Source organism: Barbus barbus (genome assembly GCF_936440315.1).
Source record: "Barbus barbus genome assembly, chromosome: 3".
Taxonomy (NCBI): Eukaryota; Metazoa; Chordata; class Actinopteri; order Cypriniformes; family Cyprinidae; genus Barbus; species Barbus barbus.
This window is the reverse complement of record NC_136731.1, coordinates 37,251,637-37,373,532: the sequence shown is the minus strand read 5'-3', so window position 1 is coordinate 37,373,532 and position 121,896 is coordinate 37,251,637. Positions and strand designations below refer to the sequence as shown.

Here is a 121,896-nt window from a genome sequence, read left to right as displayed (position 1 = left end):
TGATCAGAAACTTTGCATGATCAGCATGTAATACACAGTTGACTCGTGAGAATTCAGGGGTTCGACTGCAAACCAGGATTGCCCCCCATAAATGAGAAGTGATAGCCATCTTTTCAGTTCTTCCTCGTGCCCTGTTGTCTCTATCCTGCATTGTTTCCTTGCTCCTTCCTTTTTGTGTTCTTCCTGACCCCCCACCACCACATACTCTTTCTCACCCTGTACACCCCCATCACTTCACACCATTACTTCACTCCCCTCTATTTATCACTTCACTTTGTCATCCCTTCTTCTCATGTTTCTCACAAGTCCCTAGTGGATATATACCACTGGTTCTCAGCGGCTCCAACACGATATTTTAAGGCCTCCCCTGCAAATACGCCAATATACTTCTGGTATCTCTGTTGTTGTAATTAAGACAAAGTTTCACTCATATGTATAAATGTGGCTAATTAGTTAAACATTAAAAATACTTAATATTTTATGTTTAGCATATTTAAAAGTTCATGAAATATACCAAATTGCAGAACCATTATAATTCCAAAAGTTATATTCTGTATTCAACAACTGAATGTTCTTCTAAAAAAACCCAAAAGTTATTGAAGGAAATTATTAGCATTTCGATTTGGATTAATGTTTGATCATTTTGTTATATTAATCTATAAGGTTAACTCATTTTAAGCCATCCTTGGATGTTCACCGAGGCCCCCTGGTTGAGAATTACTGATACTTTTCATCCATATTTATAGGTGACTAAAATAAATGAAAATAACAAAGGCACAGGAAAAAGTTGATCCAGATTAAAATTTTTAATTAAAATATGAATTTATCCACAGATTAAAAACAAAAAGTAAAATGGAGCTACAATCAGGCACCAAAGTATACGTCTGTTTTCCTTATATTTTGAAACAATTGCAATAATGCAACAATAACATTATTTAGTAAGCTATCTACTTGTATATTTAGTGAATTTCATCATGATGATCTTTTCAAACATAGGTGAGGCTAAAAAGAGACTCAAAGACATTCACCAAGGCTCTGGTTACACAAAATAGTAAAGACTCCAGATTTTCTCCCATTTCATACACACTCACACATACAGTCCTGGCTTCGAAATTGGCCACAGAGATAACAACACAAATAGCAGTAGCATGAGTTTGGCAGTAGGATGTGTGTATGTACGTCAGTGTTGAGTTTGTATTCAGCTTCTCAGCCTGTGAAGTGAATCCTTAAACTGTCATGCAATAAACAGCTTGTTTAATCTTCAAATGGCTAGCAGTGCAAACATGTTGCTATGATAAGGTAAATGCAGTGTAGACTACTATCACACAACAACAACTATATGTGTTGCACTGAGTTAAGACAACCCACCATGTTTATGGTGGGAGTGGCCTGATGAGAGATTACGGCACTTGTGATTTGTTGGCCTGTGTGACTGACGTGCAAATAAGGCAGAACATGTTTCCAATGGCAGTGGTACACTAGCGGCACAAATGCTAAAAGCCCTTGAGCAGGCACAGAAGACGGGACAGAGCCGGTAACAATCAACACAGAGCTATTTGTGTTCGACTTTAGTGGTGGTTTCAAATTTTGGGCTTTTAGTTCTAAAATTTGACCCTCTTAATAGTCTTATTTATATTTGCATATTAGCCTTTTAGAACTGCTAGCGGATCTGGATTAACATCTGTTGATGCATGTTAGTGCTTTTTAGCCCCATTAAACTATAGCACGGGAGCACCACAGCACCCCTTGTGGATTGGAGGAGTATACAGCAGCGGTGGAGCTCGGTAAAGGTTTTAGCAGGCTAAAATCTGGATAGACCTTTTGAGACTCAATAAATAAAATAAATAGAATCAAATACGAAACAAAAACACACTCTGCAGTAGTGTAGTCTGGGGAAACGAATTGGTGGATCACTCCCAAGACTACTGTGCATCAGAAAGACCCTGTTTAAGACTACAGAGGATGCACACGCACGCACACATACGCACCCGACCACCGAACCATACGAACACACACATACGTTTGCAAGATTTTGGTTATACATTCTGAATCGCGTTTAATGCTCAACAGTTACTAACCTTATAATGATTAGGAGTCATGCAGTACTATACAAAAGTAAAATAGAAATGAAGAAAGGTTCTCCTGCTTATTCTCCTTAAAAACAGATTAGGGTGACCTTTAGTCCTTATTTTCCCAGACATGTCTTGGCAGGGACTTCTAAAGTCAGACTCCGATATTTTGGCTTCAGACTCTCATTCCATCCTGTAAGAGGATATCAAACAAGTTTAATATTTTGAGCCAATTGAAAAAAAAAACTAAATGTTTTCATTTGTCATGCACTTGCTAGCAACAATGTGTGAAGTTTGTTGGGATCAGAACAACTTGAAAATTTGCTAGTGTCCAATATAGGATGCCTGGTTTTTCCTCTGTAACCATTTACAAATTCGCTAAGTCTATGACGCTTAGTGTTTTAAAATCTGTTTAGATTTTAAAAGTTGTGTAGTGTATTCAAGCCTTTAATTTAAAAAATAAATGTAATTTCTTTTTTTATTTACTCTATTTAGAAATCCTGGCCAAACCGATAGCCTCGTGGTTAGTGCGTCGACATGTAGCGCAACTGCACTCACGAGCGACCCGAGTTTGATTCCCGCCTTGAGGTCCTTTGCCAACCCCACTCCCCTCTCTCCACCCAATACTTTCCTGTCATCTCTTCACTGTCCTATCAGAATAAAGGCAGAAAAAAGCCCAAAAATATAACAAAAAAAAGAAAAAAAAAAGAAATCCTGGCCAAGAAGAAAGACTTACCGAGAAAAAGAGGACATGAGGTCACCCTCAATTATGTAATGACCGAGAGCTTTGTTAGCGTAATGTGAATGTCGTGAGTGTTAGCTGTACAGCTTTAGTCAATGATTGTGTGTTTCTCTGGGTTGTAAACAGATCCAACTATAGAGATCCTATTTAGTGTCGCTCTAAACAACTCCTCACCCTCGTCTCAGGTAAACATGCTCTAGCGAATGTACACATCTCTGCTCCACTCCTCCTGGTTATGGTTGCGGCCCATCGTCGCTCCGCCGCCTTCTGCATCTTGAGAGTAGCGCTCCCTCAGTTTGCCTCGTCCACGCTGGTGCTGATTGGCTGGTGGTGGGACCATGTTGAGGTTCTCCTGGTCAGGCTCCGCCCCTTCGTCCTCCCAGGAGGCCTGGCGAGGAGCGTGGTGGGCGGGGTTTAGACGGTACGAGCGGTACGGGTCCGGCTCCTCATACGGGTCAGTCTCCATGTCGTCGGTGTAGGCGGAATCACGGCTGCCCTGGGTCTCAGAATCGAATGTATCCTGCCGCGACAGACCTCGGCCACCGGTTTGCAATTGGCTGCGTGAAGAACGCAGCGGCTGCTTGCCACCCAGGTCGCTCTGGTAGTCTTGGATACTGCCACGTTCAGGCCCTTCCCTCTTCTGTTCTCCATGCACCAGGAATGGCCCCTACAGCAACCCCAAAACACACCACAAAATGCCAATGCACATGCACACACACACACACATACGCACGCGCACAAAAACAGAGCAAGCAGCATGTTAATAAAAAGGTTAGAGGTCAGCTTACACGTTATTTCAACACATCCCAAGCAATACTACAAACTCAATAACAAATGGCATACATAAAATACATTCTTCACTCATGCTACTATGGACCGTTTTGGTAGTGAGATGCCAGGGCTCATAGTATTTTCTAAGTGCAATCTCTACATTTCATAAAATGCAATTTTAGTATGTAATCATTAATAATTTTCTTGCTTTACTTTAAAATACCTTAAATTCCGTTTTGATTTTCAAAAACAATAGAAATTTAAATGTATGATAAATTGCAGACATAAACGCACACCATGCACGTAATGCAAAAAAAATATTAATCATAAGCGCCCTCTAGTGGCCATATCAAACACACCACACAATAAATAGAGCTCCTTTCAACACATTTAGTGATGCTTCAAAAATATTGGGCTAGATTAGCTCATATTAGATCATCTAAATTAGATCAGTCATCTTTGGAGTTAAAAAGCATCTCAAATTGCAACCCTCTTCTGAAAAAATTATGTACAAAAATATTGCCCAAAATGTTTTATCTTTATTTATCTTTCTATCATCTAAGTCATGTTTATATATTTTTAATAATAATAATTTATATATATTTATATAAAAATAAAATGTATATAATTTAAATATATCTAATTAGTGAATCCATTTATACGTCTTAATATTTGAGGTGCCCTATGACTATAAGAGGATAGAACTGACTTTTTATTAAAAGAGCATCTCAAAGCTATGTAACTTTGGTCTCCTAGACAACCGTGTAATGGTGAAGACTGAGCAGATGGATGCTCATTTTTTCTTGTTCAGATTGCAAAAATGCACAGGCACTGATCTATCCTCTGTCTCCCTCACTGACTCACTTTTGTCGCAGACACACAAACACACACTTTTGTTTAACTTGGGTAAACACTGGCGTCAATGCACATACACAAGCTTCTGTTAGAATTTCGTCTCAGTGTTAATAGGACAATGGACATGAGTGTGTTTTTCAGAGCTGGTGCCATGGCAGCCTGGAAGAGGGTAGCGATCTGAACTACATTTCCCAGACGGCAAGAGGACATTGTAAAGTCTGGCAGGCATTTCAAATGAGGGGACACTGTGTGGACTGTGGAGGCCTTATGATTATATTGATCACGTATTGGATATTTTTTTCGTGTGTATGCGTGTTGCATTATTTTTTATCATTGAGAGATCAGTCAAAGGAGAGGAGCAGAGACAGACAACAGAATTACAGTCGGGCATTTCTATCTTTTGAGCAACCATCGTTACTTTTCTGTGATTGGGAGATGGGTACGGGACCCTTCAATATCCCATTGTAATCCTGGCCCTGTCTTTAAAGGGCGTGTTCTTCTTCCTGCTGCCCTTGCCCTGTAGCAGGAGAGCCATCGAGGAGCTCCAAGTTGCGACGCAGAGAAGTGAGCACCTGTACCTGCAGGTTGGAGACGGGTTCGGGCGAAGCTGCCAGGGCGGCCGTGGCCATGGTGCGATTGAGCAGAGGGTTGGGTGGGTTGCTGCTCGGAGGGTGTGTAGCCTTCCAGTAGGCCTCCAGGTATTCAGCCAGGTGTTCACATGCATCCTCCAGCTGATTCTCATCTAATATTATGTCAAAAAGCTCCTGGAAAAGAAAAAAGAGAAAAAAAAAGAAAATATGCAGTCTACATGTTGGAGACAATAACTTTGCATGGGACTAGATAAGACTGAATTTTTGAGCCCCCAAATTTTTTAAATCCTGTATGTGCCTAAAAAAAAAAAAGAATAAAGAAGGAATTGAAAAAGAAGTGCAGCTTAGGTATTAAACGTGAGCAAAAAGCTTAGCACAGCTTTCACAACTTTCCAACCACATTAAAACCAAAAGCAAATGATACAAATCTAAAAGAGTACAGAAATGTTAATTAGTAGAAATCAAAAGTCATATTCTCACAGGAGGACACTGAGCAAGTTTATCAGCTGCCACCATTTGGACGTTGAGATGTTTGGCCTGAGATTTACCCCTGGACTTTATCAGCCTCTGCAACACCTGATCGCGAGGGGGACACAGAAACACAAATATACATCCAATAAACATGTTCATATATATTCTGATATACACACTGAAATGTTTTAACAAAAAATGCTGGGTTGCCTCAACCCAACTTTGGGTCAAATATGGACTAACCTTTGGATTAAAAATTAAATGTAAAAATTTAACCCAACAGTTGGGTTAGTCCATATTTGACCCAAAAATAACCCAGCATTGTTTTTTAAGAGTACTGTTCAAAAGTTTTTTTTTTTTTAAAACATTACAAAAATCATAAATCGGACCACAAAGGTTTGAATGGTAATGTGTATATTCAGCTAATGCATACCTTTGGAGAGGCAATCTTGATGTAGACTATGATAGGTGCCAGTGACGTCTTGGCCAGTTGAGATGGATGGTTGATTGTGTCGGCATCCAGAGCCACTAACTGGAGTGTCCGGGCCAGCTCAAAGATTCTCTCGATTTCACTCTGTACCTCAGCTTCCAGATGAAAGAAAATTAATAAGAATATGTCATTATTAATGGATATACAATATATCATAACTACATCCAAGCACAGAAATCTCCACTTAGTGTTCATCTGTTGCACATATTTGCTAACCAAAGTTCATTTATACACTGCAAAATTAATTGCCATAAAATAACCGAGAAACCAAATTTTCCACTAATATTTTCATTTAATTTAGCCATACATGTCACTACATTTATTTTTTTGCAGGGTATAGCAGAGAATACTGTATGCACACACAAACACAACTCAACATTTGTAATAAGATGAATATCAGGAAGACTTACCTCACAATTTCATTTCATACTCAAACCTATGTTAGTATATATCATGCATGTGGTGTTATTATGGTCTGCTCGAATATATGCATGTGTGAGCATGTGCTCATGTGCTAGTTTAGTTCCATTTAACTTTAAGTAAATGGAACGCTGAACAGGATGACAGTAGTCTGCAGAAGAGTGGTTACATGCCATGTGCAGCTTTCTGCATTGATCCATGGAAGTCTGTAGAAAGCTGCAGTTATGTAGATCAGTATGTGTGTTTGCGTATGTGGGTGTGAAGTGCTATATGAGAAGTGGCATAACACTTCTTACAGTGAGTCACAATCTATGCATTCGGTTAATTTAAAAAAGCAGAGAACCATCCTACTTTTTAGTCAAGTTACCATTTTAAAAATTGTAATAAAATGTAGTTGAACTACTTTGAAGCTATTTAAGGGGCAATATCTTTTAAACTATCCTATTACACATTTTACTACAATGAAATCAGAACTATGTTTTCCCGAACAAAACAATGAAGATCTCAATTAGGGTGACAGAATCTTTAAAACATTAAAACATAAATACACACCAAACTAAGTACTACTAACTGCAAAACACCTTAAATAATAGGACTGAATGAAAAACACTGGATCGCCTGGATTCCTCTGAGAGTACAGCGCAATCTAAACACTCTGCACACAAACTGCACATATAATGAAAATATACTTTTCTGATCAAATGTTATTTACATATACACTAATATTTTTGAATGAAGACTACTGGGTTTACCAAAACTGCATTTATTTGATTAAAAACCAAGTAAAACAGTAATATTGTGAAATATTCTTACAATATAACTATTTTTGTTGTAATATATTTTAAATGTAATTTATTACAGAATTTTTATCATCATTTCTCCAGTGTTCAGTGTCACATAATTAATATTTTTGTGAAAACCATGATACATTTTTTAGTTCAGGATTCTATGATGAATAGAAAGTTCAGAATACTGTCACTTTTGCTTAATTTAATGCACCTTTGCTGAATAAAAGTATTGATATTGTGTGCAATATAATGGGGGGAAAAGCTACACCACTATTTTACACTGCCATGTGTTGGCAACAATAGCTTGTTATTGGAAAAGCTACAGTGTTTTCAAAACAGTTGAGCTACTGAAAAGTGCTGATAAGTTAGTAGTGTTCCTTTTTTAGTTAATAATACCACAACTTTGCTAATAAATTAAGACTGTTCACTCCAGACTCAAGGAAGAGGATGAAGTACAGGGAAAGATGGATGAGAGTTAGATGAATGGATGAGGACATGAATGAACTGACAGATGGATGGAAAGGGGAAAAGGGTGGGATGATAAGATACGTACCCAGTACGTCTGAGGTGAAGAGAAAGAGAGGAGGAGGAAATGTGTGGTGGGAAGGAGTGTCAGGAGAAAGCAAGATGAAAAAGAGAAAAAAGGCAGATCAGACATGACATAACAGAGCAAGAGGAGGGAACACTAAGAAAAATGTTCAGGAAACAGAGAGAATGTGTACCAATGTACACTAGTGAAAACTGACAGGGCTTGACAAATGAATTTTCATCCCTCCAAAAGTCGTCTAAAAGCCTATTCACACAGAGAGCGCATCTTTGCAAAACGTTTTTTTTTTGTCTACAAAATCAGAATGAATTTACATTTTATTCATCCCAACAAACAGGATATTTATCTTGCTCTCAATGTGAATAGGTCTGTATTTTGGAATTTGCTTTCTTCAGAACATTTGTTATTTGTTGCTAAACCACATGTTCAGCCTGCTCCGGCTTTCTGCCCACATGAGGGAGCTCTTTCAGTAGCAGTGTGTGCAGGTGTGTTTCATACCCAGACTGGATCTTGTGCTGGAGCGCTCGATGATCGTGTGTTTGCTGGGGTTGTTTAGGACGGAACGTTTGGCAAGCGAGATGTCTGCTGTCACCCTGGTGATGGATATTCTGGAACAAACAACAAACCATAACCATGATATGCCAATTATAGCACGAGCGTTTTTTTGTGATATTCCCAGCGTTAATAATCTACACAGAACTTTGCCATTTATATTAACAGCTTCTTTAAAAACATAAATCTTGCCAAATTTCAAAACGATTAACTATTTTCTTTTTTTAAATCTTTATTATATGACCATGACATGTATATTTTGGTACCCACCTGCCTTCGAATTTGTGTTTTAGAAAATCAAAGAGAGCTTTCTGCATCATATCTGTCACCTGCAACGACACACGCACACACACACACAACTGAGCAAGATGAAGAACATGACTAAAATTCTGAAAATACATTTTTTGAGAGAGATATATAGTGTCTTGCCTCGTAGCCTTTAAGGGATGGTCCCACCAAAATAATGGGTCTCATGGAAGGCACCACATCATAAGGAGGAACATGTTCCATCTGACAGTTCAACACACAAAATAAAACCTCTTCAGTGAAATCATGATACATACATTTGTCAAAACTGACCTCAAACATTTGGATTTATAAACAGCATTCACACCCATGAGTTAAAATGTTTTTTTCTTCAGTGCTTCAGTTTATGCTTCACTGCTGCTTCCGAGTTGTTTCAAACTGCTTTCTTCTTCGTTTTCCCTCTTTAACCCTCTCTGATATTCTTAGCAACGGTGGTCCATGAAGGAATTTTCTGGGTAGCTGATGAATTAAATAAATATATTTTTTATAATAGGCTAATAAATGAATTTAGTGTAAATTTATATCAATCAAAACCTGATTTCTTATTTCAGTCATGTATTTTGTTTAAAATGTATGCTTATATCTTAAAATGGTCTTTATATATAAATGTAGATTTACAAATTTAATTTAAAATGAATTATAATTAATATGTGTATATATAGGTTAATATATAGTGAATATATATATATATATATATATATATAAATATTTTAATATTTCAATATTAATATTTAAAAAAAGTGAAATTATAATAATATAGGTGGTTTATTTAATAAAATGAATTAACCATTTAATAATATATATATTTTTTTAACAAAGACATTAGTGTGTAGATCAGGGGTGCCCAACCCTGCTCCTGGCGATCGACTGTCCTGCAAAGTTTAGCTCCAACTTTTTTTAGCTAAATTTTGCAGGACAGTCGATCGCCAGGAACAGGGTTGGGCACCTGCTCAATTGACCCCCTTTTGCTGTGGCTCCTCCCACTCCTCTGGTCCAGTTATATAATACATAACTGACCAAAAGTTTCAGATGGGTAGCTAAAAACAATACATCTACAATCTAACGTCATCATTTTCAACTCTAATTCACCCAGTCGGGTGTCTGTGCATGTGAGATTGTGTGACGGTAGCCATTGTGACAGCAGTAACAAGCGTGGGCTACTCTCTATGTCACAGACCCATAATGGAAACGGAAACCGTGGAAACCCTGTCAGGGTGTTTCTGCCTCATCGTGTGTGCATGTGCAAGAGGATGGCAGACTCCCCATGTGTCCACACGAGTGGGTGGACACATGGGCCGTATTCATTCATTTCTCGATTCAGTCTGAATGAGATGTGCGTGTCCTGTAAAGCTAATAAACCCTGACAGTTTTTTCCTTTCTGAACTATTTTTTTGTAAACAGGACTGGTCCAGAAATCCTGTCTGTATGCCACAACAATATACATTCAATCCTTTAGAGAAGCAAACTAGCAGAGAAGAAATTGCATTTGTCTTTTCTGAAATATATGCACATGCTCAGCTGATGACAATAGCCTTAAGACTCAGATCTCTTCATAACATTACAAAGACAGAAACATGAAACAGAAAGTTTCTTGTTGTTATGACTCACCGATTTCTGTTTCTGTTTGGCAGGCCCACCTATCATTCCACACACGCACACAGCAAGAGAGAGAGGGCAAGCAAGCAAACAAACAGAAGCTTGTTAGTGACAAATTGTTAAAACATTTAGGATGCTGGGAGAGAATGAATCAACAAATCAGAGGTGGCCAAATGAAGACAAGATGGAACCACTAAGGTATTAGATAAACTTTTCTGATTAATCATCCAGGTGGATGTGTAGTAAAATTCTCCCAGCATGAACACGGTCTCATGAGGATTCATTTAAACGACTAGATTTGTGAGTCTAGACTCGCCCAAGAATACACATTCTGTCATTATTTATTCACCCTCATGTCGTTCCAAATATGTATGACTTGCTCTCATCCACGAAACACAAAAGGATGTGAGAAAATGACAGAGCATCATTGAAGGACCATAAAAGTATGACTTATGCACTTTGCACAACGATGAAAAGACTAAAATTTAAAATATTATTTATCAATAAATCTCTTCTCTGGTGCAATTCTCAGATCTCATTCATGCCATTCGCAACTGACCAAATATGAATATGCACATATTAAATTAAACAAATTGGATTTAGGAGCTAAAATGGAAGGTCAGTTTTTCAGTTTTCAAAATATATGGCTTCAACAGACTTGAAATTTTATAACTGGTGTAGTACTTTTGAGTTGCAGAACATTCTTCCTAATATTTTATATATAACATACCATTACCAGTTTTCTCCCAATAAGTTAATATACAGCCTATTGAAATAATGCTGTAAATAAGAATCTGAAAAGTAAGAAGCTTCAAATAAATATTTTAACGTGCGTGAATAAATCCAACCAACCCTATAGATTTAAGTTTCACTTTCCATAATCTGTGACCGACAGAGGATCTTGGCGGCAGGGTCTTAAATCTTTAACAAGACTCAAATTGACAGGTATGTGAAAGACTGGATTTTTTTTCGATCAGGTAGGGTACAACTTACCGATTTCAAAACATTTCAGCTGGTTTATCGTGTATATATTATTTATCGTATACGATGCATTTGAGTTACGCTGCAGTAAAGCGCTTCATTGTAGTATAGGGTGATTATCCCTTCAGCGCAACATGACAAACAACAATGAATGCAGAATATTAATAACTATGACTGGGACTGTCATATACATAACATTATAACAAGAACACTATTATAATAAAACGCAGTGGAGTTTTAGAGTTTAGCTGACGTGTTTCTGCACGTGGTTGCGTGAAGAACACGTCCACAAAAGGAGTTCATTCAGAGCCGCGCGGACACGTTCTTGTGCATTCGGGGCATTTTGTGCAGATAGCCTATAGGTCGTAAAATAACATTATGTATAAATTTCATATATATATTCTATATGAGATAAATGATGAGTTAAATCCCATTGATTAAAAACCTATCTACCGGTCATCTTCAGCGCGCGCAACACAAAACAGAAATGCAGAACATTAATAACTACTGCCAAATACATAACGTCATAATGAGAGAACTATTGTAAAAAAAAAAAAAAAGTTGTGAATTCTTAGGGTTTGGCTGACGTTTAATGTTAACTATCTTTTAATCAAAACATAAAACATTATTTACCCCGCTTGTATCTGCGAGTCTTCCATTACACATCTTCCCTGAGTGTTAACGTCAGTAATTATGACTGTGTCTGACTTGACTCTTGGTAATGTATTTTGTCCCCGCCCCCAAACATATGATTCGACTATAAGTGAAATATCGGCAAGATTCGAAATTCCGATTCGACTATGAAAATCCTTAGTCGGGGACACCCCTAATATATATATATATATATATATATATATACATATGTGTGTGTGTGTGTGTGTGTGTGTGTGTGTGCGTGCATGTATGTATGTATATATATATATAGACAGCATATATATAGTCTGTTATGGGTTGGTAGGGGAGCAATTGAAAATGTAAAATGTATTGTGTCTTTACAAATATATACATTTATTCTTGCAAATAATCATACAGGGTGAGTAAATGATAACATTAATTGAACTACCCCAGTAAAAAATATTTTTTTTTAAACACATTTATTTCATACTAAGTATAGTTCAAAACTATTACCATATTAACTGATATATCACTCAAGACTTACTGATATAAAAATCATAATTAAACTTTATTTGGAGTAGGCCTACTCCTAGTGAACAATGCACATTTCATAATATTATACCTGAAATGTCTTTTATGTCAATATCAACGAGGATTGTATGATCTTTGAATAATATCGGTCTTTAAATGTGAGATAGTCTATCTGAAGTATGCGTGCAAAAGTTCCAAATATATTTCAGTATATCTTTATTTGGAATTCAGCACTACTTTTGCACAATTAAAGTGCATTAAGCAAATAATTAGCTGTTCCAATTTAGCAGATTTATAAGTATAGCAGTTTAAGTACAATTGCAGGGAATTTTTATTAAGTACATAAATATGTAAATGTGTTTGTAGTATACTTAGCATGATATAAATGTATTTCAAATACTATTATTTTTCACTAGGATATACCTGTAATAATGCATTTACTTCATCCCTTGGATGTGAATTCTAACACAAACAAACACACACAAACAGCAAAGACTTTCGAAGACACAGAAGGTGCTTGGTTAGGAACGAGTCTCTGATTATTAGTCACATCTGAAGGAGGCTGTCTATTGATGCATTCTGGGGTTATCACTAGGGTTACCTTCTTAAAGAAAGGGAGGCGGGGTAGGTTGCCTTGAGGGGAGGTGACACTTCCGCCCACACCCTTTTGGTCACGGGTGTTGGCAGGCTCCACCTCCTCAACTTCCGAATCCGAATCGTCATAAAGCCCAGAGGACAAGTCAGCTAGGGGACCAATCGGGAGGTGAATGGGTTTTAATGAAAGGATGGGGGGTGGAAGAGAGAAATAGAGAAGGAAAACGAGGGTGAAAGAACAGGGAAACAAGGGTAACGGACAGAGGAAGAACAGCGGCATGATGTACAGACTTCAGTCAGAAAGGTGATGAGAACACAGAAGGTGTTTTAAAAAGGACAAGCAAAATTATAAAAGAAATGACCTTTTCAAGAAATGCAAACAAGTCTTTTGGAGTAAAGTTGGGGCTTTTAAATTAATTTGAAATTCATGTTCTAGTTTCATTTAATGTTTATTATTTATGGGTAAAAGCAATATCATTTACCTTACACTAACAAAAAGTAAACAATGCTATATTTTTTTCATTTATTAATTAAAAGAATCCACATGAAAGTCAAGTTTTTTTTATATTGACTCCAAAACAATAACAATAACTGAACTGAAATATGTTTGTAATTTCCAAAGAAAAAAAGCTACAGTAAAACATGTCAACTACAGTAAGATACCTCACTATATACTATGAGAAACCGTAAATGTTTTAACATTGCACTGCATGTAACTTTACTGTGAAATCAAATTTATGGTTTTTTTCCCAAGGCATCCCTGGGGTGACACAACATGATTATATTTTATATAAATAATTTTGTTTCTCCTTATTGTGTACATTATTTTAGTGCCATGCATCTATTACTTACGATGAATATACTTTCTATAGAAAGGCCACTTACAAATAACTCTGAATCATCATGTGGCTTTCTGTTTTACTACTGGTATTATTATGTTTGTTATTAGTACATTTCAAGATACAACAAAGATTTTATTAGACTGGTATAATGATATATATTTAAAGTAATATACCATTATAAGTAAGTTATAAGCCGATTATATTTTACAGTGAATTTCTGGCAAGCACAGCTGCCATATTTTTACTGCACTGTATATTTAACAAGATATTTTTTACAGTGTCAAGTATCACAGGGTTCCCACTCTAAGTCAAATGTCAAATTCCCTGACTTTCCATGACCTATAATGAACGGAAAAACAGTCTGATGTTGTGCGGAGCAATTTTTTTGCTTTTTACCGTTAAATGCTCTTTGATATTTTTTATACTTTTTATTTTTAAACTCCGTCTTTGATGAGGTCATTTTGTAGCCAAAGCTCCTAAAAATGAAAATTTTCTGACATATTTGCCTTAGTTAACCGGTACAGCCTGGTGAATGCATTTGACTTACTGATTGCCAGTTGACGAGTGGGAAGGGAATAAAATGGAGCTGAAACAATTGCCCAGGGCTCAACGCTAAGGATTTTTTCAGTGGTTAAAACTATTACTTGCCCTGTTAATATTTTCACTAGCCTTGCCACAAAAAAATAAAAAAACAATAAAAAATAAAATAGTTGCTTTTATCAATTTTGATTTTAGATATTTACCAATATTTTAGATACCGATAAAATTTTACAATTCTCGATTTCAATGTTAATACCACAGCAAAAAAAAAAAAAAAAAACACAAAAAAAACCCCACTAGCCTAACTAATATAGTTAAATATAAAATATAGAATATAAATATAATATTACAAATTAAATATAGAATAATCATTGTTAAAGCTACAAAGTTACTTGCCAAAACGGATTTTTAAAAAATATTTTTGTATGTATTTGCCCATTCAGGCGCAAGAAAGACGCTGAGAGAAACTCAATGCTGTTTACACAGAACACAGCGCGCGAGTACTGAATGGAGTTCACGAACAAAAATCCCTGATATTCCATGACTTGGACAAAAAATAAATAAAATTCCCTGACTTTCAATGTCTGGAATAGACCTTTCCCCCATGGAAATGACCCATGGCATTTTAATGCCATGATATTCCAGAATTTCCATGACCCGTGGGAACCCTGGTATCAATTAAAATTGTTTTGGTTATAATAAAATGAATTGGTTCTAAACCATTATTTGGTTTATACTTTAATGAAAGTCACGTTAAAGTTAAATAAGTTAAAAGAGATGCTTCCCTCCTTTAAAAATGTACCTGCTGGTGTACAATGTTATTTTAGTAACCTGAATTATTGGCACACTCATATTTGTTTTATTTTTGGGTACCGAAAAAAAACATTTTGTTGTATGCACTTTTATTATTTTTCATTCAATTATATTAAGGACCTCACTTGCCTCCTGAGAAAATGCCCCTGATTACAAATTAATCAAACTTCCATAGCTGACACAGCCATGAGAGATTGCATAAACCACAGAGATCGCATAGTTCAGTGTAAGAAAGATATGGAACTACAATTGCAGATGATGATGAAAAAGAGAAAAGGAAGAAAAAAAACAACAGATAAAGACTGGAAGACTAGAAGAATGAGTGATAAGAGGGACAAGAGGACGGCAGAGGGGATCCTAAAGGGGTTCTCTAACTGTCACGGTGTTCAGTGACTACCCAGTGTGAAAGTAATGGGATTATGTTCTGTATATGTGTGTCTTGAGGGATTTCATAACCCATCCCAACAGAACAAAAACCTCACAGCATTACTGTCTGGTCATACCTGTTCCAGGTGGAGTGGGCCTTCGGGCACCAGTGGCAACATCCAGACTAGAGCTTCCACCGGACTTACTAGTAAACAGATAGAGAGACCAATGGAAAGTGAGTAGTTAAGACAACAATACGGTCAGTGCCTACATACACCTCCTTTCAAATGTTTCTGCTTGGAAAATATTGTTTACATATTTTTTGAAAGAGCTCACCAAGGCTGCATGTATTTGATCAAAAATACATTAAAAACAGAATGTAATTTTCAAATGCAATTTATTCATGTGCTGTTTAATACATATATAGAAACCGTGATAGATTTTGTTCAAGATTCTTTAATAGAAAATTTAAAAAGAACAGCATTTCTTTGAAATCGTTTTTTTTAACATCATAAATGTCTTTGCTGTCACTTGTAATCAATTTAATGCATCTTTGCTGAATACAAATATTAACTTCTTTCAAAAACAATCATGACTGACTGCCAACTTTTGAATGGAGTTGCTAGTAATGCATGGCGTATATGTGTGTTTCACACAGCAAAAACAGCATAAGGCAGCAGATATAGGCTCATGTGATTGGCTGTTACCTGGAGCTAAGGCGGTTCTGTCTCATTCTCTGTTCTTGTAATTGACGGGTGCTCTCAAGCTTCACTGGACTGGGGATAAACCCCACCTCACACCCTTCCTTCACCAAACGCCCAATCCACCAATCATTATTATACTTCTGTTAACAGAAAAACACAAAAAATTCACAAGTGAATACTTTCCGCTTATTAGCTTTTGAATCATGTAAGCCGAAGTTACAGTTACCGTCCATATGATTACATATACATCATACTGAAGATCTACATATTGTTGAAGGATTACATTATATATCAGATTACACAAACACCTTTAAAGGGAAATATGGCTGTCTGACCTCTTTGATGTGCAGGAAGTCTTTGGATTCGAAAGAGATAGCCATGCCCTGAACTGGCACATCATCATTAGGGCCTGGGTTATAGCCAACATTAGTCCTCACAGCAAACGCTACAGGCTTGGTCTTCAGAGAGAAAAGGGATGATAGAGATAAATGGGGAGAATTAAAAAAGAGAGAACTGTTACAAAAGAAAGAGCTCCAGTGAAACACTTCAGAGTGGAAGAAATATCCATGGTCATGTGATCAGTTTTACAGCTAACATATGGATTGATCTTGTATATGTAGTCAAGAGGGTGGAATAATACTGCAGAACAATATAATGCTTCTGAACTCATATCCCAGTGGAGCAGCAAGCAGCATGTTTTGTGCGGCAAGCCTCAATTAACACATTTGATTAAGTTAAGTTTCATTACAGCCAAATCATTTACCCAGGTCTTTCTCCATGACTGAGGTGCGGGACCACAAAATAACCATTTGTAATAAGTTACTGTCCTATTTCTTTTCTGTGAAAAAATCCCTGATAAAGTTTAAGCACACTTTGTGTTTTTAAAAACTGTCCTTAAAGGTAAAGTGTGCAATTGTTAAGATTGTCTTTTAACATGAAAATCTTATAATGCTTGCATTGATATTCCTCAAACTTTCTGGTTAGAGAATAGTAAACTTCTGTTATTAAATAATACCAAAAACACTCAGATGTACAAGCTTTGCTTTGTAGATTATTTCAGCTTTATATTCTATAATTTGTATAGATCATAAGGCTGAAATAATCAGTTTTTGTTATTATTTAAATTAAATTTAGTTTAAAAATGCCCAATTAACTTACAGATGGATTGACTGATCAACAGGGTGCCATTAAAAATGACAGCTGATCACATAATCATAATACTAGGAAACTGAATTCTAAATTCAATGCTAAAACAAAACGTAACTTCAACAAACTTTCACACTTTTTTGCTGCCTTGTGCCGTAACATTAATAAAGTACCAATATTTCCATAAATCTAGTTAATCATACAGGTGTTTTTCAGGGGTTCAGCCTCTCAAAAAAGATGTTCTTCCAACAATAAAGTCTATTATCTTCACTCACAGCAGTCTGAATAGCAGACCAATGAGAAATTGAAAGAAACCGGAACAGAACATGAAAAAGTAAGCCACCTTAGCCTTCTCTAGGGTGGCGAGAGCTTGTCTATCGGCTTCTTTCCTGAGAGCCTCAGGGTCCTCCTCCAGAGACACGTCAGAGTCTGAAGGACGACTGGTGTAGGAGTCTGCTGAGCCCTGCCAAAGAACAGAGAGGGGGAGTGAGAGGGAGGCAGGGACGGAGGGTGAATCTGTGTTAACAGCCTTTGGCACAGTGTTTGAAAAAGCTATTTTTTCAATTAGTATTCCTTATCTAAAATCAAACACAATAACAATTTTACATCTCTTCTTCCACCAGGCCAAAAGAGAAGTGGCACAAATGACCACACAGTGAGTTATCATACGACGTGCAAACAATTTATGAATGAAGAACAGGTTGAAGGAGAGGCCAGCAACAGTGTGGGAGGAAGTGAAAGGGAGCAGAAGGTACAGTACAAACACGAGAAAAGAGTTTCTAAGAATATGAGAGGAGCAAAACAGAAAGAAACAAATGTTTAGAGCAGCTGAATCAAAGGAGAATAGCTTCCCATGATTCTTACAGTTTGTGTATGTACAAGGATGTAAACAAACATTCAAGATACTGGTGTGTCCTCAACTACATGAACTTGTTTGTCCCAGGGGTTGATTCTTATTTTATTTCATTTTTTTGTTATATTACAATCATCATAGAAACATTTCATCATGCCTTAATCATTTATTCATGCTATTTTTAAAATTATTTTGCTTTTCATATGTAGGCATAGATGCTCGATACGTCTGATATATAAAATTAATCATACAAATTTTTACATTAAATTACACGTCACTCCCATCACGATTGACAAATTAGCAAATAATAAAGTGAGATCGAAAGTTAGTGTTACCAAGGCGACAAAAGAGCTTACGATGAAATATGACCTGAGAAAATGTAATTAAAAGTGTGAATATCACCTGTGTGCAGACTATTTTTATTTCCATCATCATTATCACTGCAAAATGCTATCAAGCACAATATATAATTTGAGATTATGATTCAAATGGATATACACACTGCTAAATGTTAGTCTACAGGGCCAGCTGAAGAAACATACATATGTCTGCATTGATTTGTACTTGCTGTATTGATTTGAGTCTGGGTAAGTTCACGAAATACTCGTGGCATTGACTCTCACAGTACAGTACGGTGTCAGAACCTTTATATAAGCCTCCCACTCCTCTCATCTCTTTTTTCCCTACTTTCCTCTCGTTTCCCTGTCTATGTTTCAGGTGTCGAGCGGACTCTTATTCGTGGGAGGTGTGGACGGCGTGCGGACAGCTGCAAGAATGACTCATTGGATGGATGCACTTTGCGTGTGTGAACATGAGTGCATTAGGTTTGTCACATTTTTGTGAGTATGTGTGTGTGCACGTGTGTTTTAAATAGAAATGAGAATGTGTCAGGCTGACATATGCCATATGCAATGATGTTAAATTATTCATTGTGAAACAGAGGGTCACAGGAACCCAGCGCACATGCTAAATATCACCGGCTTCACTAGGCAGCAACAGATTGCACACACACACACACACTTTGCCTGCTAGACTATCACTTTTACAGCAGAGATGTTATATTTGTAATTGTTAGTACAGTGGTCATAAAGAGGGCTAAATCCGAATCCTGGCAGAAACAAATCACACAAACACACGTTTTTCTATCATGGTAGGGATTTTCCACTGACATCTATACTGAGCTAATGATATTTCTATCTTCATATCCTAAACTAAACCTGTTCCGAGTGATCATTAAATCATAATTCTGCATGTTCATTAAATAAAACCACATTGGACCTGTTGGCTGGTCCCACAACGTAAGTGATTTTAGGTTTACGATCCTTGTTGGGAAATTTGATGCCTAAAATGTTGGGAACCTGACACACACAAATGTTTACTGAGCTATTTAAATGGGGACATTCCATAGATGTCTACTGTTTTAATAAACAGCAAGTTGAAAATACAATATCCTAACCCTTAGTACTAATCTGTCTCCAAAATATGGTTAAGTATTTCACTGTTTCAGTTTAGAAAAATAAAATCTGACTTCACAGGGCAAAAATGTTCCAAATGACATTTTCCACTAGCAGCCAAACTATTAAAATTTCAAATAAAACCATTTCCCTCAGACCAGACGGTTGAGGACAATACAGTATTCATACAGTATGACCAAGGCTAAAGCAACAATTAATTAATTAAAAAAAGCAAATCACTTAAGATAAGCCTCTATTGTGACCAGACAAAGAGGACATTCAGTACACAATAATTAGAAAGTTATATTATTAATATCAACAGAAAAGACCTTTTAGGCACAGTGCTGAGCAATGTACTGTAAACTAGCTAAAGGAAAAGATCCAGGGAATTTATTTAGGGTATTAAGGAATTAAAAACCTCTCATTTAATTCCTAAATTAATAGCACATTTAAACTACCTAATCGCAGCTTAACCCCAGATAATTACTCATTTGCTCATTTTTGTGCACTTAAAGGGATAGAACAAAAAGTATTCTCGTAGCTTCATGAAATTAAGGTTGAACCACTGATGTCAAATGGACTATTTTAATGATGTCCTTACTACCTTTCTTGGCCTTGAATGTTGCTGTCTGTGCAGGATCAGAAAGCTCTCGGATTTCATCAAAAAATCTTAATTTGTGTTATGAAGATGAACTAAGCTCCTACGGGTTTGGAACGACATGAGCGTGAGTAATTAAATGACAGAATTTTCATTTTTGGGTGAACTATCCCTTTAAGGTGCTTCATGAAATCTCTCACTGCATTTTAATTCTGGTATTTGCACCTCAGTCCTGTTTTGTGTAACTGTCAGCCACCTATGTGCTTGGCAGTTTTCAAGGTCGGTACCAGGTCACCTCAAAGGTCTACGACATCCATTCTCTTCAAACAGCACCAAGAACTTCACAGTAATATCACAGGCCTAAATGTTATGAAGTTGGCTCCATTGTAGTAGCAACGTATTAACAATAATATTAGCTTAGGCTCTGCAGAGCTCGTAAACAAAGTTGACATTTTCCGTCTTCCAGTGTGTAAAGTTCCCCAGGCTGTGTAGAAAGCAGCCGTGAACACAATACACATCAATAACACTGTCAGACTCGCGCTAGCCAAGCGGCGGCAAGACAGGAACACGGAGCGAGGAAAGAAACAAAAGACATGCCAGAAGATGACGGCTGATTGAGAGAGAAAAAAAAGCGAGAAATGGGACGAAATGAAAAGGACTGTGTGGGAGAGGTGGAGAGGAAGGATTAGTACTAGCTCTGAAAAAAAAAAAAGTCTCCCACACATTGTGGGTTGATCAACTGTAACAACTACGCCTCTCTGTATGAAATCAACAATAAATGACTGGCAGATTATTCTGATGTTTTTCCTCTTATAATTCCTTTCCCAGGTTTTAAAAAAAGACATGATTTCGGTTTAAATGAATATTGTGTTCGGTATATGTTAAGCTCAGAAATGCAGATTACTACACAGGGATCAACGCTAAGGATTTTTTTTTACTTGCCCTGCCAACATTTTCACTGGCCCTGACACACAAAAAATAAAATAGTTGCTGTTATCATTGTTTTGATCTCTATTATAATAAATAAGCTTATACACCAATATTTTAAATACCTAATAAATTTTACAATTCTCTATATCAATTTCGATACCACAGCAGAAATCACTAGCCAGAAATAAACATAAATATATAGTTTAAACATTATTAAAAGTGTAAAGCACAAGTAATAACACAAATAAGCATAGGCCTATAGCACAAATATAGAAATGAAATGATGCTTTAGGTTTTTATGTTTGTAGATGTTTGGGTACAGAAATTGAAAAATCACATATTAAATAACATTTGCATATTCTTCACCTTGATTTTTCATAGCCATTTGAAATTAGAGGCAGCCACTGCATTTTAATCATGAAACGTGCAAGGTTTGATTTATATTAGACTGTATAATTTCCTTGAGGATCGGCAGGCCGCGGATCAGCACTAAATTGGGATTTTATACGCAAATGTTGATAATTTACTGTATTTTAGAAATGGACAAACACCATCGAATATTAAATCACTCAGAGCTGTAAATCTGTGCAATAGGTACGTGAGCACTTTTTAGGAACTTAATCTTAACTAATTAGTCATAAGTTAAAAAAAACTGAAATCGCTGTTGTTAGCACTTATCATTTCTGCACTGTAAAAAAAGAAAGAAAAGTTGAGCCAACTTCATTTTAAGGCAACCAGCTTTTTGCAGATTTTTGAGTTCTCTCAACTTATTTTTGTAAGAGATTCTCAACTTTTTGTTGTATAAACTTAAAACAAGCCCGGGCCCACCCAATGACAAGTTCAGTTGGTATAATTTTCCAAATGGATGTAATTTATTAAACGATACTAATAAACGTCTTATTTCACTGTAATTTTATATATTTATTAAAAAATATTAAAGGCTTGTTTTCATGGTCAACTACAGGTCGTTTCTTAGTTTTCCCTCTTCCTATAGGTGCATCACGTTTATCAAATTGATAATGTTTTTTCCATTTCTGTTAGTCCCACCCACAATGTTATGTTTACGACGTAAGGATATAATAGTAAAATGCGCGTTTGTGAAGTTAAATTTGAAAATAGCTGAGTTGAGCAATCGTAAATCATATAAATTCTTTAAAAAGAAAAAGTCGGACGGTCTACAAATGAAACCCGCCAGACCACCTGCGGTTGCTGGATTTATCGATCGGAAACTTCTGAACCAAGCGTGTTTGAAGCATCATATTAGCATAGGTACAGTGTTTGATCCGCTAAAAAGATGCGTCCTTTGTGGAAAGAAACACAAACTTTGAGCTGGATCCTGGTCGCCAAACAAACTGCATAATTTGCAGCTGCGCACATTTCTGCGGTCCTCGATGTGCGTGAACTGACAGAGAGGTTTGATTATGAAATCATCTGCGAAGCCCTGTTGTTTCAGACTGACTGAGGTAATGCTTTTTAATAAACTTCCTTTAGTTAACGTTAGTTAATGCTTTAAATAACATTATCAATACATTTGTTACCGTGTTTATTCATCTTTGTTAACCAGCTCTTAAATTTTAATAATGGCCTAAATTTTGTAATGAACATATAACAAATGACTAATGTTAATGCATGCTTTAGAAGTACTGTGTAATGAACCTTGGTGCTGTATTTTTTGTTGGCAATCTGACATGCAGTTTTCATACGCTACACACTTGGCCCACCCAGTTTTATGTAGGCCCACCCACTTTAACATTTCTGGCTACGCTAGTGTTACAGACTAATTATAATAATAACGTAACATTTCCAAGCAAATGGCATTTGGGAAAATAATTGCAGTGCAATTTGTGTGCAAGCACGGGACAGAGATAGTCTGAAATAAAACTAAATATGTCCGGTCGATCGGTGAATCTGTACTCCAGTGTATAAATTGGACTAATCGGACAGTCCTTATTGTAGAGCCCTACTACATAAAATAACTTCTCTCAGTTTAAAAAAAATGAAGCAAAATTTACGATTACAGTACTTTCACTAATAATGGAAGTATACTGGAACATTCAAAACACATTACAGCCATATAATACATTATATAAGCTTCATATTTTTTTTCTTTTCTTCAGGTTTATACTAACAGTACTATAATGGTGAGCAGAAAAATGTTCAGTAACATTTTAGTATAGGGACCAATTCTCACTATTAACTAATTATTTATTTGCATGCCTATTATTTACATATTGGCTGTTTATTAGTACTTATGAAGCACATATTCTGCATGATTATTTTCAACATCCCTAATCATATACCTAAACTTAACAACTACCTTACTAACTATTATAAGCAGCAAATTAGGAGTTTGAGCCAAAAGTCTTAGTTAATGGTTTGTTAATAGCGAGAATTGGACCTTAAAATAAAGTGTGACCAAATATCCAGTGCAAGTTCTTTCCAAATAATATTTTAGTTATAATATTTCTATTTTGCACATCCAGGTGGATGTTGCACACTGGTGGTGGTTGAGGAGATTTCCTCCTTCAAAAGCAATTTGCAAATCAAAGAGTCAAGAAAAGCGCTATACAAACACAATGAATTGTTATTGTTAAAAATAATGTAAAATCACAGCAACAAGTCAGATAATATGAAGTAAACCCAATATATTATGGCTTATTCTGCTCTCTAAATAACCATCAAAAGACTAAAATCATAAGATTTATCACAATTTTAATCTACTGACAGAAATAGCTTTATGATTCTCTGAAGGTTTACCAATATGCCGGTGAGTAAAAATATACAGTTAGGGTTACATTTTTCACATAAAAATATATATCTGGGGGTTCATACACTGTGCTCTCTTTGATAAAAGAAACAAACTGAGAAACATACAACATACTGTTTCTTTCAATGATTTTTAATATTTTAAATAACATGTGGATGTGTTTACGTACTTTTACCGTTTACAGAGTTCAGTGAGTGTAACGTGAGAGAGTCACAAATGCATGTTGCTTCTGGGAATGTGCAACAAAGCCATATGCTTCTGAATTGATTTGTTCCCAAAGCACTACATGGATCAGATTATGCATTATTTGTCCATAGGACAGCTGAATTGTTCAGGGTATTAAGTGAACAGTCTACACAGAATGACAAATAATGATATGAATGCATTGACCCCTGCAGCAAAGATTAGCATACGCTTCTGAACAAACCCTGAATTCTGTTTGCATCTGATACCATCCTCACAATCTGCATCAATCTGATCCTAGACACTCAAACATCTTCAAGCCACTTAAGCAATAAATCACAGCTTTATTATGCCACAGAATCTGACCATCAAACTTAAAGACACATTTAATGCCAGATCACATTTTAGAGACGTACTGCATATCTTACAGCTATACCCTGCTGTGAAAACCCAGTGAGACTAAACCTGTTGACGACACAAAAGACGACATTTTTCACATTTTCTCTGCATATTTCTAACCACAAAAGATGCCGATCAGCAGCCTTCAAATTCAACCGAACCACATCATTTTACAATTCATCGTAACTCTGATTTTTACCAAATACAGAGCTATTTTCCCTCAGCATTTCACCTGCTCTTTCATATTATACCACAGCATTTTAGCGTTTAAAAGCTCAAGACACTTAAGAAAGGCTCATCTAGCCTATAAAAAGCACCTGCAAAGATATGTTTTCACCCTTATTTCTTGTTCTACCTCTTTAAAAAGCTCCTTTAAAACTTTATAATTTAAGAACATAATGAAGAAACATAATTAATCACATCTGATGCAGTTCCACAACAACTTTATGAATAACTCTGTTAGCTGGTACATATAATTTGGTTGAATAATCACACTCCATGGGTGCCAAGACCAGACAGAAACCCTGACAAAGGGCCCTGTGACAGGGCAGCCAGCACCAGCAAGGTCCCTGAGCAGTGCTGGAGGTCTAATTTAAACCCAGCAGGCCTAAGCAGCTGCCCAGCCCAAAATGGAATCAAATGGCAGCATGAGAGAGAGAGAAGGAGAGAGAGAGAGGGAGAAAATAAAAGTAGAGAGAAGGTGCAAATAAGACATATGGATAAGAAAAGATCTATGTGTCTGAGGCATTTTTTGGACGCAGTCATTAGTACGCTTAATTAACCACCACACAAACTCGCACGGACGTTTCCGAGTGTTTCTTACCACTGTGGGCCTCTGAATCCGTGCGTTGGTCTCCATGGCATTCGCTCCTTGCCACGGTAACACAGAGTTACACCCAATGATCCCAGTCCACGCCGAACACGATGTGTGTGTGTGTGTGTGTGTCACACGAGGGTTTGTATTAATATGCGTGTAGCCGTGATGGGTGTGTGTTGCAAAAGTTAGCCAGAGCACTATACGTGTGTGTCAGGGACTGACCAGTTGCTCTGCTAACCTCATCACCCCCTCCTGGCTCATTCTGACACTCACAAACACACAAGCACACGCACACACACAGCTGAAACCTGTACTCAGTTTCTAAGTTGAAGGGGGTAAAGAGAGAGAGAGAGAGAGAGAGAGAGAGAGAGAGAGAGAGAGAGAGAGAGAGAGAGAGAATTGGGGGGGGGGGGGGGGGGGGGGGGGGGTCAAATTGCAGGACTTGTGCTACATTTGCAGACTGAGGGGTTAAATTTAGCTGTGACAGGCAGGGGCAGATCTCTCTCTTCGCCTCTCTCGTGTTTAAGTCTGGTATAGAGTCGCGAGTGCCAGAAAGAGTGGGAATGTAAACGTCAGTGACAGAAGGACAGAAAAGAAAGAAAGATAGAAAGAGCAGGAGGAGTTAGTGAGAGACCCTTTTGAACAATCCCCTCTCTGACAGAAGGCCACCTGACTCATTGTGTCTGTTACCAGTGGATCCCACACATCCGTTTAGTCAGTCACTCCACCTGAGGTTGACTCACACAAGTAGAACAGCTTCATTTAGTTCAAAATCATCTGCGTGTGACCTTGTTAATAGTGATAAACTGATATATATCGGTCAAGCTGATAAACCGGCCAGTATTTGAACACTTTCACATTATCGGCCCGTAACTCTGCCTGCAGAAGTGTTCGTTCTTCTTTGCGCTATTTCTAAAATATACTAACAGGGAGGTCAATCAGTGGTTAATGCACAGTTTCGGTTTTCAAATATTTTCACTGAAAACAGTTCATATTTATTTTCACCATATATGTGTATATCTCAGCTGGTATAATTAAACTATTAGTACACTACTGTGCAAAAGTTTGGGGTCTTTAAAAGACATTAAATAAATTTCTTCTGCTCACAAAGGCTGATTTTTTTTTTTTAAATACAGTAAAAACGGTTATATTGTTAAAACAGTACAATTTAAAATATGTTTGGAAATGTCATTTATTCCTGTGATGCCAAAGCTGATGCCAAAGCTGAAGAAAGTTCAAAAGAACAGCTTTTATTTGAAATATAAATATTTTGTTAGATCATAAAGATACATATAAATATAGTCACTTTTGAGAATTAAAAAAATATTACTGCCCCTAAACATTTGATTGGTAGTGTTTATCAAATACAGTTGCAGGAAAACATTTGTTGTAGTAAAACAATGAACAATTCTTAGTCTTCCATGTTTTCTTACATGCATGTTTGAGACGTGGTTAAAATCAGGCATTACTTCTAGTGAACAGCATAGTCCAAATTTGTTGAACTGAGAACATCTGAGTAAATCTGACCAATACCTGCAATCTTGTTTGGACTCCTGACTCCTGAAGTGTTCAGTGAATACATGATAATGCATTATTGCTTTCTACTATTTGCTTAAGCCTATTGTTGTAAAGTAATTTAAAATCATATCAAATTTTATATCCAATTTATGCAGAAATGTATGGTAAATCCACATCACATACCCACATTTTCTGCAAACCTCAAATGGTCACATAATTTTTCCTGCAACTGTGTATAATATATCGCAATCCAGTTATTGGCCTCAGTCACTGAAAAATCCATATTGGTCGACCACTGTCTTGTAATAGATTTAGTGCTTGTCAGCTGAACAAACACCCACATGTCACTTAACGTATCTGCTCAATAAATAAGTGAAAATGTCAGCACCAATAAATAAAGTGCAAAGGAAATACATAAATAAGATACAACATAAATTTTAGCTATAAGAGTCCCAGACACTGATGTAATGTACACGGCATCCTCAAGTGGTATGTGTTTGTCAGAACCACTAGAGGGCGACCTTTGACCCGCAGGAACAGCCTGTCCAACCAAGTATGTATGCTGCAGCCCGGAGACCTGCAAGTGGGAGGGACTTACGCCTCAAGTAGGTTGGGAGAGTGTAGGTTTAGTGTTGGGTTTGGTGTAGATGATTTTACAAATCCCACCCATTTACAGCTGACCCATCGTTTTGGAGCTGGCTCTGACCTCTGTTTATACCTAACTCTGTCCAACACCACTCACCCATCACCTCTCCATAACACTTTGACTGTCACAACACACCATCTTTGAAGTGCCAGACCACATCAGTAAGAACTCGGTCCCTTGTTCACTTAATTTACCACTGATTTCGTATTCAAAGAAGGCACAATTTGACACAGGATTTTCAAAAAGATTGAAAATAAAAGACAATGCTGTGCCGACTATATTGGATCCAACAGTAATGTTGCAACACACAAGTGTGAGTAACTGTTTTCATTACAGGATCACTATTGCTTTGTCTCTTCTTACAGATCGTTTGATATGTACTGAGGTTTGATGTGGTTTTGACCTAAATCACAGCAGCGTCCATCTATGAGGAATGTAGGCTGTCAAACATACACAACTGTTAGCCAATCATAGCAGTGGGAATTTACTTCTGAGTCTACAATCCGCCACACCTATTCAAACAGAGCGTTCAGATGAGGGGGGTTAAAAACAGGATAGAAAATAGCCTATAATCTCTAAATTATAATGTTTTTGATGTAAATATATTGATAACATTACAAGTGGACCTCAGAGAACAGTACAAAATAAAAACAAAGGCAGTTCATGACCCCTTTAAAGGAATAGTTCACATAAAACTTTCACTTCAACACGTTAATTGATGGACTGGAGTCGTGTGGATTATTGTGATGTTTTTATCAACTGTTTGGTCTCTCATTCTGACGGCACCCATTCACTGCAGAGGATCCATAAGTGAGCAAGTGATGTAATGCTAAATTTCAAGATCTGTTCTGAGAAAGAAAAACTCATCTACATCTTGGATGGCCTGAGAGGGTAAGAAAATTTTCAGCAAATTTTCAATTTTGGGTGAACTATACCTTTAAAAGTGCAGTTGCAAAAACAGACCGTTTAATTATCACGTACAGAGAGAAGTTGGAAAGAAGTAATGTAAAACTAAAATATGATAGACCCCCACCCCCCCACCCCTCGGGAAAATTCATAATACATCCTCTTTAAACCTGACTGAAGACATAAAAACATGCTATAAATCTTCCTTATCCTCTTTCATATACTTCCTGCATGCTACGCTTTTATATTTGGCCACGCTTGTATTTATCCAGCAATAAAACCACAGAGATAACTATAAAAGTGCTACTCCAGACAAAACAGATATAACCCAGACAAACAAACACAGTAAACAACTTGTGCAAACACACAAACATGCACTGAAGCAGATAGCACGCAGCGGCTTTTGTGTGGCATCAGGTGTGACCGTGGCATAAAGGGAAATGTGAGGGGATGTTCTGTTGTGCAGCTGCCATTTGAAGACGTGATCAAACACACCAGCCGGTCCCCAGAGAGCCAAGAAGCACTCAACCTCAGCACCAAAACCATGGAGGTCTGATCTAATGGCACCCAAACTAATGGGAAAATTAGAAAGTGATCCATCAGGAGAGCCCGCAGGGATGAGGGGGTCAATTATTCAGGGTACTCATCCTAATACACACTGGCTTGAGAGCCACACCCATTAACTCACAACACAATACTGTGTGTGTGTGTACGTCTGACAGTGGGACTGATACACGACCCCGGCTGGTTGCGAGCACACATTTTTGTCAGCAATCAACACATCGGCCTGTATACTTACACACACACACACACACACACCTATATACACAAGCACACTAATCCATTTGCCTCCTCCTCTTCCGACTGCGGGTCGATTCGGGGCCCTGTCACCATGGAAACCTAGCCAGTATAAGAGCACAACCGTGTATGTGTGTGTGTGTATATTTGTTCATATGTGTATATGCGTGGGTGTGTATGAGACCAAGGCCTACACAGATTTTCATACTTTCGGCTGCCAAAGAGGGGGCAGACACACGCGGAAACGTACTATATAATCATAAATATTCATAAATCTTGTATGTCCTTACAGAAGCAGTAAATATCTTCATCTTTAAAGGTACACAAGTTTGTGAGAGGAATGGGGGGGGGGGGGGGGGGGGGGGGGGGGGGGGTCAACCTTTCCAGTCTGCTTAGGGGGGGTTGGGAATAAAGATTCCCCTCCCCCAAGGAGGAGGTACTTTAGCATGAAACCCCTTGTGGTTGGGCAAATGTCGTTCAGCAGGAGCTACGAGGAGGGCTTTTGGAGTGGAGGACACATTTCAGCATGACACAGGAACCTTCCTTAAAATGTCAAGTGAACATGAGGGGAAGAAAAATAAAAACTTGATACTAACTATGTATTATATACTGCCTTACAGGACCTGATTACATTTAGAGTTGCAAGGATATTAAAGGGGTCATATGATGCGATTTCAAGTTTTGGAGTGTTACAAGCTGTTTGTGCATAAGATCCCTGAAGTTGCAAAGACTAAAGTCTCAAAACCAAAGAGATATTCTTTATAAAAGTTAAGACTCTGCCACGCCCCCCTAAAACGGCTCATTTAAACACACCCCCACATGTCTACGTCACAATGTATACACAATGAAAGAAGGCGGAACTATGATTCTCGCTGTAGTATTGTTGCTGACACCGGCGCCATGTCGTGGAGACACTGTTTTGTTGTGAAAGCGAAAGTACTTTGTTTGGGCTTCCAAAAGAAGACACAACTAGAAATCAGTGGTTAAATTGTGTTTACAACAGTGTTCCAGAACAGTTCAACCCAAATATTAGAGTGTGTGCAGCGCATTTTACGAAGGACTATTTCCTGAACCTGGAAGAGTAGCCTACAACGCTGGCTTGCACAAAGGCTGTTTCTATAAAGTGGGGCAATTCCAACTTTGCAAGGACACTCTGGCGCTTCTGACTCAGCCTGTAAGTATGTTTCTGCTACTGACTATTCAAACGTGAGTTTTGAGCTGTGTAGAGTAGCGCTTGTTGTTTGTCGTTTCTCTGATCACAAATGAAGACATGGTAATGTTTACCATGTAAAAAGACAGTATAAGTCATTATAATCAGTAATTATGTCCCCAGTGGATGCAACAAATGCCTCGTTTATAATGGGTTTTATTGTTTTTGTGTCGTTGCGCCGTGACACGGCATCACAATATGGTAAGACAGTGTAACATTTCCGTCTCACGCTTGAGGTATTCGTTAGGGATGTGCGGGACTAGTTGACTAAACGGTACAGCTCCTACTAGTCGACACTGAAAACAATAGTCGAGTACACGAGAGAAAAAAAAAACATGATGATTTTATCATTCAAATTACCATCATTTTAACGTTACATTTAAAACATTTTAAATAACAAGTTAAAATAAAACTTTTGAAAAATAATACATATCAAAAGATTTAAATATATACTTTTTTAAGAGCGTATCTGAGTGGAAACTACATTTTTACCTCGGACCTGGCATGCCTTTTCTTCATGTCAGTAGCGGTGAGCTCAAAATGACTACGCGAAAGACTAGCAAGGTGTGGGATTATTTTTTTTAATTAGAAGGAAATGGACAAGTTTTGCGTAAACTGTGTAATGTCAGATTGGCTTACAATAACTTTACTGGAGTGATGCGTAATCATTTTCAATACAGGCAAAGCCAGCAAATGTCAATGTCATACACTGCAACCTGCCGCTGCGGTCCGCAATCCCATCCGCGCCGTCTATTCCTCTAACGAAGACATAATGAGCGTTGCATATCTAACGAAGTGAGAGATTTCCAGGCTCTTTTCGAAACTGTCTGCTTGCTTGTAGTTATCTTTCTGAGTGCCTGTGACTTCAGTTCCTGCCGAGCACGTTTTTTTTTTTTTTTAAGCGCAGAATCGCTTCTACTCCCGTCTTTCGCCAGACCACGTTAACATTTTAAATTCACTGAACAAATGCGCATGGTCTAAGTAAGTAAAACGAGCATGGTTTTGTTTTTAGACAATATAGCCAACATGGAGTAAATTTTTAAAAGCCGTTTTAATGCTATTCCTTGATAAACTTTCCTATTCTTTTTGACTTTTGTTTTAATATGTGTTTTAATATGTTGCCTAACATTATATGAAAATGAAGAATTCTGTCAGTGTATTGATTGCTTTGCTCCAGCCGATCTGAATAAATAAGCTATGTACTGGTTTATGTTGAGTGTATGCTCTTCCTTTTTTTCTGTTTAACATCCGCCTACAATTAAATGATGATAACGCGAGGCAAGCATACGGCATAATCGTGACCTATTTTAGCAGAATTCATTGAGGGATTTGACAGTGTGCTTCAAAGATGAAGTATTTCAGGTGTAGGTTGTTATATAGACACGGGCACAGTTTTTTTCTTTTTTTCTTTTGCCATTTTTTGGGGGTTTCTAGCTTTTAGACTAGATTAGTCGTAGTGCACATCCCTAGTATTCGGCCAATCAGAGCACGCCTCGCTTCTCAGAACGATGAGCTTTGTAAAAATCGACGTGTTTCAGAAAGGCGGGGCATAGAGGAGCAACAATAATGTACAGTATGAGGAAAATAATGTGTTTTTTTAACCTTAAACCTCAAACAAATTGCATTACACCAAATACACAATGACCCCTTTAAAATTCAGACCAAAATGATAAGCCGGTAATTATTTCCATGCCCGATAACTAATACAGGGCTCATATTAAAATAGTTTTTTTTTGTCTTAAAAAAAAACAAAGTAAACCTAAAATCAATTGTTCAAAAGTTACAACTGAATTTAGACATCACAACATTATAAAGTAGTATGACAAATGGATATTAATTTTGAGAATGAGATTAAATATTAAGAATGAGATAAAGAATGAGTCAAATGAGATCCCATTTAACACAGCTATTCAATTATTAATTAATTTATTTATTTGTTAAGAAATTAACTTCAGGTGTAAAAATAGGAGAAATAGGCAAGCACAATTATCCAATATTGATTGAAATATATTACTTTTTGAAGGTTTGTTAGTAGTAAAAATATTTTTTATAGAAGTGATAATGCATTAAATTGATCGAAGACATTTAAAACTTTACAAAGGATTTATATATAAACGCTGTTCTTTCAAACAGTGTATCACAATTTCCACAAAAATATTAAGAGGCAGATCTATTTTCAACATAGCTAAAAAAAAGTAATGTTTAAGTAAAGCATAAAATATTAAAGAGATTTAACCTCTTAAGACCTGAGAAAAAAGTTTTAGGAAGTAAAGAAAATTTTTTTTTTAAAATTATATTTCATTCATAAGTTATGCTATGTCCTCGTTTGAGGACAACGGGACTCAATTTCTTTGAAAAACTAAAAAGACATGAATGAACATGCATGGGGAAAAACAACTGATTTTTTAAAATCACCAATACACTTTTAGTTTAAGATTTTTTTTTTTTTACCAAACTTTGTATAAAGATGATTCTCAACTATGTTATAACAGAATGATTCGATATAGCTTATTTCTTTCTGTAAAATATTTATTTCTGCAAAATGTGAGTAAAATGGCCATAAATGGGTTTTCTCATTATATACACTGCAGTGTTTCCCCTGCCATTATCTTAGGAGGGCGGCCCGCCCCTCTGAAAACTGCTCTGAAAATCACTCCATGTTTCATTTGAGTAAAACTATACTCACAGAAATGTAAAGGTATTCACGGCAACCAGTCAAAATAAAAGTTTGGCTTTCAGTTGTAGACATTGCGGCAGAAATATATTCCTATTGTTCAGTAGAATGTACGTAATAGCCTACTAAAATGATTAAAACCTTATTTTTAATGAATAATCGTAAAATATGTCTTAATGTTTTAATTGTAATATTAAATCCCCTTTATTAAAAAAAAAAAAAAAAAAAAAAAGATTTGTTTAATTTTCATTAATTAAAAGATAAATTAAATGAATGTTTTTATGCAGGAAAAAAACACCCCCCCCCCAAAGCCATAAACCTAGGGGAAATACTGCAATGTATCTATAAACTAAATCTAATTTGCATATTAATGTGTTTTTGGAGCAGCATGTAATGAAAAAAAAAAAGTGTAATAATGGGAGTAATAATTGACCAGATTTTCATAATAATATATATTTCATAGAATACTGAAATATAATTTCTTTCCCTATTTATTTGTCATGTCTCCCGAAATGTGTAATAAACATGCTTTTAGTCCCGGCGTCTTCATATGAGGACATGTCTGAAATCAATATCCTGTTTCGTAACAGAAGGTCATATTTTGATTTGAAACCCCACAACATTTTCCTGAGGCGTTGATTTATGACACACAATTTAAAAATTAGACAGATTTAAATGATAATTACAAAATATTACCATATTTCCATAAGAGTGTCACTAAATTAATTTCAGACATTTTTGAAGACCAAGGAGAGGGAGTGGTCGTGGTGAAACATCCGATCATCCAGACTTAAAACTGTGGCATGTTTAGTCTCAGAGAAATTCACTAAAATATAATGTCCTCATATGAGGACGCATGGTCTTAAGAGGTTAAGAGATTAAAAAAAGATTTTTTAAAAATCTTACCAACACCAAACTTTTGAACGGTAGTGTAAAATACCAAGTAATACAGATAAATTAATATGACATGTACTTTTGCAAATGTAGTAAAGTATACCATGCGTGCAGAAAACTTGCATAACAGACAATATATATACTGCATAATGCAAAAATAGAACCGTATTTATGTTAGTGTACTATTTCAAACATACCCACTGTGCGCTTCTCTGAACAACAAATTTGTTTGTTCCCATTTTAAAATAAATCTTGAAATAACAGGAAACAACAAAAAGAATGGCTGAACTGCATCCTGCAGACACGAAGAATAGAGATGTTCCAATGAAAAGGAGAAGAAGTGCACAAACATCCACAGACCAACAGCAGAAACTACAGGCCAGTGCCTTTGACCTCACACTGTCCGCACAGGAAGGCTCGGTATGGAAATGACTGGAGCTACTGTACATGCAGCTATAACTTGGCATGTAACTATTTTAAAATGGATGCTGAGAACCTGAAAACTAAATTTCATGGTGCATGATGGTTCCAAAAGGGGAATTATACCTTATGGCGCTTTTCCACTGCGTGGTACGACTCGGCTCGGTTCAGAACGGCACGGCACGGTTCAGTTCGACTCGGTTTGCATTTCCACTGCAGATTAGTACTGCTTTTAGAGTGGGCGGGATTATTCACGTGTCGTTATAGTTGCGCCGCCTCTACTTCCGTGACTCCTGAAAAACTTTTAAATTCCACTTCGCTCCATGCTCTCGCTGGATCCTCTCCTCGGCTATCAAAGAGAGAGACGTCTGTACTTCCTCAACAGGAAACGAAACAGCCATTTTTGGTTGTTAAAAAAGGTGTGCTCATTCAAAATGGTTGCGTTCGATCCTTCGCTGGCTGTGCCGATTTAAATCTAGCGGGTCTGTTGTGTCTCGTGCCGAAAGTTCAATGACGCAGGCAGAGACGATTCTCTCCGGCCAATCAGTGATCAGCAGAGTTTACACGTCACGTTTTGTAACGGTACGGCTCGCTTGGAACCTCGGCCGAGCTGGTACTAAAAAAGTACCAGGTACTGTACCCAGTGGAAAACCCCCAAAAGTGTGCCGTACTGAACTGTACCGTGCCTTACTATGTAGTGGAAAAGCGCCATTACAAAGACTTCTGCGAATGAGGCAAGAGTGACAGACACAAGACATTTGGGCGTCTTACCTGTCGGACGAAGCTGTTAGAGGTTGTGTCTGAGGAGGTGCTGCCATCTGAACGTTTGAAACGGCTCTTCCTCTTTGCATACTTCCCCTGAATCAAGAGAGAGAAAGAAATTAGAAAAGAACCGATACTTTTTTGTATTTATGCCCACTCACTCTCACACACACACACACACACACACACAAAAAGTGGATTCTGGGCCCTGTCTCTGTGTCCAGATATGATTACCCATAATTACTCATGTCCGCCAGTGTTCTCTGGGAATCAGTAATCTGATTGGCCTTAACACTGGCCAATGGCCTGGCTGCCCTCGGCAGGGCCCTCTATGTGGCATTCATAGGCGCCAGACTCCGTTGCCACGGAGATCAGAAGGCGGCTAATTGGGTTTGGTGGCACTAAAAGACCCTGATATATCAGGCAACACTGTAATATCCTCAAAACCAGTATTCACAGTGATGCACACAAGCTTTCTGAACTAAATGTTTGCAAAACCATTGTTTTTCTTCACCTGAAACCCACAACTCCTTCCCCTTTCCATCAGGCAATCAACTACAACAACCAACAGGGGGTTCAACCGTAATTTTACGAAGCTACGAGAATTTTTTTGTACACAAAGAAAACAAAAATAACGACTTTATTCAACAATTTGTCTCCTCCGTGTCAACCTAGCGCCATTTTAGAGAGTATCCAAATACAAAAAGTATTCTCGTAGCTTCGCAAGATTACGGTTGAACCCCTGATGTCACATGGATTATTTTACCGATCTCCTTTCTACGTTTCTGGACGTTGATTGTGTTAATTACATTGCTGTCTATTGGAGGGTCAGAGAGCTGTTAGAATGCATCAAAAATATCTTAAATTGCATTCTGAAGACGAACAAAGCTTTTATGGGGTTGGAACGACATGGGGGTAAGTGATTAATGACTAAATTTAAATTTTGGGGTGGAGTAACCCTTTAAGGAAATAAAATGTATATAATCAAATTACTAATAAAGTCTGATAAGTCTTCTGCTGTGTAGGTGATTTTGGGAAAACACAGACAGAAAACAAGCCTCAGCCACAAAGGTTTTCTGCACTGGTTACTCTAACTGCACAATATTATGTTTACAGACACAAACCATGTTGCAAGCTTCCTGGAAACTATTGAATAAATCAAACCACAATGCCATTGCTTTCCCAATATTGGTAATATCCCAAGTTCTTGCCTCTATGAGTGCCAGTGAAATCATAAAACATTCATTTAAAAGCGAACAGAACCACACTGTCTGCATTGCTATTGCGTCATCATAAAAGGTTCATAATAGACATTATGGTCACAAAAAAGGCATAATTGAGCACTGCCATTGCAAGTTACTGTGGTATATGCCAGACACAAGAAATACTTCTTTACCTTAGATAATGCATTTCAATAGTATTAAAGTCAACATAAACTCAGTTACCCCAATTTACTTCCTTAAGACACAATCCTGGTTTTGCTGTGCATAAAATCACTTGTTTGCATCATTCCCAGTAAAGAAATGCTTAAAATAATGCAGAACTAAAATTAAACATTATATTAAAATTTAGGGTCTAATGCCATTTCATGCATTCTGACTTATTTACACTGCAAAAGAGTTGAATTTTTATGCAAAACATAACCAAAGACTCAAAAAACGAGTTGGACGTGGCAAATACACTCCTTCGGTGTATGTGTAAGTTTCGAGTATGGCCCTGTATGATGTCATAAAGGGCAGAATTACTTGTATTCTCCCAGAAGAGTGCGAGAGCAAGAGCACACCCATCAATGTGCTTCATTCAGGTTATGGAGGATGCTGGGATCCGATTCTGGATAGAATATGGCAGAATCTGATTTTTAGCCATAGTTAATTTAAGTCAATTAAGTTTTTGTTCCCGTTTTATTTGTCTCAATGTTACAGTTTGCAGATGATCTATAAGATTATCATGAGAAACTGTGTGTGATGTCCTCTTTAGAAAACTTGAAATGCAAATACTTGACAGGATTCTTGTTTGTAATGATCCAATCTATTGCTACAGGATAAAGTCCTGCTGCACTACATTTTCCTTCTTGAATGTGTTTCACTCTGAAATGTATCTGATTATGGAAGTAAAATGGTTTAAAAACAACATTTGACATTGACTTTAACATGCTATGTTTGAGATACCTTGTCTTTAAATCTTGGTTACTTGGTTCCCTTTAATCATAACTGTTCTGGAACCTTATAAAATAATGTTATTTTAGTAATACTTACATAATTATAATACAATCTTGAATTAGCCTTTATGTTTATCGAGTTTTTATTTGAATTTTAAGTCAAGTTTAGATTTAGTTAAGTTTTAGTAATTTTGTTGTATGCTTACATTCTTTTATCTATATATATTTATTTTTTATTTCAGTTTTAATTTCAGTAATTTTAGTTCTTCACCCTAAACTTGTTTCAGTTAGTCAATTTTTCATTAAATTTTTTAAGCTTAAGTTTCATGTACTATTTATATATTATTTTATTTAATCTTTATTTCAATAACTGCAGCAGTTTTAGTTCACAATAACAACACTGAAAATAACCTTCTTGTATTTTTTCCACACATAAAATGTTTTAATCTAACAATCATCTTTAAACACCATGAACTGTTTAATGTGGAAGGTTTGTGAGAGGCTGGAGATGCTCATATAAAGCAAAACCAGATCTGAGAAAGGCCAGCAAAATGTCAAGGGAGGGAGGAGGGATGTATTGCTATGGTGATGAGAGATTTCCTGTTGACAAACAGCCTCTGAGGCTAATTAGGTAATTAAGGAGGAAAAGCTGTGCCATGGGGCAGGGGGAAGGATTTGAGAGTTACACAGTGTCACCACTAGTTCATCACAGCAAGAGGAAAGGAGAGGAGAGAAGGCTTAATGAAGTTTAAACACAGTGTCCTTAATTGACCATGTGTGGCTAATGATATCAATCCAATTAAAACCCACTTAAGTGTAAAAAAAAAAAAAATTCAACAAATCTAGAAAATGCACTTTTTTCGATACTCAACCGGTTTGCTCTCACACACATACACACTCGCTTCTCAACACTCCACCTCCTCACAGCTATGTATAGACATGATTCAGATAGAGCACCTCTCCACAGCACAGGTCACACACATTCACACTACCGCATTATATAAAGACCATTATATAAATACAGCCCTAGCCACCAGAAACACTACTGAAACATCCATCCACACACCACACGCAGTAACAAGCCGTGCTGAACAGGATGACTGAGTGGCCTGTATGGAACAGGTGTACATTCACACATCGACCGTCCTCCGAAACAATTCACAACCAGTGAACAGGGCAGAGCCAGAGAGAGGCATCACTAAATGTTTTTACATTTTGTAATAGTTGTCCTTCGTGTAAAAATATGGATCTCAAAATCAGTCACTGATAAAGGGGTCAAAATCTGGAAAATCAAAAAATGTGCAGAACCTGCAGGATTTTTTTTTCTTTTTCCCAAAGAACAGCAGGCAGTTGAACTGCTCAGGACAAACAAGGGACTCATAAACAATTATCACAAAATATAAACACTTGTTTACACATCCAGGTAACGACACAGTATTCAACAGTGTGTAAACTTTTGATCTGGGTCATTTTTATAAATTCAGTTATTATTTTGTCTTGTGAAGTATATGTAAACATCTGAAATAGCTTATTCAGGACAGTGCCAAATAAAAAAAATAACATGCAATTTTCAAGATCCCTCATATTTGGTAAAAAAAACAAAACAATTATTAACATTTTGTATATTTTGCAATGGATATGTAATCTTGTGAGCAGAACTGAATCCAACTAAATGGTGACTGGGAAGCTGTTTGGGGCATTTTTGTTACTTTTTTGGCAGCAAATGGTAATTTTGCACACTTGCTGCAGTAAGAGATAGATAGATAGATAGATAGATAGATAGATAGATAGATAGATAGATAGAGTTACTATTTTTAATCATTTGAAAGTACAGGTCACAATAAGTATGTGGTTTAATTTTTACATAAATATATCGGCTACACTGAATGGTGCTGGAACATTATTTCACCCATATTTTGACATTTTATTTTCACAAGTTATTTGAAACAGACACTTTACTTGCATTTAATATGCTGTATAGAAAATCACTTTGGTAAATTTTATTTGATGCAGTTACCAAAATGGGGCATCTGGTCTTTAACCAATAGATAGATAGATAGATGGTCTGGTAAATATAAATGATATATCTATGTGGGTTTGGGGTAAAATCTCCGCGGTGGAAGCGCTGTGATGACATTACGCTTTACCGCTTACGTTGTGTCAGACACCACTTTTAATCAACTTTAACGTTAAACGGCTCATGAGAGCAGCCCTGCTCTAATATCAGACGTACTTTAAACTAAAAAAAGCGATCTCTTGTTTAACAGCATAACTTATCAACAGAATAGACTGTCATAAAAAATGCAAGACTCTAGTAGGCCAGCTGTCTAGAGGGGCTAGGTGACGAAATAATGATATCCCACTAATTACCAGAGGAAATGCACTTTATACCCTAATGGTGCACTGTGTTCAAAACAAAGTAGCTCATACATAAACAACTTTGAGTCGCAGCGCACTTTTAAAAGATCTTGTAGCGAGAGCAAAGATGCTGTCTTGTTGCTAAGTAACCACTACACGAGCAACGGCTGTTAACTGCTAATCCTCGCCGTAAACAAAATCTGTGTTTTTCACTCAGTTATTCTTAAATAACGGACGGCGGGTTGTATTTTGTATTCCACTGGTTGCATGCACTCGTCTATGAGCAGTACAGTGTCTCTCTCTTACCTGAGCGTGAGAGCCGTGGTGGTCAAACATGTCCATTTGGATTTCCTGGGTTGAGGTGGAAGGCGTCCTGGACATAATACCCTCCTGTACCATTGATTTAAACTTTAAATTCGGTTTTATTGTTTCATTTAGAGCCTGCTTTCAGCTTATTATGCATTGTAAAATAATTAAAGGTAAAATAAAAGAGCCGAAGGTGGTTTTCCTCCTTCCTGTGGCTTCCAGATGGCTTGTCACTGCGCTGTTGCGCCCCCAGCTCTAGCAGTGTTGAGCTCAAACACTCTCCCTTTGCAAATACAACGAACCTAGTCTCCAGCTGTTCAGCGGAGGGACAAGCCCCGCCCTCCTTCTCTTATCAAGCAATCAGATAGGGATGGGGCGGGGCTAGTCGACTGTCTGCGCACCGATTGGTTGATCGAATCGAAATTACTATGAGATGGATGATGGCTGCTCTACTCCGCACTCTACTGTGCATAATGGCATCGGCACAATGCTGCTCCATATGAACGATAAATGACCACACCCATTGATTCTGTATATTAAGGAAAATCACAATATGCCATTATGGACAAAAGTATTGAGACACCGCCTTCTAATTAACAGGTTTGACTACTTTACAAATCTTAATGTTAATAATGATATGCTAGAGACTTGTGTGCTTCTAATTTTACAACAACAACAGTTTGGACAGGACTCTTTTAACATGACAATGCGTGTGTATAAAGCACATGTGAAAAAAAATAAAAGAAAGGATTGATTCAGTCAGTGTGGAAGAACTTGACTGGTCTGCAGAAATCAAAGTCCTAATCCCAGTTGAACACCTCTGGCATGACTTTAAATGCAGACCTTGAGCCAAAAACTCATCACCAAACACTATTGACTTGTACATATGGGTACAGTCATTTTAGACACTTTCAAAACTCTTGCAACAGAGATAGATGGACATCATTTTTTAAAGACATGAATTATGTTTCCATTTTTGTTGCCACAGTTTTGTTAGTGCCTTTTTCTGTTTTAAAGAAGGAGGTGTCCCAATACCTTTGTCCATATAGTGTACGTACAAGTCATTGGTGTTTGGTGATGAGTTTTTGACTCAAGGTCTGCATTTTAAATCACACCAGAGGTGTTCAGCTGGGACTTTGCTTTATGCAGACCAGTCAAGTTCTTCCACACTGACTGAATCAGTCATTTTTCTTTAACCTTGTCTTATACACAGATGCACTGTCATGTTAGAATAGAAAAGGGTCCTGTAAGAACTGTTGCTATATTATTAGAAGCACACAATTCCCTAGAATATCATTATATGCTTAAACATTTGTACTCACGAAATTACTAAAGTAGTCAAACCTGTTCATTAAAAGGGAGTGCCCCAATACTTTTGGCCATATACCCCCGGTTTCACAGACAAGGCTTAAGCCTAGTCCTAGACTAAAATGTCTGAGCTGTTTCAACTGAAATAAATTTGCACTGACTGATCTTAAAACATGCCTTTGTTTTGTCTCAAGATGCACCCTGTTTTTTTCTAAGCATGCTTATAAAAATTACTTAATTGTCTTAATTGAACTATGGCCTAATCCTGGTTTAGTCTAAACCCTGTCTGTGAAACCGGGCCATAGTGTATGTAATATATTATTGTGTTAACCAGTCTAAGTAATTGGAAAACTGTATTCCTGTTTGCTAAAAATGACTCGGTTAGTGTGAGATTTTTTTTTGGTAGCCTGTCTACCAACTTAGTTTCCTGCATTGCCCTCTCACTCATTCAACAGTCAAAGACGAATAAAAAGGGACTAAACAGAATATTCAAATAACCAGTAACCAAAGATGGAAACTACCCAGGCTTTTCTAATAATTGGCACATTCTCATTCATTTTTCTAATACTGCACTCTGCATTTATTGTCTCACCATCACCAATCTATGTCAAATATGAATTCACTACAATATACTACAAGTTCTCATCTTCCAACAGGTAAAACGCTGTCCTCGTGTGGCCTTTTCATGAAACAGCGCTCAAAAATTAGCCTACAAATATCACTGCCTACAGTTCCCAGCAGTCTCATTTGTGGACCGTACCATCATTCCTGTTGCCGAGGTAAGCATATCATGCCTTAAACATATATCATTACTCTTACCTGAAGAAGTTATAATAGAATTGTGTAAAGTACTGAATGTACATCGAACAAATTTGTTTAATACTTTTCTCATAACTATCTACTTTTGTATTAATCTTGTGGTAATCGCTTCCCTGTGTAGTAGTCGCACCCCTCCTCCCCGGAATATAACTGTATAATCGCAAAGGTCTCCTGCATTGACAGCCTCTTTCAATTTCCGCTGAGTAGCAGCCATGAGGTAAATTTCTTTACACGTGTAATACTCGATTTTTATCGTCAATCTAACTAAGAAAAACGGCCTATCTTGAGGTAGACGTTCTTTAAACTTTTTAATAAACAGGTAATGAAACGTCTGAAGACGATTTATGGTGTAATGTTGCTAGAAGCGTATAATCGCCATGTTGCGTCGTGGTATTAGCAATCGTCTGGATTCTGTTACACTGCACACACTAAAAGGTTTCTCACAAACGTTTATCACTGTGTGGTAGTTTGTTTTAATGTGCGTTTCTTGTACATTACTATGTTGTATTTTTGTTTATTGGAGGCGGCAAAAGTCCATAAGCTGTGTAGCCCGGTTAGCAAACGTGCTCAACATGCTCAAACATGCCCCGAATATAGACTAGGGTCACTTCGACGGCCTGCCCATCTTAAAAACAGGAGCAGATACAAGGCCATTTGGACTCATCTTTCCATATTTTGATAGATTCGAGTTAGATGACTGGTTTGTTTTGTTGTATTAATATAATAGTACATTAATAATAAAAAAATACCCTAGTTACGTGTAGTGCGTTAGGCCAATTGAGACCTGTAATAGCACTTGCATATCATTGCTCTTTTGTTGATTTTGATGACTTCTGTTGTTCTCATTTGTAAGTCGCTTTGGATAAAATATTCTGTTAAATGACTAAATGTAAATGCAGTTACTTGTGTAAACCTAAAGTGGTGGCAAGTTTATAGAAATGAAAGACAACTTGTTAGGTATTAGTGTATATTATGTTAAATTTATGAAATTGTGACTTTTTTGTACCGAATGACAATTTATGTGATGGATCTAAAACTGTTTTTGTTTTTTCTCCAGCATGCTCAGGCTTCAGAAGAGGTTGGCGTCCAGCGTTTTGCGCTGTGGCAAGAAGAAAGTGTGGCTGGACCCAAATGAAACCAATGAGATTGCCAATGCCAATTCTCGTAAGTAATTAGGACCTCCTTTAGTACTTTTTTCTGCATTCGTGCAAACACAGTTTTTGCCTTTTAGTAATTTTCTTCATTTCAATCTTTTAGGGCAGCAGATTCGCAAGTTGGTGAAGGATGGGTTGATCATCAAGAAGCCTGTAACCGTTCACTCTCGTGCTCGATGCCGCAAGAATACCCTGGCACGGCGAAAGGGTCGTCATATGGGCATTGGTGTGTACTAGTTTAATGGCATTTTGTTATTAGTTGCTATTGCCATGAGAACGGGAATCATGGCAATCCAAAGGGTGGCTTTATACAGTCTTGCAAATTAATGGGGCAAAAGATAGTTCTGGACTCCAGGGCAGTAAAAAGTGGGCATTTATACTTGAACTCTTTTCTGACTGTGTTGTTATTGGCTGTGTTTGCATGCAGGTAAGAGAAAGGGTACGGCAAATGCTCGTATGCCAGAGAAGCTGTGCTGGATGAGACGTATGCGTATTCTGCGACGACTTCTGAGACGTTACAGAGAGGCCAAGAAGATTGACAGGCACATGTAAGCTCTTGTTTTCATTTTAAGTTTATGCAGTGATGCTCAGTAACTGTATAACAAGATTTTATAACTACTGTAGTGAACACATTGATTTGGCGAGATCCGTTTTTGTTACTAACAACTTAGTCTGTCTGAAATACAGTCTGAAAGTGTGGATCCACAAATGAATAAATGTATAACAATTCTGTTTCTCCTTCAGGTACCACAGCTTGTATCTGAGGGCAAAGGGTAACGTGTTCAAGAACAAACGTATCCTGATGGAGCACATTCACAAGCTCAAGGCAGACAAGGCCCGCAAGAAGCTCTTGTCGTAAGTGTCCAAATAACATTACCCAGTGTGCACTGAATCACTACCAGCAACAAAGTTTGAATTGAATGGGGAAATTAGTGAGAGATTCTATGGCAATAAGCTGTAAATGTGTCAAAATATTGGTCTGAGACTGCTGTAAAGAGCAATGCTAATCTGTGTGTCCCTTCACCCTGCAGTGATCAGGCAGAGGCTCGTCGTACGAAGACCCGTGAGGCACGTAAACGTCGTGAGGAGAGACAGCAGGCTAAGAAAGAGGAAATCATTAAAACTCTTTCCAAGGAAGAGGAGACCAAGAAATAAGATTCTTATTTTCCTGCCCCAAATGTTCTTCAGCTCACCTAAGTGATAATAAATACACTTTGCTACAGCTCTTTGGTCTCCAGAGTGTTTATGGATGTACATGCATACGGAGGGGTCATTTTAAGGGTCAACACAGGACATGAAGCTTTAGAAATTCTTACAACACTGTCAAAGGAACACAATTTTTCTAGATAAAATAAAGACATACAATGTTTATAGCATAATAACATTTAATTGTGTAAACACTAAATAAGTTATATTAATGCAAAACACTGCAGGTGATTAGGGATTAAAATTTGAACTAATAGATATCAACATATTTCCCTAGTTGATTAATCATAGTACTTTAAGACAGCTGAAATGTTACCTTTATGTAAATGAGGCACTAATTAAATATGCACACATTTGCAATTATTTGAACCCTAATCTGAATATTGGCTAAAGCCAGATTCAAAATTCTTGTTTCATTTTGTTCACATATTAGCATTACAAGTTTTTACAGAGGGGATTTTGTAAATGTATTAAACATGTAGTATTAAAAAACACTGCACACAACCAGAAAAATACGCCATATTTTTAGGAATACAGTATTACATAAATCAGGTTAATGTTATTCGAAACCCTTTTAAAAACCTTCAGAATATAGACACGAATATAACTGTAAAGCAAGTGCTACTGAAATGGAGATTTCTGGCTCAGTGCAGATATAGCTCAGAATAACTAAAAATTGACCAGTGCATGAAAAAAAAACAGTTTTGCATGTAGTGTCTTGCCTTCAAAATAAATTTGAAATACCTATAAAATCTTTGAAAATACCCATAGAAGAACTTAAAAATTAAATAATAATAGGACCTACATGGCATAGTAATTTAATACACTGAAATACAATTGCCTATAAGTTTTTAAGTTAATAATTAATGCAATCAAGTCAGCAGAAATAAATATATTAAATAACAATAAAAGTTGTTGTGGTGCTGTCAGTGAAAAAAAATGCAATGTTTATATGTTAGGTTACATTTTATTTTGATGTCCCCTTAGTCTATTGACTATAAGCAACTTTGCAGCTACATGTTAACTAACTTACATTAGAGTATTAGTAGGCCTAGGTTAAGGTTAGGGTAGGTAGAATGTTGACGTACTCAAAGTTGCTTCTAGTCAGTTTGTCTGTTGGGGAACATCAAAATCAATGTGTTAGCATATATTTAGCAGACACACTACTAATACTCCAATGACTGCAAGTTGACATGTAGTTGCAGAGTTACTTAACAACAGCTGTCTAAAGGGTACCATCAAAATAATCAAACTGATATTAAAATAAAAATAGTTCAAAGCAATCTGATCTGATATCTGAACTTATGGCTGTTTGAGAGAAAAAAATATTACTATTATTATTACTATACTTAAAGTAGAATAAAGTAAAGTAGCATAAGAAAGATGGCAAGATATGAGACTTATAATGCATTGTAACTTAAGCGGATGCAACGTCTTCACTGTGTGTTATAAATCATCATACTCTTAAAAGCTATAACCACTAATAAGTAAATATTATAATCCATTAAAACTGTTCTTATGGATATTCATAAGGTGATATAACATATTATAAGGTTTTTATAATGCATTATGCATTCATTATAATGCCTTAAAATACCCTTATAATGTATTATAAATATGGGCTTCATAGAAAGTGTTACCAAAATTAGAAAATGCCATGCAATTACATTACCTGCTTATGGTCTTCGGTATCCATAACCTGGAGAGCAAATGAGTTGTTTGTAGAAAAAAAAAAAAGATATTGTCAGACACAAGATTGTAAGCTGTGTGTGGTACTAAGAAAATGCTGTACAAAAGCCACCAAGAAAATGCACTTTTCACTGCTTGTAATACTTTTTACAAAACAAAACAAACAAAAATTGTACATCACACTTACCTTTTAAGTGTGACGAAAGTCGTCTTTTTTTGACGGATTGCAACACATTCGCCCACTACCTCCACCAGGAGCATGACCCGATACTACAACCCATATGACATTTAACAAACCAATCAAAATCATCTGATGGTTTGTACAGCCCACTTGCAGCTTAAGTCCCACTCATTTGCAGCTGGCTCCGACCTCCGTTTATACCCATCTCAGGAAACCATTTTTTAATGGTTAAAAGTTTATGGTTTGTAATTAAATATTATTAATCATTAAGACATTTTTGTAGCTTCCACTTACATACCAACACATGAGGCCACTTTAACCCTATCAGGGAAGACGTGTCTACATTAACCCGTACTCCTCCGGTGCGTCCCGCAAAACAACGCTGCATTCTGATTCCGTGGAAATCATAGGTGTCATCAGTCCATGCATCTTCTGCACCACGCCGGGGCTGAGGGGGGGGACTCAAGACTGCCTCTGAACCAGATCTGTCGGCCGGAGAGAGCTCTCATTGGAGCAGTAAACGCGCAGGGGATCCAGGCACGTCCTCTCTCAGTGCCGACAAGATTTTTTGTCAGTCGTAATCTGAATTTATAATCTCCTAAACACAACACTTAGTGTTAACATGTTTTACAATGGGCACAATTCGTTAAAAAGAGCAAATGCAAGACTTTTTGGTCTCACCCCCTGGCGCTAGGCATCATTACATAATCCAGTCAAGAACAGAACACAAAGCAGAACAGACAGCAATCTCCTGTAATGTTTTGTCAGAACAGTGTTAGATTTCACACAGACTGGGTTTACAAATTGAGAAATGTCTAAAAATGTACCTACCATTTCATCATTTTTGTGCTGACCTCGATCTCTTTGACATGCCCAGTACCAGATTTAATGTGTTATCTACTTGTTGTAAAGAAAACTTCAGAGAAACCAGTTCCTCATAATAACCAGGCTTGTGAGATCATGTCCTGTGTCATCCTCAGGTATCCTCACGATTAGTTAATTAACTAACCTTAACAAATGGAACTTTATTTTAAACTGTAACCAGGTTATTATTTATTTATGTAACCAGGTTATCACAGATATTATATTATATAACATTTTAGACAAAGTATAGTCTTTGTCTGACATTTTCTGTCGAGTCTAAGGCATTGTTTGTCATGCACCTCTGAGCTATCTTGACAAACTGTTACTTTCGTAACCACAAATACTTCTTTTTCTATCTTTGCAAACCTAATGAGGGAAAAAAACAGACAGAAGGGAGATAAATGCGGTCTTGGCGAAGATTCTATGAGCAACGTAATTTTGGACACAGTTTTTAATGTTTGTCTCCATCTAGTGGTTCTTTTTATGTTAGATAAACACCACTTTAAAAAAAAAAAAAAAAAAAAAACTTAAAACTTACAATATAGCATCCTGTTTCAACAGACAGAAACATTTGGTATTTCTCCTTAGATTTGGCTTAAATTTCATGAAAATATGAATACACATGGATGTGATACATTTTTGGTGCAAATGGTGTTGTGGGTTTTAAGGGACACAGTTCAGCCAGGCAGTAACATTTCACCATATCAAACATCACCAGTGTCTGTGTGTTTGCATGAGCATCGTGTTGCTTTTCAGTTCCCCATGTTATTCTTAGATTACCTTTATATTTCCTCTTTTACTGTAAACACACAAATACACAAAAATTCATGCTGGAACACTGAAATATGCCTCATAACCAACACTAAAAGTATAACAGTGTCTGCTTATCAGCTGGTTTACCTTCATTCATATTTAGTGTAAAGGCCATTGCACACTGAGTCCGAATTTTTCGTCCGAAATTTTCGCACGTTGAAAAATAAATACGACCTCACGTTTTGTCAATCACGTTTGCACACTGCCTCCGAATTTTTTTTTTGCGTTTTTCGCATCCGTATAAAGCATTTTGAGATGCTTTGAGAAGGTGTTTTGACCATTCAGAGCCACCGTACAAGCGAAAGCCAAAATCCAAAATAGTGTCAGACTAATGAATACACTTCGTCTTGCAGCACAGCGCACTTTATGACAAACAAATTGCGGAATACAGAATATAAAGAACTGCTGTAGCCTATTTTTTATGCCTGGCGCGCACCTTTCCGATGCCGCAGTTCGGTGTGTGTGTGTGTGTGTGTGTGTGTCCATACCTCAGACAGTCTCTGTTCAGGATAAATTGGTGCTCTTCATTGATGCTCTTCTTTTTATTATGTGGATTCAGTATCGCTAGCAAAGTATCAAACTGAGGCATTGACATCCTGAAATAAACTTTGAATCTCTCGAGATAATCCCGCAGCTCTTTGATAAGGAGGTGGAACCTTCCTCTCTGCACAATCTAAGGATTGGATGGACCCAGTATTTTCTTTTTCTTTTTTTAAAAAGAGAGAGGACAACAAAATCATCCTCACTACATAAAGACATTTTGTATAGTTTTGCGATTTTTTTCGCAACGGATTAATTAAAACGCATCGGACTCAGTGTGCAAGGTCTCTGTGCGTGACGAATTTTTAAGATTGCGAATGCAAAAAAACGCATGCGAAAATTTCGGACTCAGTGTGCAGAGACCTTAAGAGTCATATTTGTCTGACCGAGTTCATTTCTGCTGACGCATGCACACTGGAGAAATGATTCTGGTAAAGTCCTCAACAGTCATTGTGAAGGTGCTTTTTACAGTGACGTGAGCGTCTGATGCTCTGACCATGTTCAAATCAGTGAATATCAGGCAAAGGCACTCCCTGACTGACACACACTAGTGAGCAGATCCCATTGCAGAGAGCATTCAGTATCTGAGGATGAGCTGGAAGATACACAATCATGAAACATTATCAGCACAAGATGTGAAATGTAACGCCACTCAGTGAACCTTCAAAGTCATGGTATCACTGTCACTTTTTTCCAAAATGTAGCTTCACATGTGAGCTGAGTCCCTTCCAGGTTACTTTCGGATCACTACCGAGGCAAAGATCTTGACGTTTGCAAGTTATAAAAGCCTGCTTTCCAGCTACAAGTACCTCAGTGTTTAGACTGATGTTCAGTTTTACTAAAAAAAAAAAAGAGAGCAAACTGTTATTTACCTGAATGCAGACATTCACTTACATTGCAACATGACAACTAAATTGGATACTTATTTTACCGAGGAATTTACCAATTAATTCATTTAAAATCCTACAATGTGATTTCCTGCATTCTTTCCCCCAATTCTGTCTCTCATAGTTGTAGTGTACCTATGATGAAAATTACAGGCCTCTCTCATCTTTTTAAGTGGGAGAACTTGCACAATTGGTGGCTGACTAAATACTTTTTTGCTCAACTGTATATCTTTTTTTTCCCTTCTAAATATCTAAACATGTATTTAGCTTAAATATTTGTTGTTAAGTGTATACAAAGTTGTCATGCCTGTTGTTGAATTTTATAACATATATTTCACCAAACCTAAAAGACTGAAAATTAGGTTTAGCATAAGTCTACATTTCAGCTGTTAGCCTGAAAATGCAAGTGAACTGAGATTTCATTACTGAGATAATCTACAGAATGTGAAACAAGTTCACGGTTACATTAGAGTTTTGGATTCTAGTTTATGTTGAATATCGTTTGTTACGGTTCTGCATGTTTAACACCTCATTATGAAGACATGAACTGTATAAATAAATGTATAAAAGTTTTCACTGTAGTAGGCCGACTCTGAAAGCAGACCAAACAAATTAGCTGGAGACTTATAGCAATATGAAAATTGTTGTGTTTTTATCTTTCTATGATTTGTTTGTGTTGTTCTGAACCTCGGTTTTCATTTTTAACATCACAATTCGTATTATATTATCATGTGTGATTGTAAACGTTTTGTGCGTGAGTGTCTTGTTTTTTTTATTTATTTTTTGCAAACAGTACTGCTGTAACGTTATTTTAAAGAAATTAAAGAATAAAACTAAAGTTTAATTTAAAGACAATAGACAGCGTGACTTTTTAAACATGTTTAAAACTGTAGGTGTAATTATTTTACTGAGAAGTTTTATGTGAAATGTATATTTGTTATTTTTACAGTACACATATATCTACAGGCTAGATTAAAATGAAAACATTTCTTAAATAACAACAAAAAGGTAAACACAACATATACAATTTTGTTCGTATTAAAAATTTAGCATACTCAGATTTGTGTGTGTGTGTGGCTCAGGTATACTCTACGTTATTTTTTTTTGTCCCCATGAGGAAACAAGCTTATAAATGATACAGAAATTTTTCTAATGATACAGTTTTCTGAAAATCTTAAAACGCACAAAGTTTTCTGTAAGGGGTAGGTTTATGTGTAAGGTCGGTGTAGGGTGATGGAAAATACAGTTTGTACAGTATAAAAACCATTACGTGTGTGTTCATTGTCTAAAGCAGGGCTTATTTAAAATGTTTATTTGTTTGTCTTGTCATATCATGTTATGTACTTTGATTTCTTTTAAACGATATTGTTCAGCAAAATGGTTAACCATTGTTGTTTTATTGTGCTTTATAAATAAAATGAACTGAACTGGACTAAAGCATGATTCTGTGCACATCTATATGAGGTGGATGCTGTAAAGCCATTAACACAAGCACATAGAGGATATCCGCTGTCAGTTAGACACCTTCAGTGTTCGAAGGAAATGGTTAGGTTGGGCTGGTCTGAGAAGTTCTTGGTTGGAATAATTTTTCTAAGTTTATCTATTCAACCTACAGATTAGGTTGTTCCGATCCTACAGACATGTTAGCATACACACATAGAGATGATAAAGAAAAACATGCCCGGATATAGCACCTTTTTCAGATGCATAGAAATATGGTCTTGGTGAATCCTTTAATTCTATGTTTCAGTTTTTAGGTGCTTTATTGGCACAAGTAATATTTGTACATTTGTATTGCCAGAGCATTTCAGTATTGTTGCAAACAATCAAAACAGCGATATCTTAGCTAACGACATTTAGCCTATAGATCAAGCAGAACTGAACCGTTTAGTGGTTTCACACGTGTCTGGATGTCTTCATCCCCCCCAAAACAAAGAACCATCTCCGCTAACAAACATATTAAAACATTATATCGGACACCGACTACATCACGGTTGGAAACAGATTGGGGAGAAGCTTTGGGCTCTGATGTCTAGACACCAATCCACCAAAGGTGTTGACCTAAAACACAAACATGGAAGCCAGATGCCCCAGACAGCCTCCTTATTCAGAGGAGGTTGTAGACGTTGCCAGTAGGGACAAATTGGTGACTATGCATTAACATATACCGTATAGATCAAACAAACCCGACATCTCCAGACTGGAAGCTAGCTACAGCTCAGGAAGGAACCCCATAAAAACGCCATGGCACAGGTGAGAGATAAAAACATCATAAATCCTTTCATAAATCCATCAAATGTCAAATCTAACATCTGTTTTGATCTTTTGATTTACACACCCTACTGTCATGTCAGTCAGGGGTGACAGGACCCTGTGACGTGACAGTCAGGGGGACAGAGAGGGTCACATAGCCATAAATCAGGTCATAAAATCTACCCATGTACACATCTGACATATGATAACCTGTCAATCAACGCTGGCATAAATCATCATTTTGGACACAAGGTATAGGATAGAACTACTCACATAATAGAAACATCATTTGGAATCACAATTAGGATTGCTCAGTATTTTTACTGTGATGCAACAGGTTTTTACCGGGCTATTTATCAGTGACTTGTTTTAAAGTGATGGATTTTGACTTTGGGAAGTTGTGGCCTAATGGTTAGAGAGTCGGACTCGTAATCCAAAGGTTGTGGGTTCGAGTCTCCGGCCGGCAGGGATTGTAGGTGGGGGGGGTGAATGTCCAGCGCTCTCTCCACCCTCAATACCACGACTGAGGTGCCCGTGAGCAAGACACCGAACCCCCAACTGCTCCCCGGGCGCCGCAGCATAAATGGCTGCCCACTGCTCCGGGTGTGTGTTCACAGTGTGTGTGTGTGTTCACTGCTGTGTGTGTGCACGTTGGATGGGTTAAATGCAGAGCACGAATTCCGAGTATGGGTCACCATACTTGGCAGTATGTCACTTCACTATTTTCTGTGGTCTCAGTGTGGTAAACAGTAGCCACACTTTTTATACACTCTTAGATGAAGTTTGTCACATTGTCACACTGCTCAAAATATCAACTACTCAACATCAGTAAAATATAATTCAGTACAATAATCGTGCTGTACAGTAATTTCTGTTTTCTTTAACATTTTACCATCAATCAGGATCACATGAAGACAACAAAGGAAATGTCTCACAGTGAGTCATGAGCTTTTCCTCCAGCTCACGCATACAAGAAGTTTCTTTATTCATTCTCAATTCTTAATCAAGACATATTCATCTATTTTTTCAGCATGATTGCTTTAAAATCCATATGTGTGACCCTGGACCACAAAACCAGTCATAAGTGTCAAATTGTCAAAATTGAGATGTATACATAATCTGAAAGCTGAATAAATAAGCTTTCCATTGATGTTTGGTTTTGTTAGGATAGGACAATATTTGACTGAGATACAACTATTTGAAAATCTGGAATCTGATGGTGCAGAAAGAAAGAAAATTGCCTTTGAAATTGTCCAAATTAAGTTGTTAGCAATGTATATTAGTAATCAAAAATGAAGTTTTGCAGTAGGAAATTTACTAAATATCTTCATGGAATATGATCTTTACTCAATATCCTAATGATTTTTGGTATAAAAGAAAAATCAATCATTTTGACCCATACAATGTATTGTTGGCTATTGCTACAAATATACCCCAGAGACTTGAGACTGGTTTTGTGCTCCAGGGTCACTGCCATTTATGACATCCATACATATGACTTCCATGAAGGTCCTGTGTTTTTGTGTATAAGAACATTGATCCGATGGAAATTTTTCATCATTTAGCATCATAATTTACTCACCATGTCTTTCCAAACCTGTATGACTTTTTTTTTATAGTCTGAATATAATTTCACATAAAGGTAGTCAATGACTTGCATAGTATGGAAAAAAAGTTCCTCAAAATATCTTCTTTTGTGTTCCACAGAAGACAGAAAGTCACAAAGGTTTGGAATGAGAAAGGTGAGTAAATGAATGGGTAAACTATCCCTTTATGTATCTAGTGTGCAATGCACAGTTTCATTCACTACTAGCACCACTGACTTGTTCCCTTCCTCAAACTCTCAGAAGAAAGTGAGGTAGCTGGGGGGGGGGGTCACATCACACGAGCATTTGATTGGCCGCTGCCCTTTGCATTCTTTGACCATCATTGGCTAAAATAAAGGGGGAAAACCCTTCTCTAGTGCACACAACCCTTCCTCCCAGTCACGAGGTGCTGTCATGGGCTAATTCTGTACTTGTCACTCGTATTACCCTGAGAGAGAATGAGAGAGTGTGTGTGAGAGTGAGACACGGGGAGGGAGGAGCAAGCAAGTTGTGCCCACGGTGAGCGAGAGGGGGAGGTAGTTGAGAATGCAGAAGAAGCAACAGCTTGAGATTTCTAGGAAAGTCTGAGCAGCTCCTACAAGACAAGGAAGTACAGAGAGAAGGATGAGGTGGAGAAGCATGGAAAAATAACAAAGATGCCTTAAAGGAACATAGCGGCCAAGAAAGGAGCGGATGAATTTTGTTCTTTAGCGAGACATGAGAAGAAAGTGGGCTGATAGATTAAGAGAAGAGCAAAGCAGCAGAGAAGTGATGAAAAGCCAGGCCTGTCAGTAGTCACCTTTATCTATTTATATAGTGCTTTTAACAATACAGATTCTGTCAAAGCACTTAACAGTATCAAATTGGAGGATAGAGTGTCAGTAATGTATTATAATAAGATTAAACACTCAATCTTCAGTTAAAGGCATTTCTAGCTCAGTTTAGTTTAAATAGTATCTGCGATAATTGCTAGAAATTAAGTGTAGAGAAAAGAGATGGAAAAAGAAAGCAAGAGTTAAGAGGAGGGAGGGAGGGTGAGGAGATTAACAGTCTGAGAGAAAGAGTAAAGAAAAGAGTGCAGTCGTCAAGAAACAGACTCAGGGATAAAATAAGGAGGAAGGCAGAACACAAGAGGAAGTCTTTGGCAGCGAGAGCATCCGCATCTAAATGAGAGTTTATGAGAGCACATGCATGTCAGAGGCTATGTGTGCGCCAAAGCTTGTGCGTGAGAGTGGATGCGCGTTATGAGGACTCTTATGCTCTGGCTCCTTTCTATCATCCTTCTGTGTTCCTTCTGGATATTTCTCTCCAACAAGTGAGTATATCAGTTTCAGTCTGTGTGTGTATCTTATCTGTCCTTCTGTTTGGAGAGTGAACTTTAAAAGACCTGAGTGTTACAGCACATCGAGACACCAAGACTGAAATGAAGTCTTTTTCGGTCAAGATAGTTACCAATAATTGTTTTGTAAGCAAAGACTATTTTAATCTTTGTACTGTCAGACACATGCAGAAATTTGATTCTGAAGGGATTTTCATGAAAGCAAAGCAATACGATACTTTTGGAAAAATAGTTCAATGTTTTAGAATGCTGGAAAGGTCTTAAAGTTGGACTTTAGATGTTTGTTGTTTACCCTGTTTCAGTAAAGTTTTGTATCACATTTCACATTAGTAAATAATTGAACGTTTCTTTTGCTTGTCTGAACATAGACCTATAAAATTCAAATTCAAAAGTCACTTGATCATTAACTTTAGCTGTTCAAAAGATTCTTTCAGAGACATCCCTCTCTCTATGTAGGCCTATGTATATACAGACAAAAAATATTTACCAAGATATTGCATATACAGTGTATCAGTAATATTTTTGCATATGTGATGGATCAGTGAGAATTTTATTTAAACCAAATGTATCGTTGTGCTATAATAATGAATAATTTAGTTCCCATTTTAAACATCAACTGACCTTTAAAAATAAATAAAACAAGACATTTTGAATATTTAATAAATGAAAAGAACATTTAACTCAATGAACAAGTAAATCGTGATATATAGGCTATATAGTTGTGCATTTCATGTGACAGAACATTTACTGACTGAAACATAATCAATTCTATTATGAATAACAACCATCTTCAAATTAACCAAGATAATTAAATGAACAACTAAATGGCATCTATTACACGGCTCTCTATAAAACATAATAATGATTGGTCAGTCACAGTATTTAGTAGTCAAGATACATTCACTGCCGCTCATGGCAATGCTGTAACTCTTGTTTTATACAAAAACAACTGGCAAAATTTTGCGTTTCATTTATTAATTGCAATGATATGCAGTATTAATATTAATAATATTAATTTAATATTGTTGCATCCTGCCAAGGTTTATTTTTGGATAATAACCGGTTGATTGCAAATTATCTCTTACATAACACTTAATAAACAGTGTATTTTCTCCAAATATTCCTGTATATGCATAATATACTGCAACTGCATGGGAATGAAAAGAAAATTAACTTAAACATTAATGCATATCAGTGCAGAAATTTAAATTTGGCAGGATGATCTTTCTCAATTTATTTTATACATTTGTTTTCTCAATCTTTCAATTGTAACACATTGGGTGCTATCACAGTCATCACAATCGATTATTAAATTCCATAATAAATGTTATTTGTTTACATTCTCGCTCTCAAGTCAGCTGGAACACAATAAGTGCATTGAACGGCCGATGAGCATGGTTTGCGTTAAGCTAGGGCATTCTGAATCTTGACATGTTAATGATTTGAAAATACTGTGAGAAGATGGATCAGGTAAAAATAGTTCTTCAAAGTAACATTTTTAGGTTACTGAAAATACTGGGTATTATTTTGTCAGTCAAACTGACGTTACATTTTGAAATGTGGTTTCTAGTGTAATATTATATTGTGTGTCTATTTCATAGGCAGTTATTTAACATGCTTTAAAACTTGCTTTACATTGCTTGAGGAAATATATAAATGATTATCCATGGCGTTACTGAGGGTAATGTTGGGCTTTTTTTCTGTCATGGCTGTGACCTTTCCCTTATTATGTGCTGTTACATTGGCAACAGCAGCTTTTAATCACAACAAGGAATGTGGGAGATTAAACTCGCTGAGAATTTCACGGCTGCACAGAATCACTGGGTGTCCACCATAGGTAATGTCAATTAGGCTTCTGTTATGTAGATGCTAAATTACAGGAAACAAACTTAAGTCTTTAATTTTTACTTGAAGATAAGTATAATAAAAGTGTATTTTGGTGAATCGCCTCTGTAATGTTATAATGCTAAATAGCTACATAGGCCTCATGAAGAGTAAACTTACAAACTTTACAAGGTCAAAGGCCACCTGTGGCAGTTAACATCTCACAGTAGTTTTTCAGTAGAATGAAGGTAATTTTAAGATTCTGTTCAACAAGGATGTTTAGATATATTGAAGTTTAGACGTGAGGTTTAGAAATGTAAAATTAAATACTTCAAACTAATTAATAAAATACTACATTTACACCACAGGATCACTCTCAGCTCTATTCAACCACGCTTGAGGGTTCAACTCAAAGACGTCTGGCTCTATTTTGCAAACAGAGTGCAAGGGAGGCAGAAAGTGATATGTATGATATCAGTGTTTCCTGTGGATTTTTTTCAGTTGTGGCGGCAGGACAGTCTCCTGTGGATCACGTCTTCTTCCCCTGGTGGTGAAAGTGAAAAAACGTGACATACGGCCAAGTATGGTGACCCATACTCGGAATTTATGCTCTGCATTTATCCCATCCAAAGTGCACACACACAGCAGTGAACGAACGAACAAACACACTCACTCACTCACTCACTCACTCACACACACACATTTATGCTGCGGCGCCCGGGGAGCAGTTGGGGGTTCGGTGTCTTGCTCAAGGGCACCTCAGTCGTGGTATTGAGGGTGGAGAGAGCGCTGTACATTCACTCCTCCCACCTACAATCCCTGCCGGCCCAAGACTCGAACCCGCAACCTTTGGATTACGATTCCGAATCGCTAACCATTAGGCCACGACTTCCCACGACATCTCCACTAATTACTCCACTATTTAACCGACTGTAAATGATGTGAGCGGCGTCACTATGAAGTCAATGAAAAGCTGCAGCCGTGGCGGGGATGATTTTTAGTGCCCACGGCAGAATGAATGTAGCGGAAACACTGTGATATGGTGTAACAGCACGTAAGGACAGAAAGTGAAAACTAAGGGAGAAAAATGTAGTGAGACTGAGACAGATTGTCTGCAGCACACAAAATATTAGTGCTCTCTCACAGTCTGTCAAGTTCAAGGACACGGGAACTAACTGTTGTTAATGCTCTCCTGATAAAGCCAATAATTACTGGTTAAACCTCCCCACCCAAGAATCATGTGCACTAATGTACATTTGTAATGTATTTGGCCGTTTACATGCAATAAGGCACAAAATATAACTTGTGCCGAAATTCAAGTCCTGCTCTGCCTGCTCCACTAATTAACTGTACATTCACTCCCCCCACCTACAATCCCTGCCGGCCCAAGACTCAAACCCGCAATCTTTGGATTACGATTCCGAATCTCTAACCATTAGGCCACGACTTCCCACGACATCCCCACTAATTAACCGACTGTAAATGATGTGAGCGGAGTCACTATGAAGTCACTGAAAAGCTGCAGCCGTGGCGGGGATGATTTTTAGTGCCCACGGCAGAATGAATGTAGCGGAAACACTGTGATATGGTGTAACAGAACGTAAGGGAGGGACATAGGGAGATAAAGGGAGAAAAATGTAGTGTGACAGAGACAGATTGTCTGCAGTACCCAAAATATTAGTGCTCTCTCACAGTCTGTCAAGTTCAAGGACACGGGAACTAACTGTTGTTAATGCTCTCCTGATAAAGCCAATAGTTACTGATATTTTAACTGCCGTTATGTGAGCTGCAAGCATGGCCGTAGCCAGGCTTTGATAATGAGTGAAGTCTGAGGTGGGGTTAAAAACTGTGCTAAAATAACCCCTACAAGTCAAGTCAAGTCACCTTTATTTAAATAGAGCTTTTAACAATACACATTGTGTCAAAGCAGCTTACAGTATCAAATAGGAAAATAGTGTGTCAATGGCAAAAGGACAATAGTAAACCCTAAATTTTCAGTTAAAGGCAGTTCATCATTGAAATCAGAGATGTCATTGTCCAGCTCAGTTCAGTTTAAATAGTGTCTTTGCAATCAAGTCAACGATAACACTGGAAATTAGGTTTCCCCAACTAAGCAAGCCAGTGGCGACAGCGGCAAGGAACCAAAACTCCATCAGTGACAGAATGGAGAAAAAAAACCTTGGGAGAAACCAGGCTCAGTCGGGGGCCAGTTCTCCTCTGGCCAGACGAACCAGCAGTTTCGTCCATGCTGCAGCAAAGTTAGATTGTGCAGAGGACTTATGTGGTTCCCGTGGTCTTGTCCTCGATGTTAAGGATTTATTTAGGTTCTGATAACTAGTTATTTAAGAATTAATTACTCAGAGACTGATTTAAAAGTTTAACGAATCACCAATACAATGGCTTCGTTTTATTCAAAAGATACAGTAACTCATAAGCAAATAACAAACGAGATGTCTTCACCACGCAACTTGCTGGCCACGTCCATCGCTGCCTTCAGCCTTTTATAGTCTTTCATCCACCCACGTTATTTCTGCACGTATTGTCGGTCTCCCCCGCTGTCTGGGTTGGTTTTAGTTCCTCAATCTGGCTGAGACCTTTCACCCAGATACTAGTTTAAAGATTCTTGTTTTCTCATCAACTTCAGAACCTCGTTTAGCTTAACACAGATCTTTTGATCTTCCAGCTCTGTCTTTGGCCCTTTTGCGTCGTTCCTCTTTTTGTCTCTTCTCGTCTTCCTTACTCTGGTAACGTCGCAGCCCCTGGTCTAAAAGACCATGAAAATCAATTTCTATTTTTTCTGATTGTCTTGTTTGATTAGTTGCTGGGGATTGATTAGAAAATAACCAAATCCAACAATATAGATGTTTGTGAAAGATGTTTTCTCTGTTTTGGAGGGATAAACATTGTTAAATCATACCATATTTATTGCATCAAAATTTGTTAATACTTTACTATAGGTTAGGGGTGGATAATTTGATAAGTTGTTTATTATTCATGCAACAATACATAGGCTATTATTGTTATAGTTTTTGTAACCATTGCTATATGATAACTTTGTCTAGTGCTCTTATGTTTTTAGAATGTTTTTATGAAAATTTAACTACTAAACTTAATGAAATATTATAAACTTCTTCATGGCTAGTGTTTGCGTATTTTATTTAATTCTGCAACCTACTTGTTCTAGATCTGTGTATTAGCGTTAAATGCTACTGTTTTTGATAGCGTTGATAACGTTTCTGACAGATAATATCTTGATGTTTTTTTTGTGTTTTCCTTACCAAATGTGTTATCCTATCAGCAACCCGCCTGTGGTCCTTTTTGATTACTGTATGTTTAAGTGCCGATGATGCAGTGTTGCCAGATATTACTATGAAAACAAATAAAAAACAACAAAATAAATAGATAAAAATAAACCATATTTAGTTCAAATCTTTTGTAAATAAGATAAGAAAAAGATATAGCTAACCCTTAACTTAAACTTTCCACTTTATAAACTTACTGAAGTGTCAAATTAAGTAGATAAGACAAGTCCAAAGACGTTTATCTGGCTACACGGTGGAGGATGTGCCAGCGCTCTGCCAGTGTTTCACAGCGATCATTTTCATACCACGGGATGCATTCTAGCAAACTGTCTAAACTTAATTATTTTGAACAGCAAATTAGTCATTCAGAGAACAAATTTTATGTTTTAACATGAAAATATGGCTGCAAGCATGCCTATATGTGAAGGTAACCTAAATGTACACTTTAAATCTCTTTCTGTCTACAGTAATGTTATCCCTCACCCTTCATCTAGGATTCCTCAAAAAAGCTCAGAAACACAATCTTGCAAGGGATGCAGCAAGTAAGCTTTCACAGCACATAATGCCTGTTTTTTCTACATAGCAGACACCAAACGTAAATGCCTCCAGATCATTAATGTTTTATACATTTTATTTTCATATTTTCATTTATTAATTTCAGTCATATTAGAATAGAATTATTTCAGGTTTGTGTCTATAAATAAATTTTTCATGTTTACATTTCTGTTATTTCTCATAGAAATTAAACCTGAAATCACTTTATGAATCGCTATCTCATGAAGTATATGTTTGTGAACCACCACAGTATGTCATTTCTGTTTGTATGCTTTTAATTCTTTCAGAGACAATGTATTGATTTCCCAGGCACAGGAGAACTACTCCCACCAATGGAAACCACATGAGGCAAACTTTAAAAGATTCAGGTAAAACAGTAGCCCAGAGCAGACCATGAGATGTTCTCATAAAGGTTAAATCTGTGGCAAAGCTTTCTTGGATAAGAGTAAAAGTATTGTTCTGTTGATTATGGATCACATGAACCAGACAAATGTGTAACAGAAATGCTTACTTAAAGGGGTCATGAACTGAGAAACCAAAATTCCCTTGATTGTTTGATATATAAGGTCTTAGTCTTAGTCAAATTTATTATCCCCGAAGGGCAATTTGTTTCACAGCCAGCAGTAAACCATATGAAACAATGACAAGCACCACAACATACAAACAAAAACAATGAGGTCATTGTACTATAAAAACATCCGGTAAGTTTCAAAGCTCAAAACTTTCTCATTAGTCTAAAAAACGCTTATATTGAAGCCAATATGCCAAATCGACAGCTTGTGGAATGTGCCACCATTATGTAATAGTGTAGTAAACTCCGCCTCCACAGAAGAATATCAACGCCTGCTTCTACATCACTGCTTTAGCCCCGCCCACTGATTCACACATGTATTGAAAATAACAGAGGCAAACGCAGGTCTATGCAGAAAACAAATGATAAAGATGTTCTGAAAACAACAAGACGCAGTGCCAAGTTGTGGAAAAACAGTCTTTGCATTCCCTTCCCTCTAATCCCAATGTTAGAAAAGAGTGAAGTAACTTTATTTTTAATAAAGTTCCAGACCGCGTCACTAAGTACTTGGTCTTTTGTTCATTTCACTTTTTACCACGGATTTGTTTACAAACAAGGCTGCAGTTGACGTGGGATTTTCAGAAAGATTGAAATTAAAAGACGATGCTGTGCTAACTATATTGGATTCTACAGTAATGTCACAACTATTTCTTTTTCTGTTATTACAGATTGTTTTATATGTATTGAGTATTTATGCGTTTTTGACCTAAATCAGTGGTTCTCAAACCTGTCCTGGAGTACCCCCCAGCCCTGCACATTTTGTATGTCTCCCTCATCTATCACACGTCATCAGCTTTAGTGGAGACTTCAAGACCTGAAGTGGGTGTGTCAGATATAGGGAGACAAAATGCGACAAAATGTGCAGGGCTGGGGGTACTACATGGAGAGGTTTGATAACCACTGACCTAAATCACAGCAGCGTTCATCTGTGAAGGACGTTGGCTGTCAAACAACACAACTATTAGCCAATCATAGCAGTGGGCGTTTACTTCAGAGTCTACAATCCACTACGCCTATTCAAACAGAGCGTTCAGATGAAGGGGGTTAAAAACAGGACAGAAAATAGCCTATAATCTTTAAATTATTGATGTTTTTGATGTAAATACCTTGATAACATTATAAGCGGACCTCAGAGAACAGTACAAAATAAAAACGGAGGCAGTTCATGACCCTTTAAAGACAGTTCACCCAAAAATTAAAACCATTTGAAGTTAGAGTTTATGTCTGTATTACACAAAAACACATTGGGATTTTCTGGTCTATAAACTATAAAAATATAAAGGCTTCTTTTTGTCTATTTATTAGATTTTCACATGACTGCAACACATCAGACTGAGCATCTGTTTCCTTCCAGGTCATTACTGAGTAGCAAATGCCATGCTGTGTCAAAGGCTGTGGTCACACAGAATAACACCCCACTGGGGTCAAATGTCATCTATGATGGAGAGAGGAGAAAGCCGCTACAGGTTACACAAGCCCTGTTCAACATCTTAGCTAAGGTAGTGTACCAGCATTAAAACACTGGGTGAATTACTGTATGGTTTCTCTAAATGAATTTGGAGTTACAGTGTGTGTGTGTTTGTAGGAGCAGCCCTTTGGAAATGCAACATGGGAGTCATGTGCCGTGGTGGGGAATGGAGGTGTTTTGGCCAACAGCAGCTGTGGAGAAGAAATTAATTCAGCCCAGTTTGTCATTAGGTATGTATTAGATCAACCCATGTTACCTTTTGGCCAGATTAGAGTCAAACTGATCAGAATATAAATTCACATTATATCATTCCTATAATATTGGTGACATAATAATTATTCATGTTTTTATGCTCCTAAGTGTAGATACAAGACTAAACACTGTATTTGATATAGACCACAGGAAAAAATGGTACCTCTCTCATTTTATTTCAGCAACAATGGCCAAATTAATCTTTGTCTACCCTTGCATTTTAGATGCAACCTTCCGCCATTGGATAACAGATTTGAGAAAGATGTGGGCAACAAAACCAACCTGGTGACTGCAAATCCCAGCATCCTCCATGAGAAGTGAGTCTGTGATTATAGGTTTGGCTTTTAGTGACAAATAAGATGTCATTCTGTTTTGACAAAGAATCAGTTTCTTGCTGCTGTAAATGCAGCAGTGCCTAATACATCGTGAACAGGATGAATGATTATCAGTCCGTGATTTAAACTCACTCGACACTGGACAGATCTGGACAGATGAATTATTGTGATTAAGGCTTAGCGATATATCAGATACTCTTATAAGCCAGTGAATCACAACCTAAAGCTCCAAAAGCCAGTAGTTCAACTAAAGAACAAATGACCCTAAGAGCAGCTTGTTTTAATGAATCGAAAAATGTATAGTGCAAACCTTGTACAATAACCGATATGAGTCGGTTCCTTTTATTTGAATCAAACACATTGAGGTGAATTTAGATTAGTTTTGATACTTTTTGCCATCGAAATTAGTGGCTTACAACTATGAGATCAATGTCGTTATTGATGGTTGTTCATATGACAACGTTTAGCTAAATATACACATTATTCTATTTGCCACATTGAAAGTAGTTTTTCAACAGTTTATAGCAGACAATTTGCTAGGTAACTGCCCACTTTATATTTTTCATACTTTACTTCAGCCTGGACTGGATAACCGATTAGCCTATATTTCCTAAATTTCAAAATCGTATCTAATGATATAAAAGCTACGGAGCCCTTTTAGGGACATTGTGGTGGGAAAAATTTGGGGTGAGTGGGAAAAAAATTTGTGGTGGGAAAACTCTTGCAAAACTTTGCATTCTCTAGCAAAGATATTTGTGTTCTCTCTCAAAACCAGCTGAGTTCGGACTGTTTACTTTACAGCTTGCTTTTCTAAAAAGTCCAAGTCTTCAAAAAGTTTCTGTAAACATACATTTTTAAATGTATTTATTATTAGGTTTATCTTTGGCAATGAAATTGCATTTCTTTTTTCACTGATAGCCTATTTATTCCTTACTAAACCTAAATACTAAACACATTGTTAACAGGACCGAATTACTGCGAGGAATATTCAGGCTTTTCTTTCTCCTCCTCATTTGTTCCAGGTACAGCGGACTGATGGAGCGCCGTCGTCCGTTTGTGGAAAGCCTTCGTCCTTATGGACAAGCCTTATTGCTGTTGCCAGCCTTCTCCTACGGTCACAACACGCCTGTATCCCTGCGTGCCTTTTACACACTGGAGGACTTTGGCAGCAACAGCCCACTGCCCGTTTTCATGAATCCAGATTATTTGACGAGGTTGTCGAAGTTTTGGCGTGAGAGAGGCCTTAACTCGGTTCGTCCCAGCACAGGACTCATCATGGCCAGCTTAGCACTAGAAATCTGTTCAAACATCCATTTGTATGGTTTTTGGCCTTTCAATAAACATCCAAATGACAGTCAGCCGATCACCAACCATTACTATGATGATCGGGCGAGCAAGAAGAACGTGCATTCTATGCCGACCGAATTTGAACATTTATTAAAACTTCACAAGCAAGGTGTGATTCATATACACCTGGGCGAGTGTCAACCCACTCATAGTTAAAGGCCTTGCCTGCAGTGTACTGCACACCCCTAAAGAATGCCTCACAGTTTGATTAAGGACTACAACAGGCCAAATGGATCGGTGTCTGGAAAGACACAACTGTGAATGCGCACTGAATTTATATTGCTATGCACATTTGCTCAAAGCAGCAGCCATGACCATGCACAAAAAAAATCATGTTTTTTTAAGTTACTTTGACAATCTTGCACACAAAAATAGCTGAAAACGAATGTAATTATTTTAGCCTTGACATACTGTGAAATAATTTAATTTAGAAAATGACACCCCTAAACACTCCTTAAGCAGACTTGCCTTAGTTAGCTTTTAACGCGCTTGCTGTTGGTGCTCTTCCAGCTCGATTGCATTCATCACAAGTGCTAGTCTGTCCTCTTTAGCAGTTGTTAGCAGTGAATGTGAATTTGATCTCAGGTGTGCAGAAACAGCTGTAATAGCAGCACTGGATTAGAACTCTAGATCTTGAATCCAGGACTCAGATCTCAGCTAGGAGATCACAGAAATGTCTGGATGATTGGAAACATGACACATTTACACTGAGAAACAATAGGAAGCACGAATGTGGGTTAGAGTAAAAATATGAGAGTTGTAAAAGCAGACAATAGTTGCACAATTTCAATTGTGCCAATTTTGAAAGCCCTATCTGAGCAATATATGACTCTTACAGCAATCACTGTAAAGTAAGTAAAATTTGCTTTGAATTATTAAATATCAATTTGTGCGATTTGTTTTTCTCCTTTACCTTTAAACCTTGAAGGGATTTCACCCAAAAAGAAATTTCGGTCAACATTTACTCACCCTCATATTGGAACATAAAATATATTTTGAAGAATGTTGGTAACCAGTCTATTTTGGTTACCTTTGACTTTCAACATACTTCTTGTTGACTGAAAACACTCCTTGATGCATTTGTGAGTTTAGACATGAGTAAATGACAAAATATAATTTTTTTTTATGTGAACTATTCCTTTAAATCATCTGCAGAATTATTAGACTTTTTTCCGGTTTTAATTTGCTTCTCTCAAAACAAGGTAAACTCATGCGGACTCTTTCCATTTGAAGGGGAACAAACACTGAGGCATTCAGGGATAGACTGATGACAGTGAGTTGGCCAGTAGAAAGGCTTTTGTTCTCATTGGAGCTTGTTATGATAGAACAGCTTGGCAATTTGTGCCTTCTGAAATTCCTCTGCGTGTGAATAAAAGTAGGTGTTGACGGATGGGCCCCTATTACATAAAACTGTACCATCAAACTACAACGGACAAGAAACGAGTGGAAGCCCATTCTTTTGGAAAGGTTTGTACAGATAAAGTCATCGATGAGATGCCTTTGCAGAACACCTATCAACTAATCAAGACTCTCAAACAGCAAGACACAATATACATCTGTGAAATGATAGAGTCACAGTTCAATTCAATGTGTAATGTTGATTCCAAAGAAAGAATTATACACCATGAAAACAAGCAGTTTTGTTAATACTGTTTGCTGTTGATAAATTGACTCATATATATATATATATATATATATATATATATATATATATATATATATATATATATATAATGAATACATGTAAAATGTACACTATGCACAGAAAAATAATTTACCATTTAAAGAAATAGTTAATCTGAAAATGAAAGTTTCTGTTAGACTCACCCTCATTCTTCCAAACCTGTATGAATTTCTTTATTCTGTGGAACACAAAAGAAGAACTGTTGTCTATATAATTGAAATCAAAAGGGTCAACACAACACTGAACCCCATTGACTTTTACTATACGGCCACAACATTTTAAACCTTTTTAAATTGTTAAATATAAATTATGTTCCACAGAATAAAAATATTTTGGGGTTAACAATAAAATTTGAATCTGTGTTTTGTGACCCCTTAAAGTTCACACGAAAATGATTAATGAGTTTGCACTTACCTATAAATCAGATGGAACGAATAGTGTGCATATTTGGCATGCTGTCTTAGGGAAGGGCTTCGAGCTCAGAATTTAGCCCAAACCCAGACAACTCCCCCATTACCCCAAGCTGGAATAGGAATGGTTAAGAGTTGGGGTGTAGGAGGAATGCCGGAAAACTGTTGTGGGACAAATGCATGTTGGCTGCACATATTTAATAAATATCTACAGTATATTAGTGTGTGTGTGTGTATGTGTATATATATATTATATATATATATATATATATATATATATATATATTATTTTAAGGTCCAATTCTTGTTATTAACAAAGCATTAACTATGACTTTTGCCTGAACAAACTCCTAATTTGCTGCTTATTAATAGTTAGGTAAGGTAATTGTTAAGCTTAGGTATTGGGTAGGATTAGGGATGTAGAAGATGGTCATGGAGAATATGCGCTTTAGAAGCAATAATAAACAGCTAATGGTAATAATAACGCATGCTAATAAGCAACTAGTTAATAGTGAGAATTGGTCCCTATATGTAGTGTTACCAGAAAATCATACCAGAACAGGAGGAGGATGAGTAAATGACAGATTTTTCACTTAAGTCAGCTCGCTGCATGGGCAGTGTTGCTAAAAACAGGCAAAGTAATTTCCTTGAACTAAATCTTGCGTGAAAATTTCATTAACAAACAAATTTATGTATGTGTGTCAATGTTTTGGCGAACTCAAGCAGATATTCGCTGTCTACAGCTATGGGAAACATCTGTTCATCAGGTGTGTTAATTAGGCGAAGATGAGATACCTTCTGCCCCCTTCTTCTAATATTATCTCTCTTCCTAACCCTTGTGCTCTGTTGTCTGTGTTTTATCAATTTTCTGTCAATTTCGCGACCCTACAGAGGATAAGCGGTTTGGAGAATGGATGCACGGTGTACACTTGTTTTCTGAAATGTTTTGCAAGCTGTTCTGCACACACTCAAGGGATTCCGCTCATGTTGGCCCAGCGACCCGGTTTTTCTGCATCTGTGTTACACCCTTTTAAGGAAAAGCCATTCCCATTGGGAACCACATTTGACACTACCGTTTTTTTTCTTCTATGATCCGTTTATGGTTCATGAGCCAATCTGATGCCTTATGGAATGCATTCTGGGAGTAAACCTGCTCAGACCAATTCCAAGAAACTATGTTCTGGACATGAGTAAGAGCGACAAACGTGGCTTGCCCCCGCGTTTCTCACGCAAAACACATCATCTGTCAAAAACAGAGATGAATAATAGGCTGACTCCTTCACAAACCATCAAAATCACTCCCGAGACAAACAAAGAGACAATTGACACATGGTCCTCTAAATGCCAAATGCACATATTCTCTCTCAGACACACAGTTTTGCCATTTATCTCATTTTATTAACAAAATAGCTCTGAACATGCATTTTCAAATCCAAAGAGAGGGTTCTCCAAAATTGGAAATAATTGTACATAGCTGGACAATCCAGCTTGGCACATTAAAAACATGTTTTTCTCCCTCGTTTTTCAAACACAGTGACAACATTTATAGAAACACATACCAGTCAGGACAAACAAAGGTCTTATCAAACACATTAGTGGCTTGATGAGAACCAGGAAAGGGCAATAAATAGAAACGCATGCTTCCACATTCACACACGCTCGTCCGTAAGAATGCCATCAGACTTCATTGTGACCTGCTGAGAAGGCTTGCTTTCAAAGCGATGTGTCAAACTCTGAAGTAAAGTAGCTTGCTACTTCAGTTTCTTTCTCAGACAGCTGACAAAAGTACGCCAGAGGTTTTTCCTCGAGGATCGCCTTGGCTAACCCCGACTCTGCAAACGCTCACACATTAGACGTAAACACTGGTGCTCAGATGTGGGGCAGAGGGGTCTCTTTTACTTTCTCCATCTGGAGCGCTCCAACATACAGCTGTTAGAAACTCCAACACACATCCACACAGAAAAGGTCAAAGTAGTTACATTACAGAATCCTTTTGGTTTAGAGTTTTCCATTGGAAATTGCCCTAAAACATTCCTATTTTCCCTCCCATGCAAAATCCTATTCAATTATGAAGGAAAAAAAGGATTCACTGAGCACACCGGGAAACACATTTGCACTGATTGACTACAAATACATCACATAGGTTGTTTTTACTATGATTAAAGGCAACAAAATCCTAAAAAACCTATTTTGTAATAATCAAATCATACGGGCACTGTTGAATAGAATTCCGTGTATTAAAAAAGCTAATAAAAAAAGAAACCAAATCGATGTTTAAAAAAACAAACAAGTCAAGTCTCGCTAAGAAACCACAAATCTAATGCCACAATCTTCAGCATCAATAAACACTGCTGAAATGCTGATATGTAAAGTTTTTTTTTCTTTTCTTTAATTCATTAATCAAATACTAGTCACATGCACTCATGCAATCACTCCCCGCCGCCTCGTCCTCAGCTACACGCAAGCGCACACACGCAGGCACACACAATGGTGTTATATGGCGTGTTTTCCTCAGTCCGCATGACTGCATAGTAGCTCGATGTCTTTGTGACAAACAGTATTTGGTCTCCCATGGCAATTGTCACAAATTGAAACATCCTACATAAAGGCAAAAGTCTCACAAGTTGGAATGTGGCAGTAAGAGAATGGAAGACTCTTCACACAGTCTGTTTGTGTGTACCTCAGATATCTACATTGCATGATCTGAAGAGTGTCACGGTTAAATTTTCAACCTCCATTTGAACCAAGTTAGACCTGCTACTTGGATTGGCTATATCAAGTCTGTTAGAGCCAGAGGATGTTCCCATAAAAACAGCTTCATAAGAGCAATACCAACAACACACAGTGACTTTCAGACAAGTCAATCTGAATGTAAATAGTTTCATATGCACCTAAAAGTACAGGATTTCCACACTTTATGAGCAATGAATTTCCATGATTTTTCCCCTTAACTTATTCACCATTCAATTACTGGATAAAGAATTTTAAAAATAATTTCATAATGACTGAACTCACAAAGAGTCATTTCTATCTAAAGAAACAACCAAGAAAACTAAGCACTGAAATTAATTTCCTCTTTCTTCAGATCTGGAAATTACACTTTTGAAATTCAGTGTTATTTCCAGGACCGTGTGGACCCTGTATATATTTATATGGCTAATAAGACTAGACTGCAAATGCTTTCTTCACCAGTAGGGGATAGTACAAGAACAGAGTAGGATAGCGGATCCATCAATGGAATATCCAAAGTCTTGGTGGCTAGAAATACAACAGAGATCTCAAAACTAAGAGAATCTCTAGAACTGAAAGACATTGCACTGCTTCCTCAAAAACCCATAGCTATGAAAGCATTTGCACTGGATGTGTTTGTAAATGTATATTTACAGCTTATTTCACAGGACTTTTTGTAGGGTCTTGAAGCCCACAGTGTACCATCACAGCATTGGTGTGTCATTGCATTGTTATAGCTTGGCAAAAGTCATTGTTTAACACTGGCAAAAGGAAGACAGCTGGTTTGGAATCGGATTGTAGCGTCATCACTCTTACGGAAAAATCCGACAGGAAGACTCAACTCACTGAATAGTTCCGAACTTTGAAAACGGATGGGTTTTTCTGGATTATGAGGGAACGTTCTTAGAGCTCGACATAATCTTGAGCGCACAAGATTATTTTAGGAAGATCAAGAAATAGTACAAAAAAAAATCCATCTCATTCATGGAGTTTCTTTAAGGCACTGAAAGCACTTCAAAAAGATATACAACATTTTACGAATCACGTGTTTGCAGTCTTTGTAATCTGTGAGATGCACACAATATTTTGTGTCTTAAAAAACTTGCAGAAATGGATGATCGTGTGCACCACTGAGTGTAATGTTTAGGTGTGCGTGCAAATGTCAGATCCAGACAGATGGTTTGCCTTCTCCAGACTTGCTGCTGCTGCTGCTGCTGCTCCCAGCGCTCCCAGATTTTCCATGCTTGGGCCGTTGCTTTCGCTCCTTCTGTGGTGCAGTGGAGATGTTGCTCTGAGGCTTCTCGTCGATGTCATTGGTGTCGTTCATCTCATCGTGGTTATTGCTAGCATGGTGCTGCAAGGTATAGGCTTGAATCGCCGCCTCTAATTGTATCACATCTTTGTTGATGGGAGGTGGTCTGGCCTCACCTGCAGAGGGGAAGTTGTCCTCATTGGAGCCGTACTGCTGCTGCTCCTCCTGGGCGATGTTGGCACGGTTTTGCTTGCACGCCATCTTGGCGTTGCTCAGGTCTGTGTACGGCATCGTCTCAGGCTTCACCACGATGTTATACCCTGGCGGCGCAGAAGGAGTATTCCAGGAAAAGGGATAACCAACATAGTCTGCTTCTCGTACGCCGCCCCCAACTCCGCCTCCTGGTTCCCCTTCGCTGAGCGAAGGTCCACCTACACCGACGGACACGCCCCCCGCCGCAAGCAAGCCGAGCTGGTACTCATCATCGGCGGCTGATTCAGTTCGCTTGCGCAGTGCATCACGGATAGTTCCCACTCCGAGGTGAATCATTTCCCACAGGTTTAGCAGCAGGCAAAGGCAGCTGACACCGTACATGATTCGGAGGAAGATGGTTTTTTCGGTGGGGCGTGAGATGAAGCAGTCCACATGGTGCGGGCAGGGTTTATCCGAGCACACAAAGATTGGTTGCACTCGAAAGCCATATAACAGGTACTGTCCCGTCAGAAAGCCCGCCTCCAATGCGGAGCGTGTCAGCAGCTGTAACACATACACTCGCATCAGACCATCGTCTCGTATGCGTTGGCGCCCATCGTGACGCACTTTGGGTTTGGGACGCGGTGGCACCAGCTCACGACGTGTGTTATCTATCTCAGGCACTTCGTAGATCATGGGGTCGTCCTCGCGTCCCTCTTCCCCGTCCTCATGTCCTGGCCGATGCTGCCGAGCACCAAAATACATCTTTCTCGGTCTGCGCTGGGTGTATCCGCCCCCCGCTGAGTCGCTTGCGGCTGGAGCCCCGGCCCCCGCACCGCCCCTCAATTCCTCATTGTGGGAGATCTTATTGGCCGCGTAGCCCATATAGAGCAGAGAGGGCATGGCGGACAGGATGATCTGAAAGACCCAGAATCGCACGTGCGAGAGCGGCGCAAAGGCATCATAGCAGACGTTCTCACATCCGGGTTGGCCCGAGTTGCACACAAACTTGCTCTGCTCATCGTAGTATATGGACTCACCACCCACCGCAGTCAGTACGATGCGGAAGACAACTAGCGCAGTGAGCCAGAGTTTCCCCACCGACGTGGAGTGGTGCTGGATCTCCTCCAGCAGACGCGTCAGGAAGCTCCAGCTCATGACGTCTGATGACAACGGGGCAGACAGCGTCCCACACTACACAGCTCACAGACTCTGTGGACAAACACAGAGAGTTTCAAATATAATTAAAATTTCACACCTTAAAACAATTACATAAAGTATGTGAAGCATAATTACAGCATTTTTAGTGCAGTTTTTGATGTGCATTGACAGTTAATAAAATATATATTGTGTAAGAAGGAGATTTCATTAAAAACAACCAGTCTCAAAAACAACCAATATGGTAGACGCAGGAATGAAAGTCCCATCTTTTAACTAAATGAGCCATTAAAAGAACCAGATCTTTTAGATATTAAGCTATAACGGAAAAATCTGAATCAGAATTCGCTTTATTGTCAGGTATGTTTGCACATACGAGGAATTTGTTTTAGTTACAGTAGCTCCACAGTGCGACAGAATGACAGCAACAGGACAGAACACAGATAGTAAAAAAAAATAAAAAAAATAAAAATAAAATGTACAAATGAACAATGTGCCAAATAGCACAAACACAATATAGAAAATAGACAATTCAGTATGTACAGGTATGTTAGGTGCAAATTTGAAATGTATTAAGTATGTGTGTAAAATAAAAAGTATGATAGTGTTGTGCGTTTCATGTTTCCAGGGGACGTTTTGTCCTAATGGTTAGAGAGTCGGACTCGTAATCCAAAGGTTGCGGGTTCGAGTCTCGGGCCGGCAGGGATTTTAGGTTTTAGGATTGTAGGTGGGGGGAGTGAATGTCCAGCGCTCTCTCCACCCTCAATACCACGACCGAGGTGCCCTTGAGCAAGGCACCGAACCCCCAACTGCTCCCCGGGCGCCGCAGCATAAATGGCTGCCCACTGCTCCGGGTGTGTGTTCGCAGTGTGTGTGTTCACTGCTGTGTGTGTGTACTTTGGATGGGTTAAATGCAGAGCACAAATTCCGAGTATGGGTCACCATACTTGGCCGTATGTCACGTCACTTTCACTTATTGTTAAGAGTTCAAGTGTTCAATGTATGATACAACCATTGCCATTTACTGATTCATTGTCATTTTAATGCTTGTTGTTGAAACATTAGCTGGGATTTCATCCAAACATGAAGCAAATCTTTTCAAAGTTTGCAAAAACAAAAAACAAACAAACAAAAAAAAAAATTCCTGGAAACCGCCAACTACTTTTGTGGGTTTAATGTTCGCTACGTCAATTTATTTGGCAAATATGTTTCCATCTCCCATTATTCACATTAACTCTTTTTGTCACAAGTCAAAAACTACCTCAAGCGAGTATACTTTATTTTTTTTGCGAATTAAGGGATTTTTTTTTTTAAATTAGGCCTTTCCATCACTCGTTTCTGATGCGATACTTCAAAATGCGCATAAAAACATAGTTGGAAACATAATTATTGTTTTGAATATTAAATTTTTCTAAATTAAATATAAAAACTAAAATAAACAGTCTTAAATGCTACAGGCCTCACACCGTTACAGTATACATTATGAAATATGAAATTTGAGATTTGCTTAAGATTATATTAAGTGTTAAGGTATAAAAGTAAAGTGTTTAAAGAATAAGTTAGTGAACATTAGATGACAACAAAGGTAAACAAATGAAGGAAAAATATAAATTTAGCACTATTAAATATCCAATAATTTTATATCCAAAATGAGGATAAAACTAATAACAGACATGGTACCAATATATACCAATATTAATCCATATATAGTTCATTGTGTATTCTGCTAGATATATTGTTCGATAAAAGGTCAACCTAGTGTTAATAGACTCAATGAACGGAACTCTCTCTTTCACACACACACACACACACACACACGCAGACACAATTACCTTGAGCACTGAGCCTGAACCACACAAATCTTCCCTGAGGGAGAACAGCTGTGGTGAGCCGGTGAGTGTGTGACCTCTTGGGTTTATCTCTACTTGTTCTTGTTTTGCCTTTTTTTTTTTTTTAAATGAATGTTTGAATTTCTTCTTCAAATAAAGCAGGTAATGATTGTTATGACCATATTAGGCCACGTCTTAGCAAAAACAAGGGAGACATATTAAAATATCTCATTTAATGTTCCCAAGTATATGCATGTTTGAGAGAAGAGAACAGACTAATTTATTTCTTATCAAAGGTCACAGTTATCCAACTCAACAGGACCAGAGGGTCCAGGGCTTTCCTGTTCCTCCTGCCCAGAAGAGGACCTCAGCAGTGGGCATGCGCTCATGTGTACTAGCCCTTCACCTTTAATCTGTATCTCACTATGCTGGTAGAGGCACTAAGGGAGAGGAACATAGACTTAGAACATGACTCATATGTAGGCACACAAACAAAGTACACACACATACTGAAAATACAAAAGACGTACAGAAAACGAGAGGGATCCACTGGTCACTCTGGAGCATCTGTCCTTGAATGACTGCTGTTGCTGTTATGCCCCCATCATCTCACCATCACCCTTTCATTTTCTCTTTCTCTATCATGCTCTCTCACTCTCTCAAGGTTGAAATAGCACTCACTCCCAAAGGGAATAAAGGACTTTGTTTTGTATCTGTGCCTGTTGAACACGCTCACACACACACACACACACACACACAGGCTTTGGCCACAGGGACTCAACTAACAACCATAAAATTATGGTGTGTATTAGACATGCTCGAACAAAGTAAATTGTGCCTCAGCATGAGTATTGTGTCACTTTTATGATGTCAAAGGACAACATCCCTTTTGGTTTCATGCCAAGTTAAAAAAAAACCTGTTATGCTTTAACTAATTCATAATACCTAATAAGAGCTAAGAGTTATCTATTGTAAAAACAAAATTATCAACTATTTTATTTCAAAATTTTTTTTACAAAGAAATTATTACTTTTGTTTAACAAGGATGCATTAAATGAAATTGATTAAGTGTCAGCAAAGACATTTGTAATGTTACAAAAGACTTCCATTCCAAATAAATTACTTTTTGGTGTCCACAAAAATAATAAGCAGCACAACTATTTTCAACATTGATAATAATGTTTCTTGAGCAGCAAATCAGCATATTGATTTCTGAAGGATTATGTGGCACTGAAGACTGGAGCAATGATGCTGAAAATTCAGATTTGCCGTTTTAGGAATAAATGACATTTTATTAAAAAAATATAAAATGGTTACTTTAAATAGTAATATATTATAAAATATTATAATTTTTCTGTATTTTTGAGCAAATGCACGCATCCTTTGTGAGCATAAATGGTACAGACCCCAAACTTTTAAACAGTAGTGTCTTTTTTTTTTCCTATTCAGAGAACAAGCACATGCCGCACAAACCAAAACATTTTGTCCTGAATGCATTAAGGCATTCCTGCTATAATTGTTGTCCTATTCACTGATTAAAGCCTGAGTCCCCTCTTACTCATGTGGTTCTCTAGCTTCACACACATGCTCAATTCTCATGCCCTGCCCCTTGGCAGGGACAGACAGTGGTACAGATTCAGCAAAATGCCCCTGTGACCATGTCAAAGCCAATCTATATCCTTCATCCATCCATCCACACTCCCTCACTCGCAGTCTGCCATCTCATTTGTTTACAGTGTGTCCCAGCCTTTATTGGCTTATGTTCCCAAGAGCCCCATTGCACCCCTTCACAAATTTTCAACCAGAAATGTGCTCTTTTAATTTAGTATTTTCATTAGAATTATTACAAGATTAGTTCACAAACAAACAAATCCTTTGAGAGCTCCAATATTACTAAAACTTTAATATTTGATGTAGTACAAACATTAAACCAAAAAAAGTGTTAATTTTGCCTATTATACAGTTGATATCATTAAGCATTTATTATTATATGAATAGTTCAATTCAAACAGACAGACAGACAGACAGAGAGAGATGGATAGATGGATGGAAAAAAGTGTTAATTTTGCCTATTATACAGTTGATATCATTAAGCATTTATTATTATATGAATAGTTCAATTCAAACAGACAGACAGACAGACAGAGAGAGATGGATAGATGGATGGATGGAAAAAAGTGTTAATTTTGCCTCATAATATAGTGGATATCATTTAGCATTTTCATTAGCATTATTACATGAATAGTTATGGGTTTGGGAAAAACTAAATGTTCACTGTGGTTCACAGTGTCACAGAAATACTTGAAGTCAAGTCAGGTCAAACAGCACTGACATATTCGCTTTTTGCAAGCACATGTCGTGAAAGTTGTACTCACACATACTCGACATTCTGTCTTTCCCTGTCTGCTTTCCCTCTTCTCATTTCTGTATCCTCCTCCTTTCTTCTCTTTTGAAGAGCAGCCCTGGAGATCACAGACCACTGACCTTACAGCAGCACCAGAGACCCACACACACATACTGTATGCGCACACAAAGCATATGTCGCCATGAAGAATGCGCGAGGGTGAGACGCTCAGAAAAGAGCACAATAGCCCTTTACCCCAAAAATCTGGGTCAGAGAGGGTTGTGGTTTGAGGGGGAAAGTGTTATGGTTTTGATGTGGGAGGCAGGGTGGGTTAATATCCCTGACGGCAGGGGAACAGACAATGATGAGGGGAGAACAAGAGAGGAAAGCCAAAATCAAGGGTGATGTTCAGCGTGTAACAAGAAACCAGAAGATTTCCACAACCTCCTTCCTCAATACACACGCACACACACAAACACAAAAGACATGCACATTTGTCACAGATAAGAGAGTAAACAAGATCTCTCCCATAACCTTATCGCCTACCCCCTCCACTTCCTCTCTGAAGCCCCCCCCCCAGCACTTTCACAGCACACTGCTGGAAAGAAGGGAACTTCTTAATGCTTGCTCTTATATTCATCTGCCCATCTTTGGTCATGGCTTAAATTAGAGCTTCCAGCGATCTCCAGTGCTCACATTCTTATCCATACCGTTTTCCCTTTCGTTCTTATCGCTCCCCACTCTCTCTTTATGCGTTTCTCTCACAGTAAAGACTGAGGCGAGATTACAATCACAGGATTTCACAGCTACTTCCACAGACAGTGAGTGGGAAAAATCTCATTAAAATTCGACACACATTTCCCAAGTGCGATAAGGAAACAATCATTTAATGTGACTGTTTGTAAAGAGAGAGAGGCATTCCTGTGCTGGAATTTGCAATGAAAATTTGCATTTTCCCAGTAATTATGATTTGTAATGGAAGAAGTTTGTTGCAGATTATGACTCCGTAATCGATGTGAAAGATTTCTGTGTTAAGTCAACATGAAATGTGATTAATTTATGACGGAATCTGATAACAGCTTGGGGTATGTCGTAATGTATCCCGTGTTGGTCGAAGGGAGGTGGTAGATAGGCTCAGGACTCGGATATCATCCAAAGAGGACTTTTATTAAATGCCAGTGGAGAAGTAGGGGTATACACATTCACAGTAAGTGAGGGAAAAGAATATAATCAGAATTAGGAACTAATCAAACAAACAAACAAAAAAAAATGCATTTACAAAAATATATAGGAACTTAACTCAGTGTCCCCTTTGCCATTAAACGACCAAAGAAAACTAATTGCTACAGGCAGCAAACTCTACATTGGACACTTTAAGCAGTATGCCCCCACCTTGTCCTCCTAAAGTTCAGTTTAGACTGGCTTATATAGCCTAAGACAGACTCATTACACCTAAGACCAAATCAACTACGGGGGCACCAATATCAGAAAACTGGGAAGCATAAATACAAGCTCTTTTAACCATTTAAATCATTAAACTTCAAAAATACATGAAATAAAAACATAAATGCAACTCTTTAACATAAGCCAAATGTAAGCAACATTATATGACATCTTTTCATGTCTGCATCACCAAGGGTTAAGCCCCCTCCTTAATAGTAGAAATGGTTTAACCCAACTCAAGAAAAAGGGACACTGTAGTCCCGCCTCTTCCTTTGAGGAGTCACGAAACCAGGATATGGTGAGTACACAGCATGCAAGGTAGCCATTTGCAAATGTAAAAATAAATAGAAACTTGAAATAATAAATAACACAACTACAACTTGTCTCTGTGTGGTTAATGAAAAAATATATCATAAGGGAACAGTAGTAGACATGACACGTTGCGAGAACCACTGATATGTGCACCTATCTGCAGTCAACACAAACCGCATGATCTTAAACTGTATTAAACCTTACCATTAAAGAATAATGAACCTAATAAACTACAACCTAGTCAACAGGAATGCAAAAACATTAATACCAAATGCAAAGAGACATAAAACAGTTAATTGTACAGATTTCACATGCTTCCTCCGCCGTGGTGGTGATGACGTCACCCCAGCACCCGTCATCACACACCCCACCCCTTAAGCCAGTCACTCATCACAGTGACGGGACAAAAAGTCCGCTACAACATTCTGAGCTCCAGCCCTATATTTGACTTGAAATTTAAAAGGTTGCAATGAAAGGAACCAACGGGTAATGCGGGCATTGCTGTCTTTCATCCTGTGGAGCCATTGTAAGGCCCGATGATCAGTCTCTAAGGTAAAGTCTTTACCAATGAGGTAATACTTCAAAGTATCTAATGCCCACTTGATAGCCAGTGCCTCTTTCTCCACAGTAGAATACCTAACTTCACGGGGAAACAATTTCCGACTAATATACTGCACTGGCCTTCGATTTTCATTGTCACCTTGCAACAGGACGGCTCCTAGGCCTACTCCTGATGCATCAGTTTGCACTGTGAAAGAAAGGTCAAAATTGGGGCTTTGCAACACCGGCCCCTGACACAAACAATCCTTGAGATCTTGAAAGGCTGCCTCACACTCAGGTGACCAGGCAAGGAGTAGCTCCACCGCAATGGATGGGTTGGCAAGGCCCAAAGATGTTACCTCTTCAAGAGGATGATGACATCGAGCATTATTTGACAACATTTGAGCGGATTGCTCAAGCTTGTAGGTGGCCAACAGAGGACTGGGTGTTGCATCTAGTGCCACTGCTCACAGGCAAGGCAAGGGCGGCTTATGTTGCCATGGAACTTGATGACACTTTGGTGTATACTAGAGTGAAGGACGCAATATTGGTCAAGTTTGAGATTAATGCAGAGACCTACAGGCGGCACTTTAGGGCAAAGGCCCTACAGCAAGGAGAGACTCCCAAAGAGTTGCAGGCAAGATTGAAAGATCTTTATGACAAATGGATAACTCCCAGGCATCGGACTAAGGAGGAAATAGGAGAAACGATTGTTTTAGAACAGTTTCTGGCTGTGATCAACCCTGAAATCAGAACTTGGATTTGTGAGCACAACCCCACCTCTTCGAGACAAGCAGCTGAGTTGGCTGAGACATTCCTCGCTGCTAGAGGTTCAACTTACCAACTAGGTTACAGCCAAGGTGGCACCTACAGTGCAACTGGTAAGTCTGGCAGGGGGTTCGGTAGTGGTCAACTTTTTAGCAGTACTAAAGGCTATAGTTCACAGACTCCCCAATCCAAATCTTACCCTAAAAGTTATCAACAGTCAGAACGTCAACACAAAGAGAAGCCAGTGATTATCTGTCATGGATGCGGCCAAGCAGGGCATAAGAAGGTAGAATGTACATTACAAAGAGTCAGTAATGCTCGTCTTTGTTATGTCCCTAGACCATCGCAAATGCTAGGGGAGGCAGGTCAGAATATAGACACAGTGGTCCCGGTGAAGATAGGAGGTAGGCAGTTCATGGCTTTGGTGGATACAGGGTCTAGTCAGACGCTGGTGAGACAGGAGTGTATTAAAGATCTACATGTGTCCAGTCAAGGCAAATTAAGGGTATGCTGTGTCCATGGAGACGAAAGAGAGTATGCTACTGTTGATTTAAAGATGGAGGTTGAGGGACAGCCCTATCTGTTGACAGTAGGCATTGTGGACAAAGCCCCTTATGCAGTTATTTTGGGTAGGGATGTGCCTGTACTGGTAGTCTTATTGCAAAGACAGACTGGCGAAGCTAATGTCAGAGTAGTTACAAGAGCAAAGGCAAGACAAGTAGAGGAGCGTAAACAGACTCTTAACTTGTTACCTTTTGCGAAGGAGCCTAAAGGTAAAAGGTCCAGAAGAGAGAAAAGAAAAGAAAAAGTCAGAGGAACAGTTATTACTGAGCCTATCTACCACCTCCCTTCGACCAACACGGGACACATTACGACAAATGGTGGCAAGGTAACAAGTTAAGAGTCTGTTTACGCTCCTCTACTTGTCTTGCCTTTGCTCTTGTAACTACTCTGACATTAGCTTCGCCAGTCTGTCTTTGCAATAAGTCTACCAGTACAGGCACATCCCTACCCAAAATAACTGCATAAGGGGCTTTGTCCACAATGCCTACTGTCAACAGATAGGGCTGTCCCTCAACCTCCATCTTTAAATCAACAGTAGCATACTCTCTTTCGTCTCCATGGACACAGCATACCCTTAATTTGCCTTGACTGGACACATGTAGATCTTTAATACACTCCTGTCTCACCAGCGTCTGACTAGACCCTGTATCCACCAAAGCCATGAACTGCCTACCTCCTATCTTCACCGGGACCACTGTGTCTATATTCTGACCTGCCTCCCCTAGCATTTGCGATGGTCTAGGGACATAACAAAGACGAGCATTACTGACTCTTTGTAATGTACATTCTACCTTCTTATGCCCTGCTTGGCCGCATCCATGACAGATAATCACTGGCTTCTCTTTGTGTTGACGTTCTGACTGTTGATAACTTTTAGGGTAAGATTTGGATTGGGGAGTCTGTGAACTATAGCCTTTAGTACTGCTAAAAAGTTGACCACTACCGAACCCCCTGCCAGACTTACCAGTTGCACTGTAGGTGCCACCTTGGCTGTAACCTAGTTGGTAAGTTGAACCTCTAGCAGCGAGGAATGTCTCAGCCAACTCAGCTGCTTGTCTCGAAGAGGTGGGGTTGTGCTCACAAATCCAAGTTCTGATTTCAGGGTTGATCACAGCCAGAAACTGTTCTAAAACAATCGTTTCTCCTATTTCCTCCTTAGTCCGATGCCTGGGAGTTATCCATTTGTCATAAAGATCTTTCAATCTTGCCTGCAACTCTTTGGGAGTCTCTCCTTGCTGTAGGGCCTTTGCCCTAAAGCGCCGCCTGTAGGTCTCTGCATTAATCTCAAACTTGACCAATATTGCGTCCTTCACTCTAGTATACACCAAAGTGTCATCAAGTTCCATGGCAACATAAGCCGCCCTTGCCTTGCCTGTGAGCAGTGGCACTAGATGCAACACCCAGTCCTCTGTTGGCCACCTACAAGCTTGAGCAATCCGCTCAAATGTTGTCAAATAATGCTCGATGTCATCATCCTCTTGAAGAGGTAACATCTTTGGGCCTTGCCAACCCATCCATTGCGGTGGAGCTACTCCTTGCCTGGTCACCGGTGATGTTATCTCTGCATCTCCCTCTTCGCTACTCTGCCTTCTATGGAGAATACGTGTGGGAAAAGTTGCGTTATATACGGAAGTCGAAGAGGGAAAAGCTTGCGCTGCCACACCTCCCAATGTTTGCCGCTCTTGCCGCTCTCTCTGCACCTCCGTCTGTAACTGCCCGAACTGATGTTGAAGAGTACGCCACCTGTGTTCTTGACGCTGCGCTTCCTTTTCTAGATAAGACTCTCTGCTATGCTGTGACTGCATGAAGCTCTCCAACGTCTTCCTAAGCTGTTCCATTTTCTCCCCCATCGGGTCTGCCATCTTTGAAGTGGTTTCTACCGGGCCTGTATCTTCTTGGTCAGCCCTTGACTCACCACCATCTTCATCTTCCTCCACTGTTCTCTGAATAGTCTGCCTCTTGGGTGGCATTTTGACGTTTTCCTGAAGCCGTCTACTGCACTGGACAACACCGCTGCCACCATTTGTCGTAATGTATCCCGTGTTGGTCGAAGGGAGGTGGTAGATAGGCTCAGGACTCGGATATCATCCAAAGAGGACTTTTATTAAATGCCAGTGGAGAAGTAGGGGTATACACATTCACAGTAAGTGAGGGAAAAGAATATAATCAGAATTAGGAACTAATCAAACAAACAAACAAAAAAAAATGCATTTACAAAAATATATAGGAACTTAACTCAGTGTCCCCTTTGCCATTAAACGACCAAAGAAAACTAATTGCTACAGGCAGCAAACTCTACATTGGACACTTTAAGCAGTATGCCCCCACCTTGTCCTCCTAAAGTTCAGTTTAGACTGGCTTATATAGCCTAAGACAGACTCATTACACCTAAGACCAAATCAACTACGGGGGCACCAATATCAGAAAACTGGGAAGCATAAATACAAGCTCTTTTAACCATTTAAATCATTAAACTTCAAAAATACATGAAATAAAAACATAAATGCAACTCTTTAACATAAGCCAAATGTAAGCAACATTATATGACATCTTTTCATGTCTGCATCACCAAGGGTTAAGCCCCCTCCTTAATAGTAGAAATGGTTTAACCCAACTCAAGAAAAAGGGACACTGTAGTCCCGCCTCTTCCTTTGAGGAGTCACGAAACCAGGATATGGTGAGTACACAGCATGCAAGGTAGCCATTTGCAAATGTAAAAATAAATAGAAACTTGAAATAATAAATAACACAACTACAACTTGTCTCTGTGTGGTTAATGAAAAAATATATCATAAGGGAACAGTAGTAGACATGACACGTTGCGAGAACCACTGATATGTGCACCTATCTGCAGTCAACACAAACCGCATGATCTTAAACTGTATTAAACCTTACCATTAAAGAATAATGAACCTAATAAACTACAACCTAGTCAACAGGAATGCAAAAACATTAATACCAAATGCAAAGAGACATAAAACAGTTAATTGTACAGATTTCACATGCTTCCTCCGCCGTGGTGGTGATGACGTCACCCCAGCACCCGTCATCACAGGGTATCTTAATTTTACCCTGCACAATGAAGATCTTAGGTTTTGCTCGTATGGTCACTTGTTCTGTGTGCTGGCAACTCTTTGGGTGGTCTCTTTAAATTCGAGAAAAAAGACTTTGGAATTAAAATTCAGTTGAAGAGTTCAAAGTTTAACTTAACTTAAAACAATCCTTGCACAGTGCAGAACTGCACAGACAGACAGAATAACCAAAACCAATAAAAAAAATTAATAAATAAAAATATCTATATAGAAAACTAAAATACAAATTAAATTAACATTTAATTTAATTGGTATTCATTAGTATTTATAAAATACTACTGTCAAATAAAAGTAATATACATCTGAATTACAAATTGTTACATGATCAAAAAGATCACTAAAAAAAAAAAAAAACTAATTGTCAAACTCACTGTAATCGACATGCATTGGCCACGGTTTGTGCGTCCGATTCTCTAAAAAGAACTGACTCGAGAGACATTGGACAACACTCGTTGTGGTGAATGGTTTTGATTTAATAACAACTGGAGTCATTCTGTAATTGAACTACCAATGGTTGCAAGACTGAATAGCAGTGTTGTGGCACCACTGAATAAGTAGTGCAGGAAACCTTATTTTACTAAGGATGCATCAATATTACATTTCTCCGTCAATACTGATAGCTGATTATTCAGAATGACATTTGCCAATATTGATAGTTTGGTTTTCCTAAGGTAAACAACAACAACAACAACAAAATCTCTCCCAACTAATGCTGTAAACTGCAGGAAGCCCTCTCATTTGGTGCATTATTATAATACAGGTTAAAATTAACAATAGAGACCAAACTATTATTCAACTGCTATTAACATTTAGATATAAATTACACTGAAATAAAAACTGATATGTTTGCATACAACTCAATTGCTCATAAGTTAGTTGTCATAAAAACTTACATATATAATTAAGAGTAAATAAGCTCCCCTCTAGCGTTTCATAGTGAACTAACAAACTGTGAACACTAGATAACTTTTCTGAGGTAAATGCATTAAGTGATATTGTTTACAAGTTGTTTTATTGAGATGCTGCGGTTGAAACATTGACAGAGAAATTACACGAGACAGGAGACATTTCAGTAAGTTACACTGCATCTTTCTACATACCATCTGATGTTCATGCATGTTTATTTCGCAATAGAACTTTATTAAATCTGTCACGCCACATATAAGAGCATCAAAACGTGTTGTAATGTTGTGATAAAATGCACAGAATTTGAGAGCTGAGACTTTGTTTCTATCAGACGTAACAAAGCTCTTTATAGTGGAAGGGAGGTGAGCTCAACTAATGTTTGGTGAGGAGCAAAAAAAAAAAGGAAACAAATACTATGGGTGACTCATGGGGTCAAATATAACCTGGGTTTACAGAGCTATTTTTTGAAGTGGGATTGCGTTAATGCATTATCACGATAACTTCCTAAATTATATACAAGAGACATTTTCTACACACGAGTTGCAGTCTGACATGTTTTTCCACCTTTTGATTGACAGGATATGTCCTGATTATCGGCTGTTTTTAAACATTTGGCCAATAGTTAATGTGTGCAGGTAATTGCTTTTATTGGCTGATACCGATAATTATAAGAATGTATAAAGAATTTGGTTACTGGAACCCAACAACAAAAATAAATAAGTTATGAATAACCCATTTCCCAAGATCCCAACCCTAGTAAGAGGACAGTGTGAATTTTAGAGTCTATGGCTGCGTTCCAGTCCATTTTTTTATGTCCTTCACTCACAAACTTCACTTTACGTCATTGATTATGTTGCATGAGTGCCCACTACTGGCAGAACCCTAGGAATGGGCTAAACTGGAATGTCCGAGGCCCTTGATCACTTAGAATCCGCTATGGAGTTGGATTATTGTTTACATTTTTCCCCTAATGAATTTGCTTGGTGCAGCATTCTATATGTAAATAGGAATGCTTGGACTAAGATATATATATATATATATAAAATCATTTATATATTGTATATATCATTTATATATTATAGAGTTGTTTGGGGTGGGGATAAATTAAAAATCGATGGGTTGAGGGTCTGTCCATATAAACTTCCCTTGTCCACTTCACAAAGTGGAACGCACTTCAAAATAGCAGCAAGGATTCCCCGAGGGGAAGTGCTTAGGGAAGCTCGTGAGTGCGTATCTAAAAGAGGACACTATTCTCTACATTAGTCCACTTATATTGAAGAAAATGAAAACAAGTGAGTGAATTCAGACACTGTGCGCGCCGAACAGGCTGCTGCTTTTGCATAGTTTGCGCTTGATGTTTAATAATAATTTCAAAATGAGTTAAACCAGTTATACTATTTAATAATCAATTAAAAATATATTTATACCTGTATGATATTACTCTGTACCCACATGAATTCATTAGTCATGACCCTCACCTTGTGGTATGGCCATTCTCAAGCCATTGAGTGTACATCAGTGGTATTTTCATTATTACAGTGCATTATGGGATTGAATGAGTGCACTCGATAATGTCCGCTATGGTTTTGGACACCACTACAAATGCCGGTCCCCTCTAATTGCACCCTATTTAATGGAATAGGGGATGATTTTGGACAGCCTAAGAGTCTGTGAGTTCATAAAGTTTCAGATTAAGTTTATTTCTACACACTGCAAGTAAGGTACAGTGTGTTTGTATGCAGGCAGTTGAGTCCAATTGCCTAGAAATATGTATTTGATATGCGCCAGATTGAGTCAGCTGTAAATTTAATTGTACAGCCTATACTATGCACTTGAACACAATGTAAAAGCCTTAATTTTGTGTTCAGTCGTCCAAGGTGAACCTTTAGCATATATGTTATTTTGATAGATGGTTTAGATTAGTCTTGAATATACAATGCATGCTTATCAGAGGGAAATACTTTGGATTCGATTATGTATGTATAGGGAGGTGTACTGGAGTGGAAACAATGTGTTGGAGCACAGCTTGAGGCATTTGTAAGTGTCATGAATACGCAGTTACTCACACATAAACCCTGCTAAATACATAACTAAGAGAGAGAGAGAAAAAGGTTGTCATACCTCTACCTCCCAAGGCATTCACGCCTGTGTACCGAACACTTTTTAATTAGTGGGGGGAGGGCAGATATTTAATTAGTGTTAAGAAGGCAGACAGTGCTGTGAAGAACAAATTGGGAGGTGTGTAAGATTAAAATGTTTGCTGTTACGATAAGAGATAAATGCGGCATCTATTTTGCGATGAAATTAATCTGAAGGAAAGTCTTATATTCTTCCTACATAGGCTAAAAAAGTCATTTTAAATCTTAACATTGTGTCATATCTTCAGTATAAAGTTCATCTGACCTAAAGAAGCAAACCCAAGAAGATCCACGGACGCAGATTACATCTATATGGGGGATGGGGAAATTGCATACAATTATTTACCGGAATTTGGTGTGGTGGCTTGCTAGCATGGTGTGCTTATTAAGGCACAATTAAATCAGCTTGAGTTTACTGCTACAGCTCATTACCATGCACCACCTAGTATGTGTATAATCCCTGATAAAACCCACAGCACAGCAGTTAATCATATAAAGCGTCTTGCAGCTAAATTAGAGGCAGGATGTTAAAACTTTAATTATAGGCCATCAGTGTATTCAATCATCAAATATTCATTTAATGATTAATTAAAACAATGTACATGCAGAGAAATACTACAGACTTTATTTTTTTATGTAAGCAAGAGGCAAATAATTCCTTTTTTTGTTTATGTTATAAATATTTGGTAACACTTTACAATAAGGTTCCTTAGTTGACAACTACATTAGTTAACATGAACTAAGCAGCATTTAATAATCTTAGTTAATATTAATTTCAGCATTTACTAATGCATTATTAAAATAGCAAGCTGTGTTTGTTAACAGTAGTTAATGCTCTGTGAACTAACAGGTACAAACAATGACTGTATTTTCATTAACTAACATTAAAAAAGATTAATAATAGAGTAATAAATGTATTGTTCATTCATGTTAGTGAATACATTAATGTTAACAAAATGACACATTGTAAAATGTTACCAAATATTTTAGATTTGTTTCTTCCTACCAACTAAAATATTTTGATTTCATTCACTAAAAGTCTATAAAAAAGTTAAAAATTAGTTTTTAAAAGTCTATTTTTTAAGATTTTTTTTTATTTTGTTGGCTATGCTTTTAACCAGTTTATCAAACTAATAATATGCTTCTTTACAGACCACCCTGTAAAACCTACATTAATTCTATTAGTCCTAATAAGACAGGGAATTTGGGTAAAATGAAGATTTTTGGTTCATCTCAGGTTGAGTAAATTAATAGCAAATTTCCATTTTTGGGTGAACTATCCCTTTAAGTTTCCAACCCAATGCAACCTCCACCCAAAGAGACTTCATTACTTTGAAAACACCAGTATATGTGAAAAAGACTATTGTGCATTAAATTATCCCAAAGATTTATTCAAAAAGATATTAGCTTTTTTGGCCAGATTTATTTCCAAATGACATCAACCCTTTTATCGCTTTCGCCTTAAGTATATTGATGCCTTTATACTTAGGAGTTAAAACACAGACACACACACTCTCTCTTTCTCCTTTTTCTTGCTCTTTTCTAACACACAGATACGTGCAAACAATATTTTGTCGTCATATACCACAGTCAGTTTCAAACTTTTAAAAATTCATCAAAAAATGACAGTTAGAAAGCCAAAGATGTCTGCTGAACATTTATTGATGACTTTAAAAGTAAACCGTAACCCTTCCCAGAAAACCTTCTTTACACTTGAAACGCTATGAAATGAGGTGAGATATTAGGTACATGTTGACTATAGCAGGTACCGCCACACTGAAACTAGAAGATTAATCAAAACACCTTCAGGGGAAACATAGCTGTAGATTACATCATGAAAATACCTTATAAATGGCAGTTTAAGTCAGCTAAATGCATTTTTCTTCAAGAAAGACTGTTTTTCATACTGACACCCTGCCAGACTTGATTACTGAGACTTTTGGCAAAAAAAAAATATACACATAAGAGATGAAATTATAAAGGTGTTTAAGGGGAAAGGAGTGAGAGAATGAAAGGAGAGATATATTGAGCACAAGTGTGAAAGGGAGGGGTAGGCATGCTGGAAAGGTGAGAAAGAGGACTGGCAAGAGGCTAAAATGCACAAAATGAAGAGAAAAAAGATGAAGAGAAGAATCTGTGTTGAAGAGCATGCAATTTCTCTGATGCTTGAGGCTGTGTGGTCTACGTTTAGAGTCCCACTTATAGCAAATATACCTATTCGTTTAGTGACTCATCTATGAAAGCTTGTTTCTGCCACAGAAAAAAATAAAAAGGTCATTTTGATTTTTACCGCATAATTCTAATGTAAGTTTATATCCAATGCGTTTTCATTTAAAACGATCGATCAGTTCCAAAGAGAAATACAAAACATTAACCGGTTCATTTAAAGAAAACAAGCTGACAAAATGATTCAAGATTTGGTGATTTTTTTTTTTTTTTTTAAAAGGCCACCCATTTTTGAATAGGAACACCAAATTAGGTATAGGATTTTCAGCACAACACAAGGGTTAAGTGAGGGCCGCAGATAAGAAGTGAGAGGTGCTGCAGTGGAAGTTGTCATTAAGGATAATTCAAGATCTTTTTGTGTGGGAACATCTGCTTGGTTTTACCTAATGTAGGGGTAAAGTGATTAGTGATCCCCTATGGGAGTTTTGCGAAGTCACACACACAGCGTTTACACGTCTGGTGCGTTTTGCGTTCCACTGTTGTATGCTTAATATGCTGAATCCCCTAAGAGACACTGTTAATTAAACAGACAGATTGGCATGTCCCGCTGAGGCTCTGGGGGAAGCTGGAAGTGTACAATATATCATTGCACAACTATGTGAATGGAGTGCCGTTAACCGGAAAGAGATCCTGGATGCAAATCACACATAAGGTATAAAGCTGTGTTGAGAACTTGCAGAGACTGGTTGTGCCATCAGAGAAAGACGGCGCCACAAAGTAATAAAAAGAAATCAACAAGCGTCTTTCACATTGTTCTGGCTAAGAGCATGATAAACAAACATGTGGTTCTGAGGCCAGTTCTTTTTAATGAATTTGGCTCACAAATCCGCCCGAATCAAACTCACGAGTTTCACTGGTCTGAATCATGATCTGACTCAGTCAGACTGAATTACTGACCGAATCAGCTCAGTGAGTTAACAACTGACTACAAGATATTGGCTGCATCTGAAAGCTGATAAATGTTGCCTTCTGAGGATGCACTGCCAGGTAGGAAGGCATTGAGGTATGTCCCAATTCAATGTCAGCTTCACTTCCCATCTGAGATGCTTTCATCTGATGGATTTTTGAAAGCAGCAGAGATGTATCCCTTGCTGCCTTTGATATTCCACAACCCTGTGCATTCCATTCCATGATGGTTGAGCTAAAAAAATAAAGATGTCATCTGAAAGTCGCACTTGGTGGCTAGTGTGTGTGTAAATGTATATTTCTGACCAACTTTTTGCACTTTGATGTTATTTCTAAAATCAGTATTTTAGTAATTTAAAGGGATAATTCACCCAAAAATGAAAATGTGATGTTTATCTGCTTACCCCAAGGGCAATCAAGATGTAGGTGACTGTTTCTTCAGTAGAACACAAATTAAGATTTTTAACTCAAACCGTTGCAGTCTGTCAGTCATATAATTATTATCAAATAATAATGCAGTCAATGGAACTCACGGCTTTGACAGAAAAAATAAAAATAAAAAAACATACACCGACAAAACCAAATTAAATCTGCACTGTTTCCGGTGTCACATGCCGGATCGTTGTGAATGTTCTCAGGACAGTTAGACAGTGCAGCAGATCAGAGGTAAAAAAAAACAAAAAAACCCCCGATATAAATACTGTCAGTTTCTTGCACAGACCGATCGTTTCGTGTCTTTAAACCTCAATGTATTGTCACAAGCCGCAGGGTTTAATTTGTTTTTGTATGTGGTTTTGCCTCAGAAGCCTGTCCGAAATCAGTTTTACGAGTTGACTTTGTGCACAAACGCTGCCTGCAGAATCACTGCCTGATAAGGCATTGAGGCAACAAGTCAGCAGCCTAAGCTTTCAGACAAAGTCATAATGCCCAACTTGTTAATTGCATCAATGGCCGTTAATATTCCTTACAAAAAGTAACAAGTGCAACAAAAACGTTCTTCATTTTATGTTAATTCTAGGGCTGTCAATCGATTATTATTTTTTTAAAATCACGATTAATCGCATGATTGTCATGAGTTAACGTGTGATTAATCGCAACTTAAATCGCACATTTTTATTTATTCTAAATGTACCTTAAATTACATAAAATACTTTAAGTTTTTAATACTCTAATCAACATGGGCATGGACAAATATGGATGCTTTATGCAATGTGTGTTTCTTATTAATGAAATCATATTCAACAGAGCATGAAGACTAGACATGTTTTAAAGGTCAGATGTTTTTCAAAAGAACTTGTTCATGTCTATTAGACGCATGAAAAAAGAACATGGAAATACCAGGTTTGCATTACTTCTTTCTTTGCACCGAGCAATTTACTTACACAAGCATGTTTACATTTTCATACCACTTCTTCTGAACATGCAAAATGTACATTACATTTGTTTGCCTCTCTGTGCCCACATACTGTATTTTGATGCAGCTAAATTCTCAATAAAAAGTTTTTCACCGATATATTATACAGTTTCTGTTGTAAAACAACTGAATTAATATGAAATAGTGACTGAAAGGCGACCCAGTAAGACTACATAACCAGCTCTCCCTTCCTAATTTATAATCGAGCCGTCGTCTGTTGAAATCAAATACACATAAGATAAAGGCAGTAGCTGTGCTATGGCTTCGGCTATACTTGCACATTAAATTAGAGAAGCAACACAAGCGTTTTAACTGAAAGCGCTGCTCCTCTCCACCACTCACTGAACAGAGCAGGCGCAGAGAAAGAGGTGGCTGCTATTATTTGAATCTCCAATCTGTTATTTATCAGTTTGGATAGTTCTTTAATGCTTTGCTAACTAGCAGAAGACATTAACCGGTTTTAAATTCCAGTTGCACAGATGGGGAACGTTGTAACACTGGAGGCCATGCAGTCTCAGGAAAATGCATTATGTGAAAATGCGTGCATACACATGTGTTTGGTGTGCATATGATACACAGTTTTCGGGTGCATATGATACGCATCTACCCCGCAACCCTAATCTTACCCACTGCATAGCATATACACACCAAAGTCCATTTTTGCGTATCAATACCATGAGTTTTTGTTTTTATTTGGGCGTACTATTCATACGCTCTTTCATGAGATCGGGTTGAACACTGCATTACAAAGTGAATCGTTAGAGCTATGATATTCTATGACATTAGCGATATAATTTACACTATATTCCCCATTTAATTTACATAATGAGAAACCATGAGGTGAATAAATACTGACAGTCAGTGTTCAATGTTCAAATAATTTCAAGAAATGTAAAGTATTTTGGCTCGTTTGGGTGTCTCCTTTTCTGTGGGAGCTGTGTGGAGGGAGGAGAGTGTTGTGTTCATCTATGTTTTTATGAATGCGTTTCTTCATATATTTGCCCACATGCTTTGAACTATGCTGTATGGGTTGCGATCAGGACCTTCCCAAGCATATTTGCAAAGTGTTCATTGTCAAACTCCAAAATTAGATTATTTTAATTCTTAAAAAAGGGCTTTATTTTATTTGAAAAAGTAAGTTTTATTTTACAAAATATTTTTGTCTTGTATATATTTTTTCATAAGATCAGATAAGATTTTCAGCTGCCATATGGTCAAGTTACAATATGCCATTCAGATGTTACAATGCACCCCACTTACGGGGTATGTTGTCACATTTCAGTTCCATTCTTTTGGGGTAAATAAAGAAAGACGTATACACTGCAATTACGAAACAAAACCACATATTTATTTGTACTAGACAAGTGTAAAATGAATGTGGGAAAAAAATTATACTCTGAACCCCATGTGGATTTCCACAAACTGAGAAAGTGTTAGTGTTATGCCCCACTCTCCCCTAGTGCTCTTGTGGTTTAAAATAACTAGCTTCACAGTCATTACACTTGGAAATGTGTGTACATGTGTGTTTCTGGAAAACGCAGCTAAGGCAGTGTGCTCTTTACAGCTGAGCTCCTTCAGGCAGAAGATTTAAATGGCATAATTCACATTACTTAACTGAAAACACACACACAATGCATCCAGGCAGTTTTTGAAGCTTTGTCGTACAGAGTCTATTTGTAAGACAGCAGTGAGGTGACAGAGGCAATCCAGAGGCAAGAGGAGTATGCCAGCACAAGCGCTCCAGAGGAGGATTTTTATAAATGAATGCAATAATAATGTTGCCCTGCATTTCTATGAATGGTAATGTACTCTGATGAAAAAAACAAAAACAAGTGGCCTGCTGAGGTGTCATTTTTAAACTGAGCATGGGCGAAGATAGCAGAGTATATTTAAAACAGAGAGGTCAAACCCACCCTCGCTCTTGCACTCACATCTATCTATATAAACACACATACACTGGAGCATATTCATTAAACCATGCAGAAATTGTAAATGACTTGAGGGAAGAGAGACAGACTGCTCCGAATACACACACACAACAGCCATTTACATACACACAATACTGCTCACATTCATGCACAGTACATAGAAAAGGCCAGTATTTCACAATCTTCAAATGCATCATACACACATACGTGCTTCATTTTAAAACGGTTGAGAAATGGATCACAGACTGTTTACGGATGTGTCCATGTAAAAGGGTGAACGGGATTAATCTCCCCAGCATCCCTTCCCCCAATCCCGTCTTTCTCTCGGCTCTCCCTCTTCCCTTATTCATCTGTTCATCTGCGCCTGTGTGTCACTGTTAACTTCATCCATCCTCATCCTCCTGCCTTCATCTTTTCCATCAAACAGGATTTTTGGAGGTTATGCAAAGCATGTTTGCTGGACTGGTAGCTTCTCAACTGAACTGTGTAAATCTAATTATAGACACTACACTTTCCCCAAAACCCTGCGATTACGAGCCCTTCACCCACTTTTCAAGTCCAGTTCCCTACTGTTTCATGACAGACATCTATTGATGATACAGTGAATGACTAGTGTAAGCACATCTCGAGAAGGTGTGCAGCTCAGCAAAAAATACGAATCGATTAACGAGTAAGAGAAAAGAGATTGCAACAAACAGAAGTTCAGACAAGAGCCACTCAAAATGATATCCCCATTACAGTGTGACAGCCAACATAATTCATTCGTCTTTAGCAGGTTTATATACACTGCTGTTGAAAAGTTAAGGGTCTTGGGATATTTTAATGTTTTTGAAATAAGTACTCACCAAGGCTGCATTTTATTTGATAAAAATACAGTAAACATTGTAAAATAGTATACATTTAAACAACCATTTTCGGTTTAATATTTTTACATGTAATTTATTCCTGATGCAAAACTGAATATTCAGCATCATTACTCCAGTCTTCAGGGTCACATGATCCTTCAGAAATCATTATGATATGCATTATCAGAAACACTCGGAAATCTGACTATTGTAATTCACTATAATGTTACTAGTCAAGTGAAAAGTCAATCTGTTGTTCATCCTCACCAAAGACAATTTTTACTTGCATTTGGCACTTAGGATGCGTTCATTTCAGACCCTGCTCATGTCCTTCATCTTCATCATCCTATCTCAGCCTAGATGTCTATTATCATCTGCTGCTCCACCCTGACCTCCATTCTGCCTCTCTGATCATTATTCAGCCACTTTAGACATATACTGTAGTCTTATCAACTAGGAGGAACCGTTCATGAATATATACAGTATGTGTGAATGTCATTGTGCCTCCAACTTAAAAATGGGTTAACTGTGGGTAGGATTTTAATTCTTATATATACAGTATATATACACAAACTCCTGAGAAGGATCAAGAACAAACACTTACAGAGATTATGGTAGTCTTATTGCTGTCATTTCTGGAGCTTTTGTCTTTATTAGATAGCTCTTAAATTGATGAGAATCAAAGCGATCATCATTACCAGTTACACAAATGCACTTAAATACACACACTGCTACACAAGCTGCTGGCTCCAATTTGGAAAGCATTAATATGGTAAATATAATAATTAATACAAGATAATCATCTTGTAATGATATAAATGCAAGCATTTGACATGTTTATGATCCATCATCTCCTAATTACAGATTTAGAATAAATTGCTTACAATACTGCCCAAGTATGTGTGTTCAGAGCCCACTGCATGGATTAAAAGGATGAGATCATTATTTTTTCAGATTGCAACATCATGCCTTTATATTATGCATAAAGAATGACGTAAGCAAACATTGTTTAAATGATCCGTAAAAACTAATTGAGCTTTTAGTCTGCAAGTGTAAATGAGGAAGGTTATGAACTGCACCGTAAAATTGTTACTGACCTGAGAAGCCATTTCTGTCACCCCATGAGTTTTTGACCAACGGGGCTGATGAGACAGAACAAAAAATGTTGCTGTAGTCAGTCAACAAGCTATTACATCATCAATTTATTATATAAATATGTATATTAAAATGTGTCCATAAAAACATGCATGAACAGCAGTGTGATAAAGCTTAATTTGAATGATTTTGTGAATATGTATCTTTAACCACACAATGGTCATTCGCTACTGTTAAGAAATTTGGGGTCAGCAAATTGTTTCTTCAGCACGGATGCATTAAATTGATTAAAAGTGACAGTAAGGACATGCACTGAGCTAAAACAAATTAAATGAGTAATTCATCCGACTGATTCAATGCAATAACTTCTAGGTCTTTTTGGAGTGATTCAGTAAAAGAAATGGCTGAAAAGAATCATTTGTTTATAAATCAGACTCTGTTTTTGCGCACAGTATTTTTGCATGCAGCCAGTAAAGATGTGTTTCTTATTGACTTTGTATTTTTTTCTTGAGCTATACTCTTAAAATCTCATCACATTCAACTTAGACTGCAAACACACAAACTGGGTAATATCTTTTTTCCTTTGTCGTGGAGTAGCACTGCCGCTGAATAGCGATGCAGGAAACAATGCTGTATATACACACACATAATCAACACACACAGGGAGTGAATTAACTCAGGGGAACTGTGAATATTACCTCAGCTCACCTCATTATCTTGCTTCTTTTACTCACTCATGGACTCTCTCGCTTCTACTTGTCACACATGCTTTTGTTATTTGGCCTGCCTATTCATTTCTTCATTCCAGTCTTTCTACACCTGGTATTAACATCAGTCTCAGTTGATCAGACCACAAGTGGTCAGCCGAAACAGATTTAATTTACACTTAAAACAACATGCATCTCAAATGCACCTCTGAGTATAAAATCTCTGTTTCTGAGCAGCGATTACATTACGTGCTAAGCAGGAGGTGGCACTGAGGCTTTAAACAGGCTTGTGTTCACCAGTTCACGGTGGAGTAAAGGTTTAGAGAGGGTCCACAACCACGGCTTTGCTTTGAAGGCAAATTCAGCAAGACTGCACTATGTTTGACAATATATTTTGCCCTGCAGACTTACAAAAAACCCCCAAAACAATTCTCCACTGGACCTTGTGCATAAATGTGGCCAAAAACCTGATATTCCAAACACATTGTTGGAAATATTTGCCATTGCACGTCAACACTAATATATACACATCTTGGCCCTAAAACATCCTTCACACAGATGTAAACAGTAGAGCGACCAAACGACCAAAGATCTGGTCCAACCTCAAAACAAAAAAGAATAAATCCCACACACTACCCACACTTGCAAATGTATCAAAATATGAATTTATTCACTCACAATATTCTATTTCAAAAAAGTTGTTTCAAAGAATATCCAAAATATTTTTGGTGTACATTTACTTGAGAAGCAAAATAGTTTTTATTCTTAAAATAAGAAACAATATCTGCCAGTGAGGTGATAAAAATAAACTTTTTTTTTTGTACTGCACCTGCTATGGCTCATTTTTTCTTAAGCATGAAGTCACTTAATTTTTTTTTTTTTTTTACAAAAAAAGACTTTCTAAAGTTATTTCATATCTCAAGTGAACGTATCTTCATTTAAGATAAAGATACTTCATTTAAACATTTGTGCTGGAAAACAAGACAAAAATACAGAGTAAGAAAATTTTTGCAGTGAAAGGATGAAGAGAAAAAGGAGGAACATAACAGTACCATGAAGTGAGAAACAGCTTAATATGAGTAAAGGAGAAATATTGTAGTCTCCATGGAAACGATGACTTGTCAAAGAGGGGATTTCTCCCAAATCTGAGCTTTAAGCCTTTGATCAAGGCGTGTGCGAGAATGTGTGTCTGTGAGCGTGTTTGAGAGAGCGAGCTCCACTGGCGACTCACAATGCCATATACCTGCAGATGATCCCACAGTAAATAAAAACCATGTCTGAATAAAAACTGAGATTAGACTCGAACAATGGAATTCCATTTCCACGGACACAATCATTCCCAAAGGCAAACAATGCAATTCCATTACAGTTTAGAGCGCATTAAACCCTAGGAAAATTCAGTTGTTGGCCTGAAGAAAAAAAACCTAGGAATTGCCCTCTATGTTGCAATAAATCCTCTGGAAAATGTTTTCTTTTTCTCTCTTTCCTCTTTAACTTACACACTCTTACAGCGTAAACACTCAATATAAATCAACAACGTTTGTAGGTAGGAGAAACTCCACGGAATACGTCTCACCTCATTTTCTATTTTTAAAGACTGATTTAAAGGTTGTTTGTCTGAGGGGCACTTTGTCCTGTTTCCTCTACTTCTGTCCATCTTTCCTTTTTCCTCATTCTTGTCTTGCCAAGAAACCAAGAAGTGACAACATAAGGGGAGACATTATAAATACATCAAGCTATTTAAAACTAAAGAGAGATTTAAGGTTCAAGGACAGAGGGGACAAAAATGAAAGAGAAGACCAGGGAGGAAGAGCCGCGGAGCAGACGCAAAGATGCTGGGTTAGCGTTAGCACGCTAGCATATGTGTCGCCGGCGGGCTTTTTCCTCGTCTGGAGCACATGGTGGCCCTGCGCTCTGATTGGTTCGGTCCTTGTGGCCATGGAAACCCAGCCATGGATGAACGATACCCCCTCTGAACATGACTTGGGGAAAAGACAGGAAACAAGGACATCTCTCTCTCACTCACACACACACACATTCAGTCTAATACTTTCTGACCTGTGTTGGAGGACTCATGTTTTGTGTTGATGATGTAACCAAGGGGTCTGTCACTGCGCTCATGGCAGGATCACTGAGGGAGAGTTAGAGGTGAACAGAAAGGAGAAACAGATCACACGGAAATGAAAAAGTGCAAGAGCAGCTTGGTTTTCTGACTCCCTTCTTGTACTTTGTTCTTGATTTACTCTTGCTGTAAAATGAAAGTGTTGAGCTAGAAGAGACAGCCCCAGTGAAATACTAAACAAAAATACTTTTCTTTTAGACGCGTTTTGTTTTTGATCATTTTTTTTGTCATAAACATCCACTCAGCCAGACGTTAATTTAATAACAGAGAGATTCAATAAGTAATCTGTTAATGATCTGATTCAAATTCATGACTGTCTGAGACTTTTTTTTTTTTTGTCCGATTCAGATTTTTTTTATTAATGAATTGAACATCATTGGTCATTTTGGCTTTTTTTTTTTTTTTTTTTTTTTTGCTCTTGCAGCCTGCAAAGACGACGTTTGTTTATTTACAGTCTTTTTTTTTTTCTACTGACACAGTAGGACCAGCAATTCAGATTTATATTTGCCATGTCATTTTTCCACTGGCCTCAACAAAGAAATATACAAATTTATCAATTTATATGTAAAACTTTAGATTAGCATTTATAATTTCACACTTGCAAGTTCATTACTCTTATATTAACATTATAATATTTACTAAACATTTTTGTATTATATTAAAAATATGATTAAAACATAAAATGATTAAAAACAAAAAATACTGAGAGGCAGAATTTGCTAATTTGCAAGGCACCAAAATGCAAGTAAATGATAATAGCTAGATCGCATTTGCCTAAAAGGGCAGATTATAGCTCTGGGCCAGCAGCCATCCTATTTGTTGAGCCCTCATCGCACGGTGTCATGGGCCAGTGTTCACCATCACATTCAATTCAGGTGTAAAACTAACAAAAGAAAGTCAGGGCTTTAGATTCTGGGGAAACACTTTGGGATACATCAAATTGGTGCTTTAACTGCAAAACGTCCTGTTTGTTGTGCCTCCAATTGGGCATGAGATCTACACCTCTCTACACTCCCAGGCAAAAGAGGAAGAAATGGAGCCCAGAGTCTTCAACCTAATAGATGTCCTTAGCGTTTCTGTTTTCCTCTGTCTGTCTCTGACAGGACCAAGACCTGGCTGGGTCAACAGAGCCCATGTACTTGTCTTTGACACAGGTTGTGTGTCACCACAGAGACTTGTGCATGAGAAAGAGAAAGTTTTGAAAAAGATGATGTTGGGCAGGCCATGGGAGGGAATGCTGTAAATCAGGATGGCTTGTTTGTGTGTGTGTGTGTGTGTGTGTGTGTGTGTGTGTGTGTGTGAGATGTGGCCTCTGTTGTCTCCGTGTGTCCCGTCTTTGCAGTCATCCCTTGCTGTCACAAAGCATTAATACTGACTGCAGATTTACTCACTCAGCCACAGAAGCTGAGAACGCACACTCACGTGTGTGTCTGTGTGTGTTTGGATAGATGGCAAAGGTTCACTTCAGCACGGAGCTGTGTGGAAGAAAAGGATCACATAAGACTCCTTCCCACTGGGAATGTCACTGAGGATCTATAACCACACACACACACACACACTCATTATGAATCATCATGATGTTAAGGACAGCACTCCTTTGTAGAAAACACGAGTACACACACAAAAACTATAGTGTTTATAGTGTGCGTGTATGTGTGAGGTTTTGCGTAGACTGTGGTTGCCAAATGTTAAAAATCTATCGGTCAATGTTTGCCACCATTCATTTGAATCTCCATATGGATAACAGATTGACAGACTTTGTAACAGACTTACTGAGAGGCTTCGGAGCCTCCCCACTTATCTGATGCTGCTTCGATCTGGGTGGTCAAAACTGGCCTTGACCAGCCGGAACGAAGCAGTCTGTTTTGTCTCTTTGTGTGTGTGCGTATGTTCACATTAGAAAGCTGTACACAGGCCAGGTTCCTCAGATCAGGCTCCTGGACTTGAGTGCATGAGCGTGTGTGTAATTGCATGCCAGACAGAATGTGCTCCTCATCGCTCTTTCACCCATGTGAAGCACAATTTCCATTCCTTTCTTTACCATTTTCTTTCTGCCATTAAGTCCAATGTCTACTGTGTGTATGTAATAATAAGTCACATAGAAACACTGTTGTATCACACACTGATATGCCTAAGACTTGAGATGAAAGAGGTCTAACAGAAAACGAAGAACAGAAAATAGGATGGTGCGTGCATGAAAGAGGGTTCTTGACATGCCATCGTGTCTACATGCATATCACATATATCCTATATAACATAATTATAATTATTTAAATCCATACTAGTTTATGATTTATAGATTATCCTTTAAATGATAATCTTAATTACTATATTAACGAGAATCCAAAATAAATTTCATAAACTGGTGTTTCTTAAAAAAAAAAAAAAAAAAAAAAGTTCTCTTCACATTTTTCACACAATAATAAATATTCAAATACTTTGTTTATTGCATTCTTTGTTTATATCATCAGTTTTAAACCTGCAATTAAACTTGCAATTTTAATGTTTTCATTGGGTTGGATAAAAGGATAAAACAAAATCTATATAACAAAAGATATCTGAAAATAAAATTAAGGCATGGAAAAAAATAATAGCTAATGACATAAAAATATTATATTTAAATTAAATAGATTTTATTTGAGATATATTTTAAACATTTGCAACGATAAATTTACATACATTTTCATATAAATAAAAAAAATCTGACATTTAAGCACCAGAAGTAAAACAATCAACCAAATACTTTAATACATTACAGTTTATGATTTGATTTTTCTTTTTTCAAAACGCACAGACACCTTTAACATGGCGTTATTAAAGTTTGCAAGCCCATCAGAGCTATAAATCCATCACTGGGCAAAACAACGACCAGTTTTCAAGATTATTTAAAGCAACCGTTCATTGTAATTTTAAACAGGATGCATCTGACAAATCCAGACATATAAGGCATCTACATAGCAACTTCGCAAAAGAAGAGAGAAAGGCGGCAGAACGAACGCACAGGCATCCTTGGAGTGAATGCATGATTTAAAAATTAAAAAGTATCTACAGCTTACATTGAACTATTTCAGTATCACTCTCCAGCTTAAAGACATCAGGTCAAAACACCTGGAATGTTTTTGATGGTTTTAAGATGACTGATTGGGTTGTAGTTTGCTTGAGTGCCTGACATATTACAGTCTGATAAGAATTTTTAAAATTGCCCTAAATCCATTTTTATTTTTATTACAGTACAAAAAATATTACACAAATGCTAGAAAACGCACTCTGTGCCTCTACACACCACCACCTCACCTCTGCTAATGAAACACTTTATGCTCCAATATCAGCTAATTGCTTTAATCAGATGTTTTGGTGCATAACTGTGACAAATACCTGCAAGGCTTGTTGCTGTGGAGCAGTGAGCCAAACAGATACAGTACAAGCATACATTTAACTGGAAAACATGGTGTCCGCTTAGCAGACATTAAACAGACAGACTTAGACCAAACACTGAATAAAAATAGCTGGACACTAACAGTATGAAAGCAAAACAAAATACATTTAACTGGCAATCCCAATTGCAAGAGCAATCCTCTCTAAAACAAAGATGCTTTTATGGACATTATCTGATCCCAGTGTATAAACTGAGGGAGGGACTTTCCTGGAGATCTTGGCTTTTTTGAAGGTGACTTTAACAAGTACCTTCTGCTTTCAATCACAACTTTTTTTTCAGCTTTTTTTATCCTTTATATATATTAAAAAAAAAAAAAAACCCAAAAAGGAGAAAAATATATATATATTTTCTTATTTAGTAGAAGAATTGAACTACATTAAGGTTAGTGATCAACACAAATCATGAATGCTACAAAAAGTGAAGAAAAGGAAACACGTCCAATTTCTCCAGTTTCAAAACCTTTACTAAAACCCAAATCCTCAATGTCAGCTTTGCCTGGTTAAAATCAAACAAAAGCAATGCAAGCAGAAAATGTGAAGTCTATAAAGACATTTTGTTTCTGTCAGCAAAAAACGCTGAACCAAACCCGTGGTTAAAAGTGTCATTAATTGCACTCGATAACGTCTCACAGTTGTGACCACATAATGTGCTGCTTTTTACACAAAAGCACATGTAATTGTATTAAATTAAGTATTAAGCATCTAATTTATTGACAACCTCGCCAAAATATGGTACGCGCTCCAGTTCATGCACGTGCACACAAAATATCTTGTTAGTAAAACACAAATGTGACTCTTACCGCTCTGCGAGTCTGTGATGATTATTTAAAGGAGAAGGATGCCCGGTCCCAGAGTCTTAATCGCTGCCCAAGTCCTCCGTTAACGGACTCGCCTCCGCCTCTGTCTCGTCTTCACTGAAGACTTCACGAGACCTCGGAGCGCGACTCAAATCGTCCGATTTTAACATGCTGCTCGGTAACAAATGCTGTTTTATTGCGAGGGTTGTTGATATTCGCTTGCAGTCTGTCGCTATGTTCATAAACTCAGCGAGCTCGTCTCGTGCCCCTATTTACCTGGCGAAATAATCTCGCGCGCTTGCGGTGTCGTTTTCAATCGCGCGCCTGAAGTCACCAGTTACGGCGAACACGTGCGACCCGGCCATCCTACTATCTGTCAACAATAAATGACTGCGATTTCAAGCTGTCTCCGTCCTCGTGGGGAGGCTGGGAGACGATGACTGCTTCCGCGGCTCACCCACGCGACTTTTTTGGTTGTTTATCATGGTGAAAGGCGAAAGTGCACGACCTTGTCTGAGGGATGCTACACTGAAGGGGAAGCCTGACGGATGCTTGCTCACTGACCAGAGGAATTTCTGACGCTCACAAAAGGCGAAGGATGATTGACTTGCGCGCGAGCTCGCTCTCATGCGTGGTTTTCTTTGGACATAAAAAGCCATTCTTCTAACCCAGTGGTTCCACGCCAATACTGCACGTTTTGCATGTCTCCTGAATCAAACACACCTGATTCAGGTCATCAGCTCATTAATAGAAACTCCAAGACCTGAAATTGGTGTCACACTCTTACAAATAAAGGTGCATAAAAGGTTCTTCACAGTGATGCAATATAGAAGAATCATTTTTGGTTCCAAAAAGAACCATTCAGTCAAAGGTTCTTTAAAGAGCCATCTCTTCCTTACCTTTTTATGATCTAAAGAACCTTTTATCACCACAAAGAACCTTTTGTGAAACAGAAAGGTTCTTAAGATGTTAAAGATTCTTTATGGAACCATTTAGACAAAAAAAAAAAAGTTCTTCTGTGGCATCGTGAAGCACCTTTATTTTTAAGAGCGGAGAGGAGACATCCAAAATGTGCAGTGGTGCCTCTATCAGGATCATATTTCGATGAATTCTTTAATAGACATAAATAGGATGTCAAGAAATGGGCATGATTAAAATGATTAGAATCTAGTGAAATAAGCACAACGTGGAACATGGACCCTTTTCACAAGTCTGTGATGATACGTTTAACAGTCATCAGCATCGTAAATCCTCATTTTAAAATGTATGTACATTTATAACACTATACGTTGTATTATATCACCTTTGCATCAAATTACAAAAAACAGTTAACGCTAATGCGAGGGTGTTTCTAATGCAGCGTCTATGGGAGGGATGGAAATTTGAAATTGTTCTCTCTTCTGATTGCTAAAATCAATCTCTCTCAATTTCTTTCCTTTTTTTGAATGTCGTGAAAACACTATCGTACAGTGTTTTTTTTTTTTTTGTTATTTCAGCAAATGTGAGTGCAAAAAATATATTTGTGGTACTCTCCCATTCACTGCTCTTGAAGTTAACCCAACTACGACTTCCGCTGCTGAGAAACCCGGAAATGTGAAAAAGGTCCACTGGATTGGGTTTTCACCTCTAAACAAAAAACCCCCCAAATTTTTATTTAGTTTTTACAATAGCTTTCTACATTCACTTATTGGAGAATCTGCTGTTTATTAAAGCTGAAGTCTTATTCACAGTCGTATTCGGCCCTTCAACTTAATTAAGCCAGACTTCTAATACCTGCCCAGCCCTGTACCCTCTTACAAAAGTTGAGTTGATGGTTCTTACCCTGAAACCGTGTTCCATCAGCCTAAAGTCTGAAGGAGCCATTGTAACCTCTCCATCTGCTCTCAACTCTGACATTCAGACACTCTGACAGGAACTTTGACGGGCGGACTGGTTCAGGTGCACAGGCTGACATCTTATACAGACAGTGACATTGGAAATGGGGTTTCCTCCTAACCAGAGGCATCTCTCTCTCTCTCTCTCTCTCTCTCTCTCTCCCTCTGTTGTCTTTGTGTTCTGTCTCTCTCTCCATTTCTCACTTGTCAGATGATGGCATGGCTTAGGCTGGTTAGAGTCCAGGAGCATTAAATAATTATGGATGCTACGGATGGCATGGATCCGATCAAACTGTTCTGATAGTTGTGACTCGGAGGTAGGGGGAAATCAGGCTCCCAAAGTTTGTGCACTCTGGGTGGTTTTGGTTTTCGGCATATGGTGCTCAAAAACAGCCTGAAGTGACACAAAGTGCTCCAATACTTCTGTTCGTCAAATCATCTCGTGGTGTCTGCCAGAAATTCCCTGGTGTCCTGTTTAACCCGAATCTCTCGCTCCAACTTGTGGGAAAGGAGAAGAGTAGTCGACAGAGAGGCAACACTGAGCTGTCGGATCAAGATGGTGACAATGTCACATCAAATCAGTCCCTTAATCAGTCAGTCAGTGTGATTGAACAAACGATCGGACAGCCACAACTCATTAAAGAAACTTTTTATTTAGCATTGTGAGCACAAAATGCCAGAGTTAAGATCTAAAACTTTCTTCAGTCACATTACGGTGAAATTTCATTTAATATCACGATATACTATAGTCATCATAACCCATATTTTAACAGCATCACCTTTTCTTTTAATATCTTTAAAACTTAGGTCTTTTGCTAGCGATTCACAAAGTTTAGTAATTCCTTTCCACTGTATTTAGGATCGACTTTCCCTTTTTCCATTACTTCTGTTAAACATTAGTGTCTCATATAAGAGTCTATATATGTATACATAGACTGAAAATCTGGTCTGACTCGCCATGCTATAGATGCTTCAAGAGGCTTTTTCTGACAAATGAGCAAACTTAAGCTTAGTTCTCAATTTCCCCTGAAATGTATCTAGCCTAGTATTGTCAGGATCAGGAAGTCCCTATCCACTCTTCCTCTCTCGTTCTACTGTAGAAGGTACAATTGTAGCTTAATCTGTTTCTCTATTTCTTTCTGACCCTGATTCATGATTGCACTCCCTGCTGCTGCTGCTGTGGAGTGGCAGTATCATGTCTGTGTTTATGTACTGACTGCATGACTATATCAAAAAAAAAAGTAGTAGTAATCATACTATTATTTGAATATATTATATTTTCTGCACATTTTCTCCCATTTCTAGTATGATGAGTTTTATTGGATACCATAAGTTAAGAAATATACCAATTTTATACCAAATGTTACCAAAATTATTAAAATTTTATACAAATAAATGTGCAAATGTTATACAAATGCAACATATTGCATATTTTACACATGCAACATAATAAGGTTTCATGAGTACAGCGAGTTACTATCTTAAGTGTTTATTGTTGCATGTTTTATTTATAAAATAGTAGGCAGTATACAGTACGGGGGAAGTCGTGGCCTAATGGTTAGAGAGTCGGACTCCTAATCGAAAGGTTGCGGGTTCGAGTCTCTGGCCGGCAGGAATTGTAGGTGGGGGGAGGGAATGTCCAGCGCTCTCTCCACCCTCAATACCACGACTGAGGTGCCCTTGAGCAAGGCACCGAACCCCCAATTGCTCCCCGGGCGCCGCAGCATGGCTGCCCACTGCTCCGGGTGTGTGTTCACGGTGTGTGTGTGTGTGCATTTGTTCACTACTCACTGCTGTGTGTGTGCACTTGGATGGGTTAAACGCAGAGCACCAATTTCGAGTATGGGTCACCATACTTGACAATACGTCACGACTGTATACAATGTAGTATAGCATGCAGTAAACAATATTTTGCATTCCAAACAAAGCCCATGTGTTGTTTCTTGTTTATGTGTCTCCTACATTGTTGTGAGAAACGCTGCCCTCATGTGGTGTCATGACCTGGTTCTTTGCTATTCTTTTGACAAAGGGTCATGAGAAGGTTATGGTTTGAAAGTGTAATGGGATGAAGTATTATTGTGTGCCAAACATTGAAAGGAGTTAGCATTTTAGCACTTCCAGTTCCATCGTCCCAAAGTCAATACATTTTTTAAAATATTATTATTTATTGGTTAAATGCCTGAAATACAGTCTATGGTTTCAGTACTTTTAATCAAGCTCAAGATATTTTCACATTTTATTCTATCACATAAAATACATCCGTAATACCAACTTGTGATTTAAAAAAACAACAACAACAAAAAAAAACTTGGTTGCTAACTGAGAGGTTGTCACGGACACACAAACACACATACACACACACAAAAATCTGCTTTTTACATCCTTGTGTCTATAATCATAACAAGCTCCAAAAATGACAAAAAACAAATAAAAGTAAGTAACAGCAGCACATCATTATAGCACTTTAACAGGTCATATAATCATACAGGATTGAATCATAACTGAATAAACAATGACAGAATTGTTATTTTTTTGGGTTAAATATTTTTTTAAGCAGATACTATGACATTCTAATACCAAGAAATATCCATTCATGAACATTTGAACCAAAGCCTCGTCTAAGCACTAGACCAAAACAGTACCAGCTGGGCAACAACATGCTCAAAAGAGGTCATTTTTGAATCATTGGCATGGAGCAGAGATGACACTTGAGTAGCCAATAAATGCACAAGACACCAACAGCCAAATGATATTTCATAGGATGGAAGAAAACGTCTGGAGATCCAAGGCAAGTTGCCAGAGATAAATGTGGCTGCCTAATAGAACATGCTCAAATGCCAAAATCTTATTAAGGCGTCAAGGTGAATGTCTATAATAAAGTCAGTATTTGGCTTAGAACTTAGAAATAAGCTGCATGCACATCTTTTGATGATCATGATGTGTGTATTACAAGATTTCTGACTCATAATGTGATTGTATTATGACAGTTTTTTGACTCGGAGGCAGAATGTGTGTGTGTGTATATGCAGTGTGACTGTGCAGAGCCCACGGCATCTGGTCTGATGGCAGCGAATGTGAAACGTGCCGAAACACACACACTAACACAAACATTCACACACAACCTTTGAGCACAATTTGAAAATCCCTGCTAAATATAGAAAAACACACTAGTACGCCAAGACCTTGGGAGAAGACTTTCACAGAGAATATTATTTCACCATTTATTCTGCTAGAAAGTGACCCTGGTATTCAGTCCTTCCTCCCCTTTCTCTCTTGACAGGCAGGTTAGATTTTCAATAATGAGACCACCTCTGAGCTGCCTGACAATCTTAGCTGAGTAGCTAAGTACTTTCCACAGGAGCATTATGTATTTCTGTTTGGTGAAATTAAGAAAAACTTGTTTAAAAAGGAGATATTGTGTTTCCAGACACATTTCTGGTTAATAAAGCTTTAAGAGTTGTCAGATATATTGTATTATGCAAGTGGTATGTGATGTGAATGAGAGCATTACTTAAAAATCCTGTCACTCATGCTGCCACAGCCATCTCACATATTTACATCACACACACACACACACACACACACAAACACACACATCATTCATGCAGGGGATCAGCAATGTAGTCCAAACTGATTATTCATCACCATTTTACCCACAGACACGTGTACAAACACCTCGTTTCTGAATTCAAATTATGATTCCATCTGACACACACAAACTTTGATTAGATAAATGTCAGAAAATATAATCAATGTCAGTAAAGCTGTGGATTATATAAATTTTGTTTTGTAGTTTACTATTTTTATCTAGGCTATACTTTTGTTTTTCTAGCATTCCTTTTTATTTTAGCATTATCGTTTATGGGATTGTTTAAAAAAAAAAAAAGTCATTATTCCCGTACTCTCATGTTGACATATGACGTTATGTTTTTTAAATGCACGTTAACCTGGCACCTGGTGCTAATTTCCTTAATTATATGACAAACCCTATTTAACTGGCAGCATTCTGCCAATGTTCCAGATGAAGGCCAAAGGGACGAACCTTTCAGCCACTGCAAGAGAAGTCCCAGATCTGTGATTTCTCCAATATTGCAGGTTTACAATTTATTCAAGTCCCCCAAAAAGGCTGGTTGTCCACGAAAGACTAATGTACAAGAGGACATGATTATGTGGAGACTCTCATTGGGGAATGGGTTCAACACTGCAGCTGGAATTGCTTGCCAGGGCTGAAAGGGGTATGGATCGGTCTCGGGACATTTAAGAGAACTGGGACTGAAAGTGCTCTCTGTAATGACCAAACCTCTCATTAGCAGAAATAATCAAAAGGCTAAGCTCACCATTGCTGAGGAGCATATTGTGTGAAGAGAGGAGAACTGCTCCAAAGTTCACTTTAGTGAAGAAAGCAAGTTGCATTTTATTTGGGTTTGATTGAAAACATTGTTCGGCTTCTAACTGGGGAAAGACTACAGCCCAAGTGCATGAAGCAGTCAGTGAAAGGTGGAGGAGGAAGCGGAGTTGGGCCTCTTATAACCTCTTTCAGCAACATTTACTTTCCCTGCAAGCATCCTCCAAAATTTCTGTTGTAATCTTTCGTGCTACAATGGTTACTGTTCTCTAATTTTTATCAGTGTTTTCCACAAAATAAAGGTTTATAATAAAGATTTTTCTTGAAATGCCTTGGATATTTTGTCAATTTTTTTTTTTAAGAAAAGGGCACAGTAACAAAAAGACGTCTGTGACATTCACTGAAATGTCAGACTCATGTCTGTTGAATGGCCTTCACTCATGTCAACTTTCCTTAGATCTGCTTCTGCAGTGTCTATTATACGGATCCGCTTTTTCCTGCATGCATGCAGACGCGTGTCTCCTGCCCTTTGCATGTTCTTCACTTTAATTCTGTATTCAGCAAATGTTCGCAGAAGTTTCCCCTGCTTTGAATATTCTCTTCCAAAGTTTGAGCATACTTTCATGCTGCATCTCAAAACCATCTTCACATCAAAGAGTCCTCAAGCCTGGAGAAGTACAATGGCTATCACCTTCAGCAATATCATAAAGAATACATCCATAATGTCCTCAAACTCAGATGCACAGGCCAAATCCTTTTAATCACACGTACACAAATGTAAGACTTTAAAGAGATTTCAGACAGGTTTTAAAAAGACTTGCCTGTGCTTTACATTATCTTCTACTACAAAAACACTTGTCAAATATAAAAATAAAGAACAAAATTATAAGGGAGCCCCTGGAGGTCACAGGTTAATTTAGGAAAGTCTGTGACAACAGTAATCTGTCTGGATATTTCTAGCACTTCACATATAAAAAAAGAGATGTTTTTAAATTCCATCATACAGAACTGCATTGATTTGTAGAAGGGGCAAGTCTGGTGAAGCTGAAGGGGAATGATGGGATGAGTTAAGTTCATTTGTCGCATCACATTGGGTAATTGAGCACCACATCTTGTTTGGCCAGCTCCAACAACATAGGGTCATCGAAGAACTTGCTGATACTGACATCCTCGCTCAAACCCTGGAGGAAGAGAGAGATGATTATGACAATGATATATGATGCGTATTCAAACTAAACAAGTTGATTGACATTTCAGAGATCTTAAACGTGTCTTACTTTGCGCCTGCGGGTTTTGATCATAAACTCTCTGGCCAGATGAGGGGCCGGCTGAGGCTCTAGCGGACGAATCACAATGCTCTTATCCAGAGGATCACCGGGAACAATCTAGAGTGAGGGGCAGAGACAATAATTACTCCGGACAGTGGAGAAAATCTAATACCATGTGACACACACACACACACACACAAACACACACACACACACACACACACTGTTAAAGGCAAGGGAGTCCAAGATAAGCTGCTGCTGACTCAATTTTCTGCTACTCAACATCAAACACATCAGAATAAATCCACTCACACACGGGTGACTCTTACGCAAGTCACATTTTCCCCAAAATTAAAAAGATTTGTAATTTTTTTTTACAGAATTCTTAGATTATCTGTTTAAAATACTGTAATATAATAATGATTTTTAAAATAACCATACATTACAGTACAATAAATACTATTGTGTCTAAATAAATTTCTATATTTTCTTCCTCAAATTCTCACTTTTTAAATTCACCAATTCAGACTTTTTTTTAATTCAATAATTCATGAATTAATTTAATAATAATAGCGATTTTATTAATAAATCTACAAATTTATATAATATTATATAATAAATTAATAGGCTTCAATTTCTTTAACCAAATTTTCTATTATTAATTTTCAAAGGTGATTCATTTTTTTTACAATAAAAATACTGTAGCACAACTTAAAAAAAAAAAAAAAAGAACCCCAAAACAAATCAGTATACAGTAATCAATTTATAAATCAAATCAAAATCAATTTATAAATTATATTAATAATAATTTTACTTAATTTTAACAAATTAATGTAAATATAATTTCCTTATATATAAATCCTCATACTACTGTAATTAAATGCCATTAAAATGTCATTATGTAAAAAATTATGAAAAAGTCAAGGTCGCAAAATAAAATGAAAATTAGAAATCATATTTTGGTAAAAGAAAATGAAAAATATGATTTCCTATTTCAATGAATTTCTTTTCATTGTAGGGTGAAATGTGACCTGGTGTGTTTTTGACAGGTAAAAAAAGATATGTGGGCGCGTTTGTACCTGCCAGTGGTGGAACACACTGAGCGCGAAGGCCTGGCCCTGAGTGTGTGTGCGGAGATCAGTTTCAAAGCCAAACGAGTCAATAGCAGGAATGAAAGCCTTGATGGCGTAGAGAGGAGAGCCAGGGATTGGCGCATCCTGCGTCACATGACCTCTACGGGACACACAGACAAGAGATCAGTCAGAGGCTTGTTCTAAAAGGAGACTGTCTTTATTAGAGACTTGCTGACTTTTGCTGCCTTCAGCTCCAATCTGCTTAATGTGAGTGTATGTGTTAACAGACGAGGAGTCAGCAATGTCCTCATTCTGTTTGTGTGCATTGTACCTCCTGCGTGCCAGCACCGTGTACACAGCAGAAACGCAGTCAGCAGGGGCTTGAACCTCCACAAAGTAATAAGGCTCCATCAGCCTGGGCGTGGCCTACAGAAACCAACCAATCACAAAGCGAGGAAAAAGAGAGTGAGCAAGAGAGAAACCAATTACGATAATCAACTTAATCTACTGAACGGAGTTAATGGATCACGTAATTGAATGAAACAGTCCAATAAGACTAATGGAAACAATGATTAGGCAGAGAAAGGAAATAGAGGAAGAGGGGGAAAGAAGAGAGGTGGCTAAATAGACCTATGGAAGGATAGATTACCATCAGGAAGGCAGAGTAGACGACTCTGCGAGCTGTAGGGATGACCTGTCCTCCTCCTCTATGCAGTGGTTCCTGTGCGATCACTGCGTCCAGGATCTTAAACTTCACGTTGCGGATTGCTGAATGCAGGGAGCGACAAGGAGATAGATTTATTATTTCATACAAACACAAACACCAAACTGTAGCCATTTACAAAGAGGTCATTTGCATATGAAAATCTTAAAGGCACAGTAGCAAAAACAGCCTTTTTAATTGTGAGGGTAGAAGACAGCAACGAAAGGAAAAGAGGGGAAGAACATTTAACGCTACAAATGTGCAAATTTTGAGATCCATGACATTTAACAAAGTAATAAACTGATATTAACATTCTGGATGATAATTACTGCCATTTTATGGCTGATAAACAATAAAATTGCTAATACAAAATTTCGACGAGGAGTCTTTTATTATGGATGCGATTAGTTTGACAGCACTAAATAAAATATATAAAACATCCAATGTTGGCTTATTTTAAGGTCCAATTCTCGCTATTAATGAACCATTAACTTTTGCTTATTAATAGTTATTAAGGTAGTTGTTAAGTTTAGGTATTGGATAGGATTAGGGATGTTGAATATAATCATGCAGAATATGTGCTTTATAAGTGCTAATAAACAGCCAATATGTGAATAATAGGCATGCAAATAAGCAACTAGTTAATAGTGAAAAATTGGTCCCTATACTAAAGTGTTACCTTGGCTGATATATATCAAATATCAACCAATACCAATATACAGAGCATCCCTAACTTAAAGTGTCATGAAACCCCCTTGTTTTATCACTGGTCGTTCAAATTTGAAAAAGAATCAAGAAATGGGCATGTAAAGCTGTGGAGAAGTGGGAGTCACTGCAAATTAATGCATATAAGTCACTTTTCGTGACGCTGGTTCAACTTTGCTTTTTGAACAGGAAAAACAAAATTGCTCCAAAAAATGAACAAATAACCACTTTGCACTTAATAATAGACATCATGAGTGCCATTATTGTTTTCAATGATGTGCAACCTGTACATATATGTTAACATCTCAAAAATGTGTTTTAGGGTTTCATGACCCTTTAAATAAGTATATTTACCCTACGATCATTTTATTCATTCTGTGGTGCTTTTTAGAGTGTTCAGCCTTCATAACCATTGAAAGTTCTTAAATAAAATATCATGCACTGTCTTACGTTCATCACACAAAGGACCCTCGCGTGTGCCCCACTGGAAGCCCTGTACAATGCTGTCCTTAACTGAGCCGAGAAGAGCTTTATCTACCTACAACACACACAGAGAGAGAAGACAGATCATTTATTGAGTTATGTAGCTGTCAACAAGTTAAGTACGCCAGTGCATGACCTCTCACAAAAACAGACACACCGTGTCACATGCAATCATATGTGACATGCCAATTTTTTTCACACCTCTTATTGCCTGGCAAGCACATACCAAACGATGACACACCAACACATCCTTGCCAAAAGACTTAAACACACACACATCTACATTTAAATGGCCAAAGGCACTATTTTCAAATTTATGTCAATACAGTCAAAGGAGAGGTGAAGTCAAATATCCTGAATTTTTTTCATTTGCAATTACAGCTGAATTGTATAAAAAATTATTACAATGATTTAATGAATATAAATGAACCTTGCAGAGCATGATTAATGTCTGCTGATATGCAAATTACCTCAGAGGGCAAAGTGTCGTCTACTAAAATGTTGGGTCCGGTTGTGTCAGGTCCAAAAGCCCAAATGGAACGAGCTGCTAGCAAATCCCAGTCATACTTCGTCTGGAAAAACTCTCCCAACTTTTTTCTATAGCGAGAAAAAGAGAGATACATTTATTGGTTTTAGGATAGTTAACAGATTATAGATCTTGTCGGTTGAACTGCACACCATAAACTACCACTTAAAAGTTTAATGTGGTCGTTAAATAGATGAATGTTTTTGAGAGAAGTCTCTTATGCACACCAAGGCTGCATATATGTGATCAAAAATACAGTTAATACTATGAAAATTTTTGGTGCACAAGAAACATTTATCATTATCAGTGTTGAAAACAGTTATGCATCTTAATATTTAATATTAAGAAAGACATCTTTGTGTTACATATAACCATAAGTTCTCTACAGATCTGACATATTATTTTACCTGTTCCACGTGATCTGCACCACCTCATTCTCAATGTCTTCGGCTAGACCCTTCTCCAACGGCTCGGCAATCATGGTAATCTTATTCCTGCCAATCACACAAATCACACATTCTTATATAAACACTGATGCATGTCAAGACTGATCCTGTCCAGGTCACATTTAAAATCAAATCTTCACAACTCAAGTTCTAAATGGTGGTGCTGAGATACAGGACGTTTGTTCCTTACTTTTTATTGGGCGTTTCGGCAAAACACTTCAGGGAGGACGTCTCTACCACAGTCTCACAGAAGGTCACTACTGGATCAGCCACCTATTGTGAGAGATCAAAGAGGAATCACATTAACACAAAAAGCATAGGCAAAAAGAGAGGAAAGACATTTCTATGAAAGCAAAAGAGCACCTTGATATCGATCTCAGAGTACATCTTCCGCAGGTCGTGCATAACACAGTCCAGGTACAGCTCACCTGTACCAAGAATCACATGTTCACCTGACTCTTCCACCTGAACACACACAAACCAGCACAGATTAACAAGAAATAAGTTAGTAAAAAGACTGCAACACGTCATAGTTATGAATCTTGATAAAGTAACCCTGCTGATTGCCAGTGCAAGAATATATAACATCTGGTTTGGTCCAGAGGCTTAAAACATCAAAAGATATGGTTTTAAAACAAAATTGGTACCGTGGGTTGTTCTAGGGAGTGTTACCTTTGTTGTAAGTGACGGATAACTTTTGTTGACTTTTCTGAGTCCATCCAACATCTTGGGCAGTTCTGAGGGATTGACCGGCTCCACAGCAATTTTTATCACTGATGCGGTGTTAAACTTCAATGGCCTGAAGATCTGAGCCTACTCACACAATACAAGGCACATTCAACTTCCAAAGTCTCAAAGAAAGACTGATTTGTTTTCGAATGGATATCTTTCTTTCCTACCTCTTCATTTCCACGGGGCTCTGTGATTGTGGCCGTTTTAACAATAGGCTGGTCGCATCCTTCGATCAACACCCAGTTACCAGCAGGGACACGATTCACTTCAATCTGATACCTTACAGAAACACATAAAACATAACATTTATAAAGACTACAGTGTAAAGAAACTGATGTATGATTTACTCAGAAATAGTACATTTTTACAAAACATACACAGAAACCACAAATAATACATTGAAATAAGCTTGAAATGTTTAAATAGAAAGACTAAGATAGTATTTTCTTTTAAAACGTACTCCAATAATATCTTTTACTTTTATCTTTGGGTCTCAAGATAATAGACATAAAATGATTTACAATAAGAAAAAACAAGCATTAATATAATATATTAGTCTTGAAAAACCCAAATTTTTAAAGTGCGACTTCTAGAACCAAATTAATCAAATCATATTTATACACTGAATACATACACACACACACACACACACAAATAAATAATTCTTATTCTTAAAGGGATAATTCACCCAAAAATTCTGTCATCATTTACTCACTCTCAAGTAGTTCCAAACCTGTATGTATTTCTTTGTTCTGCCGAACACAAAGGAAGATATTTTGAAGAAAGTTTGTAATCAGGCTGTTTTGGGGCACCATTGACTTCCACAGTAGGAAAAAACAAATACTATGGAAGTCAATGGAGCCCCAGAACTGCTCTGTTTCCCACATTCTTCAGAATATCTTCCTCTGTGTTCAGCAGAACAAAGACATTCATACAGGTTTGGAACTACTTGAGAGTGAGTATATGATGAGAGAATTTTCATTTTTGGGTGAACTATCCCTTTAAATCCTCAACAACTAGAAAAGACAAGGGGCCTTCAAGTATTGTTGTGGAAAATGGGGGACCATGGACTAATAATGCTAGCAAAAAATGACCAATCAGAAAGACAGAGTGTGACGGACACCTTGCGACAGAAATCCACAGGCGTCCGATAGTGCAGATCTGTGAGTCCTCCTCGTCCTCCAGGCTGTAGTTCTCTCCCAGGACCTTCACCGGCTGGCCCGCCTGCAGGGTTCCGCTCAGGACTCGACCAAACGCGTGGAACTGTACGCCGTCATCTGTGCTGTACATCTTGGTGGTGTGGCACATCAGTGGACCCTAAGAAAGAATAAAAGAGTTTGACTTACTTCTCTGGGCCTGTGTCTACATTTTAGGCTTGTTAGAGGTGGACACATTTTTATTTGCCAAGACAATGTCCAATTCTAAAATGCCCACCAAAAAAAGCCATGTGAAGGAATAATTCTTTCAGAGAAGAAAAGAAAACATTTTGCTTTGGTTATTCTGAAATGCCAGAGCCAAAGCCTGTCATCAAATTGATCGGCTATTCTCATAAGTGTCTGACACACTGTCGCTCACAGACATAAAGCATCTGCCACAACATTTTGTCTGTATGCTCTAAACCGCAAGTTATCTATTATTATTTATCTAATAAAAAAAGTACATTGGCAATGGCAACGATTTCCATTTATATTTTGTGCCAATTCATATTCATGTATACACTACCTTTAAAATTATTGGGATCCGTAAGATATTTTGATCACACTTTAATTTAAGGTCCAATTCTTGCTATTAACAAACCATTAACTATGACTTTTGCCTGAATAATCTCCTAATTTGCTGCTTATTAATAGTTAGTAAGGTAGTTGTTAAATTTAGGTATTGGATAGGATTATGGATGTAGAATATGGTCACGCAGAATGTGAGATTTATAAGCACTAATAAACAGCCAATATGTTAATAATAGGCATGCTAATAAGCAACTAGTTAATAGTGAGAATTGGTCCCTATACTAAAGTGTTACCGATTTTCTTTATGAAAAAAAACAAACAAACTTTAAAACATTTTACAAGCTGAATGTCACACTTACATCAGGATCACACTCAGACATTGTCTCTCCGAGGTCTGAGTCCAGTCCACCCGTGTAGCTGTGCTCTATCTTGGCTCTGGCACCCCCCTGAGGAGATGGTATGTGTTGCACACACATGTCCACAAAGCCTGTCGATTTAGCACATATCATTAGACTGAACGAACCGGACACGTGTGCAAGAATTGTGATTTATTGCAACAACACAAGAGCACAAAAATAAGACACTCGCCTGTAAACTCTCCAAAAAAGCGGTTACAGACAAGGCGCAGCAGAGGTTTGATGTTGAGCTTTAATTCCTCTTTAGTCAGATGAATGCCGAGCTCATCCAACACACGAGGCAGAGACGTATCCACATCCCCCACCACCTACAGACACACCACAGTTATACAGCCTGCTTGTTTGACTGCCTATGCCTGCAGTGTATTTCTCACCTGTGAAAGAATCTTGTACAGGGGCTCTAGTACGAACTCAACAAAGCTGCGCTGAGAGTTGCTGTTGGGGGCTTTCTTTGTGAATTTCCTCCTGACATGCACAAAACATGACAGTTACATTCGAGAACCAAAAAAAAAACACCCTGTCATTCAGCAAACTGTCTTTGAATTAAAATTAGCTTGAGATTCTCACGTTTTAGGGTTGAAGTAAATGTCTCCCCACAGTCTTTTAGCAAACTCCATGTAGTTGATGTCACCTGTAAAACAATTGAGGTTAAAAAAAAGGTTAAAGTTTTCAGACAGAAGCATTGAGGATGCATTTGAAATTGGGTTTTTTGATTTGCGTGTCTCACCATAGGTGTCTGAATAGATTTTGGCAAAGGAGCCAAGAGTGAAGCAGATGCTGTATTGTGAGGAAGCAAAACACACGTTCCCCAACAGGGGAGACACAATCAGAGACTCATCGGTGGAGTAGGTGCTGCGAGAGAGAAAAAGAGAGAGATTATTCTATAGAATTTCAGACAAAAAAGTGTGCTAAAAACAATTAAATTGATAAAGAAAATGAATATCAATAAGCAAGTGACAGACAAACAGTAGATCTAAGATTTGTCTCAACATCATGTTGAATCTACCAAAACCTCTTCCTTTAAACACAGTGGGGTACCTCAGCAAGCCGTTGACCTCATCCACAATGTGGCGCAGTTTGTAGTAGGCATCAGTAGGGGGCAGCTTGAGCTCCCCGATCAGACGATCCACTTTATTAATACAGATAGTAATGGCCAACTTCTCCTGCACTGCATGCTTGATCAGTCGCTCAGTGTTTAGCATCACCTAAACACATTCAAAAATTTTTTATACTTGCATAACATAGCTAATTTAATCTGACAAATATAACATAAGATTACAAAAAGCAATATGTTAAGACAGAGATTTACAGAGTGTATTACGATGAATAAGCAGTCCTGGAACCAAAAGCCTGACATTAGCAGTAGACTGTGCATGTGTGAACTCACCCCCTCAGCAGCATCAATAAAAAGCACGATGCCGTCAGACAGTCTGACTGCTGATGTCACCTCATCAGAGAAATTCACATGACCTGAGGACAAGTTCAAGAAATAAATATGCTTTTGCACAGCATAGTGTGTGCACTTATATTTTTCTAAGTGGTATTTTAAACATATGTCAGCTACTTTTTAATGTGTGAAAAGATGAGAACAGGGAAGAGGGAAAGAGGGCAGGAAGTACCTGGCGTGTCCATGATGTTAAAAAGGTAAGATTTGCCCCGGGAGTCAGGCAGAACCATGGTTACAGGTGCACTCTTGATGCCAACTCCCCTCTGTGAGAAAACACAAAAACTTACATGAAATGAATGCACATGCTTGCTTGTGATCAGACGATGTAGTTGATTTCTTACCTCTTGCTCTGTGAAGAGGATATCAGTGTATCGTAACTGTAAAAAAGTAAAAGATCATTATTGTAACATATTCAGTGTTAGTGTAGAGCGAAATAAACGGTGAATGTCATCTTGTCTGCTCAACAAAACACCTCAGTCTGCATGTGAAAATATATAAACAAACATAATAGGAAAAAAGTTACACACACACACATACATATATATATGCGCAATATGCACACATACATATAAATATACACACACACATATATGTATTAGTGCTGTCAAATGATTAATCATGATTTTTGTTTGCATGTGTGTTCTGTGTATATTTATTACGTATATATAAATGCACACACATACAAATATATATTTTGAAAATATTTACATGTCTATTTATATTCATATAATATATATTATAAATAAATATAATTTCTAAACAACATATTTTTCTTAAACATATGCATGCATGTGAGTGTCTTTATATATACATAATAAATATACACAGTACACACTCATATATTATGTAAACAAAAACTTTTATTTTGGATGCGATTAAACACGATTAATCATTTGACAGCATTAATATATACACATATACATCCACACATGTGCAGTTTATTTATTTATTTATGCACACAACTGAAATCAAGTGTATATTTTAATCATATTAATATGCTTAATATAAACAAATACACTTTATATATACTTACGTCAGAGTCATATCTCTTGCGGATTTCAGGATGTGTCTGTTCAATGAGGCAATCCACAAAGCAAGTCTGTGGGGACAAACAAATGCATTTTAATTTGTCCTCAAGATTAATGTAATCAAACTCAGCACATATAATAACCACCACATGATGCACCTTTATTTATTAGACAAAACTGAACAGTGTCCTTTACCTTGCCATGGTGTAAGTGTCCACACAAGGTGACATTTCTGATCAGTTCTGAGCTGTCCATCAAATCAGCAAGGAACCTGCAGACAGACATGCATGTAACAATATGCCATTCTAACAAACAGGAAGAGAGAGAAACAACACAACAGTACACTCACTCCATGTCATAGACGGTGGCGGGAAGCTCTTGCTCCATCAGAGTAAACCGCTTCATCTTCACAGGTTTTATGATGGGCTCTGAGGAGGACATTAAATGAGATACACTTGATTTTGTGCAGATGTAGTACATGTACTAGTATCCCACCAGCATGTCTGTTACCTGTCAATGGTTGTGTATCTTCTTCTTGAACGATAGTCTCCACCTCAGGACCATAAACTTCCTCAGCTGTGGGATAATACTTTTTATCCTCATGCAGAACCACCTCCATACTGCCAACATCCTCCTCATCAACCTCAGCCTGGTCTTCATCATCCTCCTCCTCATCCGCCTGTAATAAGATAAACTGCACTCATATCCCACTCATACTATACATGCAGCAACTTGCACAAAAAAAACTTTTTGGGGGGCAGTTTCTAGATGATGTGTGTAATTTACAGGTTTCTGCTGGAATAAACACAGGCCATAAAACATCTCAGACGCACCTCATCAGCCTCCCGGTCGTCTGCATCTAATTCATCTTCATCAGAGTCCAGCTCTGGTCCAATATAGTTTCCAAACTCATCATAAAGATCTGTCTCCATGCTGACGAGCTCTGATGGGACAAAACAGATTGGAATTACAGAGAAGTATGTAGCATGCATGAAGAATGTGCAAAACTGTAATCTCTAGACAAAATGTGACTACTTTGGAAAAAGTTTAAGTATAAGATGGTTTTACTTTCACTCTCATGATTCTATTTATGTTGTTTCATATGATGATCGATCACTCCTTTACAATTATTGCGCACAATGCTATCTACAGCAGCTCCACGAGTTTATTTTAAGAGCCTAGTAAACACTGAGAATATCACAGACGCAGAATGTGCATATGCAACATGATAAAACAAATTACCAATTTACTGACAATCACAATACATATAAAAGTTAAGGATTCAGAAACGCCTCAAATAAAGCTGTTAGAATATCTAAACGCGCAACAGACGTCCGACAGAATATGAATGAATGAATGGCTCATTTAAATAATCTTTACTTTCTGTCTCACATGCAAATGCAGTACGTAACGTTATAATAGCTGTATACCTGTATGCGACTCTTTATGCCTGGGGTGACTTTATTATCGTTTCAAAGTTATTATTCCTCGCACTGTTTCCAAACCATGCACCGCGAGGTCCTCACTCTGAGCAACGTACGTCGAACGTCGGTGACGTCATCGTCAGTAGCCCTATACATTGCCCGTTCGAAAAACAAATCTTGGGTACAAACAGGTGTTATATAAATTAAAAAAAAATTAACTGCTTTAAATGTATACATTTACTGTAGAATTATGTTCGCTCTTGTTACATGTTGGTGTAGAATACTACAGAAATTAATGAGAACTTTCAGTGTTCGCCGTATAATCATAGACTGTAAAAAAAAAAAAAAACATGCACAAAAGTGCAAAAATTTACTTCTTGGCGTCAAAAATGGTCATTATCGTTATTAAGGAATATGAGTAATGCATCTTATTGCATTATAATTTTGGTTAAACTCCATTTACATGTTTGCAAATACCCAAGTTCATAGTAGGCCATTAGAAACTCTTTGATTAAGACTTAAAATATGTCATATATTTTTAATATGAAAATGGTGCATACTTCTTTCCACAATTAATAAGATATATCCTCTCAAGAAGACTATCCAAAAGGTCAAATAATAAAATGCACTGACAGAAGATGGCACCATAACACTTGTGTGTGCTTGTATGTACAGAATATCTTAGTTCCTCTTTGGGTTTCATGCATTGGGCATCTCTAATATTTTCAGTCCCACATAGTTTACAATGTCCTAGTATGACTCAGGCTCCATTTGTTGATACAGGGATCTCATATGGCACTTGAACACTGGCAGGACTACAGAGGTCAACATCCACTGTTACTTTCCAAATGTAGAAAAATAGATTTAGCCTACAGGTACACGTTAATGTCCAACTGAATACAACTGACATGTACAATAGTGCTGTATTCTCACTGCTAACATATTGTATTCAAAGTTCTGATGAGGAAATTCATAGACAAACAGTTACATAAAACTTACATGATACTCACAATTTACTGTGCTTTTAGAATGGTTGTCTCAAAAGCCTTTTGAAGATGACTTTGTTTAAAGTAAGAAGGGGATTTTATTTATCAGTCAAAACGTAATATCAACAGTCTTTAAAGACACTCTTTCCTTAAAAGAAAATTTAATGCGATCTTTTATGTAAGAGAAAGCCAAGGAGAACATACTGGAAGAAAGGAAAACAAAAGGGAAGTCAAACATGATGCTCTGAGGCAAACAATTGCTAAGAAGAACATTATGTCGATACAGTTTAATTGAAATAATTAAATGAAGAAGAAGATGAATGATAGGAAGATATTAAGAAATCAGAGAAAAATAAATATTTTAATGTACAATGTTAAAGTAATAAACAATGAGTTGGCAATCATTACCCGACATAAAATGTAACATTAGAATTAAATTGGATGAAATATTTGGAATTTTACTGTAAAATAATATTTTTTGGACAGTAAAATGCATTAATTATTACATAAATGAAAATGTACACTACTGTTAATGTTTTGGGTCAGGAATGCATTTTTCTGAAAGATGCATTACATTGATCAAAACTTATATTAAAGGAGACCTGTTATGCCCTTTTTACAATATGTAATGTAAATCCCAGAATATGTCTGTTAAGTTTCTGCTCAAAATATCCCACAGATCATGTATTATATCATTTTGAAAATGCCTATTTTGAGTGGAAGATAAACACGTTGTTTTCATGCATCTCTCTTTAAATGCAAATGAGCTGTTGCTCCCCGCCCCTTTTCCAGAATGGGACTACAGCTGACACCTCATATACTCTGCTAAAAAACACGTTTGGTTTTGATTATCATGTCTATTGTGCTGAAATCATGCGTTTTAAACCATATCAGTTTAAACTTATGATATAGGGTTTTCTGATCTGAAGCACACGCACAGAAAGCGGCTGTCACATGGCATGTGAGTACTAAACTAAGCTCTCTTTCATGTCTTATTGTGCTTAAACTGTCAAATACACACAAGTTTATGTTAAAAACACACAAGTTACAAAAACAGTCGGTTATGGCCAGTGTTGGGGAAAGTTACTTTTAAAAGTAATGCATTACAATTGTTAGTTTATCTAAAGTCATTTTTGCTTATTAGTATGGTTGAACTGGATCATCAAAGGTCAGCAGCAAAGACATTGGTTAATAAAATGGGATTAGATACATTTGTGTTGTTTAACATATTTACTTTACTTTTAGTCATTTAGCAGACGCTTTTATCCAAAGCGACTTACAAATAAGAAAAAGTAACTAAAACTAAAAGTTAACACTCTGTAAATACTCTATAAACACCCATTTAAGAAAATACAGAAATTAAATAAAATTGACAAACGCATACAACAACATTTCAATAGTAAACATATAAAATAAAAAAATAAAAATAAAAAGCGATACTAATATCCTTTGCCGGTGTCCTAGCCCGGTGGAGTCGCACGGTAGTCGATGGTCTTCACACTAAGGCTGTGTCCAAATTCAGGGTCTGCATCCTTCGGAGTACTCATTTGAAGGATGTTACGTCACAGCGCCGCGACGAAGGCTGTCCAAATTCGTAGGATCC

General features: G+C 37.7%; 5 protein-coding genes across 7 annotated transcripts; 2 read left to right on the top strand and 3 right to left on the bottom strand.

Annotated features, from left to right (window-relative positions):
- Window positions 1–789: 789 nt before the first annotated feature.
- LOC306848186 (voltage-dependent L-type calcium channel subunit beta-1-like) lies at window positions 790–40,275 on the bottom strand. 2 transcript variants are annotated; one of them, XM_079382574.1, is made up of 14 exons: window positions 39,981–40,275; window positions 35,168–35,254; window positions 17,673–17,792; window positions 16,519–16,641; window positions 16,187–16,323; window positions 15,617–15,684; window positions 10,210–10,238; window positions 8,725–8,805; window positions 8,566–8,624; window positions 8,242–8,351; window positions 5,932–6,083; window positions 5,508–5,603; window positions 5,016–5,201; window positions 790–3,478 (listed from the first exon to the last, which is right to left on the bottom strand). In XM_079382574.1, exons 1-14 carry the CDS (start codon window positions 40,071–40,073, stop codon window positions 3,008–3,010), a joined length of 1,812 nt encoding a protein of 603 aa, XP_079238700.1. In that variant the 5' UTR covers window positions 40,074–40,275; the 3' UTR covers window positions 790–3,007. The 2 variants fall into 2 exon arrangements, with proteins under 2 accessions (XP_079238700.1, XP_079238701.1); XM_079382575.1 differs by lacking the exons at window positions 35,168–35,254; window positions 39,981–40,275 and adding an exon at window positions 25,337–25,565.
- Window positions 40,276–42,061: 1,786 nt separating this feature from the next.
- LOC306857494 (large ribosomal subunit protein eL19-like) lies at window positions 42,062–44,483 on the top strand. Its single transcript, XM_079397472.1, has 6 exons — window positions 42,062–42,324; window positions 43,165–43,271; window positions 43,365–43,487; window positions 43,689–43,809; window positions 44,006–44,116; window positions 44,293–44,483. The coding sequence occupies exons 1-6, from the start codon at window positions 42,320–42,322 to the stop codon at window positions 44,414–44,416; spliced, it is 591 nt and encodes a 196-aa protein (XP_079253598.1). The 5' UTR covers window positions 42,062–42,319; the 3' UTR covers window positions 44,417–44,483.
- Window positions 44,484–53,748: 9,265 nt separating this feature from the next.
- LOC306854056 (alpha-2,8-sialyltransferase 8F-like) lies at window positions 53,749–65,900 on the top strand. 2 transcript variants are annotated; one of them, XM_079391847.1, is made up of 7 exons: window positions 53,749–54,595; window positions 60,213–60,287; window positions 60,588–60,668; window positions 62,226–62,370; window positions 62,457–62,569; window positions 62,816–62,908; window positions 63,949–65,900. In XM_079391847.1, the coding sequence occupies exons 1-7, from the start codon at window positions 54,516–54,518 to the stop codon at window positions 64,427–64,429; spliced, it is 1,068 nt and encodes a 355-aa protein (XP_079247973.1). In that variant the 5' UTR covers window positions 53,749–54,515; the 3' UTR covers window positions 64,430–65,900. The 2 variants fall into 2 exon arrangements, with proteins under 2 accessions (XP_079247973.1, XP_079247974.1); XM_079391848.1 differs by lacking the exon at window positions 53,749–54,595 and adding an exon at window positions 56,945–59,439 and having other exon boundaries at window positions 59,742–60,287; window positions 63,949–65,167.
- Window positions 65,901–67,747: 1,847 nt separating this feature from the next.
- On the bottom strand, window positions 67,748–101,491 carry LOC306845746 (gap junction gamma-1 protein-like). The gene is made up of 2 exons (XM_079378719.1): window positions 101,114–101,491; window positions 67,748–71,753 (listed from the first exon to the last, which is right to left on the bottom strand). The coding sequence occupies exon 2, from the start codon at window positions 71,697–71,699 to the stop codon at window positions 70,260–70,262; it is 1,440 nt and encodes a 479-aa protein (XP_079234845.1). The 5' UTR covers window positions 71,700–71,753; window positions 101,114–101,491; the 3' UTR covers window positions 67,748–70,259.
- A 5,879-nt stretch (window positions 101,492–107,370) lies between these two features.
- LOC306850647 (116 kDa U5 small nuclear ribonucleoprotein component) lies at window positions 107,371–119,436 on the bottom strand. Its single transcript, XM_079386391.1, has 28 exons — window positions 119,314–119,436; window positions 118,717–118,826; window positions 118,394–118,562; window positions 118,233–118,311; window positions 118,079–118,154; window positions 117,889–117,954; window positions 117,197–117,232; window positions 117,028–117,118; window positions 116,796–116,878; window positions 116,447–116,613; window positions 116,136–116,260; window positions 115,976–116,039; window positions 115,783–115,873; window positions 115,581–115,716; window positions 115,352–115,479; window positions 114,389–114,582; window positions 113,433–113,544; window positions 113,206–113,346; window positions 112,897–112,998; window positions 112,724–112,806; window positions 112,495–112,581; window positions 112,032–112,158; window positions 111,529–111,616; window positions 110,320–110,438; window positions 110,002–110,096; window positions 109,677–109,830; window positions 108,607–108,714; window positions 107,371–108,510 (listed from the first exon to the last, which is right to left on the bottom strand). The coding sequence occupies exons 2-28, from the start codon at window positions 118,813–118,815 to the stop codon at window positions 108,415–108,417; spliced, it is 2,916 nt and encodes a 971-aa protein (XP_079242517.1). The 5' UTR covers window positions 118,816–118,826; window positions 119,314–119,436; the 3' UTR covers window positions 107,371–108,414.
- Window positions 119,437–121,896: the final 2,460 nt, after the last annotated feature.

Coding starts and splice junctions, on each gene's coding strand:
- LOC306845746 (XM_079378719.1), bottom strand. CDS start 71,699: ATGAGCTGGAGCTTCCTGACGCGTCTGCTGGAGGAGATCCAGCACCAC.
- LOC306857494 (XM_079397472.1), top strand. Junction 43,272..43,364: donor GATTGCCAATGCCAATTCTC/GTAAGTAATTAG, acceptor TCAATCTTTTAG/GGCAGCAGATTCGCAAGTTG. Junction 44,117..44,292: donor GCCCGCAAGAAGCTCTTGTC/GTAAGTGTCCAA, acceptor TTCACCCTGCAG/TGATCAGGCAGAGGCTCGTC.
- LOC306850647 (XM_079386391.1), bottom strand. CDS start 118,815: ATGGAGACAGATCTTTATGATGAGTTTGGAAACTATATTGGACCAGAG. Junction 117,119..117,196: donor TCCTCTTCACAGAGCAAGAG/GTAAGAAATCAA, acceptor GTTTTCTCACAG/AGGGGAGTTGGCATCAAGAG. Junction 116,261..116,446: donor GAGGTCAACGGCTTGCTGAG/GTACCCCACTGT, acceptor TCTCTCTCGCAG/CACCTACTCCACCGATGAGT.
- LOC306854056 (XM_079391847.1), top strand. CDS start 54,516: ATGCGCGTTATGAGGACTCTTATGCTCTGGCTCCTTTCTATCATCCTT. Junction 60,669..62,225: donor GCAAACTTTAAAAGATTCAG/GTAAAACAGTAG, acceptor GTTTCCTTCCAG/GTCATTACTGAGTAGCAAAT. Junction 62,570..62,815: donor TCAGCCCAGTTTGTCATTAG/GTATGTATTAGA, acceptor CTTGCATTTTAG/ATGCAACCTTCCGCCATTGG.
- LOC306848186 (XM_079382574.1), bottom strand. CDS start 40,073: ATGGTACAGGAGGGTATTATGTCCAGGACGCCTTCCACCTCAACCCAG. Junction 15,685..16,186: donor CAGAACCGCCTTAGCTCCAG/GTAACAGCCAAT, acceptor TCTGTTTACTAG/TAAGTCCGGTGGAAGCTCTA. Junction 8,806..10,209: donor CCAAACAGAAACAGAAATCG/GTGAGTCATAAC, acceptor TTGAACTGTCAG/ATGGAACATGTTCCTCCTTA.